At 53.0% G+C, this 141,014-nt stretch overlaps 3 protein-coding genes across 7 annotated transcripts; 1 reads left to right on the top strand and 2 right to left on the bottom strand.

The window, feature by feature from the left end:
- Positions 1-2,141: 2,141 nt before the first annotated feature.
- On the top strand, positions 2,142-58,092 carry PAX8 (paired box 8; the record flags this gene model as incomplete). Its single annotated transcript, XM_082852408.1, has 12 exons — positions 2,142-2,250; positions 2,586-2,693; positions 32,344-32,509; positions 34,938-35,138; positions 36,967-37,055; positions 37,337-37,462; positions 37,700-37,875; positions 42,090-42,210; positions 42,666-42,872; positions 49,728-49,829; positions 56,308-56,445; positions 57,904-58,092. The coding sequence occupies 12 exons, from the start codon at positions 2,142-2,144 to the stop codon at positions 57,978-57,980; spliced, it is 1,620 nt and encodes a 539-aa protein (XP_082708534.1). The 3' UTR covers positions 57,981-58,092.
- Positions 58,093-70,329: 12,237 nt separating this feature from the next.
- On the bottom strand, positions 70,330-108,153 carry PSD4 (pleckstrin and Sec7 domain containing 4). Of its 2 annotated transcripts, XM_082852101.1 has the most exons (17): positions 107,832-108,153; positions 85,951-87,036; positions 84,718-84,843; positions 84,342-84,420; positions 83,469-83,850; positions 79,458-79,634; positions 78,942-79,022; positions 78,694-78,806; positions 78,426-78,484; positions 78,179-78,268; positions 77,111-77,154; positions 76,606-76,766; positions 75,430-75,500; positions 75,175-75,338; positions 74,506-74,650; positions 74,076-74,219; positions 70,330-72,554 (listed from the first exon to the last, which is right to left on the bottom strand). In XM_082852101.1, exons 2-17 carry the CDS (start codon positions 86,920-86,922, stop codon positions 72,297-72,299), a joined length of 3,066 nt encoding a protein of 1,021 aa, XP_082708227.1. In that variant the 5' UTR covers positions 86,923-87,036; positions 107,832-108,153; the 3' UTR covers positions 70,330-72,296. The 2 variants fall into 2 exon arrangements, with proteins under 2 accessions (XP_082708227.1, XP_082708228.1); XM_082852102.1 differs by lacking the exons at positions 70,330-72,554; positions 107,832-108,153 and adding an exon at positions 72,605-72,669 and having other exon boundaries at positions 85,951-87,603.
- Positions 108,154-122,807: 14,654 nt separating this feature from the next.
- Positions 122,808-135,688, bottom strand: LOC309969662 (interleukin-1 receptor antagonist protein). 4 transcript variants are annotated; one of them, XM_082851515.1, is made up of 5 exons: positions 135,670-135,688; positions 129,139-129,190; positions 126,605-126,693; positions 125,370-125,482; positions 122,808-124,158 (listed from the first exon to the last, which is right to left on the bottom strand). In XM_082851515.1, the coding sequence occupies exons 2-5, from the start codon at positions 129,150-129,152 to the stop codon at positions 123,943-123,945; spliced, it is 432 nt and encodes a 143-aa protein (XP_082707641.1). In that variant the 5' UTR covers positions 129,153-129,190; positions 135,670-135,688; the 3' UTR covers positions 122,808-123,942. The 4 variants fall into 4 exon arrangements, with proteins under 4 accessions (XP_082707641.1, XP_082707642.1, XP_082707640.1 ...); XM_082851516.1 differs by lacking the exon at positions 135,670-135,688 and adding an exon at positions 129,384-129,564; XM_082851514.1 differs by lacking the exon at positions 135,670-135,688 and adding an exon at positions 129,330-129,562.
- Between the last annotated feature and the right edge of the window lie 5,326 nt (positions 135,689-141,014).

The following is a 141,014-nucleotide window of genomic DNA, read 5'->3' on the forward strand; positions in this document are numbered from 1 at the left end:
GCAAAGGGTTGGGATACTGGTTAATAACCGTTCTCTTGGCCTTACTTGAAAATAATTAGGTCCTATTCCAATCCCACTGTAATTAAAAAGCAGGACCAGACCAAGACGCAGTGGAGCTCCTGTGTTCTTACTGCTTGTTGGCTTTGGAAGAACTTCTCTGTGGAGTCTCCTACTGGCCACCAGCTGTCACCTGCAGTCTGGGGAAGGGGTGCTCTCAAGGTGTGTGGATGTGTTTTTTGCATATTAAGCTTCCATATTAAAAAGAATTTTTAAAAAATGAACTCACAGTTGGGACCTGACTGTTTTGATAACTTGCTGTTTTTGTCCTTTGAGAAGTTTTGCTAAACGGGGGGGAAGGAGGAGGGGACCTTGTTTTGTTGAACAGGAGGAGAGCATTGGCAAGAACGATGCAGACGTTTTCAAGGTTATGGGTACCTGGCAGCCCCTCAGCTCGGGCAGACGCTCTGAAGTTTGCAGAACTGTTTGGATGAGGCCTCGTCAGGCTCACCCTGGAGCATTGCCTCCGCCGTGGGAAGGGAGCCTGGGTGGACGGTCTCTGCGTGGCCTCCGCACTCCACCGCTCCCCTACAGACAACAGGGCAGGCACCGGAGCAGCAAACTGGCCTGTGGGGTCCGTGGGACCTACACCAAGGCCCACTTTCATCCCAGCACCTTTCTTCCCTCTCTCTCTGGGGTGCGGCCGGGAGGAAGTCTGACCAGAGAAGTGGAATATCTGGACATTTTGAAACCACAGAGCGATTTTAAATAACAAGTTTGGAGACACATTTAAAACAATAAAGCGCGAATTGTTTTTTGTTGAGAGCCATGGATGGGGTGAAGGATCCATTTGGAACAGACATAGTCTTTTGCTTTTCACAGAATCATTCATTTCTGCTAAATCGAGACATAAGCAAGGCTGGGTGGGAGGAGGAAGTGGATTAACCCGAAAGAGAGAGATTTTTTTTAATTAAGAAAAATTGTGTGTATTAACACACCCGCGCACACATCCTTCTGAGTTACCCCAGTTGCCTCGGCCCCATCCCTTCCCTCTCACGCCGGCAGCTCTAAGCCTCTGTACCCCAGAGCTGTCCCCCCCGCCAGGCCAGAAGCATCACAGTTCTCTCAGATATAACCCTGAGTCCAGAGCACAGCCTGAGGCTGGGGAACACCCAGGCCTTGCCCCGCCGGCCCGCTGGCGCTGCAGGACATTTGCTCGCCCACACAATCTTCCCTGTACCCGCTTCCCCCGACAGAAGAGAAGACCTGTGAGGAAGGAGGGGGGCAGCTTTCACCCCCACTAAGGGCTTCTCATTCCCACCCCAAGGGAGCCCTTCTTATCCACACCCAGGCCCACACGGCCCCAAGGCTGCTGATTCCTGCAGACAAGGCAGGGTTCAGCTCATCCTGTCCCTTTCTAATACCCTTCCACACTGAGTTGAAATCTAGGCCCTCATGGCCCGTCCTCTGGACTCTTCTCCCAAGTTCAAAATCCTCAGGAAGCAAGGAAGGAGGCTGGCGGCTGTGTGTTTAGAAGGAGAAAGGTGTTCCCCTGGAATGGGTTAGGTGACCATTTTCATTAACTTAACAATGTGAGGCGTGGATCCTGGCTGGTGCGGAAGGAATGGGTTCAGGGGCTGTTCAGGATTTTGCCCTGGAAGAGGTCCACACCAGTGGTGAGAAGGTTACACCATCTTGCCTCCCGCCCTGAGAATAGGCATCTGCCTTAAGAACCAGGCATATAAAACAAAGTTCCCTCCCACAAAAGAAAAGGTGATCCCCTGAGCAGACTAGGGGTGAGAGGAGGGGACGCAGGGCGCACAGAGGTGGCGTGTCTCTCACTTCTGGTGTCACTGACCCTGGGGGGACCCAGAGACCCTCACCCTCAGGCCCTGAGGCCTCCATCGCCCACTCCTCAGATCTTCCCAGGCCTGCTGAGTTAGGGCCCAGCTGCCTCCCTCTCCTCTCTCCACTGGAAACAGAAGCTCCAGCGAATGTTTCTAACTCCTGAGTCCACTCAGCCATGTCCCCCTTGCAAAATCCTCCCCTTCCTGCACCCCCCTGCACCCAGCCAGCCAATCCGCGGCCTGCGAGCCTCCCCAGACCCATCTCTCCGGGCCCTGGCGGGATAAAACCGGTCGGCGATGCCGGGTGGATGGGAACAAACTTCGGAAGGAGGAGAGACGCGGGGCCCAGGGCACCCTCGCGGGCGGACCCGGGCAGTGAAGGCCTGTGGCCTGCCGGGCCGGCCAGGTATGCCTCCCAGGGGTTGACTGGGAGAAAGGGATGATTCGAGAAGGGAGAGGGTCCCAGGAAGCCCGGTAGCCTTTTTTCTCTCAAGTTAAACCGGCTAAGGCTGGGCTGGCAGAGGTAGAGGGCACCGGGCTGGAGTTTGGAGCTGCTCAGAGGGTGCCAACGCCGGATCCTCCGGCCGGGCGCGTGTGTTAGGCCGGGCTGAGGTTGGCCACACTTCACCTAAAAATCCTGAGACTCCTGCCTCGCGATGAGAGCCTCGGGGGTAGGGCCTGGGGAGGAGGTCTAAGGCAGCGGGCAGGGAGTCTCATGCCCCTGCCCCTGGGTCTGTGCAGGGCAGCGGCGTGGCGGTGGGCGCAGCGGGGACCTGCGTGAGGAAGCCCTGAGCCCTCGGCGGGCTGCGAGTGACTCCCCGGCGATGCCTCACAACTCCATCAGATCGGGTAAGGACGCGGAGTGGCCGGGACCCCCGAGCCTTCGCGTCGCCGTGCGTCCGCTCGGGTCGGTGGGGCTGGGGAGCGTAGGCTCGCGGCTCGCTGGACCCCGTGCGTGGGGGGCGCAGCTGGGGACGCCTCCGGCCTGGCTCTCCGCGGCTGCCGTCTCGCCGCTCTCGGGCCCTGAGATCCCTCCCGGCCCTGCGGAGCTGCCCTCCGCAGGCCTGGCTTTCTGCGGACCACCCGGAGCGGCGAGGACCTCTCCGTGGGGTCAGAGGGGTGTCCTTCACGCCCCAGCCGGGTCTCGCCTGGCCCACGAGAGTGGGCATCCTGCACGCTCTCAGGCCCTGCGCCGCGGCCGTGCAGGACTTGCAGCTCCCCTGCCCCCGACCTCTAAGCCCTCGTCCCCGGGTGCGCCCAGCTCTTGCCCGTGGCTCCCGGGCGGGACCGTGAGCCCAGCGCACCTCTCCAGACAAACGGAAAGGAGCCCGCGGTCCGGGGCCTGGGAGCCGAGAGCGCACTGGGAGGCTCTCGGACTCCTCCTTGCCCAGCACCGGGCAGGCGGGGACCCGCGCTCGGGGCGTCCGGCCTGCGAGGACTAAACCCCCCACGGGCCGAACTCCCCGCCCTGCCGGCGCCCGGGCCCAGGCCCTTCAAAAGCGCTCAGGGTGTCCCTGGCCGCGACTCCCGCTCTCTCCCACCTCCTGGCCCAGGCCGGGATGGTCTGTGCCAGGAAACAGCCGCAGGGTCGGGGCCGGGCGGCGCGGTGGGCACGGCCGGCCAGGCGCTCAGCAAGTGTGGACAGCGGGCAGAGGCGCGGCCTGGCCCGCGGTGATGGATGGAGCTGGGCCGGCCGCGGGGAAGGCGATTTATGGGGCCAGGGCGCAGCGCTATCGATTTGGGCCGGTGAAGTGAGAGGAAATCAATATTTCAGATGAATTCTCGGCGAATATGAAGTCCCGCTCGGCAAACGGGACATTTGTTATAATAAGCAGGGTCGGATCGGGCGCGGCGCGCGGCTGAGATCTCAATTTAGCCCAGAGCGCCGCGGGTCCGACCTGCGCCCGCGCTGCTTCGGGTCTGGGGGCCGAGGCTCCACGGGCAGAGGCGCAGGACCTCCCCCCCCCCCCACCCCGCGCCGGGGCGCCGGTAGGTTTCTCCTTCGGGTTCGCTCTACCACCGGAGACGGAGTCAGCAGCACTCTCCCTCCCCACCCCGGTGCCCCTAGGGGCCACCGCCGTCCTGGCCGCCCTCTGCGGGCGCCGGGCCTCCAGGGGCGCGGAATGGAGACCTCACAGCCCTTCCCCGGGAGCGGCGGGGTCGACGAGCCAGGGCACCGAGGGGAGAGCCTGGCACCCCTTACTCCGCCCCCACCCGCGCCCGAGCGCCACTCAAGCTCCTTGATCACATTTTGAAGCCAGGACCCGGTTTTAGTCCCTTAGTCTTTAGCCATACGGGGCTATAACGAGAGACGTCAATCCACTCGCCTCGGCATCATCAGGACGGTCTCCGAGGCCGAGCGCGCGGCGCCAGGTGCCAGAACCCGCGCCAGGCTGGGTCCCGCCGCTTCACTGGGCTCTGGGTTCCTTTCTCACCCCCAAGCCCCAACCAACCCCCGACCTTCCCCTGACCTTTCTGGCGGTGATAGGAGTGGGTGCTCCAGGACCTCGAATTTACCCTGCTGGACCAGACCCTTTCCTCTATGTCGCTGCTCGAGAAATAAGACGATGTCACGGTCCCTCGGGTTGGCTTGATTTTGTTTTCGCTACCTATTTTCATTACAGAAGCACTCGTTAGAATAAAAGGAAATAAAGAAGGAAAGAAGGAAGGACACAATTATTTTTACTTTATTTTTAATCAGCAAGAGACCCAGATGAGGAGACACAGTTTTTCCATTAGCTCTGAGTCAATTCGCCCTTGGGTTTGGGGAGGGAGCCGTCCACCGCTGGCAGGGCCTGGGACAGAGGTAATTTTCTGTCTAGAGGAGCCAGAGGGGCTTCTTCTATCCTCTCCCCAAAACAAATTAAAAAAAAAAAAATCTGAGGCAGAGGGAGGATGAGACTTTCTCCTTTAATTTAATGCTAATGAAACAGAAGAAAATTGCCTAAAACGTAGCTCAAAATGTTCAAGACGGTCCCCTGTTTCTTTTCTAAATCCTCTCTAGGCAAACCTGAGGGAGAGACCCTCTGTCTTTCTAATCAGTTGACGCCATTGCCTATATTTAGAGCTAAATTCATAAGCGGAGCCCTCCTGTTTTTATAAGCCCATTTCTCTTGTAGGTCTTAGAGACTTCCCTCTTTTCCCCAGGCACTTCCATTTCTGAGTTCGGCTCTGCCTGGCCCTTGCCTGGAGAGCGCCCCTTGAAGCTTCCCCTGGAGCAGCACCCGGGGCGAAGGCGGCCGCGGGCCTTTTTTCGCGGGAGCGAGGCCGTGCGCACCGTTTCCAAAAATCCGAGACGTCCGAGAAAAGTTTTGCGCGGCCTCTGCCTCCCAGGACGCTGTGGTTCACCCTCTGCGGCTCGCTTCGCAGAGAGCTCTTTAAAGCAATATATATATATATATATATATAATATTATATTATATATATATATATATATATATATATATTTTCTGAAGGGATGTGGAGAGCGAAGAGTGAATGATTCTGACCTGCCGGCGGTCAGCAATATAAATGGTCTGGAAATCTACTGGGAATTTTGTAGCATCAGGGAACAAAGATCCTCTAAAACAAGAACGTTTTTTTAAAGAGTCAACGATGCACGAGAAAAGCCACCTAAATACTAAAATGTAAACAATACTGTATCCGTGAAGAAGAGAGTTTAGTAAAAAGCAAGCAGGTTGTCATTAAAAGTTATGCGCAATAACTTCCGAGAAGTCCTCTCCCCCAGCTCCTGAAAATAGGTTATTCAAGAAGTCAAAGGAGGCTTTAGATCAGGGAGGAGCCTATCTCTAACTTCCTTAAATCGCAGATGTAAACCCCCTGTTCCCTCCTCTTGGTTTTAAAAAGGGGCAAAGGGAGCCAGAGATCTATTTTCTGCCCAGATTTCTTGCCTGGGTTGAAAATAAGGTCTCAGGATGAAAAACAGTCTTGAGGAGCTTGAAGACCATAAAGAGGTATTGGGGTTCCTCAATTCATCTTTGTTTCAAGATGGTCCGTCCTCCCACCCTCCTCAATACAAGTTAATTAGGAGATAATTTAGCTACCTTGTGAATTAGTTTTAAGATAAGTATCTTTTCAAGCTTTGTCACTTTAATTGCCCTACTGATTGATAAGAAGTAATTATTTCTAATTGACACTTTTTGATGTTTATTGGAAGCATTTATTTGGGACATTTTGGGGGTGGAAGGAAAGTTAATTAATTTTATCAGTCTATACCCGAAAGGACTCTACCTAATTTTGCTGAAGAGGACAAAGGAAGTGAAGAAAAACAACACAAAAATCAATCTTGGAATTTTAATTATTAAGAGATATTTTGGTTCAAAGGAAAGCGTCTACTATTATAATAACATGTCAAAAGTTTCTATTTATGACCTCAACTCTTGAATTTTAATGTGGCACATGTTTTATGGGTATGCATTTTCCAGGGACATACTCATGATCCCTTTATACGCTAACTTCATTTTGGAGGTTACTCAGCTCTGTAATTAATTTTTGTGAATAGTAAGATCAGTAGAACTCAGTACACTCAGAATAAATACCATCACTTTTGGTAAGAGCTAACTGTAAGAAAGATTTACTAACAATCATCCTTGTTCTGTAATTATTGATAGAGTTGGGTATAAAGGTGAAACTTTACTTACAGTGACATGCCTTTTCATACCTAAACCTCAAACCTCGGAGTAAACAGTTTAATCATTCACATCCTCCAGAATGTGTTACCGTGAAAGAGAAAGAAGGGGAAGACTAAAGAGAAAAAGAAAGACACTGAAAGGAGGCAGTGGGGGAGGGGAGGAGAGAGGGGAAGAAGGTGGCTGGAGAGGGAAAAGTGAAAGAACTTATTTCAGAAATGACGGTAGCCAGGTGCATGGAAACTTTGCCATTCATTATAAGGAAATCAAAATTCTACCTCAAAATATGTCCTTTTGAGTGCGATCTCAACCACAGTCCCTAAGCCACCCCTAACCATCACTGGAACCCCCCAATTTTCTATGCATAAAAAAGACAGGATCTTTGGGGACCAGCTGGTCTGGATTTTGGGTGTCTAGATGTCAAAGTTTGGATTTGGTGTCCGTGAAAAGGAAGCAAAAAATACACATTGTCTGCTGGCGGCTTAAAAAGAGATTCAAGTGTTGTTTATTTTTATTGTTCAAGCCCCTGTGATCTTCATTCCTAGTTGTGTACCCACAAGTCTTTTCGTGGATTGACTTGTGACTCGCTGACATAGGAAAACATTTCCACATTAACCCAAAGTGGAGACACACGCTGCCGCACACCCATGCACGCCTGACATCAGAGGGGCACCATCAGACAAGACGCTCTCCCGTGCCCGTTTCTTCAGCCAGTGCCTGTTTCCATCATTTATGTATTAAATCTTGTCTGCTTTTAATGATGTTTCTCCCAGATTACGTGGAGCTGCAAGAATGAGGAAACATTTTAAATGAAAAAGAAATTTAAGACGTACAAACAGCAGATAATATCGCATACCAACCTCACTATTAGTGAAACTGAAAAAAATATATAAATAATGCGAGAAAAAACCCAGCAAGGGAGAGTTTAGTAATGGAAAATTCCCCCACAATTAAATGAAACAGTAATTTAGTGGAGATATGCCTGGATGAATTAGCATTTATTAATTGGTTCTCATAAAAACAATTTGTGTGTGTGTTTGGGGGGGGGGAGTGTTTAAAGTATGGATTTTTTTCATGGGAAAAGTATCTCAAATATTCATATCGAATTATGTAGTGATCACAGTCTATTTTGTGAAAAATCCCAATTCTCTCACTGGAGAATTTCACCTGCACACGGGGAGTGCGGGGGTAAGGGAGAGGAACCCCCTTTAGATCGAGCGAAGGAAGCTGGTTCCCTCTTCTCTTGGGACATTTCCAGGCGTGAAACCCGTTGGCGGAGTCGGCTATGCTTAGGAACATCCAAACCGGGTCCTGAGTAGGCTCCCAGGTGACCCGTCTCCTCTGGGACACAACTGACTGAGGCAGAGGAAGCTGCTTTGTGGCTCTGCCCCTCCCCACCCCAGCTTGCTCCAGCATCCTTGCCAGCTCAGGCAGGAACTGCAGTTTGTAATCTCAGCGAGGAGCTTGCTAGGGTTGACTGGTGCGGGGATGTGTTTACTTTCTCTCGCCACAGTTGGTCTGTCTTCAGTTCTAAGCATTTTAAAGCTGCTCTATTTATCAATCCAAGAGGCGCCGACTTCTCAGTTGCGTTGAGAAAGCTTTGAGCTCCGAGGTTCTGAGTACACAGAAAGCCAAAAGATAAAAGACACAATTTCGTTTAAGAAGAAAAGAAAAAAAGAAAGATGATCTTAAAAGGAGAGGGCAGGGGAATATGCCCCCATTTCAGATTGCAGTTTGCTTTTGTTTTAGTTGAGACTTGGGGAAAGACTGAGTTACCAGCCCCCAGGAGCCCGCACTCCCTTCAGAGATAGAACTTGGGGGTATAATGCACTCTCTGAAAAGAAGAGAATGCAACCCCATAGTCAGAGCTTTCTGGGGGAGTGATTCTTTCTGGAACACCTTAGCCCAGGTTCTTTTGGAGCCTGGGCTAAAAGACAGTCTGCTTAGGAAGTGTGTACAATGCCTGCTTCCAACAGAGGCGCTAGGTGTTTCTCTCTGGGGGAAGGAGGACAGAGAAATACAGTCCAAGGGTCTCCTGGTTCCTGAAAACTTCACCCTCCCAGGCCAATTCCAGTTTCTCCAGTCCACAGTCGGTGACCCTGGGATCGAGTTTCTGGGTCAGGGTAGAGTGGGCGGGGGTATCCACCCTTCCTTATGTATCTGCGGTCGTGGCACTTTTAAGTAGATCTTTGACCATTTGTAATTATGTCCTGAGGTCCAGAGTTAGGGCTGACAAGCCTGTTCGGGTTTCTGAAAACCCCTCCTGACCTCTCCCTTGGCCAGGTGGCCCAGATGAGCAAATGTCTCTTACCTGGATCAGAAAAATCTTCATGGGAACGTTTCTATTTTAAACCCACAATTCATGTCACCGAGTCTGGGCTTTACCTTGACTGGGGCTCCTTCCCCAGGAAGAACAAAGGGCCTGGGTAGAACCCAGTGACTCCTTGCTGAGGCATGTCCAAGACGAAGGGGAGAGAGGTTCAGGAGTCCCCCAGGGATATATGGGTCCTGTTTCTCCTGAGGACCCTCCCATAGTTCTGAATGCCATATAAAATGGCAAGGATTGCCAAGGCTTAGCACAGGCAGCCCACAGCCGCTCCAGCTCTGCCCATGCCACGTTCATGTCCAAAGACAGAGACACAATACACAAAGTGCTGGGCACACCCTGGCACTTAGTGAGCCCTCGGTCAATGGAAGCTCTGATTATTATCTCCAAGGGCTGTTACAGGTGTGGGATTCTGCTGGGAGAGGGCACATCCATTGTCTCATTTAATTCTCAGGAGTCTACCAGGCAGGTTTGTTATGGACGTTTTTACAGCAGAGAAGAGGACTGATGCTCAGTGAGGCTGATCTGACTCCAGCTGCCTTTCCACTGCCCCCCTTCCCAAAGGCCAGCTCATCAAAACTCCCTGTAGCACTAGATGGGTTCACGCTTGCCGCTCCATTGGGAACTCGGGCCAGCATCCTCGGTGAGGAGGTTCAAGGACTCCTACCGAGAGCAACAGGCAGGACCTTCAGTCTGTCAGCTTGGTTTCTTCATCAGTGTCCCTAAGGCTCCAGCTCAATGAAAACAGGCTGTCTCAGTCTTCCCATCTGCAAAATGGGAGCAGTGGTCCCTATCTGGTGTCCCTTCTGGAGGTCCTGTGAGGTGGAAGGAGATGGTCAGCCACTAGAAAAGGCAGAGAGAGGGAGCTTTCTTTCAACACATCCCCCCAGGCTGCTGTGTTTCCACCTGCACCAAAAAAAAAAGCAGTTACCCACAGGCACCTCAATACATTGTAGGCCAGCAGGTATACTATACTCCCTTTGTATCTCCAAACCACACTGGGCCTCCCTGACTGGGTGCATTTCAGGGACTTTGGAGTTAGTGGGTGTGATGGAAACAGCTCCAGCGTTACTGGGAAGACCCGCCCGTGAAGTCAGGGGCTGTCGCCAGGTGCCCCACCCACAGGCAGCAAGTGGGGAGCACTTGAGGTGCTGGATCTCATTTCCCCAAGTTTAGGTTCATTCCCTCTGCTGCTTCCTGGGGGTCCCTCTCACTCAGGGGTTCAAAATCAAGTCGTCTGCCCCTTTGGCGCCTCGACCGAGGTTCCACTTGTACCAGTACCTGGAAAGGGGGTAAATTTTCCTGTTGCCCCTTTAGGCTGTGGACAGTAGCCCCCCAGCTCCTGGCTGGTTGCGTTTCTTGGATGCAAACCCATCTTTGATTTAAGCAGAGAAAGAGACGGAGAGAGAAAGACCACTTTTTCCCTTCCTTCTTTTTAAACTGTTCTTTCCTCTCCCGTCCTCAGCCCCAGTGCTCATCCGTGTTCTCTTCTGCACTTGTTTCCCTAAGTGGCCTTGGAGTGACCTGAGTCATTAGTGCTAATTAGTCCACTGCCACATATTGTTGCTGTCAGACCAGCACAGCAGAGGAGTCGGGAGCTGGTTGGGTGACGCACTTAAGAGAAACAGCTTAATCTACTGTCATCGTGTGAACTGCGTGTTTGCCCACCGCACGTGTTGCGTTGGATTCCTCAGCTTCTCTGGAAGAACTATTATTCCTCTGATCAACCCAGGGGCGGCCTGTGAGGCATCGAGAGGGCGAGAGACTTTTGAGGTCACCGTGAAGCCAGGCCCTGCGGCCGCCTCTCCACCTCTGCGGGCGGCAGAGGGTTTACCTGTGAACCACACCTCACTGCTTTCTCCCTGTGTGACGTTAGGCGAGTCAGTCGTCTCTCTGGGCTTGAGTTTCCTCTGCATAAAACGTGGGGATATTGCAGGGTTTCCAGGCAACACTGAAAGTGAAACCAGCATCCTCCCCTGGCACATAGCAGCTACTCAAGAATTTTTCCCTGCTCCAGTACAGGGGTCCCCAGGGAGGAGGGTCTCCCAAAATGCTCCAGCACAGATGTCCAAACATTCCATGGTCTCAGTATTTCCTCTGAAACTCTCCATTAGGAACTTGAAAACCAGTGTCAAAATTTTGCTCCAGTTAAGATTTAGGACATACCTTTTAATATTCCACCTGGATAAAATAATAGACCTACAACCTAGGGGTGTTGGATTCAGTGAAAGAATTCATGGGAAGTGCTGACTCAGAGCCCTGGGGCGATGATCACCTGACGCCAGCCCAGTCTGGAAAAGGATTCCTTATTTCATTTTACCAGAAAACCCAATCACAGGGGAAACAGTAGGCTCATGATAGAATGGGCTGCCCGTGGACTTTAGGTTGAAATCCAGAACATTCTAGGGTTTTGGTAGAATTGGTCTTAGGAAAGATGAGCTAGAGTGGGCATGCATCTATGTTATGTGTGTAGCTGAGACAGGACCGCAGGGAGATGTGCCTTGTGTACTGGTTCTTAATTGACACAGAACCGTATGTCTGTTTAAAAAAAATAAAAATCCACAAATCTTCTGTCTTCTTCTCTCTCCTTCCTTCCAGCCCCACCCCTACCTCCTGTCCTATATTTATTTTCCAACGTTGTGTAATAATAATCCAGCTTTGGCGCGATAGCAAACCCTGGTTGACATTAAAAAGCCTGGCATTAGCTGAGCATCAGATCCCTGACTCCAGCTCTGTTTTGCTCTTTCCCTCGAACCTGAGACTGTTCTTGATGACTGTCGAAATGGAGGTGGCAGGAATGGGGTGATCTCCTGACACGTCCTCGGGCGCCTGGCTGTGACTTCCAATTGGAGGAAGAGGCTGGGAGGGAGGAGGCTGGGGCAGGAGAGGAGGTGAAGTCAAGCTGAAATCTGAGGGTGAGCGGTTTCATTCAATTTCACAAACCCTCACGGATGCCACCTGCTGTGTGCAGGGCATCACACCAGTGATGGTGGCGTCCACGGCCAGGCTATTCCAGGTAAATGACAGAGGTGAGAGGCACCTTCTCAGGTCAGGGAGCTGAAGTCTTGTGATTCTCTTTCAAAGGCAGCAGACCCACAGCGCCGAGAGGGGAGATGATCAGACAAAACAATTCAGTGGCAGGACGAGGACTGCAAACTAACAACCCAGGTGGTGGGAGCACCAAAGGCCATTTATCACTGCGTTCTGGATATCACTGTGTGTCACTCACTGTTCCAGAAGGGCAGCAGGTGAGGCCGTGTTGGATCAGCCAACTCCACGATGGTCTACACCGGGGCTCCAAATGGCTGGCAGAATGTTGCAGAATTGTAGGTGAACATGCTGTGGAGATGTGCCCACTTGGGCCAGGTCAGAACCCTTGCTGGACCCAGTCACTGCTTAATCCCCGTGTCTCCAGAGATTTGCAGACTTTATATAAGGCGTCTCCCTTTAGACAGTGTGACAAGGCCTGTGTCCTTCCAGTCGCCGTGCTCTCTGGCGATATGACAATGCCCTAGAGATCCAGAGCCCTACAAGCCCCTTGTCTCCTGCTGGCCTCAGAGCCGGTTGGACAGGTACCCCCAATCAAGACAGGCCTGCCCTGGGGCCTCGGGATTCACCCTCTCGTGAGTGTCCCCCTCTTCACGGTCCTGCTTGCAGCCACACAGTCGCTGCCCTGACTGCTTTGTCACAGTTGCTTTCCTCGGAGCCTGGCTGGGTCGGGTTGGCTGGAAGGCGTCCACCTCTCCGGGAGAGCCCGGGCAGGAGCGCGTCATGCCCCCGCCCACACGGCTCTCTGTCCCCGCCTCTCTGGAAGTCACTCGCTGTCCCGCCGTGTACACGCGATTGCACACAGCATTGCGCACAGCCTTCTATGGTTTGCAGACTGTTTTGTGTGTGTTCATCGGTCTGCCCCGTGTAGATGTTGCCCATCTTGAGGCCCGGGAGCCTCTTTCCGCCCTGGATGGAGGTGGCTGAAGAGGTGGGGCCTTGAGAGTCCAACACATGTGGTTTTGAATTCCCATTCAACCACATGCACCTGTGTGACCTCAGGAGCCGTTTCCCTCGCCGGTGAAGTGGACCCGTGGTCCCTGGCTCAGTGGGCTGCTGGGAGGCCCAACGGACCTCATGCCTGTGATGCAGACAGCCCAGCTATCCTCAGCCCGCCCTGCTCAATGCCACCTCCCCCTAAAGCCTTCCTGGATTCCTTTCCTCCTCCCCAAGGTCCCTAGCACTTTATTTATTTATTTATTTATTTTGGTGGTACACGGGCCTCTCACTGTCACGGCCTCTCCCGTTGGGGAGCACAGGCTCTGGACACGCAGGCTCAGCGGCCATGGCTCACGGGCCCAGCCGCTCCGCGGCATGTGGGATCTTCCCGGACCGGGGCACGAACCCGTGTCCCCTGCATCGGCAGGCGGACTCTCAACCGCTGCGCCACCAGGGAAGCCCTAGCACTTTACTTTTATGGCATGTTTTGCAGCCTACCTTGTGTAGGAATGTTCATCTCTGTGCCTCTCACCTTCTAGACTTGAGTCTCACGTGTCACAGGATCCTTATAGGTTTCGTTACACCAAGTAGTCTACCTAGACCCGGCGTCGTTCAAGGCCAGAAAATATGAGGCCCTGACACCACATTTTACCAACAAGGAAACTGAGACCGGGAGAGCTGTGCCTTGCCCCAGACCCCATGAGTATAACCAGGGCTCTCTGAGACAGGGTGCTGCCTTTCAGTGGGTGGCACGGGGTAGAGGGAAGGCTGACCCAGGCGGATGAGAAGGGGCCCCTACAGCTGCTGACGGAAATGGAAAAGCCCAGTAAGAACTGCCCAGACACACAGACACAAGTGCACACACATATACACTCATACACACACTCAAACGTATGCACATGCATACACAACACACGCTTCCATACACACCAACATACAGAGATACACTCTCACACGTTCACACATACACACAACCAAGGCTGGGTCAAGGATGCGGCACAAAGCCACCCAGAGTGCAAAATTTAAGGAGCCCCCCCCACTCTCGGGCTCATTAAGGGGCAGGATAGGCCCTGAAAGTAGGCGCCTCCTTAAATTTTGTACCCTGGATGCCTGGCTGTCCTCACCCTGGTCTGCGTTCTGTGATACACACACCCACCTACCCAGTTACACACACATTCATACACACGTGGGTGACACACACACACACATGCACATGTGCATATAAGACTCACCCTCTCACACACATTAACACACGCGTGTGCACGGAACACTGTCCTTGGTCTGGGGGCGATAAAAAAGGCGGCCAAAGAAGTCCATACTCTCAGACACCCCGAGAGACACAGCCATGAAACTATAGGAGCAGCTGATGATCCCGGACTGAGTCCGCGACACTGGACATAGTAGGGAAAGCAAGGTCCCAGAGGTCCGGGGCACCTGCTCTGTCTTGGGAATCAACTGTAGTCGGTCTATCATGGGGTCACTGACTTGTGACCTCCCTGTTCTTGAAACCTACGGTTCGAGGTCTCGGCAGAGAAACTCCCTGTCCAGCCATGACCCCTGCAGGCCCCCCACTTAAGTTATGGGATGTCGGTAGCCATGGGGCCCGGCAGAGACCTTGTTTTCAAATGAGACCCAGGGACAGGTTACCTGTCTGGCCAGTGTGGGAGCCACTGGCAACGCTTGGGCTCTGGGGTTTATGGTGACTCTTCCCAGATGGGGACAGAGTTACCAAGAGGGTAGACAACAGCAGCAGGACCTGCCTGTTCTAGAATCTGGCCTGTTGGTCCACCGAGGATTGCAACACGGAAGGCAGGTGGCTGAGGGCTGTCACCAGTGGGGTCCTCTGCTCAGACCACGGGAATGTCCTCGCTCCAAATCCCTGGAAGCTCTGCCCAGCGTCTTTAGGAACGTGCACGCCCGTGCACTAAACCCACGGGGGAAACGTGAGCAGGAACCGCAGTCTTGTGGACACACGATGCCATGCTTGTTGCAGCACTGCGGGAACTGATCGTCACGCACAACGTGGTGCATCAGGAATACTTTGTGCGTTTGATCAACAAATACTTGTATAACTTGCATAAATCAGTGATTCTCAAACAATGTTTTCCTGTCTAGCGGGCAGAGGTGCCCACTCATTGATATAGTGAAACAGAGTAATGGTGGCAGGAAAATGTACATTTGTGGATAAAATACCTTTGAGCTAAAGGTGTATTTTTTTTCCTATATGATGGCCACTACCGCGTGTTTTCCTTAGGACCTAAGATCGGATTCAGCAGCACATTCTGATTTTCGCTATATTGAGCTTACTGTTTTGTGGTGTTCTCGGCAGAACACTTTGTGGGACCCTCCAGATGCCCTGTGCCCTGGGAACAGCTGGACTGCATGTGAGGCTGGAATTGCCTGATGTCCACATAGTGGCTGTGATGCCCCAATTCTGTGAAATGATGAGGTCCCCATGCCTGCGTCAGAAGGCATCCGGAGCATTTCCATCATGGAGATTTTATGTTGCCACCATCCAAAGAAAGGAGCCACATCCCTGTGCCCCCTCCTCTTATCTTTACTTTCCCGACAAACCCCCTTCTTCCCAGGCACATGGTCCAATATAGCACATGAGCGTCAGTCATTTAAGGAACCCAGTTGCTTTGTGGGTTGTAAAGACATACACAGAAAAGGTGGGCTACTGGATCCGGGTCTCCTGACACTCAGCTTCACTGGGTCTGCATCCACTCACCCATCACACTCTGAGCAGTTGCCCCTTTGTCTCATTCTCAGCTTCCTTCATGCATACCTAGAGCCATAACATCTCTGCCTGAGATTTTCTCTGAAGATCCTGTCACCTCTGAAATTTCCATCCCAGTCACATGTCTTATTCAGCTCAGGCTGTTATGACAAAATGCCACAGACTGGTTGGCTTAAAATAAAGACATTTATTTCTCAAGCTCTGGAGGCTAGAAGTCCAAAGTGAGGGTGCCAGCATGGTCAGGTTCTGATGAGGGCTCTCTCCCTGGCTTGCAGACAGCTGCCTTCTCACTGTGTCCTCTTATGGGCTTTCCTCAGTGCATGAGCCTGGAGAGAAAGAGAGCTGTGTTGTCTCTTCCTCTTCTTATAAGGGCACTAATCCCATCATGAGCGTCCCACCCTCATGACCTCCTCTAACCTTAATCAACTCTCAAAGGTCCTACCTCCGAATACTATCGCAGTAAGGGTTAAGACTTCAATGTATGAATTTGGGGGATACAAACATTCAGCCCATAACACCAGCCATAGAAATCATGATTTATCTTTCTCCAACTCAGATGCACAAACCACTTGGTCCACTATCCAGAGATGCTACTATTCCCTGCCCTCTACTGTCCTGTGATGAACCTGTCTCCTCTCCTCCTGGCCTCTTTCTCTCCCAAATGAGTGCTCCATCTGGACACTGTACCTGCATCACCTCAGGTTTTACTCCAGCTCCTAAGGAAGCACCGGGTGTCCCTTTGGTCTCTGGCTCTAACTCCCTGGCACACCTGCACCATCCTGGCAGTGCCCAGTGTACATCTCTCAACGCACCCCCTCAACCATGCTCGGTTACTTCCATTTCTTATGACGTGCTCTCCCCAGTCACGCATCCCCTGGCCACAGAAGCCTGGAGTTTCTAACTCCAAGTTGTCTCAAAGGGCATCATTCCCCTAATATTCAGTTCAGTAAGTAAACATCCACCGAGCCCTTTGGTATGGCAGGCATGGAGTTAGGCTTTGGAGTTACAGGGCTCAAGAGACCCTGCTTCTGCTTTCATGCTGACATTCTAGAGAGAGAGGAAAGCAGATTGGACTTTTAGCCACAAGTGGGGAGAGAAAGGAAAGGCTTCAGTCCAGAGAGACACAAAATGCTGAGCTAGTGGGACAGGGAGACGAGCTGGGCTGTGAATGGGGTGGGGTAGGGGGAGCTGACCTGAGACAGGGGCAGGAATCCAGCAGGGGACTCAGGAGGAACCAGCAGGGGCAGAGACGTGACATCCTAGGAGTGTGGGCAGGTTCCAGGGCCCAGGGTCCTGGAAACACGGGAGACAGCAATGGGCCGAGGGGACAACAATGGGAAGACAGTTGGGGCTCAGACACACTGTGGGGGACTTGGACCAGAGAGGCCAGATGAAGAGGTCCCCCTAACCCTGCCATCAGGAAGCCTGGGCCAAGTGCACTCAGCGTGCATGTGGCGGGGCTGTTTGCTCACGGTGCGTGGAAACTGCCACTCCCGGCCAGCTCGCCTTCACACTTCCCTTGTCGCTGACTTCCGTATTCCTTTTAGTTCTCTTGCTAGAGCTGTGTACCCACTGACTCTGTCCTCTTTGGGCTCTGTGGTGCTTTTATTGAGTGGAACAACTTGGCAATAATCTGTGATTGCTAGATGATTTACATTTTCAAAACGTTCTGATTTCCCACCTTTCCCCGCCCTGTTCCAGAGAATCTGAGCCTGGTGATTTTCCGAAATAATCTTAGAGTCCTGCTTGCCCTTCCTCTTAATCCAATCATTAACAGGCATTTGTGGGCAAACCGCTGGTGTACAACCCGAGGAGTTTCGATCCCACCCCCCTGACCCTATTTCCCACTATTTCCGTATGCAAACCCATGTTCCAGCTAAGTAGTCTTGTTTCCAAAACACAGCATGTACATCGCCACCTCTGTGCCTTTGTCCCTTCCGTGGCAGCTGCCTGGAACCTCGTCTCCATCCCCACCCCCTTGACAAAGCCCTGTTCAGGTTCTACTTCCCCAACCAGACCCTCTCTGATACCCTCACTTTGAATGACCTAGTGAGGGCTCCATAAATCTCCGTGATGGTAGTTTTCACATAATTCTCCAATAACATGTTTCACTGTCTTACTAGTTAATGTAACGTGTACACTTGATTTTGTAATGTAATTTGTAATTTTGTAAATGAAGTTTTCCCAACAAGAAGTACACTTGATCTTTTCCCATGATATTGCTGTAACTACTCTTATTTTCTTTATAATAAGTGGTCATTATGGGACTGAGGAAAGAAGGATAGAAGCCATTTAGGGACACCGAGGCGGCCGTCGAGGCCCAGGCTGCCCCACCAGGATGACTCCCTGGTCCTGGGGCATCTTGCTGGCCTGGGCTCCAATACAGGGTAGCAAGGCTGGGCAGACGTGACCACTGGGGGTGGCAAACACTGGCAGGCCTGGGCAAAACTCACCTGGTAGTGGGCCTTCCCGGTGGACACTGGGTATCAGCTTGGCGGTTGACCAGATTCAGGATCCATCTGTGAGGACCAATAGTTACAAACTTCTGTAGATTGGGGATAAAATTCCCCAAACGATATCTGGCACACAGTAGATACATGGTAGATGCTTAATAAATATTTGCTAAATGAAAGAACCTTTTTGAAAATGAGCTTTATACAAATAGTTCTCAAGTGTGGTCTCTAGCATCAGAAGCTCCTGGAGCTCTGTTAACCAATGTGGGGTCCTGGAATCTGCGTCCTTCACGGGCTCCCTGTGATTCTGCTGTAGATCAGCATCGGGGAACCACAGATCTGAAGTCAGCCCACCTTGAATCCCAACCACAGGTCAATCCCACGTGGAGCCTCTCATGCCAGCCTTCTGAAGAGACAGCCCTTCTCCCTGCCCAGCACCCCCTCCACCCAGAGATTTCCCATCTGGCAGTAGACAGGAGTGGGTCGGACTCAGGTGCAGTCTCGGGTCTGCTCATAACTGGCTGTGCACAAGCCGTTAACCTTCCAAGATGGTGTCTTCATCTACAAGATGGGTTCAAAGTGCCAGGCCCTCCCCCTGCCATAGAATGATTGTGAAGATCCGTCCCCAGTACAGCCAAGGCCCAATTGATATTTGCTGAATTGAATTTCAGAATCACTTACCTGACAGCACTTTGAAAGGGCACTGCAAATGTTGGGTGAGTTCATAACCAACCTTTAGACTGGATCCAGAAAGTTCGTGAAAGGAGGAGAAGCCTGGAAGTCCTGGTGGACTTGGGGAAACACGGCCTGGCCGGGCAAGAGTGATGGACGCCTACAGGAAGCTTTGCCGTGTGATGTGTTGATGCTCTTGCATTAAAGAGGAATTTACCGCTTGACAGAAAGATCGGAAATGGAGCAGGATGGCGGCTCTGTGGGAGGATGGCGGTGTCAAGGGAAGCAGGTGCACCTAGAGAGGGTCAGATGTTAGAAAGCAATGGCTCTTTGCCTGTGACAGAGGTTGCCTTATACTGGACAGTCACTTGGAGGGGCGGCCAGACATCCAGGAGAAGAGCCCAAGGGGGCTTCCCCAAACCTCCTGTGCCCAGCTCTGAGCTAGAACTTCGTTAATCTGTTTGCTGGGGCTGCCGTAACAAAGTACCACAAACTAGGGGGCCACACAACAGGCATGTATTGTCACAGGATTCTGGAGGCTGGAGGTCTGAGAACAAGGTGTTGGCAGGGTCGGTTCCTCCTGAGGGCTGAGAGGGGGAATCTGTTCTGTGCTCCCCTAGCATCTGGTGATATGCTGGCCGTCGCTGGTGTTCCCTGGCTTGTGACAGCATAACTCCAGTCTTCACGCAGCATTCTCCCTCCCTGTGTATCTCTCTCTGTGTCCAAATTCCCCCTTTTAAAAGTTCACAGCCACGTTGAATTAGGGCCCACGCTAATGACCCCATCTTAACCCAATCATCTGCAAAGACCCTATTTCCATATAAGGTCACATTCCGAAGCACAGGGGCTTAGGACTTCCACGTGTGAGTTTTGGGGGGACTCAATTCAATGTATAACAATCTGAGTGTTGCAAGTGATGGGTCTAGCTCAGCTGTAGAAGCCCTGGTTTGGGACCGACAGAGAGAGGAGAAGCGACATGTGTTCTCGAGAGCCTTTCTTGTTTCTCACAGCCCCATGCTTCCACAGAGGAAGGGACTCTGCTTCCCAGACCCAGAACCCCCAGAAAAGAGCTTCAAGACTGGGTTCACCACAGGAGAAAATCAAATGACAAGCAAACTGATAAAAGGGTCAGGACTCTTCCGGGGTGCGCCTGGGCGCGGAACACATTCTATCCAACCCCACCACCGTTTTCCTTCACTGTGGCCAAGATGGCCCCAGTTGAGATGACACTGAGGTCCCAACGGGCCCCCCTGGGATGTGGAATGAATGGGAACTTGGGTCAGAAAATGTGAGCTCTGCCCTGGCTCTGCTATGGAGTGAGTCGGTGGCATCAGGCAGGTGGCCTCCCCTTCCTGGCCAGGGACCCTCTCAGACATGCCCCGCAGCCTTGCACACGTACACGTCCCCTCAATCGTCCGTCATCAGAGCATCTCTCCACTGTCATGCAGGTCACGCGCAGCCCGAGGGCCCATTGTGTGCCACGTCCCTCGTCTTTCTACAGGTGGCCTCAGGGCCACCCCCTGGGAGTTTCCTCCATGGAAAAGTTGCTCAAAGTCCCCCCACAGAGCTCTATCTGCACCCCTTCTGGTAGTTCCTGGCCTCTATTCCCAGACCTGAGGGCAGTCCCGCAGGTGTGGATATTAGGACTAAAGGGACAGTAGAGATGATCTGTGCCCTTCAAGCCAGATGAGGAAACTGAGGCACAGACAGGAGGGTCCCAGAGCGGCCAGGACCCAGGTCTCCCAGCTCTCAGCCTCCCGCGCCCCGTTTCCTCCCCAAAACCACAGCCTGCAGGCTGATCCTGCTCCTTTGGGCCTTCCTGTTTCTCAGGCAGCCCTGAGTGGCGTTTACAGTGTATAATCCGCTTTGCTACAGTGCCCGGTTCTGGGGAACCAGCTGTCGACAGGTGTGGAAGCCACAGACGTGCAGTTTTGCCACAGATTTTGCTCAGTGTGTCAGGCTCACAACGGCAGTTGTTCTTCATTTGTTCCTACCTGTTTGGCTCCACAGGGTGGCCAGGCCCCCCTCCTGCCCCCGCACCAGGCCTGAGGGCTCCATACCCACCACCCCCCCAACACACACACGCAGGGACAGGAACAGACACACACACACACACAAGGACAGGAACAGACAGACAGACACACACACACACACACACACACGGACAGGAACAGACACACACACACAGGGACAGGAACAGACACACACACGGGGACAGGAACAGACACACACACACACACACACACACACACACACACATACACATACACACACAAGGACAGGAACAGACAGACACACACACACACACACACACACACGGACAGGAACAGACACACACACACAGGGACAGGAACAGACACACACAGGGACAGGAACAGACACACACACAGGGATAGGTACCGACACACACACACACACAGGGACAGGAACAGACACACACACATACACACACACACGGATAGGAACAGATAGACACACACACACACACTCATACACACAGAAATGTGCACACACACCCCATGGGTGTTCCATGGGGTTGTGAAAAGAATTGAAGGAGATAGTGCTTCTGAATAGATTTTAATGCTTTAAGGTTCTATAAGGTGTCAGGGGTGATTAACCTGTAAGTTTCTCAAGGGCAAGCACGCTGTCTAATAGTCAGAAACCATCTCCCCACATACATGTAGCCTGGAATATTATTAGACGTAGAGTGGGAGCTCGTTGAATTGAAATCTAATGAACTGAAAATTGCTTTAATATAGAATCATTAAAAAAATACCCAGCATTAATATCCACAGGCCTCTGACCCCAGGGGGAGTTGAAGGTACAGCACAATGATTTGTGAAGATGCTGTGATTCCAAGGGCAGGTTCAGTGGGTGCTGACACACCTGCCTCATGCCCACTCTCCCCCAAATGCAGAGGCCCTGGCCCTTCCCACTGCAGCCCCGGGTGCGTGATGCCAGGAGTCTGGAGGCATCTAAGAGGCTCAGTGGGTGGGAAGGAGTCAAGAATGACCTCTAGGAAACTTCCAGAAAGCACTGGCAAGTTCCACTTGCAGCCTTTGACTGGAAGTTCGCATTTAATCAGTTAATTCATGCTTTCAATAAGTATTTATTGACCATCTAATGAGAGGACATAAACTCTGGGCAATCACAAGAGGAAATTTTTTAAAAACACAGACACCATGGCAAGAGATTATGGTTGAAGTGACCAGAGGTGGAAAGTTTCTGAATGCCCCAGGAAGCACCGCTCTCCTGTCCGCGATGCAAGCTTATACAGTCAGATAGGACACTGCACCTGCCCTCGAGGAGCTAGGCGTCCAGGGGACAGGCAGAGCACTGGCCCCAAGAAAGGCCAATAACGACACTCAGATGGAGTGCTGTGAACCAGGGGGGTCAGTGGAGAAGCAGGTAGGGGATAGTGCAGCTTCCTGAGAGGTGGTCCTGAGAGGTTTCTGTCCTGGGAAACATGGTGACCGGGATGCGGGATGCGTTTTAGCCGCCCCAAAGCCACATCCGCAGAGAGAAGCCTTCCCCTCTTCAGGAAGAGGAGGGAGTATGTCTCCAGTCTGGGAAACAGGGATGGAGGAGAGATGGTGCCCAATATTAGTCACAGGGAGAAAGTGGCCCGATGCAGTTTGGCGTCCTGGTACAATCTATGGGATCTGAGAAGCTTGCAGAGCCCTCCAGAAATCTTTGCGACAGCCCCAGAGGGTAGCCCAGCCTGGGAAGCCTTGGGCTGGGTGACCCCTCAGGGCTCCGAACACAGCACATTTCATCCCGCTTGCCGCCAGCTCTTCAGCCCCCTCATTTCCGAACCTTCCAGACTTTCGGGACAAGTCAGGGCCTCTCATCAAGTACTTTTCTGAGGGAGCTTAGAGATCCACGGACACTTACAGCAGCTCCAGCCCTGGAAATCCACTCCCTGGGTCCCTTCCTGGGAGGGAAGTGACAGAGTTAATCTAGGGCTGAGGGAGGTAGAGAAAGGCCTTGAAACCAGTAAAGCCAACCAGATTAATAGAAGAAGAGAGGAGGTGGGGGGGCCGTTAGGAAGACAAAGAGAAAATCATGCCGGAGCAATAGAGAGGGAAATCTAATATCAACTAGGGAAAAATAAATGGAGATTAGGGCAAACAAATTAGCTTTAATGGGTTCAGTGCTAATACAAGAATAACAGCCGAGCTGCGAATGCCTTTGAGGGGAAGATGGGATAAAGGACCAGAGCAGTCATGCAGGCGACGCTAAGGACGACGCAGGGATGCAGGGAGGGGCGGCCAGCCAAAGGAGTGAGGGGGGGCGGGGGGCGGAGGTAGAGAGGAGGGAAGACTCAGGGTGAGTGGGTGGGAGAGAGGTGCAGGGGAGGGGTCTGCTGTCTTGGACAGGAGTGGAGGGGACTGGGGAAGGGGCTGAGAAGAGCAGGGGCATCAGCAAAGGGTGGAAATAAAAGCCAGCAAGGCAATGGGAGGAGACCGAGGACAGAGGAGGAGACACCCGAGCAGCAAAGACTGCGCAGAAAGGGAGTGCGGATGGGTGGAAATCGAGAGAATGGAGGAGGATGAACCAACGTGGAAGGGGGGAGAAATATAATGTAATTCCGTTCATTCTCTGGCTAAAGAAAATCATAAAAAAGGAAAAATTCAGCCCCAACCAAATGAAAACCCAGAGGGGCTTCTGAAGTGGGCTTTGCAACGCACGCATGCTTGGTAGGTGATGTGAAGACACATTCGCCCTCAGAGAAGGGTCTGACTGTCCATCCGGAATGACCACACGTTGCCAGGGGCAGTGCCGGGATATCCGGGAGCCCTCACCTTGAGTCTCAATTCTGCCCCAGTGCAGCCTTGGGCAAAGTTACAGACAGTCTCTCCTCTCATCTCTCCGTCTGTGAAATGGGGATAATGTGCTGTTAGGAGAACTGAATGAGAAGACGCACTTAGAGAGCTCAGCCTGGCTCCAGAGTGAGCCCCTCCCACCATGCTGGCTGTCAGTCTTGTTCGGAAGCGTTGACTCCTGGGAGAAGGGGGGTGAATACTGAAAGTAGCCCTTCCTCCCTTCCTCCATCCCCTCTTTCCTCTTTGGTTCTTTCCCACCTAGAGACTAATCCAGGGGAACCCTCCTTATCCCCCCTCTGTCTCCTTCCCTCTGTCCCTGCCAGCCCTCTCTACCCGCTGGACATGAAAAAATAGGGCTGAACCCTCCTACCCTCTGGGCTGATCTAAGGCAAGAGCATGCAAAGAAGCCAGACTTCTTACCTATTATTCCAGGGGCTCTGGGGGACCCTCAGACCATCCAGAACTTCAGAGTGTAGGAGGCTGGAAGCTGGTCCTCATGGTCTCACAACCTGGGGGCCTCTTGGGCTGAATTAAAGTGCATGGAGGCCCCACAGGAGGGACAGTGGCCAACAGGCCGGGAGAACAAATCTATAAGAACAAGCCCAGGAAGCAGTGAATAAGCGCCTAGCAGGGAACCCAGGAGGGGAGAGAGGAACTGGGATTACTTCCTGCCCCTCAGGGCATTCCAGAACCTTGCCCTTTGCTCATCACTAAGGATTTTGGAAGAGGAAGAGCAGAAAATGATCCAGGCAGGAAGATAGGGTAGATGGGGTGGGAGAGTTTTGTCACTTGCTGAGAAAGTAAGCTCATTACATTGAAACCATTCCCAGAAAACTATGACATCCGAGAGGGCGGAGACCCACCTGTCTTGATCCCTAGGTACCCCCGGAGCCTGGAGCCATGCCTGGCAGGGGAGCAGTGATGGTCAGGTGGTAATGGAGAATGTTTGTCTGAGTGCTATATGGGCATTGTGTTACGTAGATCACACAACACACCTAGGAGGAGAGGCGGAGAGAGGTGAAGTCCATGCCAAAGTCAGAGGTGGAACAGGGCTTTGAATGTCAGCAGTCTGTCTCCTGAGCCTACTCTGCTAACCTTTACCTACACAGATTCAGTGCATGAAAATAAACGAATAGGTGAACCTCAGCCACTCATCAGGGTGAGAGGACAGATTTGCAAGCTGCTTAACGGTTTGGGCTTCTATGAGGGACTGTTGAGTGGGCCATGTGACAGGGGGTAGGAGGCTGGAGGATGGTACAGGGCTTTCCTCTTGTTGCATGTGGTTCTTGTCAATGTTGCCTCAGCAGCAGGTGATCCAGAGACCAGCAGTCCCGGAACCAGCCTCCTGTGCCCCTCAGATATACCAGCAGCAGCCAGGAGGCACCATCACCTTGGAGGTCCAAACCCCAGCTCCCTGGGTCCCTCCTCCAATGTCAAAGTTCTGATGACTCCAGCCTCTTCCTTTTCTTCCCCAGTTCTACGAATGGCGGCTTCTTCCACAGTTACTGTCTCAGGGTTACCGCAGTGCTCCTCTGCACTCTTTCTTACAGCCTCCAACGCCTAGAAAAGCAAGTCCTTCCATGAAATCCCCTCTGTTGAAATACCTAGAAACAGGTTTGTGTTTTCTGACTAGCCCCTGACTGATGCTCTACTTAAAGGTCTGAAGAAACAGGATTCCAAGACTGGCTTGGTCGTGTACTTGGCCTTGAACCCAGAACACAGGGCTGAGCTCCCTGGCAGTGAGATCTGGGGGAGCAAATCTTTTTATGGATAGGACCCTGACAGACATCAAGGGGTAGCATCACCCTGCAACCCTGAGTCAGAAATTTGTCAAGTGGGCCTCTGCGTCTGGGATGTCCAAGTTCCCCAGTGGGATAGCTTTTGCTACTAAACTCAGGTCCTCCCTAGCTGGAGCTGTCTCTCGTGATTCTTTCCCTAGGGGCATGCTGAAATCTCGCCACCGGGGCTAAAAATTCCTTATCATTCTCCATAACCCTCTACAGCCAGGGTTAGAAGGAAAAGGCTTCCCAACTTAGAAGCCGAAGACTCAAGTTGGTGACAGTTTTCTCATCAGTGTAAACTGGTGACAGTAGCACCTATCTCACAGAGTTCTCCTGCCTGATCAACAAGGCAGTGTGTGGGCTGTAACGCTCCCTGCAAAGGTGTGAGCCCGACAAGTGTCACACATTTAATGTTGACCTTGAAGGTTGGATGTAAAAGCCAACAGGAAGGCCCCTGCATTCATCCCATGGCTCCTGCAGAAGGAAGGCAAACCTCTCTTTTCCTGTGCCGTGATGTCTGGACTCCTTTTTTTTTTTTAAACAACTCATGTCTAAGAGTATATGTCTTTGAAAGAGACAGAATTCTGCTGAAGGCAAAGGATGTGTGGGCTTCACTCAGCTCGCTTTTGACCTGCTTTCTTTCCTCCCTCCCTCACTCTCTTCCCTCCCTTTCCTCCTTCCTTCCTTCCTTCCAGTAGTTAACTTAACCAGCATTTAGTGGGTACCTACTGTGCGTCAGGCATTATACCAGATACTAGGGTTTCAGAGATAAAGAAGCCAGACAGAGGGAACAGAATGTGCAAAGGCCCCAGAGCAGGAGGTGCACCAACAGCTCCAAGGTCATGCGCAAGGCCCGTGAGGGAGTGGAGCAGGGAGTGTGGTGGAAGGCGGCATGTGATGGAGCCGAAGGGCAGGTTTTATGCTTGCATGGCAGCTGGTGTCATGACCCACCAAGACAACCCTAGAGGAGGTGCCTCTATCACCTGGAGGTTTCCGATAGGAAGTTGAATATAAAAACGGAGGAATGGGCTTCCCTGGTGGCACAGTGGTTGAGAGTCCGCCTGCCGATGCAGGGGACACGGGTTCGTGCCCCGGCCCGGGAGGATCCCACATGCCGCGGAGCGGCTGGGTCCATAAGCCATGGCCGCTGAGCCTGCACATCCGGAGCCTGTGCTCCGCAACGGGAGAGGCCCGTGTACTGCAAAAAAAGAAAGAAAAAGGAGGAAAGATCTGGGCTGGAGATACCTAGATGCCCACGATGCCATCAGTACAGGGGTGGTAAGTGAAACAATGAGAGTAGGTGGGATCACCATGGGTGACGGTGTAGAGTGAGCACAGCACTGGGATCTGAGAAAAGCCTGGGAAAGAAATAGATATCACAGAACAAATGAGGGAAGAGAACTGCGTTAAAGAGAAACACGAGGAACCGGGACCAAGGACCGAGCCTTGTATGGGAGCCTCTTTAAGAGGGAGAACTTAGCGCCCTCCACCACCTGCCGTCCACCTAGTTCCTAGCATCTGAGCACCCGCTAAGCATGAGGCATGGCGTGAGGTGACCCCTGAACAGCAAGGGAGGAAAGGAAGGAAATGGGAACAGTCAAGTATGACTACTTATTGAGAAATTTGGTTGAAAACAATAGGAAGGAAAAGGTTCATAGTCAAGGGGAGGTTTTGTTTTGCTTTGTTTTGTAAGCAGGGGCTGGGGAAGCAGCATAAGTGGATTTAATTGTGTTTGTAGGTCCAGGGGATGGACCTGGTCAAAAGGGAGACGTAACTCACATAAAAGACGTGGGAGGATGGTGTATGGAGTAGGGTTCCAGAACAGGTGGAAGGATGAGGAATCAGTGAGAAAGGGACGAGAATCACAAGCAGAAGCTTTGCCAACCGACTGTCTCTCTTCTCCGGTTACCCTTGGGAGACGCGCAAGGCGCAGAGACCAAGGTCATGCAGCAAGTTGAGGGTAAAGCCAGATGCACGATGCTGCTTCTCAGTGCGCGGGCCCCTCCGTCCTAATCCAAGGGCCTAATGTGCCCAGGTAACCTATCACCTCATAGATGCTGGAGGGACCCGGAGTGTAGACTTGGGGCGGAAGGTGGGACAAGAGGTTGGAACACTGGGTTTCCATGGTCCTGGAGCATTTTCTTCAGGAGTGTTTTGAGGCAGAGGCCCTGGTCTCTATCCCAAGCCAACGGGGGCTGCTGTGAGGTTACAGCGGGAGATCACAGGCCTGCAGGTGAGCATGCTGGGGAGACAGCATCCCTGAACTGCGATTGTCAGAGACTGGGTAGTGCTGGCACTGCCATTCCTTGGGGAGCGAGGGTAGGCATGGTGGCGAGATTTACAGGACATTCCAAATCAGCTGCTGAATCCCCCACTATAGTTCTGCCAGGGCTCAGACGCTCACCTTGACACTCTTTGGGGCTGAAACAAAAATCCCCAGGTAGTTAAGTGGAAATTTTCACAGCACAGCACATTGAACCGTTGTCACTTTCGGACTGGGCAGTGATGTGAGGAATCAGACAGAAGGTGAAAGAGGAAAGTATCCAACGATGGGACTCGAGGGTCCCGCGGTGGGGAATCGACTCACCAACCATCACAATAGCCCCTCACATTTGTAAAGCATTTTTCTGCCACGTGTATTTACTGCAGGGGGTACGGGTTCAATCCCTGGTCGGAGAACTAAGATCCCGCATGCCGTGCACATGGCCAAGAAAAATAAAAATAAAATTAGAAAATTTTCTAAAATTTTTAGAAAAATAAAATTAGAATTAAAAAAAGGATTATGGGGCACAGGGAAATTATCCTACATCTCAAGGGTCTGGGTATCCATACATATAACAAGAGTTTGGGGCAATGACCTCTCTCTTGTTCTCCTACTCTGCCTACTCCTCAGAACCCTGTAAGGAGTGAAGAATGACCAAAGAAAGGCCTAAGACCTCCCCAGATGGTCACTTTTCCAAAGTATACATTTCTGGACAGCAGGCTTCAGCCAGAGCTTTGCAGACTCCCTCGCTGTAGGCTCAGCGTTCTGTGTCCCCAGGCAAGTTGGCATCCCCTCGTGTGCGGACTTCACACTCAGAACCCACTTGGGTCCGGCCAGGCCGGCTCGTCTTTCTCCTCCACCCTCCAGACCATACAAAGGGCCTGAACAAAGGGCCCTTGTTCAGAAAGTGTCAAACCTCTTCCTGGGTCACACCTTTCCCTGCTTCCCACTCGTTCCTGGCTTCCGGCCTCAGAGCCCACTCTGTCCACACGGATAGGTGGTCAGCATTGTGGGCGGCCGGGCCCTCCCTGGATCAGGAAGGAAGGATGCACCCACCTCTGGGCGTTTGATGGTGACTCGCCCAAAGGTGTCTGCTCCCCCGCACCGGACACAGGAGGGACAAAAGCCCTTCCGTGATGGGGACTGAGCTCCAAACCTCAAACCAGAGGTCCTGTCTCCCTCTGCAGCCAGCAGGCTCTTTCCAAATCCCCCACCCTGATTCTCCGACAGCCACAGTAAATGTCTTTCCATTTCTTGAGAGCACCAAAGTCTTGTGTGTGGATTTTCCTCCTGTGGAAGCTTCTTCCCCTCGTTACCTCCTGGCCATTCCACCCTTCAGCTTCCCTCTGACCGCTTACGGGCTCCCCTAGCATCTGACGTATCTTTTTCAAGAAACTTCTCCCTTAACATGGTGATTTCCAGTTTATCTGACTGCATCCTTCCAAAGATTGTAAGTTCCTCGAGGGCCACGTTTCTCGTCTTGTTCAAGGTGATATCCTCAGTGCTTTGATTCATGGTAGGTACTTGATATATCTGTGTTGAGATCAAAAGAGATGAAAACTGTAACATACAAACAATAAGAATTATTATTCTAAGAAGATGGGGCTAAGGTGGAGGTGTACATGTAGTTAGTTATCCTCTGAAATTTTCTTTACCAGCCGTTGGCCTAGGTCAGCAGCAGACACTGCAAATAGTGTTATTTAGCTCCCATTCAGTGGATGAAAACACTACGGTTGAAAAAAACCCCAAATCTCTCAAATGATAAAATTAAAACAGGAAGTAAATGGAGTGTAACCCTTAAAAAATTGTTTTAAAAATATATGGAGAGAAAGACATATATCATATGATATCGCTTATATGTGGAATCTTTAAAAAATGATACAAATAACTTATTTACAAAACAGAAACAGACTCACAGACTTAGAGAACGAACTTATAGTTACCAGGATGGAAGGGTGGGGGGGAGGGATAGATTGGGAGTTTGGGATGGACATGTTCACATTGCTATATTTAAAATAGATAACTAACAAGGACCTACTGTAAAAAAAAAAAAGACTACATGATCAAAAAATATATATGTGGAGGGATAAACAAATTAAGAAGAAGCAGCAGCAGCCTTGATGAAAAAAAGAAATTACTCCTCAAAAGGGGATTTAAATAATTTTTTAGAAGAATTTAAGCAACTTTACAGAATAAAAGAAACTAGTGAAAAAAAAAATTAGAACAGGCAGAGTCAACACAGGAGTCTGACCCAACGCCCTTTGCACAGTAACACAAAGAACTTTGAAGCCAATAAAATAAAATAAATCACCAGAGACTTCACAGTTTAGGAGCCAGAGCTATGAATACATCTTTCCCTGGTTGATCTAGTAAATAACCTTTCAGGAGGGTTCCTGAGAGTTTGGGTTTCTAAGGGTCCTGATCAGCCCTTCAGGAAGATTTAGGACGATGGCCCGCACGCTTCAATGGAGAAACAGGGTAGATTTGCTTTTAGGCACAATTCCCAGTTCATGCCACCAAGAAATGGCGTTTGGTTTTTTAAACCTATTACCTTTCTAGGGGTGAAGAACTCCACCTGTAGGAACCCTCGTTTCTAGATGTAGAGAACCTAGCACAACATCTAAGCTCCGTGGATCACGTGGGAGCCTAAATTCTGGAAAATGGGGACAAAGCTGGGAGGCCTTGTCTGTTTGGGTGGCTGTCTGGCGCCCCCTTGTGTTCAGTGTCTGGACCCAAAAGAGCCGAAAAGCAGCACGGATGGAGTGAGCGTCAAATGGCTGAGCTGTTTTCCACCGACAGCCTGTGGCCAGTGAGAAGCCAGAGGAGCGGGCTCAGGAGTGGATGCAGGCCCCTCGGCTGACCATCTGGGATGTGTTCCCAGCCCTGGTGGAAGCACACTTGCTAGGACAAGCTGCCTAGAACGGGACAGGTGGAAGCAGTGCCCAAGGTCACCCAATTGTCTCCGCCAGGGAGTTGGATCATTGTGTCCCTCCTGCTGGGTGTTTGGCCAGCGGGCTTTTCCTCTGGACTTAGTGCCCAGGCCAGAGGCGCTTATAGACTCTTTTTAAAAAAAGCAACAAAAAAACAGATATTCACTGCTCTGCTGAAAACAGCTTGGGCCCCTGAGGAGACATTGCAGGGGCAGTTTTGAACGTGCTACGCCAGTGGGCCGTAATGGGCACGGTGTGCCTAGCAGAGGTACATCCCACCCTCGGCCGTAAATAGCCCTTAACGGGCTGACGCAGAAAGCCTGGCATTGGCTCTTCCTCCTGCCCTGCCCGCTCCCCCTGACTCCCACCCCAGGGGCTCTACCATCCCAGATCACCAAATCATGCCCCTGGTGTGAAAAGATGCCCTCGGCTCCCGGGCAGTGGCACCTCCAGTGTGGAACTGCACGGCTGGTACCAAGCTTCTGGAGTCAGTCCTGGCCATAGAGTGGGGCTCACCCAGCAGCTCTGATGGGAGCCTTAATCCCTGGTTAGATCCTGGCTCTCCCTCATATAAGCTGAGTCACATCAATTGTCACTGAAAACCTCTAAGCCCCAGTCTCCTCATTGGCAAAAGGAAGATCTCAGGCCTGAAGTTAGCCCAAAAGGAAGATCTCAGGCCTGAAGTTAGGGATTTTAGAGAGTTAAGTACGTCGATAAATCGAACAGACACCTTCTTGCCTCTAAGCCTTTGCACATGCTGTTCCCACTGCCTGGAACAGTTTTCCTCCTCATGTCCTTCTCTAGTTTGACATCTCTTTATCTTCAGTCTCCACTTAGACTTCTTCAGAAACCCATCTGTGGTCCCCTGAGCCTGGGCTTGGTCCCCTCCAGGGGTTCTCATAACCCCCTGCATGTCCCCGGTCCCAGCAGTGACCATGTGGTATGGTCATTGGCCGGTCTAGATCCTCACTTGAACCCTATGAGCCCAGAGCAGGGATCACATCTGCATTATTCACCTCGACATCTGCAGGGCCTGGTGCAGCGTTTGGCACGTAGTACGCACTCAATAAATATGTGTTGAATAGGTGGATGGGCTCAGAATGAAACACAGGCTGGGGCCAGAGGGTAGAGGCCAAGTCAGGAAGGCAGCTAACGAGACAGGCGCACATCACAGCATGTCCACGTTCTGCACCACTGCCCACAGTCCGACATGTCAGTCCTGGAAGCCCTGGAACCTGGGCCAGTGAGGTCTCTGCCTTTGCCCTTTCAGTACCCCTAGCAGTGCTCGGGCCATTCAGGCCGGGAACCCGCGGACAGGGCCCACTCTGTCCAAGCTCAATCAGAGAAGCTCTCCTTTTATTGTTTTGTGTCTGTGTTTCTCAACGTGATTGTGCTTTTAAAAACCCGGCCCTATGGTTCAAAAGAAGAATGAGAATGAGAAACTTAAACACCACCGATTTCATCCTACACGCTCATTTTATAGATGAGGAACAGAGACGCAGAGAGGATGGGGGGATTTTCCCCAAGGTCACACAGCTCAGTATCAGAGTAGGAAGACCCTGAATCCTCAACTCTTCAGATACTTTCTAGAGGGAGGGAGGGAGGTGTTGGCGTTATTTGGAGTGAGGTGCTGAGGGTCTGAGAGGAGACCCCCCAAAAGGTCCCCAAAGTGGAATGTCCCCACTCTGTGGCCTCATACATGCCCTTCACCCCGCCAACCCGAGCTAGCCCTCCTCAGAGGTGGGAAGCAGGACGGGGTGCAGCGGGAACACCAGAGGGGGTGCCCAACGGTGGGAGTTCAAGTTCAGGGGCTCTCAACATCCAATGTCCACACGCAGGCTGGTTCTCTGCCCGGTGGCCCTGACAACCGTCCCCCGGACTATTGTGTTTCAGGCCACGGAGGGCTGAACCAGCTGGGAGGGGCCTTTGTGAATGGCAGACCCCTGCCCGAAGTGGTGCGTCAGCGCATCGTGGACCTGGCCCACCAGGGCGTGAGGCCCTGCGACATCTCCCGCCAGCTCCGGGTCAGCCATGGCTGTGTCAGCAAGATCCTTGGCAGGTAAGCACGAAATTCACCCCTCACCGCCCTCCCTTTCAGGGACTCGTGGGGTGTCCTGCTTGGGCCCCTCAACAGGACCTGAACAGGATGTGGTGGTGCCTCTGGGCTTCCCCCATCTGCTGCCTTCTGCGGTTTCCTGCCCTTCTTCCTCATTCGTCCATTTCTCCTTCCTTTCATTTCTCCCTCCCCCGTGGTCTCCTTTGCCCCATGTCCCATTTTCTATAGACTTCTTTGTTCCTAAAACAGAATCTTCTCCAAAGGCCCTCCCGCTGCTGAGACCAAGGGAAGGGAGCCACTGGGGAGGGGACACACGATCGGAGTTGACTCCCGAGGTCTAACCCCAGCTTGAGGGACGTCTGAGTTTGTGTGTTTCTCAAACCGTAACTCCCAGAGTACCTGCCACAGAAGCACCGGGGTTGCTTGAGGAAATGCAGGTCCCTAAGCCCCAGGCCAGGCCTACAGCAGCCTCTCTGGGAGCCAGGCCCGGACGCTGTGATTTTTATGAGATGACCAGGTGACACTTACGGACACTAACTCTAGAGCAGCAGTTCACAGCCCTGGCCGCACGGTAGAGTCGCCTGGGGAATCTTAATCTGAAAAAGAAATTGATGTCTAGGCCCCGGCCCACCCCAGTTAAGGCAGAACTTTCGGGGAATGAGTCCAAGTTTCAGTATAGTGTTAAGCCCTCCTCGAGTGATTCTAATTTCCTGCAACCAGAGTTAAGAACTGCTTCCCTGGTGGCTCAGCGGTTGAGAGTCCGCCTGCCGATGCAGGGGACACAGGTTCGAGCCCCGGTCCGGGAGGATCCCACATGCCGCGGAGCGGCTGGGCCCGTGAGCCATGGCCGCTGAGCCTGCGCGTCCGGAGCCTGTGCTCCGCAACGGGAGAGGCCACAACAGTGAGAGGCCCGCGTACCGCAAAAAAAATAAAAGAAGAACTGCCAACCCAAAGGTTCAGGAGGGACCCGAAGCAGCGAAGCTCTGGACCAACGCAGCCGCGTAGTCCAGTCTGGAGGCCACTTCGGGTGGGAAGTACCCACACATGGGGGATTCGGGGCTTTGCATCAGCTCGGTGTACCCGTCTCCCTTACCCAACCTGTAAGTGGATTCAGGAGGAGTTCTGGTTCAAAAAGACCAAAGCCTGATCTGTAATTGAACGTGGAAAGCCCTGCTTTCCTGGCCGAAGTTGTCAGGGAAAAGCGTGGTCCCAGGCTGGGGTCAGGAGATGCGTTCCCAAGATGGGCTGCAGTATCCCACGAAGGGGATGAGCGCCGGAGGGTGGTGACACATAAAGGGAGTTTTTTGTTTTGTTTTGTTTTTAAAGAAGATGTTGGGAGTGGGAGTTTATTAATTAATTAATTTATTTTTTGCTGTGTTGCGTCTTCGTTTCTGTGCGAGGGCTTTCTCTAGTGGGGGCGAGCGGGGGCCACTCTTCATCGCGGTGCGCGGGCCTCTCACTATCGCGGCCTCTCTTGTTGCGGAGCACAGGCTCCAGACGCGCAGGCTCAGTAACTGTGGCTCACGGGCCCAGCTGCTCCGCGGCATGTGGGATCCTCCCAGACCAGGGCTCGAACCCGTGTCCCCTGCGTTAGCAGGCAGATTCTCAACCACTGTGCCCCCAGGGAAGCCCATAAAGGGAGTGTTAAAGAGACAGATTTTATTTCATGGCAGAAGAGACCAGAGTTTCCCCAAGGAGGGGAGGCAGGCTATCCTGCTGAGGGATGCGGGGAAGGGGAGTGGAGACCCTAGGAGAATAGGCTCAGCTTAAGGGAGCTGGATGTGGCCAGGGCTCCAGGCCAGACTGGGGTTCCAGAGTCCATGAGGAGCAGCTTCAACTTGAACTGTGTAACCTGGTGGGAAACCAGTGGCTGGGGGTATGGGGTGGGGTGGAGGGGTTTTATGGAGAACAAAGGTGAAACCAGCAAGACTGGGCAGAGGGCCCAATGACCCCCGCTGGCTTCCTGGGGAGGGAGGGGTAAAACCAGGATGGCCAAGGAGAACAGTAAGTCCTGCTTCGGCCAAGAACAGCTGGACGGAGCAAACGGCCGCTGTGAACCTGTATGTACCCGCAGAGCACATTCGTCAAAGTGCCCTTTCTAAGAAGGGAGGTGTTTTGTGCCCCATAAGGCGGCTCTCGCAGGTGCTCAGACGCAGGAGACTGGCCAGAGGGACGACGGGAAAGACAGAAGCCAGGTATCCCTGGGCGAGGTCTATTGAAGAGAGTTCTGGTTTGGCAGCGGCAGAAACCTACCCATGCAAGGGAAACAGGCAGTGCCGGGAACATCGTGCTGGAGGCCGGCCCTGGGGGCACGATTCAACCCCCCGGCCCCTCCCCAGAAGCCTCGGAGGGGAACAAGAGTCTCTGGCTAAGTTCCTGCCTGAAGACCCCACCTGCTTACTGGGTACTTCTTTGGGGTTCTCTATTGGAGTAGGTACTACGAGACTGGCAGCATCCGACCTGGAGTGATAGGGGGCTCGAAGCCCAAGGTGGCCACCCCCAAGGTGGTGGAGAAGATCGGGGACTACAAACGGCAGAACCCGACCATGTTTGCCTGGGAGATCCGAGACCGGCTCCTGGCCGAGGGCGTCTGTGACAACGACACTGTGCCCAGTGTCAGCTCCATCAACAGGTGAGAGGGACACTGCAGCCAGGGGCCGGGGAACCCGGGCTTTGGGGGAATCATGACGGAGACCTGGCTTGAGTGGAACGGAGCCTGGGAAGGGGCCGCATGCTGAAGAGTCAGGCCGGAAGTGCCCCGGGCCCAGGCCAGGCACCAGCCCCTCCAGCCTCCTCACTGCCATGGGCGTCCCCACCCTCACCCCTCTCCTCACCGCATCGCCCTCTCACCCCGTCCCCAACCCAGACTGTACCCACTGCAGTCTCCTTCCCCACACACCACATGCGCTTTCATTCAATAAAAGAAACTTACTCTTGCATTGATCCTTTCTTGAGCGGGGCACAAGACCCCCTAACTGGGCCCTCATCCAAACACCCACTCATGTGTTTAGTCATTCAATCATTCACTCACCACCTCAACCAATCATTCACTTGCTCACTCACTCATTCATTCACACATAAGTCACTCAGGTGTAGGCCCTGGGGACGCACAATCCTTGCCCATGTGGTGCTTACAGTCCAGTGGGAAAACACACTAATCCTAATCAAGTCCTAATCAAGTGCCCATGCAAACAACTGTAAGAAAAGCAGCTCTAAGTTTGGCTAAGGAGAGACATGTGAGGGTGTTGAGCTGGCAGAGGGTGACTTTGTTTAGGGAGGTTCTGAAAAGATGCCTGGAGTAAGAAATAACTAATAAGAGTTAACTAGGTGAAAGGCTGGGGGGCGATGGTGAAAGGAGCTCTGAGACAGCACGTGCAAAGGCCCTGTGGCGAATAGGATCTCATACAAGAAGCTGAAAGAAAGCCAGTAGGTGGAGGGAAGGGGAGCATGAAGTCGGCTGAGGTGCAGATGTGAAGAAAAGGCTGCAGTTCAGAGGCTGGTGACCGTGCTGCGTATTCTTGCCTCTGACCCAGAAGCAATGGGAAGAATCTTGGCAGATGTTAAGCCCGAGGCTGACTTGCATTTCAGAAAGTCCACTCTGGCTGCAATAGAAAGAAAAGATTAGAAAGGGTCAAGAGCAGAGAGGGGTGGGCCAGCGAGTGACCCTGGAGGGAGAGTTTGGTGCTGGCAGTGAGGGACGCAGAGAGGGATGGATGCTGGAGAGATTTACAAGGTCAAACCCACAGAACCTGATGACGGGCTCGATGGAGGAGGGAGGGAGGCAGGTGCTGAGCCCCACGTGCATTTATGCCTTGAGCGACCAGGGGGACTAATCGTGAAATGGGAACAGTGCGAAGGACCAGGCATGAGGAGTAAGGTCTTGGGTTTGAGTGTGGACAGGCTGAGTTTGAGGTGCCTTTTTTTTTTTTTTTTTTTTTTTTTTTGCGGCACGCAGGCCTCTCACTGTTGTGGCCTCTCCCGTTGCGGAGCACAGGCTCCGGACGTGCAGGCTCAGCGGCCACGGCCCATGGGCCCAGCTGCTCCGCGGCACGTGGGATCTTCCCGGACCGGGGCATGAACCCGCGTCCCCTGCATCGGCAGGTGGACTCTCAACAACTGCGCCACCAGGGAAGCCCTAAGGTGCCTTTAGATACCCAAGTGGGATCTCAAAAAGGCAACTGGGGCTTCCCTGGTGGTGCAGTGGTTGAGAGTCCGCCTGCCGATGCAGGGGACACGGGTTCGTGCCCCGGTCCAGGAGGATCCCACGTGCCACGCAGCGGCTGGGCCCGTGGGCCGTGGCCGCTGAGCCTGCATGTCCGGAGCCTGTGCTCTGCAATGGGAGAGGCCACAACAGTGAGAGGCCCGCGTGCCGCAAAAAAAAAAAAAAAGGCAGCTGGATCTGGGGCATCCAGGAACCCTGTTTCCTTCTCTTCTAAGGGCCTTTCTTGTCTTCCTTACAGAATCATCCGGACCAAGGTGCAGCAGCCATTCAACCTTCCTATGGACGGCTGCGTGGCCACCAAGTCCCTGAGCCCAGGACACACGCTGAGTGAGTACCGAGGGTCCTGCAGGCACACCCAGCCCCTCGCACACACACACCCATCTGCGTACACACCCAGAGTCACACACAAACACGTCCTCACAGACACACCAGGTGTGTGGACTGAGCCCTTCCGTCGGGACACAGCCTTGCTCTGAAATATTCAGGGGTGGAACCACCTCAGGCAAGAACCCTGGCACCAGCGGTGCCCCTGACCCCTCCACGGTGGCAGCAGGGGCTCTGAGGGGTGTCAGTTTCACGTCCTGACCCTCCGTCTTGCCCCACTGCAGTCCCCAGCTCAGCCGTGACGCCCCCAGAGTCTCCCCAGTCCGATTCTCTGGGTTCAACCTACTCCATCACCGGGCTCCTGGGGGTCGCGCAGCCTGGCAGCGACAGCAAGAGGAAACTGGACGACAGTGAGTGTTGTGGGAACCAGAGGGCAGGCTGGGGGCGCAGGAGGGCAGTGTGCTGAGGCTCTGATGGGACACAAGCCCCCTGCGGCCCAGGGCTTTCGGGCCTGTCTCTAAGCCACCCTGAGGCCCGGGAGCCTGGTCCTTTCCCTCCCCTGAAGCAAGTCTGCTCCCCAGCTCGGGTCCGGGGGGTGGGTGGACGGGCCCCTGAAAGCTTTCTCCCTGCCTGGGGACACCCGCCAGGTGACCAGGACAGCTGCCGGCTGAGCCTTGACTCCCAGAGCAGCGGCAGCGGGCCCCGCAAGCACCTTCGCACGGACGCCTTCAGCCAGCACCACCTTGAGCCGCTCGAGTGCCCCTTTGATCGGCAGCCGTACCCAGAGGCCTACGTCTCCCCGAGCCACACCAAAGGCGAGCAGGTGAGGGGCCAGCCGGGCGTGGGAGGTTAGCAGACGGGGGTGGGGGGGGAGGCAGGACTCTGAAAGCTCCCTAATCAGCCCGCGGCTCTGGAAGCAGCTAGGAGCTGCCTGATGGGCTCAGGGGCCTGCTTCCTACAGCTCCAAGGCCATCCCAGGCTTTGTGTCACCAGACGCTAGCTTCTTCCTCTTCATCCTCCCGGCTCTGTGGCCTTCCCTCACCCACAGCCTCTGAGCTTAGGGCAATGCAGCCAACCATGCCATGCCCCTGCCGCGGTGACTTCCCTAGACGGCGGGGTCAGGTCCCACGCAATAAAGCCGCGGCTCCGGCCTCTACAGCGTGACCTCTACCAGCAGCTCCAGCCCCGCCTCGGGCCACGCACACCTGCCCACCCCGTGAGCCTTGTTCACACCCCTCTGCCCCAGCACACCGTGTGCCCTCCTCGCAGAATGCCTTTCCTCCCACTTCTCTGCCTGGAAAAATACCACTCGGCCATTATGACTCAGCTCAAGCACCACCTGGTCCACGAATCCTTCCTCGCTCCTCAGACACGCTTCATCTCGCCCGCACCCCTGCTTCCGCACCTCCGGGTGGCAGCTCCCCAGGACTCATGGGGTAGTGTAATTGCCCAGCGGACAGAGATGTAAAGACACAGCCGATCTCTTAAGGACAGGGCAGCATCTCAAAACATCTTTTTTTGTCTCCAGCACCTAACATTGCGCCCCTCTTATAACAGATGCTCAATAAAGGCAGATTGAGTGAATGCCTTGAGAAATCCAGCGCAATAAACTACAAGCTACAAGGGAAGTTTTATTTCCGGTGCTCAGGGCAGGTGAAATGGCTTATCGTGGGTTGGCTTCTGTGAAAAGCTGGCAGAGATGTCCGAGGTCTCCCACAGAGCCCAACAAGGACTCCACACCTCTGTCCGAACTTCCAGGCCTGCCGGCCTCTCGGTTCATGGTCTTTTATCAACGCTGCAGTTGCAGTGTCTCCCTACCTCACCCCACCTGGTCAACCAGCTGAGGATTCCCTGGGCCGGTGTCTGCTCACCCCTCTCTGCTGTCATCGGATCTAGGAGCGAGGCGTGCCCGTACATCTTTAAGATCTGAGTAGGCCAACGGTGACGATGCCAATCAGCAGCTGAGCCATTGCCAGTGACCGTCTGGGCTGCTGGGCCAGTGCCAGCAACGCAGCTGGGCAGGCATTCTGCGTCAGCGATGTTATCAGCCCGGGCTGTAGCAACCAGGAGGGCTGCAGGGAAGGCTGGCCGTCAGCAGACCCGGGGAGAGGGCCCGGGCGCTCAGCCTCAAGGCAGCACGTGGCTCCCGGGGCAGGGCGGGGCGGGGGTGGGGGAGCCGAATGGGGCCACAGCGGTGGGCCTGCGGGAACCCGCTGTGTGAGACGGAGCCTGCACGAACCCGCGTCCTGGTAGAGGAGAGAAACTCTGCTGCTGAGACCCGCTGGGCCGCAGAGCCATTTCCTGGCTCTGTTCCTGAGCCCCACAGGGGGCCCTGCTTGATTTCAAGGAGCCCCGAGACCCAGCACCAAGCTGGCATATGTACATGGGGAGTCATGCAATGGGAAGTCTTGAGCCAGAGGGACCGCAGGGCCCACCCAGTCCAGTCTCTCCATTTGTGTGGAGATGACCCAGGGCCAGAGAAGGTAGAGAGGGCTTGGGGAAGCGAATGGTTGTGGAGCTCAGACCTGCCGGCCCTGGTTTCATTCAGATCCGTTCACTTCACCTGCTTTAAATACGATGCTCCTATGTGAGTTCTTATTTGAAGACTGGAAAAAGAGAGCCTGAAAACCATGGAACTACTCCAACCCCTCACCTTACAGATAAGGAGACAGAGGCTTAGCCATGTCCATAATTGATTCATTCCCTCCCTCAGCCAATCATCTACTCCCTCATTCATTCCCCTGCTCGGTGGTGAGCGGCAGGGAGAACCCAGCCTGTGCCCGGGGCTCCTTACCTTTCCCGCCCTTGGTGCCGTCAGCACTGCTGAAGGAAGACTCCTTGTATCCTCACTGGGCACAGGAAGGCCCTCCGACCTAGGGAGCGAGGAGAGAAGCACAGGTCCTCACACCTGACCTCAGGATGGGGCGAAGACATGGCCATCTCTTCTGTAAAGTCAACAAGGGGCAAAGCATTCAACAGAAACGTCGTGTGGCCTCATTTCTGGTTGCTATTTACCACCAGGCGTAGTTAGGCGTCTGCACAGCCCTTGTTCCTCTATTTTACAAGTGCAAGAAGCAGATTTATCACCAGAATGTGAATATTATGAAGACAGAGACTCAAGAATTGGGGAGCTTATGACTCTTCACATAACTCTGAAATAGCTATTTATTGAGCATTTGTGTTACCAAGCATTCTGGGCTAAGCATTTAATGTAGCTCTATAAAACCTCACTTAATCCTTACATCAGCCTTGTGAAGCAGATTCCATTAGCCCTGTTATACAGGTGAGAAAGGTGTACAGGCTCTGAGAGGTCAAGGAGACTAAAGCTACTTGGCTGGTCCTTGCAGATCCAGGGCTCAGACTCGCCCAAGTCCTAAAGCATTGTGCCCTCTGCTCCCCAATTCAAGTTCAATCCCAGCAAGAAACCCAGTCATCATGGGGATGTTTGAGCCATTCAGCGCAACATCACCGAAATGTCTGACTATATAGGTTGGTTTGTCTTTCACTGAATTGCCTAAATTTTAGAAAGTTATAGGATTTTGAGAAAGCATTTGGTATCAAATCAACATATCCATAAAGCATTTTAAACTTCGCTTACACTCCCTAGAAATTAGGCATCTTGTTCAATTTCATTAAGCCGGGCTCTAAGCAACTCCATCCTGCCTAGAAGCAGGAAGCCCCCTCGCAAGGCATGGAACCAGAGCGCCATCTAGTCAGTAATTGCTGCTACATGGTAATGGCGCCCTTGTGGCCTCCAGAACTTACTGCAGCTTCCAGAAGTGCCTGGCACACAACCAGAAACTGCTGCGGCCCCTTGGAGAGCCCAGCTCGATGGGAATCATGGAACGCGATTGCCTTTAGAGGAGCCGTTATGTAACCACGGAGCAAGCCTTGATTTCAGTTTTGCACACTCGTTCACATAGTGCACTTGTGACGTGCGTGATCCATGTACCGGGAGCAGGTGTGTGCTGTCTCGTGCCCTGGTGGGAGGGAGTCATGGTGAGGGGTGATGTACCCTTGCCTTTCATTGAACAAGTTCTTCTTGGAGGCCGTCTTAGGAGATGGCCTGCTCACGTTAGGGGAGGCCGAGTGAAATCTAAAATGAGGTCAGAACTAAGAAAATCCCCAGGTACCTGATAAAGAATTTTTTAAACAAATTAACCCCTCTAATCTTCAAGCTGAACGTGCACATTTATATTTGCTTGGATATGGGGCGGGGGGAGAGAAATCCACCTGTTCTGCTGGGGTATCGGGTGTGTCATTTTATTGAAGGAGAAGATGCCCGGGTCAGGAACTGCTGTCCTCGATTCAGTCTCTGTCTCATACGCACCCGGGACGTTTACCTCTCTGGGCTTCAAGCTCTCGGCATATAAAACAGACAGAATATTGCTCACCCATGTCACAGGGCTGCTGGGGGCAACGGATCAGGATAACACAGGCAAAATCTATTGTCCGCTCTTTGCAAGTGTAAGAAGTGGTCATGATGTTATCCACTGCAGAGCAGCGGTTGAGAGCATGGGCCCTGGAGCCAGTCCCCTGGGGTTTAAATCCTGGCTCTGCCCCCTATGAGAGGGTGGCAAGTCTCTTGACCTCTCTGTGCCTGCATTTTTGATCTGGAGAAGAATAACAATGAAAGGAGCGAAGCAACCTGAACGGTCTCATGGGCCAACTGCCCCAGCCCTGCATCCTGTTCTCTGTGGGCCCAGACAGGGTGAGGAGACCAGGAAGGAGCCCAGCGTCCAGGCAGGGCGTGGTCCTTGGAAGGAGCTGCTCTGTTCTGTGCCTGGCCTGCGCACCGCCAGCCGGCATTGAATTCCGGGGCTGCAGAAGGGAAGGTCCTGAGCCTGGGACTGGGAGAAAAACAGAAGGGCTGTGAGTCAGAGAATAAGGGCCAATTAAGCCGGCTAGGTGGAGTCGAGATTGAGCGGGAAGAGGGGACAGAGGAAGGGAGTGTTTCCTGGGGAGACTGGGCTGCGGGGTTTCTAGGTGGGCCTGCGACCCCCGGCCTCTGTGCACTGACTGCTTTTTGCTCGCCAGGGCCTCTACCCGCTGCCGTTGCTCAACAGCGCCCTGGACGACGGGAAGGCCACCCTGACCCCTTCCAATACACCCTTGGGGCGCAACCTCTCGACTCATCAGACCTACCCCGTGGTGGCAGGTACGATGCCCGGAATCTCCTGGGCCATGTGGCCCCAGCTGCCAGGATGGGCTGGAGGGCAGAGCTGGCGGATGGAGAGAAGGAAGGTGTTACGGCCCCGGGCCTGGAGAGGAGAGGGGGGCTATGCTGGCTGGGCCTCCAGGTGGGTCCAGAGGGTCTCGCCTTCTATCCTCGGCCCCGTCCTCCGCCCGCCCCCCAGCGCGGGGCACACGCAGCCGCGTCTACATCCACAGAGGCACAGCAGGGAGGTAGAGCTGCCCCTCCCCTCCTCCCGCGGCCTGAGGGGCACCGCGCAGCCCCGCCCACCTCCCCCCTCCACGCCCAGCCTCAGGGAGGAGCCCGCCCACCGGCCCCGCGCCGCCGCACCCATCCCGCACCTCATGGCTTGGTTTGCGCATGTTCCCACCCCATCATCTCACACCCCTCTCTCCTTGTTGTCTCCCTCCCTCCGGCAGATCCTCATTCACCCTTCGCCATAAAGCAGGAAACCCCCGAGGTGTCCAGTTCTAGCTCCACCCCTTCCTCTTTATCTAGCTCCGCCTTTTTGGATCTGCAGCAAGTCGGCTCCGGGGTCCCAGCAGGTGCCTCGGTCCCGCCCTTCAATGCCTTTCCCCATGCTGCCTCCGTGTACGGGCAGTTCACGGGCCAGGCCCTCCTCTCAGGTACGACAGGGAGGTCCCGGGCTGTGCAGCCATCGTGGGGGGAGGGAGGGGGGTCCTCAGGGCCGGACGCCGGTCCCCTGCTGTGGGTCCAGCCCCCTCTCTGGTCCCCAGTCCTCTCCACCATCGCCCCACTTCCTGATTCCTCCGGCAACTTTTGGAGGTGCCAAGATGTGCCCCCCTGAGCCTGCAGAGTCAGGCCGTCGGGGTGGCAGGCACTCTGGGGGCGCCCGGCAGAGTTCCAGAACCTCCACCCAAGGCCCCATGGAAGAGCAGGGACCCTAAGGCCAGGAGCCTGGCTCCGTAAAGCCCTGAACACTTGGTCTGGATAAAAAATACAAAAGAAGGAAGAAAGAAAACTTTGGAGGGAGAAAGGCATTGGCTTTGGGAGCCAAATTCTGGATCAAATTTCTAAAGACAGAGGGTAAGCCCCCGTTGGGTCTCCATAGTGGAACTCTCCTTGTGCCCTGCTTAAGAGTGTCACCCTTGGAGGACACTCAAGCGGAGTGACTCACCAACCCAGGAGAGGTGGGGAGCAGGGACCTCCCATCAGGAACCTCATCCAACTCAAAACATTTAAAGCTGGAAGCATCTTAGGGGCATTTAGAGCAAATCTCTCCTTACACTGATGGGCGACAGGCCCAGAGAGAAGGGCCTGGCCGAGGCCCCTGATCAGGACCATGGTGAGGGCTCCGCCTGCATGCAGCGTGTGGGTCAGACCCCAGCAGAGCTGGGTCTCCCTGGCAGAAGGACATCAGCCCGTCTAGCCAGGGTCTGAGCAGTGGCTGAAAAAGTCAGAGGTGTTTGGCTTGGGCAGGGAGAAGGCCTGAGGTGGAGTGAGGGGTAGGGATGGGGGCAGAGACCCGTAACAGTCTTCGGATACCTGAAGGGCTGCCACAGAGATGAGACAGTTTCAGATGTGGGTCCAAGGCATTGAACCAGGACCCATGGGGGAAGCCAGGAGTGGGCCAGCCCCTTCTGGGCCAGTGGTTTGCAAACTTGCTGGACCTTGCAGCACACTCTTGAAGTGAAACCTTTGACAGAAACCAGGTATCCAAACCAGACAAACGAAGAGCTGCTCTGTCTGAAGTAGGGGCTCTGCCCGCGGAAAGCCATTGGTCTTGAAAATCACTGCAGCAAAAGAACCAGACCCCTGCCCGCCCAGAGGGACCGCACGGTCCTCTTATTCAAGTTCATTGACCCTTTCTTGTAACTGTCTGTATGTTTTATGTCTGTCTGGCACCTAGGATTTTTTTTTTCCCTCTGTGCATCCCTGCGTCTAATGAGGGAGGTCCTCTTGGAAGAGGTGGGCACAGAGGCGAAGGATTCATAAAGGAAGCCCAGTGTGTGGGCAGAGAGGCAATGTTTAAGGGTCTGAAGCAAGGAGGAAAGTGTTGACTCAGTGCAGAATTTCAAAAGAGGGTGAAGTCAGCGGAGATGGGTCATTTGTTTTGACCAAAGTGATTAAAGAAGCAAACTCTGTGAGCTGAGTGAAGTGATGTCAGCCAGAGAAAATGGGATGGGGAGGGAGGGAGGGGGGAATAGAAGAGACTCACATCCACTGTGGGGTGGACCGGCCCAGTCACCGGGAAAGACTGCCTGCCTTGTGCACATGGTGGGCCGGGGCCAGGAGGGCTGGGATGAGGCAGGTAAGGGATGAGGGTGTGGGTGAAGCATGTGGTCACGGGGAGCAGTTCTTCACTTACTGTGGGAGCTGTGGAGAGGCTTGGCAGGACCAGCCAGAGAGGAGCGGGCAGGACAGAGGGCAGTGGGAAGCAGATATATCAGAGCACAGACCTGGGTGGTGATGTGAAGTGTGGTTGCAACAGCTCAGTGCAAAGTCCCTGCCCCAAAGCTGCCACGCTTTCTCCCCTCCCTGCCACCCTTTTAGGGCTTCAAGCACCCCCAGCCACCATGCAATCACAGGCAGGGGCTCTGAGAAGAGCAAGCAGTGGCCAGGCTTGGAGGGGCTGGGTCCAGGAGGTTGCCGAGAGCAGGAGGCAAGTTAAGGCCGCAGTTCACAGAGCTACGCCCGCCCTGTGGGTCAGGCACAAGGCCTAGGATGGCAGTATCCATGCTGAGCCCACGTGTGGGCCTGGAGCTCCTGAAAAAGCGTCCCCCCTGCCGCCTCTGCTCAAGATTGGACCTAAATACTTCCCACGTGGCTGAGCCACCGTGAGCGGACTGGGGGCAGACGGCAGAGAGAGCAGCTTGGGAGGGGAATGATCTGGGAGTTCCCTGGAAGTCCAGTGGTTAAGACTTAGCTCTTTCACTGCCGTGGGCCCGGGTTCAATCCCTGGTTGGGGAACTAAGATCCCGCAAGCCGTGAAGTGCAGTCAAAAAAAAAAAAAAAAGGAGGGGAATGATCTCAAGAGTCTGGGGGCTGGAAACCTATTCAAAGGAGGAAGAGATGAGCTTGAAAAAAACGGAAGGAAGTCAAGACCAAATTAATCCGAGGTAATGATGCTGCAGACAGAGGAGACGAAGGAGGACCAGGTACATTTTCATTCCATAATGAAATGTCACCTACATGAACCCTCCCAGCTCTCTCCTCCTCTGAGTAGCTTCCTACGGACCTTGCCTGCCACCTCCCGCCAAGTCTTTGCCTGCATCCCCGGGGTCAAGTCCCCTCCCAGCCCAGCGGCTCTGCTAGTGCGATGTCTGGGGTGGTATTTTCTGGGTCTCAACTTCTCCCTAATCAGCCCAGAAAGAAGAAACCTCAGGGTTTGGAGAACAGGAAGATTTCTCCTAACTCTACTCGCAGTTCCCGTCAGAGGCCCCAGTATGGGGTCCCAGCACGCTGGCCGAGAGCAGTATTGAGGCTGTCCTTGTCCTGGCTGTACCGGGGCTGAGTCCCGCTCAGCTGACGAGAAAGCCCTGACTTCGGTTTTATCATCAAAGAGCCCGTTACCCGCCTCCATCCTTTTGTGCAAAATTATATTTAATCCTGCCAAAGAGAGTTCTGGATTGCCATAAATTCTCCTTGCTATCAGGGCAAGATAAGGAGTTGAAAAGAGGTCACAGAGAGGGCAGACATCAAAGGGAGCGGATGAAATGGTCTGAAATCACCTCTACCTTCAGAATTCCTGCGAGTCCTGGCTCTGATCCTGGCCTCTACCGATATTTAGAATATTTACCAGTATTTCTGAGGTGCTAGCGTTCTCTTCTAAAACCCCATTTCCCAGCCAGTCAACATCGACCCGTGTCTGTGTCAGCTTCTTAAACATAGGACTGTATTGGAAGTATATTTGAGTACAGAGGAGGTGGAATTACAAACCAAAGATAAACTTGTGGTGAAGACCCTTAAAAATTAAGTCCATAAAATAGGCAGTGAAAGGATGCCTCCACCCTATGGCTTCTGTGGTTTCATTTCTAAGAAGGTTGCAAAGTTCTTGGCTTTGGGAGAAAACAACATGTTTAAGGAATTGAAGCGGAGTCTTGCGAGACTGGTGGCAAAGTTGATGGTACGGAGTCCGGGTGAAGGCCGTCCTGAAGACTGTCTCAGCAGGCTTTTCAAGGGGGCCAAGCTTCAGGGGAGGAAGCCTTCAGGAGTTTGCTCCAACATCTGATTCAGAAACCTCCGTCCCACTGGGAGAAAGTTAGGTGACTAAGGGGAGACGAAGATTAAAAATCTCAGAATACAGGGGAGTGAGGCTGGTGAATTCCGTTTCCCAAAGAGCAGTTTGGGAGCTAGTTCTCGTGGGACGGGACTCATGGGGGCAGCTGTGACTAAATTAAATTGTGGCTAAGGGGAGCTTGCACCCTGGTGCTGTGCCCACTGAGCTGCAAAGCTCAAGAAGCAGCAGGACCAGGTGATGGAAAGGGACAGGATAAGAGGAGAATGAAGGGGAATGTGGGACCACAGGGCTCCAGGGCCGGAAAGAGCTCTGTAGAGCACCTAGGCCAGCCCTAGCCAATAGGTGGCCTGAGAGCCGAGATATACCATCAACCCCAATCACGGCAGACACAGATGCAGCCTCAGAATCCTTCTCAACCAAGCCCCCTACCAATCAGTCAAATATTAATTAAGGTGAGCCCAATTTATAATCTGTCATCTAGCCTAGCTCCTCATGAGACAGACGGGAAGATGCAGGTCAGGAAAATTAAGTACTTTGTTCCTCAGCCACAATCTGGACCTAGATGTCTGTCTGTCTGTCTGTCTGTCTGTCTCTCAGAAGCAGGGAGGGAAGAGGAAAGGGAAAAGGCATCAGGCCCGAATCAGCCACCACCCTCTTCCATCACTGTCCTACTCACGTCACGTACACCATGTGTCCTCATCCTGCCCGCACGGGCTTCATGTCACTCCTCGCCTCTCATGGGCTCTGGTGCCTGACCAGGGGCTTCATCCAAGGGACCAGGGGCTTCATCCAAGGGTCCAAGGGGCAGAGTCTGAGAGCTGATCGTATTGCGGTCTTTTTCGAAGAAAGATCAGATTTTCCCTTAGTGTATCTTCTGCCTACTTCTCCCTCTCCTTCTAAATATACTGAAATTTCCCTTTCCTCACCTGTTTGGCCAAGCCCTCATTTGTTCAGGCCTGTGTCAAGTGAACTGAACCCATCTGTCGGATTCCAGTGGGTTCCTTTCTGTTTGGTCCCGCACCGACCACTGCTGGACATTATACTCAAACAAATTAGGAAATTAGGGGGTGTTGTTCATTTTTACCAAAACATTCACAGAGTTTTAAATAATGAATCGATGGCTCCTTTCCAATAGGATTTATTCTATAAGGTTTCCCTTGACATGTAACAATTTATAGAATGTGTCCATTGCACGAATCAGTGTTCACCTGTGGCATGACACCTTAGCTCTGAATTATGTTGATAACATTCTGGTAATAGTAATAAGGTGTGTAAGGCTACTCTTATTTTTTATGCCATTTTGCATGTGAAGAAACTGAGGCTTGGGGTACGTCGGTGGCTGGTCTAGGGCACTTGGAAAATTAGTTGTAGAAGCAGAATGAGGACCAAAATCCTCTGGTTCCTAGACCCTTCCCTTCAGAGGAAGGGCAGAAGTCCAGTAGGCCTGGTCTTGTTTGTTGACCCCCCCCCCAGACTTGGACTTGGCTCTAATGCCCATCCCAGTCTATCCCCATCATGACTTAGCGCCTAGCCTTGCTAATTTAGCATTCTTGCTTACTGCTGTATCCCCAAGTGCTGTGAAAAGTGCCTAGGGTATCAGAGTTACTCAATCAGTATTTGTCAAATGAATGAACTGTCTTCAGGGAACCTCTAGAAATAGAGGTAAGGAGGGAGTTACTGCTGTATTGACAACTTACAGGGTTCCATGCGAGGTACCTTCCCTCCCATTGTTACTAGTCACCCCCTGAAGGGCCCGACATATGAAGGACCTCTGGGGGATGGATGGGAGGAAAGTTGGACAAACAGTGCCATGGAAGGGGTGGACTTGGTAAGTTGGTTGACAGAGGCTCACAGCGAGCCTATGTAAGTCCTAGGAGAGAAGGTAGCCCCCAGTGTGGAAAAGGTAAAAACATTCTGGTAATGGTGATAATCTAAGACACAGGTTCTCATTCCGAGGTGATTTTGCCCCCTGGGGCCATATGACAATATCTGGAGACATTTTGGGTTGTCACACTGAGTGGGAAGTGCTACTGGTATCTAGTGGGTAGACCCAACATCCTACAATGTGCAAGACAGTCCCTCACAGAGAATTATCTCTTCCCAAGTGTCGATAGGTCTGAGGTTTAGAAACCTTGTAAACGTCACCGAGAGCTAGGACGACCCAATAATTTCATCATTCAAACGGGGGCATTTTGAGAGTGGAATGGACTTATTCCTAAATATGCTGGGACGGTGTTCATGACCTGGGCAGAACAGGATGCCTTGTCACCTGGCCAAGAGTCCTTGGATGGGGCAGAATCTCATGGGCCTGCAGGACATGGGGCAATGGAAGAAGGGACACGGGTGAAGCACTGTGGTTGTTGGCACGTGGTGTAGATGGAGAGAAACTCAGCAGGTCAGGTGGGGTCTCCAGAATGGGAAGGTTTGACTACCTGATGTCGAGGAGAGGCAAAGCCAGGGAAATCAGGGCTTCACAGAGCAGCCTCTGTGTCACCAAGGCCAGAGAATTACCCACAAATTATAGATAAACAAAGAGAGAGATGGTTCTTTTCAGGAATGGCATGGACAGATGTCAGTGGTTCATGGGCATGTGTAAACACTGTCTGTCAGCCCAAATCTCCTTTCCAGGTCAGGAAAAGGCAATATGTTTCACGTCTCTTGCAGTTCTGATAGGCTGTATCCACCCGAAAGGCCAGGTCCGGTGGCAGGAACCTCCCTCTGGCTCAGCAAAGAGTGCAGTGATTGATTAGCGATGTCTGCCACACGTTTGAAAAAGGAGAGTGATGGGCCCACAGGACACACCTTTGCCGTCCCTTCACAGGGCCTTGTTCCCGGCTCTCCTTGGAGCTGGAGATGTGAGCTTTGAGTCCAGTGGCCTCTAACATATTTATTTAGGTCAGGCTGTGCCGGCTGCTATGTGGATGCCATGGGGGACCACAAAGACCCAGAAGACATAGCCCTCAGCCTCCCTCCGATACCATGACATTTTTATGGATGAATAAGATTTGTGTCAATAAAATCATTGGAGAACAGGGAACAATAGAGGACTGCAGTAACCAGGACACCCTGCATGGTGGAGCCTGTGGCCTGGTCAAGGCCAGCCAAGGAGAGAGGAGCCTGGGCTCAGAGGAGGAGGGCGGGGGAGGAAGTGGGTCTGGAGAAGGACTCGGGAGAGAGCGGGAATGGCAGAGGGAAGGCTTGCTGAGCCCCAGGGGAGCGAGACAGTAAGTACAGGAGCCCACAGTGGCCCACCTGATGACACTTTGCTGTATTTTTGCAGGGCGAGAGATGGTGGGGCCCACGCTGCCTGGATACCCACCCCACATCCCCACCAGTGTACAGGGCAGCTATGCCTCTTCTGCCATCGCAGGCATGGTGGCAGGTAAGGGGAGGGGCTGGGCAGGAGGGGAAGCATTGCAAAGAGGAAGTGGCGGCCCCAGGCCGAGCAAGAGAGGACGAGAGGTGAGCTGTGCCCCTCGCATAGGCTTCCCGAGGGGCAAGGAAGCGTGGACCGAGAGGTGTATCTTCTTATAAATGCCTGGAGAAGAGACTTCAGTGCAGTCCTGGCTCCATAACTCTCTCCAGCTCAGCCCCCTTCTTCCCAGATGCTCCTGTGTTACCCACCATGATGAAAAGGGAGGGGCTGGGACAGCCTGGTGTTCAGATCGGAGCTCTGCCGTTTCTTCCAGTGATTCAGTGAGCCTTGATGCGGAGGCCGCTGGGGGCCATCGGAACACTGTGACCTAAACCTAAGCCCAGCCTACAAGCAGCCCGTGGTCTCCCAGTTATTCCACTCTGGTGAATCCCATTTACCCTTCCTGTAAAATCTGAGTTTGCGTGGTGTTGGTGATGATGGCGATGAAGACGGTTGAAATACAACCTTCTTCACACCTCACGCTCACTCAACCCTGCACGGGCAGGACCCGTGGCCGGAGAGCTCCAAAGGTACTATAAAGTGTGAGACGAGCTGGGAGTACGTCTCCATCATCACTTGGACTGTCCTGGGATCCTCCCTGCCAGTCACTGGGGTCTCTTTATCCACCAGTGTGGTCATCACCCAGCAGTGACCCAGGGTATCAAGGTTTGGGCAAGTAAAGACAATGAGAGTTTCTTCGGGCGAGTCTCACTCTTTTAGGAAACATACAGGAAGGACCCCAGGATGGATAGGGTCGAGTAGAGCCATGCGCAGCGCCCAGAGAGGCCTGAGGACCTGGAGCTTCTGGAAGGGAGCTCTGAATCAATCAGGGCATCTGTGACCTTCCTGCCAGCCCTGGAGCAGCCTCTCTGGCTTTGACTCCAGAGACTCAAGGCATTCACCCAGGCCTGCTTCCCTCCCCCACTGGCAGGGGTTATTCTTCACCAGCCACCCACTCGGGTGCCCTGTGCGAGGCAGGTGGGCTGGGCTCTCCCGGGCAGAGGGAGGGGAGGAGGAGGGCGGGAGGGAAGGAGGCTCTGCGCTCCCTGGGAACCCGCTGAGCGGGCACTTGTCGCTGCCTGGTTACCGTGGCGATGTGCTTAATGCAGCGTTGAAAATACAGAATACTGACTCCTCTCTCCCTCCTGGCCCCAGACTCTCTCCCTCCCTCCCTTCCTCTTCTGGAGCGTGAAATGAGATTGGTCCAGATAAAAAAGGAAAAGATTTGGTTATTTTTTTAAGAGTGTGGATAATGGGGCCCTCAATCAAAATCCCAGGCTCCAGTCGGCTCCCCCCATTCCCCTTCCAACCTCTCCACCTTTCCCTGCCGCCTCCTTAGAAGGGGAGGAGGAGATGTAAAGCACAGGGCTTTTCTCTTAATTATGGATCATTCCCCGGGGGCAGGCCCAGGGCAAGGGGTGGTTCCTGGGGCCCAGAGTCTGACCTGTGAGGTAGCTGGAAGGCTTGGGCCTCTCATCAAAGGCCCCCAGGTTGTTTCCATAAAGACCTCACCCTGAGTGGGTGTTGTGGAAAAAAAATAAATAACACAAGTACAGCGCAGACTGCAAAGTGAATTCCAAGAGGGGGCTTGCTTGGCAAGGTGGATGGGCTCCCAGTAAGTTACATGCAAATCAGTTTTCAGAAAGTACAATGTTATTTAAATGCATCCCTGGTTCCCAGTAACTCCATGGTGCAAATGAATTCTTAAGGAATTTCTTTATAGAAAAAGTATTCGTGTCCATCTCTTACCAGTGGTTACAATCTCCAAGTTGACTGAAGCGAGATTCCTTCCATTAAAATCAAACCTTCATTGAGCACCTACTGTGTGCTAGGTACAGACAAAGTGCTCAAAGCAAGGCATACCAATGACATTCTTCAATCAATTGTGGAAGGAAGGAAGAGATCATTTGTCAGGCACTTTCTTTGTGCCTGGCCATTCATAGGTATACATTTATTTCTCATTTAATCCTCACCATAAGACTGGGAAGCTGGTATGATCTTAGTTTTATGTAGATAAGGAAACAAGCGTAGAAAAGCGAAGTAGTGTGCTCAGGCTCGTAACCATACTAAGTGGCTGGGTTGTTCAAACACAGTTTTTTTGGTTTCAAATCTAGCATTCTTTCAAACCTAGCGTACTACACCACGCTGCTTCCCACTATACCGGAAATAATGACATGTGTTATAGGAGAGCGACGTAGGAACCAGACCAGGGCACAGATTTCTCTTATCCATTCATCTTCTCTTGTGCCTTCTAATTGTTGTTGCTGTTGTTCCTGTCTCATTGATACAGTTAGTGACCCTCTAACCAGTTCTGGAGCTGTACCGAGAGCTCCGATAGATGGATCCATCCACCCATCTCTCCATCTTTCCATCCATCCATCTTTACACACAGTTTTATATACATCCGTGTATCTTGTCATCTATTCTTTCATCCTTCTATCATTCATCCTTCTATTCATCCTTCCTTCCACCCATCCATCCATCCACCCATCCATCTACCCGTCCTTCTATCCATCCATCCCTTCTTCTATCCTTCCATCATCCATCCATCTATCCATCCACCTTTCCATTCATCCATCCGTCCTTCTATCCATCCTTCCATACATCTTTTCACGTATCCATTCTTTCATCTATCCATTATCCACCCTCTCAACCATCCTTGCATCCTACCATCCATTCACTTTTCACTTAACAGATAGTGGTTGAGGATCTATGGTATGGGATGCTGGGGATATAGCAGTGAACAAGACAGGTCCCTCTACTTATGGAGCTTACAGCCTAAGAGTGGAGAAAAAAAGTGTAGTAAGAAAGTCAGTGAATGAATAAACAAGATAATTTCAGATAGTGATAAGCACTTGGAAGACAATAAAATGGGATGATGTAATACAGAGCCACAGGGAGAGAAGATTACTTTAGATTGGGTGATCCAGAGAGACCTCTCTGAGAAGGTGTTCAAAGCGGTCAGCCAAGTGATAAACCGGGGCAGACCGACCCCAGCCCAAAAGAACAGCGAGTGCAAAGGCCCCAAGGCGGGAACTAGGTTAGCATGACCACACAGAGAAAGAGGGCAAAATATCCAAGAACAGTGAGTGAATGGCGACAGCACTGCGGAATAGGAGACGTTGTATGCGGATGGGTCGAATTTGTAAACTACTCAGGCCACTGGGAAAACAAATTGCAGACAGTCAAAAGCGGAAGCACAGAGACCAACTGACCAATTGAAGGACAATTGCAGTAGTTCATACAGGACATAACAGTGGTGTGGGCCATGGAGGTAGCAGGGGAGGAGGAGAACAGAGACACTGAGGATGGTAGAGCCAACAGCACTTACTAGTGAACTGGCTGTAGGGCTTCAATGACAGGGGAAACAAGGATGAGTCCCTGGTTTGGGGCTTGGGAAACAGCATGGATGGTGGTGACAATGTGGGAGGTTAGAAGAGGAAGAGGTAGAGTATTTGGCATGTGGAAGTCAAGAGTTCTATTGGGTCATTAGGATTGAGACACCACCTAGATAACCGGTTTAATACATCAGTAGGCATATGATGTGTGTCTGAAGTCAGGAAAGAATCCTGACTAGGGCATAAATTTCAGCCATTGTACAAAGCTGTTATTTAATGCCAAGGGATTACACAAGATCACTAGAAAGAGAATGTGAATGGAAAATCACAGGAGGCTCACAAACCCAGCCCTGGGATTCTTCAGCATTCAGAGACATAGCAGAGAAGGAACGGGCAAGGCCAGGGAGTCAGAAAGGCCCTTGGGTTAGGAGGCCAACCAGGAGAACTGGCATCATGAAACCCAAAGGCATGGAGGGAGTGATGAACTGAATCAAAGTTGGCTAAGAGGTTGAGGGGGGTGATGGACACGGAAGTGACCACTGGAGGGATCGGGGTAGAGGGTGCAGAGATTTGAAGAGATTAGCGTTGGTCTGATTGGAGGGGAATGAGGAGGTGAGGGCAGAGACCATGGAGCAGAGAAGGGCTGGTAGCTGGAGAGGAATGTGGGGTAAGAAGAGGATTTTTAAAAGAGAAGATGGCGGAGCATGTATGCTGGCTAAGGCAGTGATGAATTGGAAAGGGAGACGTTGATGAAGAGTAAAGAGAAGGGATAAACCGTAGGGACCAAATCCTCAGAAAGGGGAGTGAGGCAGGATGCAGAGCAAACAGGATGGGTTGCCCTTTCATGGGTGCAGGGACATTTCATCTGCTTTGGCTGCAGGGGGCTTGACAGATCTGATGGTGGGAGGATGCTGCAGCCAGGGGGTGTACCACCTCCTGAGTCTCGTACCCTACTCCAACTTCTAAGTGACCGAAGCAGATAGGTACTCTGTAAGTGTGTGTTGGATAAGTGAATAAGTGAGCGAGTGAGTGAGTGAATGCACGAAGAAGTAACACAGGGAGAGGGCAAACACATTGGACTTTCCACCTCTCTTCCTGTCCTTTGGAGCCGCTGAGGTTGGCATTGGGTGAAGTGGAGTCAAAGCCTGAGGGTGTTGCTGGGCAACCAACGTAGAATCGGCTTCTTCCAGGGTGCGCTGAACCCAGCAGTAAGCAGGACAGGCTGCATTGTGAACGCAAGAAGTGCTGGGGGCTAGGGTCCTAGCAGGCCCTAAGGGAGCATGTGGCCTCGGGCAAATGTCCCTCTCTGCGCAGCAGCTTCTTCACTTGTGAAATGAATGGTTGGATGAGATCATTTCTTTTCCTTTTTACTATATTTAATTTAAAACAATTCTCTTTGATGTGACCGTTTTTAAAGTCTTTATTGAATTTGTTACACTATTGCTTCTGTTTTATGTTTTGGGTTTTTTGCCACGAGGCATGTGGGATGCTAGCTCCCCGACCAGGGATCGAACCCATACTCCCTGCATTGGAAGGCGAAGACTTAACCGCTGGACCGCCAGGGAAATCCCTGGATGAGATGATTTCTTAGTTTCTGTCTTTCTATTTTTATCCCTTTGCTTTTCTTCTCCCTCCCTTCTTATACATGTATTTCTTGGGCTCCTGACCTGTGTTAGACTTAGTCCCCGCCCCTAAGGAACTTCCTGTTGCTCAGGCTTTAACACTGGTTGGATGACTGGTGTGAGGCTCTACTGAGCTTTATTTCAGCGCCTACCTAATGGGAAAATCAGAAAAGCTAGCATTTCTTCACTGCTTCTTATATTCCAAGCATGGTGCTCATAAGCATTTGACGTGTGTTATCAGATTGAATCCTCAGCAAAACCCCACGAGATAGGGACAATAATCTGCCCCATTTTACAGATGAGGAAACCAAGGCTCAGAGGGGTTCAGTGACTTGTCCAAGGTTGCACAGCTAGGAAGTGGAGCATGGAGATTTGGCTCCAGGCAGGCCAGCTCCAGAGCCAGGCAGCTTCGAGCCTCTCTTCTAGACGCTGGGAAGGAGATCAGGAAGGAACCACAGAAAGCACGAGGCTCACAACAGCAGATCAGATTCTGGAAGGCAGTGTGGATTCACGGGAGCTCAGGGTTGGCGGGAACCTGGCTTTGTGGATGAAATTGTCTCCTAAGTACATAAACGGATGATCTGGGATTTCAAGTTAAGAGCCCTCAGGTCAACTTCTGCTCTGCCATTTCCCAACTGTGTGATTTGAGGCCCCCTGCTCACTCGTGCTGTACTCCGATTGCCTCTTCTATAAATTGGCGCTACTGATGAGCACTTTGTCGGAAGGTTATGAGAATAAAGGGGCTTACCGTGTGGGAAAGTGTTTTGCCAACTTTACGCTCCGTCCCAAGCCCCAACAGTAATTGCGGTGGTCTGCTCTGTTATTTAAAGGAATTCTTAAGTAATTTTTCTGGTAAGTAATTCCTTTGGTGAAGCCAAGAATCCAGTCACAGAAAGAGGTGATGTGATTTGCTTTGTGTAAATCGTACACTGAATTTGCTTGCAGTGGCAGGTCTGAAATGAGACAAACATCTCTATGGAGCCAGTCCCAGGACACAGATGCCCTCCCCTCTCCTTCCCTTCACCCTCAGCAACCCCACCACCACCGAACACACGCCCCTCCCTCACAAACCATAGTTAGGGAGGCTACAAAGCTTATCCTTACTGAGTCCTTCCGTGACCCCTAACCCCTCTCACTCCCATTGGCCCTTCCTGGAAAGACCTTTCTACAGAAGGTCCAGGCAGCAGCAGAAGTGGTCAGAACCTGGGCCCTGGTCACAGCACAGCTTCCAAATTCCACCCGACCCTCCATGTGTGCGAGCTTCTGCGGATCCCCAAGCCTCTGTTTCCTCATCTGGAAAATGGGCACAATACTAAAATCGACGTCCTGGGGTTCCTGGGAGGGCTGATCTTGATGGGGCAGTACCTCCAGTCCCTGATGGAAAAGGCACTGCCCCACGTGATGTAGACTGAGGGGCCCCCGAAGGACTGATGGAGGAGGACTTGCTCGATGCCTGCCCTGCAGACCCTGGTCCCCCATCCCCAGCCTTCCATTGGTGCCTCCACCTCATGGGTCTCTCACATTCTCTTCCCACAGGAAGCGAATACTCTGGCAACGCCTATGGCCACACCCCCTACTCCTCCTACAGCGAGGCCTGGCGCTTCCCCAACTCCAGCTTGCTGAGTAAGTTGCCTCTGGGGCCTCCCAGGCCCTCTGCTCTGCGGGGAGGAGGGGTGCAAGGCTGAGCCAAAAGTTGCCTGAGACCTGGGCAAAAAGTTGCCTGAGACCCAGTTAGATGGAGGGCCCAGGAAGACAGGTGTTTTCCGTCATCCGAGCAGATAGAGGGAAGGCAGGGTACCGGGTCGCCTGGGAGAAGAGGCAGAAGGAAGAGAGACTTGCGTGCACCACTGTCTCTCTTCTCCATCTTCTATTAAATCTTTTGTTTTGTGTAAGATTCAGGGCTCAGGCTTTGGGAGGGCAGTGGTGAGTGGACTCCAGAAAAATCTTGGAGGGGAACTGCCTTCCTTCAGGGACTTAGAGTCCCACAGCTGCAGACGCTGTCGCAGGGGCGCCCTGCGGGAGTGCCAGCTGCCCCTCTGCCGAGGAGCACCCTGATTGCAAACAGTGCCATCCTGTTGCCCGCATTAACCATCTAAGCAACTCAAAGATACTCGTGATTCAGCACCAGAGCCCTTACGCAGAAATCCTCTGTTCCACCACATTCCTGTTGTTTGGCTTGAGATACGGACAGCCTTCAGGAGGAACAGAGAGTGAGCTGTGGAGCTGCTCATCAGCCCCTGTCTCCCCCTGGGCCTGGGCTGGGTAGAGAAGCTTTTCAGGAAACCAGGCCCCTTAATGGGGAACGTGAGGGATCCCACTGGAGTCTCCGTGAGGGATGGCTTTAAGGGTCTCAGAGCAAACCTGAACCGGACAGAAGCCGCAGTGCAGTACGGCCAACCGCAAGGGTGCCGTCGCAGGCCTGGCAGGACCATCCATTCCCAAGACGCCCCCTCTCCTCCTGTTACCTCCTGATGTTCCAGAAATGACTAGGAGGCTGGCTGAGCTGGGTTTTGTTTGCCAGATAAGTTCAAGCCACCCTTCTGTTCAATGTAGCCGGAAAGGCTGACGGCATTGAGACATGCCCTTCCCACGGAACTTTCCCGGGCTGCCCATCCTGCAGGTGTGCACAGCTGCCCGGTGCAGGCCCTCAAATGTGCATCCCCCTCGACCAGTCAGAATCCAGTCCCCCTGCTTCCCAAGAAGAAGATCCTCTGACCTCGCACGTTTTGGGCAAGGCTGGGGAAAGCCCCAGTGATCTCCCTGCGTGAACTTGCTTCTTCAGGGTTCCAAATGTAACTGCTCTCTCTTGCCCTCTCCCTGATACAAGGGTGTTGAAGGTCAAAGGAGTCATGGCGGGAGGGGCAAGAAGCCACTGTTCTCCTTCTGGCCAGAAACTCAAAGGTGAGGCCAGAGAAGGAGGAAATAGGGCCAGAGAGGAGTTAATCTTTGATGATCAGATAGGCCCCAGGGATCAATGATTAACTTGTGCTGTCTTAAAGGTTGGCAGAGGCAGGGAGAGTCTGTGGTGCAGTTTCCCCTTCTGACCAGCAGTGTTGTTGTTCTTTTTTCGAACGTGTCCAGGTTCCCCGTATTATTACAGTTCCACAACAAGGCCAAGCGCGCCACCTACCACTGCCGCGGCCTTTGACCATCTGTAGTTGCCATGGGGACAGTGGGAGCGACTGAACAACAGAAGGACTCGGCCTGGGACGGGCCCCAGAGAGTCACACAAAGGAATCTTTATTTATTACATGAAAAATAACCACAAATCCAGCATCACGGCTCCCTCCCCGTGTGGTTGATTTAATGAACCATGAGAGACCGGACGACGTTGGAGAAGGCCACGCTGTCCTCCAGGACTCCTTAATGAGGGGCAGGAGTCCCAGGGGGACAGAACCGTCCCGTTCCAAAGAGACAAAATTGGAGGAGAAGTGGGGAGAGAAGAGGGGACAGCCAGAGGCTTGAGAGGGATGGCACATGGGGCCCACGACGGGGTCAGGGGCACACAGAGGCACCTCTGTGACTCCATCACCGACACGCTCTAGCAGCCGCGGGCTGTAAGCGCTTCGGGCCAGCCCACGAGCCACAGCGGGTGCGAAGGCTCTCCCGCACCGCCGCCCGGAGACGCACCACCTTCTCTGGGCAGCTTGCCTGGCACTTTCCACTCCTCTCCCTCTTGGCCCACAGGCTGAACACTGGGTCCAGCCAACCAGGAGCTCTGCCCGGTGGTCCAGGTGGTCATCCGCCTTCCTTTTACCTGCTGCGGTGAATGTAGGAGCTCCGTCCCAGATGCTCCCCACCATGGAACCACCCCTTGGCGGCCGGACCTCAGCCTTGCTGAGCCTATTGCAGCTTGAGACAGACATTCCGAAGCCCCCGGGCTCCTGGGGGTGGGGTGCAGCCCTGCGCAGGGCAGAGCCAGGCACCATGGCTGGGCACCCGCCTCCCCTCCCAACAGCCCTGCCGAGCCCACAGCTACCCCCCAAAGCCAGCCATGGCGGTTTCCTCTCTGGCTCCCACCGTTCCTGCCCTCCGCTCCCCAGGCCCGACTGTAAATACTGTAAATGAGGGTCTGCTTGAGTCCAGCTGCCGTCTTCCTCTCAGTGAACTGTCTCCCTGCCATGTCGGGCTTCTCCCCCTGACGCTTCTTTTTTTTTTTTTAAAGACAACCACCACTGCCACAAGACTCAATAAACCATTACTCTTGGTCTCCAGCTTTGGGGTTGGCTGGGGAAGGAGGCACCCCAGGACTGGGTTTTTTCTCCAGAGAACCTCAGAGCCCAGTGGCCAGAGAACTCACTTCGGGGGCCGGGCATTGAGAGGACCACGCATGCCCAAGGGAGGGAGCCCCTGACTTAGCATTCGCCCTCTGCCCCAGAGACATGTTCAGCGCCGGGCAAATCACGTATCCCAAGCTTTGATTGTGCCAACTCTGAGTAAATGCAAGCATAAAATAAGCACGTGGCCCGGTGCCCGGCCAATCACAGACTCCCCACAGGTAGTTGCTGTTGTTATTAACAGGAAGCCAGAGAATCCGCCGGGAAGGTTGGAGGCAGATCCGGGAACAGCTCTGCACTGGAGCCCACATAAACAGCTCTTAGGATCCCTGAGGTGTGAGAGGAGGGAAGGGAGAAGACAGTTCCTGGGCTCTGCCGGATGGGGCCTCATGTAAATTAAGCCGCCATTTGCCCTATTTTACATACGGAGAAACTGAGGCTCAGAAAAAAATGAAATAACTTGCCCAAGGCAGGAAGTAGTAGATTCAATCAAGTCCTCTTACCTTAAGTCCAGCACTTTCACCCAACAGCACAGGGCTCTCATCAGGGATGCCAGGGGGGTTCTAGGCCCAAGGGAGGTTCTGAGACTGCCACCGAGAGTTTAATTTTTGGGGGGTTTGGTTCCTAAGTATTTGGCAAGACTGTGCAGTCAGGAAGCTGAGGCCAGGAAGGGGTGAGGGAGCTACTCTAAGGACTTAGGACAACCCCCTTCTGTGACAGGGCTCTCATCAGGGATGCCAGGGGTGTTCTAGGCCCAAGGGAGGTTCTGAGACTGCCACCGAGAGTTTAATTTTTTGGGGGTTTGGTTCCTAAGTATTTGGCAAGACTGTGCAGTCAGGAAGCTGAGGCCAGGAAGGGGTGAGGGAGCTACTCTAAGGACTTAGGACAACCCCCTTCTGTGAGATTTTAGAGGACAAGTCACAATGGTGACTGCCAGGTCTCTGCCCCCAAGAGGGTGCCTGGCCCACCAGCTGCCTGGTGTCTGCGTGGACCCTCTCCGTGAGGGACCCAGCTGGAGCCGGGAGCAGGATGCCCAGCTTAATGCCGACAGCTGGGCAGATAACAGCTGAGGTTGAGTCAGGTGGAGGAGGGGCTTCCTCATCCCCCACTAGCACCGCAACCAGGGGCTCCCAGGCTGGGAGGGCAGTGGCTGAGAGACAGGCCTCTGACCTCCCTGGTCCCCCCAAAGGAGAGGCGAGGAATGCTCGCTGCGGATGGCATAGACAGAGTGGGCCCCCCACAAAGACCAGTCCCCATGACTTCTGAGCGGATCTGAGATGAGGCTCAGTTTCCAATAACAGGATTTTCCTCCAGCCACGAGCAATGGTGGCAGGACTGCACCCCATTATATCTGGGTTCCTGAGAGCCCTAAGACAGTCCCCACCCAGGAATCACCTTGAGGTGGATGGTGCCCCCCCAGAGCCTGCAGAGCGATCCTTCCTATTCCCAGCCAAACCCTTTCTGGGGACCCTGGTGCGCTGGCAGCCTCTCCAAGCCCTGAATGACAAAGGGACCTGGGCTGCGCTTTTGCGGGCTGACCGCGGTTCAGCGCCCCCCTTCCTTCTCGGAGGTGAGCTGAGCCCCCCGGGACACTCTGCTCAGAGCAGGTGTCGGCGAGCGTGTGGCAGGTCCTGGCCAGTAGCGCTCCAGACACTCCGTCCACAGTCAAACCACGGGTCCCCCTTCGGGGCTTGGAAAATACAGCCGTCTGTGTGCTTGGGGGGAGAGATGATCTCAGGTGCCCTGACATCGGGGGTGGTGTTGGGACAAGTTGGCGAGGTACATGACGGGGTCGTGGTGAAGAAAGAGTATGAGGGGAAGGGTGGGGAGGTCAGGTGTTGGGAGGCACAGATGAACAGGAAGCGGCTTTCCTGCTGGGGAGTGTGGGAAGTATCCGTGGGTAGCTGCGTGGGAAGTGGCAGACAGGTAGTTTACTCTGTAGCAGGGTCGAGGCCCTGGGTTTTCTGAAGGCATATGGGAGCAGTGTGTGTGTCGGTGGGAGAACTGGGGACGAAGCCTGGGCCCGAGGCGTTCCCAGGGCAGCGAGGGCCCTGCCTCACCGCCCGCCCCACCACGCCCCATCCCCATTGTACGATGGAACCATCCCTCTCACTGCCTGTGTGGAGAGCCTTCCTCAGCTTTCCAGGCCCTACTCCCCGGTCTGTCATCCCTACCCTTCCTCCTCCAGTGGCCCCTGCCCTCCTGGCATTGGCCAGGAGAGCCCGGGGTGCCTAGAGCTCAGCGGTCTGTGTGGGCCAGGCAGCCCCTGCATGGTGGTGCGTTTCCTGCTGGGAGACAGAGCAGCTAGAACCCTACCTGGGCCCACCAAGTGGGGCAGAATACACCCTTCTAAGGTGGACTGGAGCTGCTGTGACCTTCTGACCCCTACCCCATGGCTTGCGGCAGGGGGAGGCAGAGGCAGCTAGGAGTCCTGCTCCAAGGCCAGCCCCTCCTGTCTCTTCGCCAATATTCTTGGCATTGGTTGTTACTAAAAAACACGTACCTTCTGCCCGTCGTGTGCCAGACACACACTCAACCCTCACAACAACCTCAGGTGAGAGGAGAGTGTGGCCACAGTCTACAGATGGGGAAGTAGGAGGCCAGAGAAGGTGAGGGGCTTGCGAAGGTTTCCCCTCCCACTGTCCTCACCATCCTCCTGGCCCCCTCCCCAAATACTCACAACTTTTCCCACCAGCGTCTTCCTAAGGCTCGTCCTTTGGGGGTGGGCACAGGACAAGGGGGCTGGAGACCTCGGGGTCCCGAGTCAGTGCCCTGAGCTTCAGCGGGGATTGGCGCTCCCTCCCTGGCCCTCCCTGAACTCCCCCATCCTCAGAAGATAGAATCACCCTTCTCCCATAGGCTTAGTCTCTGTCTGTTTACAAAACTCATTCCCATCCATTTGTGTCTCCGATTCTGAACATCGGCCCCGTTTTGCCCTTGGGGAAACTGAGAGCAAGAGATGACTGGATCTTTCAAGGTCGTTCAGAGGAGCTGGGGCCACAGCCCGACCCCTAATCTAAGGCCAACTCTGCATCCCAATCTAAGTCCTTGAGTAGCTGGATGTGGCCAGGCTTCTGCAGAGACCTCAGGCTCCCATCACTTTGTAGGGAGGGACAGAGTTATGGGGCCGCCTCCTTGACCCTTAATGTCCCCCCAGGCCGCCCCTTCTCCAACTTTTAGGGTCATAAAGCATTTCCACCGCAGGCAGGGGTCTGATTGTTCCTCTGCCTCAGTTTGTGAGACACCCGCAGACAGGGAGTGACCCAGCCTGCTACCTGCAGCTGCCGCTGTGATTGTGATGAAAGCATCCCGGCCCACAAAGGCCGCCTCCTCTCTTTCCCTCGCACCTTTCCCTTTCCTTTTCCCACCTCTTTTAATCTCAGCAGTCCCTCTTCTGCTGAGTCCGAAGCAATTATTCCTTTGAGAGACCTTTGTGTCTGCAGTGAATGGTGGGGAGGGCTTAGACTTTCCCCGTGTCTGCTGAGGAGAGGCTGGAAGCATTTCTCCCTCCTTCCATCCCTTCCGCTTGCTTTCTTCCTCTTCTCATTACTTTATTCTCCTCCTCTGGCTCTTGGGGGCTCTCGGGACACGGATGCTGGAGGTCCTTATCTCCTGATGGCAGATCCCGATTCCCTACCGCTCCCTGCTCGAGCGCATGCACCCACACACACCACCAGCAACCCCATCGCCACATCTCTAAGCCCCTCAAACCAAACCCGGTGCCTGGCTTCCTGGACAAAGCTGGAGGAAGCAATGAAGGCCGGTCCCCGCCCCGGCAGCATCCTCCCCTGGACGTCCCCCTATCTCCTTCTCTCGCTGAGCTGAGCGGCAAAGGCTAAGCCCCAGCTGCGGAGAGGCTGCCCTGAGATTTGGGGCGAGGGCTGGGGGAAGTGGGGCTTTGTTTTGGGGGAGAAGGGAGGTCAGGGCCCAGCTCCTCTGCGTCTGTACCCGGTGGCAGCCGGCCAGGCTGGGGAGGAAAGCGCTGCCTCCGGCTCTCCCAGGGAAATGTGATTTCCCCTTGAGTGAAGCAGACTGTGCAGTGTGGAAATTGGCTCTTTTCTGAGTGAGTGGCGTCTGTTCTGGAGTCGGGGCGGGCGGGGGCCCACGGGAGGCCGCGCTGGCCCCCGGAGTGAGCCCGGAGCAGCCATGTGCTGAGAACTCATTAGAGATAAATCAAACTAGTACCAGCATGAAGGCAACTCCCTCCCCCACCGCGCCCCCCGGCGCCCCCTCCTCTGAGACGCCCCGCTTCCCCTCCCCCTCCTCTCCAGCCAAGGCATCCTCCCCCGGGTAACGGGAGCCCAGGCCCACACGTGCGCGCGCACAATCACACACGCAGCCCTGCCTTGAACTGAGAACCGCTTTCATTTACAAATAAATCTTTTTGTTTGTTTTAGATGTGTTTGCTTTTTACAGGGAGGAGGGCGTTAGTTAGCTTCCCTAACAGCCCAGGCCTGGGAACTCACATTCCCCTCCAGCCCACCCTTCCGCTGCCATCAGGCCTGCTCGTGCCTCCTGGGGGTCCTGAGTGGAGGCCCCCAGCTGTGGGCAACGTTGGTTCCCCCCATACACCCCCTGGGGAGAGGAGTGCACCCCCGTGGGCCCGGCCAGGAGAGCATCCCCCAGTCCACCCACACGCCTCCCCAGGGGACCTTGCTGCAGCAAAGACATTGTTCATCAATACGGGTGAGCTCGGTCCGAATGGAAACTTACTTCTCCACCAACGGGAAGAAGTAAGAGAAAGAGAAGAGGGTAAGAAAGAAGGAAGCGGGGGGGGGGGGGGGGGGGGCCGCGGTGAGGACTGAGGTTTTACTTGTAGGAAGTACAGCCACGCCCTCCCCAGAGCCGCCCTCCATGCTGATGATGGCGATCGGGGAAAGGGCCTGCTGGCCAGACATTCTAGGGGCTGAGGTTGTGGTGTCACTGGAGCTGTTAGTTATGGCAGTCGTAACACCTCTGTTTACCCCCCTGGGGGACAGCGTTGCTCCAGAGCTCAGGCCTGGGTGTGGGGCTGTGTCCCCGCCCTGGTTGCCTCCCCGGTTGGCAACCCCAGGGAAATCCTCAGCTGCGTAAAATGCGTGGCTCGGGCCAGAACGATGTCCAGCCGTCACACCGTGATTCAGTAGTCACCTGGGCAGTGAAAGGCATTACGGGACTCATCTGACTGGTTCAGGTATGAAGCCCTCTTTCGACCAAATTCCCCTGGTAATTTTCCATCAGGCAAACACCGTATTTCCATATGCGGAATCCGGTCTCTGTTTGGGGTGGGGTGGGGGGTGGTTGGCTTCTGGTGGCCCACCCCCCCAGGGCCCTGGGGGCCTGCCTCAGCTGGCTGGGCTAAAGCCAGGCTTCCAGAGGATTCCAGGCTGGGACAGAAATCAGAAACCTGAGCGAAGTGAATTAGCCACAGTTCATACAGTCTGGGGCCTGAGAAGGCCTAGTTCTCACATTCACTGATTCATCTGTTCATTCAGAAATAGTTCCTAAACCCCCCGTTCTGTGCCAGACCCCGTGATAGGCACCTAGAAGGAAACAAGATGAACTGGACGGGATCATACCACCCCCACCGTCACCCAAAATAAAAACAAGAAACTTCAGAGCTTTTATTTAAAAGCTGAGACTTTTATAAAAGTCAGTATAGGGCAAGACGGGAAAGGGATAAAAGCCAAAAGAGAGGGGATATAAAGTGCTGTCCGGTTTCAGGTAAGATTTGCAAAATCCCTCACGCCCCTCCCAGGCCTTTCTTGAGCATGCATAGCGTCTTCAAGAAGCAGCTCTAAGAACACCGACTGCAAGCCCTCAACCTCGGGCCTGAAAAAGGGCTATCGTCCTGAGCTTCTGGGTCCCACCGAGGGCTAAGGAGGGCGCTAGGCAAGAAGACTCAACGTCGAGGAGACTCACAACGTAAGCGCCCTTTCCCAAACACCCTCCCACCCCACTGCAGCCACTGGGGGCCTGCCTCCCCCCGCGCCCCCCGCCCCCCGTGACTAACTAGAACCTGATGGCCCCGGTCTTTCTCTGAGCTGCATCTTTGTTGCTGCAGTGGGAGCGGGGTCGGGGTGGGGGTGGGGCGTGAGGGGATGCTCAGGGCCTCTAGAAGCTCACTTCCCTGCAGTCCTGGCCGGTCCCCCTCCTTCCCATCTCAGTAACCCCCTGCACCCTGACCACAGGTCCAAGAACTGGGGGGAAGGGAGGATGAAGAAGGTCCTGGGTAGAGAGGGTCGGGAAGAGGTCCGGGAGAGGAGGCGGGCGGATGGCACGTGGCGGGGAGACACCCCCTGGCTGTGAGGTCGACATCTCCATCTCCTGGGTCCTTCCCGGCTATAAGCTCCGGCTCGGGGTGGTTACGGGGACCGGGGCCTTGGGGACACGCCTCACCTCTGTGACCCCTTCCCTCATGCACATTTGCACCAAGCTCTCCTTGGAGGATGGAGGGAGGGGCATTTGGGGGCTGAAACACGACGATGGCGAGAGGAGAGGGCGTCATCGGAAAGGGACCAGGTGCCTTCTCCCCGCAGCCAGCCGGGTGGGGGTGGGCGGAGACCCAGGCCGAGGCTCGGGGCCCATCTGAGCATGTCGCCTGCTAAAGGAGGAGCGGGGTGGGGGAGGGGAGGAAGGGGAGGTGAATAAATAATGGGAAATAAAACTTCATGAAGCAGAAAATAAAAAGCAGATTATACAGATGTGGCAATTTGAAGGATCATTGCCTCTGTCCTCTTTCTAACTGCTGCATCTGGAGGTTCGAAGCACCTTATCCCCTCCCCTCCCTCTGCCAGGTCCCCGCCTGGCTGGAGGTCCCTCCGCGTGCCTTGGCACCTGAAACACTCAGCCGGTGGCATCTCCTAGCACCACACACTGCTGCCCAGCCTGGGCCTGCGGGGCTGGGGCACGGGGTGAATGGGTAGAAGGGTGGGCCAGGCATTTTGGGGTGAAGACCCGAGTGAGGGGTGACTGGGGAAAAAGGGGAGCATTTGTGAGAGCGGAATGTGGGTGAGGACGGGGTTGGTTATGGGGAGTCTGGACGGGCAGCGGTGATGGAAAGGAGCCTGGATGGGCGGGAACAGGGGGAGGATTTGGCTGGCGCCTGAGGAAGGTTACCCCTTGCGTAAAGGGGGTTTGGATGAGGTTTGGCCCGAGGGTGAGATCCAAACTTCTGTATCTTCGTGCCGGCAGCTTCCTTCTCGTCTTCATCAAAATTCATTTGTTAAGTCTCAATTTGACACCGTGCCAGGTGCTATATAAACAGACATGGTCCCTGCCCTTAAGGAATTTCCAGCCTAAGACACACACACAAGCTGACATTTTGTTTATTTTATTTTAAATATTAATGTATTCCCACCTTGTTCCAGAGAGGATTTGAGACAGCTCACAGGAAATGCATGCAATAAATTAGTGAAATACAAATACGAAATAAAGCATCAGGAGCACAGAAAATATAGAACGGGTGGAAGAGTGGGTCCTGAGCGGCTGCACCTGAGCTGCAAATCGGCCCGGAGCCTCTTGGCGGCCAGGTGAAAGGGTTGTCACGGTCACTTACCAGGCCTCATTCACTCAGTGAGGGAGTCAGCGCCTCTCTATGCAGGTACTTCCTCCCCACCCTGTCTGTGTCACACCAGATGGGGACAAAGAGATCCAGAAAATCAGAAGCTTCTACCTGACACCCAAGGTGAAGGCAAAGGCCCATCTGGCTCAAATCTCTTCATCATCCTGGTATGTTGTCTTTCAAAGCAATGGACGACCTGTCACAGAATCATTCATAGAAAAGGGGAGTCAGCCGGGGACAGGTTTAGGGGAGATGATCCTAAGTTCACTCTCCCGTGTAATGAGTAACATCTGTACAGAAAGTTACCATTTCCAGGAGGATTGGTTGAGGGACCACGTCCTGCAGACAGAACTCCAGGTCTGAAACTCAGAGCAAAGATCAGGACCGAAACCTTAGATTTGGAGACTCTTCCCAGAAGCGAAAGCGACAGCCCTGTAGTCAGCCAGGTGAGATCTCTGAGAATCCCCCTTGCGAAAAGGCTGAGTTCAGGCTGGGCCGCGGGGAGGTTGCAAGCGGAGAAAAGACAGAAAAGAACATGCAAGGAAGTAGAAGACGAACCAGGAGAACGTGGAGTTCCGGAAGCCCAGGGAGGATGAAGTTTTGAGATTTACCTTTTTCAACACCAGGAGTCAGGCCCTGGGATACGATGGAAAACAACCAGCCCTGTTCCCGCCCTTGGGAGGTTTATGTTCTACTGGGAGCAAAGAGACAGGAAAGACAGGAGGGGAGGGCAGGGGAGGGGTGTAGAAAGTTAGGCTTTGATGTGATAGGGAATAACGGGGGGAGAAAGAGTCAAGGAATGCTTCACGGGGGAGGTGGCATGTGGACGGCAAGGGATTGTGCCTCTTCCCAGTCCTAGCACTCCGAATTTCTCAGCAGATGTTCCCCCCTCCATCCTTTGGGTGGCATTGCCTCCACACCCCACCCCCATCTCGGAAGGAGGCCTCTGATTACCTTAGGCCCCTAGTGATTGGCTCAGAGGTGGGCGCATGGCCCAAGGTATGTTGCTCAAAGAGACCCTACCCTGGGGCTTCCCTGGTGGCGCAGTGGTTGAGAGTCCGCCTGCCGATGCAGGGGACGCGGGTTCGTGCCCCGGTCCGGGAGGATCCCACGTGCCGCGGAGCGGCTGGGCCCGTGAGCCATGGCGCTGAGCCTGCGCGTCCGGAACCTGTGCTCCACAACGGGAGAGGCCACGACAGTGAGAGGCCCGTGTACCGCAAAAAAAAAAAAAAAAAAAAGACGAGACCCTACCCTGGACTTGAGTTTGAAATTTCCAACGAGCAGATATTCTCTGCGCGCTAGATTTGTACCAAGAAGAGGGAGTCTTGAGCTCTTGGGGCACCTCGGTACCGTGAGGGTTGCCCCTGTCCTCCTAGGCCTGGGAGAAGAACAAGAGAGAAACAGGTTCCTGGCTCAGTGTGGAGACCAACCTGGACACAGACTGTCCAGTTACTGGAGCTGAACAATGTCCTATTCTGCTAAAGCCCATGTGAGTTTACATCTGTCACTTGCAAAGTCCAGGCAGAGGGAGAGCTGAGTGCAGAGGCCCAGCCTCGGAGCAGGACCCCATGTTTGAGGGCAGAATGTGAACCAGAGTCCAGAGGCGGGAGGGTGCCTGAGGAAGGCCAGCGAGGCCGGTACTAATAGCTAACAGGCTTTCCTTCTGTGCCAGGCATTGTTCCGAGCTGTTTACGTGCATAATTTCACTTAATCTTCACAAGGACTCTGTGAGGTAAGTAGTGCTATTATCCCCATTTTATAGAGAAGCAAACGGAAGCACAAGAAGTTAACAAACTGGCCAGATCACACTGGGCCTTGTGCGGGTTCCACAGATCAGGGGGCACATGGGGCCAAAGGTCGCTGAGAGGTGAGGAAGCTTGATGACTGAGGGTCGTAAGTGGGGAGCAGTGGCTGGAGGCCAACATGCCAGGTGTGAACGGGACCAGGGGAGGGAGGGAAAGGGCTGGCAAAGACCACACATCCGTGGATCTCGGCTACAGGCAGCAGACGGTCAAGTGCAGGCTCTTCTTTTTCCTCACGATGGCGATACTTCAAGTTGTTTGCGAGGCAAGATAATGAAGGGGTAGAGCATAGGCCGAAAACCCAGATGGGACCCCTGAGGGCGAGGTCAGGGTAGGCAGGACATGGGGAGGGGGAGGGGTGTGGGCACGAGGGAGGGGGAGGGTCAGTTCCAGGAATGCACGGAGCATCGCTTCCTCAGAAGGCAGGGAACAGGTAGAGATGGGGGCCAGTCAGATGCAGGATAGCTGGAGGCAAAGGTGTTGGCAGAGGGGGCAGTGGGAAGGGGCCCTTACGCAGAGTGTGGCATTCAGGACACCCCCTAAGTATGGGCAGCAAGCAAGTTGGGGGGTCGGGGGAAGGGAGAGGGATGTGGCCAGATGTGGATGGCCAGGTTGTCCCAAGGTTCCAGGGCATTCTCTTCCCCCCACCCCCTTTTTATTTTAGACTTACAGAAAATTTGCGTGCATAGTATAAAACACCTCCAGGCCATAATCTACCCTATTCTAGGCTCACTTACTCAGGTCATTCAATCTTCTTAAAGCCAAACTCCCAGACTATCTCCCAAGCCATGAACCCGTCAGTCTTCTGCTCGAAACGCACCCTCCTGGGCTGCACACCAGGTCCTTTAAGATCCAGCTTCAGCCCACCCTGACCACCGTGTGTCTCTCACTCTATCCCACCTCAACCCTCCAGCCCAGCTCCTGCCGAGCAGGACACGCCCCACTTGTTTCCATCTGACTGGGAGCCCCCAGAGGAAAGGACCCAGACCTCGGGCCCTAGTGATCTTAACTCCTCCCTGGTGCCTGGCAAACAACAAACAAATGAATGTCTTCAGCAGAAAGCCAGAGGGAGCAGAGATGCTGAGACCAGGAAGAGGTTACATCTGGGGTATCTCCTGGTTAGCTGAGCTCCCTAGGTGGGAAAGGAGGAACCGAGGGCAAACTTCAACCAGCCTTATGGAGTCTGAGCTGTTCACCAAGAACCTGTGCCCATCCCCTTCTCCTGCAAAGATATGGACCAACCCAGTGCTGAGTAGGAAAGAAGAGTAGGGTGGACACTAGGTGAGTCTAGGCCCGTGGGGTTTGATCCGTTCCAAACCCAGGACCGGGACTGGGTGCTCATTTGGTTTCCATTTTTGTAGGTTCCTTGGGACAGTTCTGTAGGGAGTTCTAGGCTGTCCCCATAAGGTTCCAGAAACTTCTTCCTCTCCATCTGCAGGAAGATGTCAAAGTCCCAACCCTTTGCTTGGATCAGACCTCCCCAGATGGTGGAAGGCCTGGCTGGGCCACTGTGGGTTTGGGGAAGTGGAAGGGCCTGGGTCTGGTGAGAGGGCGGGGCAGGGGGGAAGGCCTGGGGTCGGCCTAACTTCCTGTTCTTCCAGGAGCACAGCTGTGGCTGGACAACTGGGCCGCCCAGGCTTGGAAGATGCAAACCCGCCCCCTGGTGGTCACATGTCATAACCACAGCCCAACAACCCACCTCCACCTCCCCAGGCCTCCAGGCCAACGGGGGCCAGGACAGCACTGGCCAGAGGGGGACCCGGCAGCCACGGTCACCTGGCTCTGAAGGCCTCACATGCCCGGGGGGAAAGGGAGATGCCAGTTCTACAAGAGCAAAGAAGCATGGAAATGTGACACACATGCACACCTGCAAACCAACCTCTGCCTTTTATTCGGGTTTTAGAAATAAGCATACAGGTCAGTGAGGTCAAATAACCCACTCACGGCCATTCAGCCTGTAAGCATCACTCCTGGGCCAAGTCACGTCCACCTGGCGCTAGGCTCCCACCTCAATCAAATGAGACGACCGGACTGCGCCGTGGCTGTTAACTGCCACTGCACATCAGAGTTGCCCAGGGAGTCTTAAAAATACCTATTGGTGTCCCTGACCCAGATCTACTGTATCTGAATCCCTGGGTGTAGGATGGGAATGTCTCCAGCGTGTCTCTACACTGCCAACTGGAAACCAGAGAGCAGGACAGTCATCTCCTGGAGGCCAGGGATGCGCTTAATCCGTGTTTGAATCCCATAGTACTGGCCCATAAAAGTTAGTTAATATTACTTGTGAAATGAAAGAATGAACACATGAGTGGATAACTAAATGATTCTGAGGTCCCCTCCAGCTGTGACAGCCTACATATGTGACTCCCGCACCTGCTCAGTGTGCTACATACACGCCCACAGACATGCACACGCACACAGACATGCACGCACACATGGCAAGGGGGATGCGGCCTGCCACCCTGCGGGTGGCCCCAGCTGCCCGGAACTGGCTGACCCTCCCCTCCCCCTACACCCGTACACACCTCCTTCTTTGTTGGCATTTATTGTGCACGCTTTGGGTGTGTGGCCCGGCCCTGGGCCCTGGCCAGACGCCCGTCGTGGCCCCCGAGTGCCAGCCCCACCTGGTGGAGTTCCAGGCTGCTTGCAAGCACGAAGGGGAGGACAGCGCCGGCAGGAAGGCCGGAGGGGCCGTGCGTCAGCCAGCAGGCGGGCAGCGGAGAGGCCCCTCTTGGCGGGCCGCCTGCTCGCACACTCGGCTGAGCAGGGACAATGGTGGCTGCCCCTGCAGCCCAGCCTCCTTCCCACAGGCAGAGCCTCGGATCCGCGAGTGCCCGGAACCGCCCCCAGAGAACAGCCCGATGGAGCACAAGGGGACTTCCCAGGCAGGGTGGCAGAGGCCCCTGGGAGCAGGCTGGGCCAGGGGAGGGGTCCGGGAGGGTCCTGGAGCCCCTCGGGCATGGAGCTTTCAGGGAAGGGAGCCAGGCCTCCGCCCCCGCCCCCCAACTCTCCAGAGCCCCCAGCAGATGCGGAGGACGCGTCACCACCTCTTACCCTCAGCCTCCCTAGGGTCTGAACCCAGAGAGAACTCCTCCCCTACTCTGGGGAGGCAAAGGCCCCTCGTTCCAGGGCTCTCTCCACCAAGCTCTGGAGGCCGCCACCCCTTCCGGCCCTCACTGACCGCCATCGGCTCTGCTCTGATGATCAGCAATTGACCGTGCAAGGCAGGGCCTCTCTCGTTTGCCCACTGCGAGTGGGTGATGTGTGGGAGAGGAGACAAAGGCAGGGGCCCCAGGGTCAGCCTCACTGAGCGCCTGAACTCGCCGCATCCCTGCCCCTACCCAGAAGGCTGTCCCCCCAGTGGGCGGGGCGTGGTTGGGGTCTCCCAGGACCTCTCCCGGCAGGCCACCTGATTCCCAGAGCAAGACCACCCTCAGGGCTGCGGCTCCCCTAGCTTGTCTGCCCAGAGGGCTCTGCTGCCCCGGCCTCTGTCCCGGAGGCCAGGGGTCCCCGAGTACTCTAACTGTCAAATAAGCACTGAGCTGCCCGCAGGCCTGGGAAAGGTGTCCGCTGTGGCTTCTGAAGAGATGGAGGGTGACACGGGATGAGCTGTGGGAGCGGAGCCAAATGCCTGACCTCCCAACGCCCTCGGGAGCAGCCAGGGGCGGGGGGCAGCAGTATTGGGAAAACTCCTGTGTACGAGGGACCACAGGGAAGCAAGGCTGTCCTTCAGCGGGGGAGGGGCGGGGCCTCATCGCCACCATGCGCCCGCTGAGACGAGGCTCTCCCTCGGGGCTTCTTCCCACACCCACCCCAGGCCGTGAGGGCAGAGTCGGTGAGGGGGCACCCGCTTCACAGCGGATTGCGGTTCCGCTTGGGGATGATCTTCCGGTAGGTTCTGCGCTCTGAGATGTTGCGCTTGACCTTGGCCGTGGTGGGGGCCTCATCCAGCTGCAGGGACGGGCTGGAGTGGGACTTCTTCAGGCTGGGCTTGGACTCCTGCGGGCCTGCAGCCTCCTTCCCCAGCTGTTCCTCCCACAGGTCCAGGTCATCCGACGGGCAGTGCAGACGGGCCACCAGCAGCTGCAGGTAGGTCTCGTAACGGGTTTTCTGCAACACACGGGCCCCGCCGCCTTAGCACCACCCTGGCTCCAGGTCGGGAGGGGGCTGGGATCGTGAGGGACAGACAGCTCACATGTGAATGACGCTATGGCGATAAAGACTCCTGCAGAAAGAGCGCCGGGCCAAAGGCTAGCATCTGCTTGAGCAACCGTATCTGCAGATCCTGCCGTTCCCTGGGTGTTTTACAGTTACACCTGTAAGTCCAGCCCTGGTCTAACAGCCAACACCGTGTAGTGCCGTGACTGACATCTCTGGAGGACGTTACATCGCTGAGACACCAAAAGACCCATAACCCACTAGGCCCGAGGTCTGTGCAGCACTGCACACACACAGTGCACATCTGTACTCAACCCTAAGTGAGTCTGCGTGGCGTTTTAACAATTGGCATCTGGAGAGTATGACGCTAACTACCCTCATCTGTTTAACACTCCTTGGGCCCCTGTAACTAGCATCCTTCGGATACAGCTCCCAGTTTACCTAGTGCTTTCCCACCCTCCAGCCCGCTGGATCCCCATCCCAGCCCTGGGAGGTCAGGTGGGAGTCACTGCTCTGCTTCGTAAAGAGGGAAGTGAGGCCTAGGGAGGGGTGGGCCTTGCTAAAGGTCCCAGCTGGTCAGAAAGTGGTAGGGAGAGGCTGGAATGCCGCGTGCAGAGCTGGGTCCTATCAGCCACACGCCGGGGCCTCTGGGAAGTGGCGCGCTCACAGCGATGGATGCAGCCAGTACGCCAAATGGATAAACCAGAAAGAAAGGGAGAGGGCAGCGCGAGGGCCGGTGGGCACAGCCAGGAGGTGACACTGACGCTCCCTTCTCCCCCTCTCTGCCCCTGGGTGGCCTCTGACCCCTTCTGTTCCCACAATGCCCCTCGCCTACCCTCCTCCTGAATTTGGGTGCAGGGTGCGTGCTGGGTGGGAAAAAATGTTTCAGCATCGATCACAGAGCTAATAAAGGTCATTCCTTAGTTACGACCATACACGAGGCACGGATGTAATTGGAGTCTCTTGAAAATGTATCAGGTTTGGACAAGTCGCTTAATCTCTCTGTGCCTCAGTTTCCTCATCTGTAAAATGAGGATTACCGCCCCTACCCCCAGAGTAGTTAGATAATAAGATAATCCATGCAATGCGAGCTTCAGAAATACTGCCTATTATTATTATTAGGTAGGTATTAGGAGAAATAATTCTGTTAAAATATAGATTTCCCTTCAGTGTAGGAAAAGCCAAATATACTCTTGGGAGCAAAGACATGTATGAAAGTAACATTCCCTAAGAGTGTTTCCAGACAAGCAGCTGCTATGTGCCCCCAGGACAAGAGGGGAAGCGGCCCGAGTGCACACGGACACACACAATTTGCGCACGCGTGTGCACACACTCGTGTGCAGACAGCGCACACAGCGCCCCGTGTTCTCACAGGAGCACCTCCCCCTGCCCTGAGCCAAGGCTGCAGGGACAGCCACGGCCACGAGAGGGCGGCAGAGGGTCCAGGCGGAAGGTGAGGCGCGGGCACCTCACCTCGTACTCCAGGTACTCCTTCCGCAAGCGGTAGTCCTCCAGCTCTCGGCTGCGGCCCCGCCGCTCCGGTAAGTTTCTCTGCAGATCCAGCAGGTCGTCGGAGGCAGCATCCAGGCAGCTCTCGTGGGATCGATGCTGCTCCTCCTGGGAGCGGGAGACAGTGGGAGAAGCTGCTCCGAGCCCTCCCACTCCGTTCCGGGCCCAGGTGGGCAGCCCAAGAATCCCCCCACACCCCCGCCCCCCGCCTCCGTTCCTGGGCTCAGGTGTACACCCCGATCCCCGATCCCGGGCCTAGGTGTTCAGCCCATCCCTCCCCCTCCCCCCCCCCCCCACTTTTCCTAGGCCAGCTGCGCAGCCTCTCATCTCCTTCCTAGTCCTCCGGGGTGCACCCCGCTCCCGCGCGGCATCCCGCCCCTCCCCCGGGCCGTACCAGGGAGCTCTGGGCGGGGCCCACGGGCAGGATGGGCCGGACGAATTTGCGCTGGGAGCCCACCGCGGCGGGGAAGGGCGGCGCCGAGTGCGTGGCGGCGGCCAGGTTGATGCGCGCCATCCAGGAAGTCATCTCCTGGGCAGTGCTGCAGGGAGAGGCGGCCGTCTGTCCCCAGGACCACAGAGGCCGGTGCTATCACCTATCCCCGCCCTCAGCCTCCCGTGGTCTGCACAGCAGCCCGGCAGCTCAGGACTCAGAGCCGACAAAAGCCAGAGAAGTCCTGCCACTGGCCGAGGTGGTTGACCCCCGCTTGTGGTTTTTCTCAGCAGACAAAGAGGCAAATCTGGGAAGGCAATAGAGTTTATATCAAATGCCACAAAATGATCGAGGGTTCGTGACTTCCTGGAATCCTCTGTTAGGAACTGAGAGGCTCAGTCGTACTTTCGGGGTAGAGGTGGTGCAGTGGCGAAGTGGGCCAAGGGCAGGGGACGGAAGCAGGAAGCCCCGGCTTCCAGCTGTAGCCGGACCCCGGCCAGCAGCCCATCTCAGGTGGCCTGGTCAGGACGGCACCTCCCCCCCAGGGCGGGGCCGGTAGCCGTCAGAGGATGAGAGGGGGTCAGGGAGGAAAGCTGGGGCCTTGCCGCTTGCCTATTCCCCCCCGAAACTCACGGTGCCTGGAAGAGGTAGAGGCGCCAGTCGGCCGTGCGCAGCTGGAAGACGTGCGGCTTCTTGGTGTAGTGGGTGGCAGGAGTGGCCAGCGAGTGGTGCACCCCTACCGGTTCGTCCACCATCTGCCCCAGCAAGCTCTCCCCCTCGAGGCCATGGTCCTCTCCCTGCCACAGGGCACACGGGCTCAGAAAAGAGGTCTGCATCAGTTGCTCGTCCTCCCGTGCTGCCCATCGCGGGTGCAGACTCCCTTCCTACCTTCAGGAAGTAGAGGACCATCCCTCGCAAGACCGTGTGGAGCATCTTCCAGCCGCGCTTGCCCCACGGCGCTGCCCCAGGAGCAGAACACAAAGGTGGGTGTGGTGGCCGCCCCTCTGGACCCTCAGACACACACTGTCCCCCCGCTTCCCCTCCACCAACTCCAGTCCCTCCCCGGGGTGTAGAGCGACATGCCCGAGCACAACAAAACACAACCGATCACACAGACGGGCAGTACCGTGTCTCACACATGGGCGACCACTCGCAGTCACCAACACAGAACTATTTACAAACCAGCACAAAAGCCGAGGCTCAGACAGACTGTCCTGACTCCAAACACGCCCCCGCCCCGCCCACTGACTCCAAACACGCCCCCGCCCCGCCCACTGACTCCAAACACGCCCCCGCCCCGCCCACAAGCACAGCTCTTCTCGGACATCATTCTGGTCCCATCCAGAGAGGCCCAGGGGCTCAGATGCTAGGGCAGAAGGCCGGCCTCCCCACGGTCACTTCCTGCCCTTGCTCATGTGGCTTCTCACGGCCAAACGCCAGTTCCCTGGCGGGTCACCGTACCCCAGCCCATCTGGGATCCCATTCCTGCTCTGGTCACGTGGCTGCCCGGCTCCAGAGCCTTCAACAGTCTGCAGGATGAGGCCCAACGCACCTCACGCCATCCTCTTTCACACGCCCCGTGCTCTTTTCTCGGTGGGGATCCCTCTGCCCAACTACGAAGAATCAGGCCCTCTTTTCCTCCAAGGTTCAGCTCAGAGACCATTGCGCCCCAGAAGCCTTAACTATCCCGTCCCCCACGTTCCACCCCAAAACAAAGCCAGAAACCTTGCCCTCCTGCACACGCCACACTCGATGGAGGCCTCCCTACACCACGCAGCTCTTTCTTCCTTTTATACCAGACACTGGTGTGCTTGTCTAATTCCCACCATAGCACAGGGGTTTGGCGGTGGGGGGTCCCCAGGTCTATCTTGTCTCTGCACCCCTCCCCCACCCCCAGCACATGACACAGACCCCGGTTCACGGTCAGCACTGAGGAAGGAACATGGGCTGCCTGTCCTCCGCCCGTGCCGTCTCTCTGCACGGTGTCCCTGAGCACGGCACTTGCACACACACCCCGTTCACGGGCAGACAGATGCCCCCGCGTGGCAGCAGGCAGACACTCACTCTTCTTGCCGTCCGCATCCTGATGCATCTTCCGAGCCAGGATGCCCTGCTTGTAGGTGGGCGCCGTGGGGTCCTGGACCAGCTGGAGGAAGGGGTTGCTCGTCTTGCCAGCCAGGGAAGACGGCTGGGCCTTCTCGGGCCTGGCTGCGTCTTCTTCATCCCTGGACATCAGAGAATCAGGCTGGGGGTGCTGACCGGCCAGAGGCCATCAGGAGGTGCCCACCACCACCTCAGGACCCCCATCCTCTCTCTCCTGCTGGGAAGCCACACCTCAGGACCCCCCCCGCCCCGGAGAAGTCCTCCTCCAAAGGCAACCCATCACTGCCTACCATCCCCATCCCCTCGCCACCTCTGGCTCCTCAGGTGTTCCCCGGCCCACTGCCCCGCCTCTGGCTCCAGCCACATGGAGGGGAGCCCTGTCCAGGGGCCCAAGTTCTCCAACTCAGGTGGGTGGGTGGAGGGAGGGCAGGGGAGAGGGAGGGGAAGCAAGATGGGTCTCACTTACACGGCCCACTCGAGCTTCTCACTTCGGATAGACCAGTAGAGGGCCTGGAACAGAAACATACAGGTGGGCCCGGGAGCCTCGGGCCGTGGGGTGCACATTCTGTCTGGCAGAGGTAGGACGGGCGTGCTGCAGCTGGCCACCTCCACCCCGACGTAGCTGCCCTTCTGCCCCGAGCAGGAAGCAGCCCATGCATCCGTGCACACATGCAGCAATGTACGGGGCATGTGCCGAGCCCTGTGCTGGGAGCTAGAGACACAAGGATGATCAAAGCGATCCTCGTCCTTACTTGAGCTCAGCGAGGCCTGAACCAGTTCCCTTGAAGGGGAAACGCATCACCCACATACCATCCTGCCCAGAGGGATCTGACACGACAGGAACAGCTGACTACCGGGGCCGTCAGTGTACGGCGAGTGAATGAATAAACGAGGTGCTGTGACTTTGAAATGATATGACCAAGAGTCCTCATATCAATGTGGCTGGCTGGCTTCTGTAGCCCTGGCCACGCCCAGTGGGGCACCGGGTACCTAGTAAGTGTTCAATTAATGTTCACTGACTAGACAAGAGAATAAATGTTCTAACTGCTTAGGAAGGCAGACTGTGGGCCAGGCCCTGGCCTAGGCAGGTTGTGATAACAACCCTGTAACATGGTCACTCGCCCTGGAGGAACCTGCCTTGGCCAAGGAATGAACTGAATCCAAACCCTGGAACCTCTGGCCCCCGAATCCTAGCTCTCGACTTTTACTACTTGAAGCTCTGCCCTGAGAACCAAAACCCCAGGCCTTCCCAGGCCTAAGGATCACCCAGAAGCATGACAGAGCATTGTAGGGGCCCAGCCTGAGATTCTGATTCAGTAGGTCCAGGGCGGGGGCCGGGGGGCTGTGAATTCACACAAGCTAATAAATTCCAAGGTGACACTGATACGGCTGGCCCGGGACCCACACTTTTCGTTCCCTTCAGTGAGGAAGGCCTGTCCTCTCCAGGATGTTTCGGCAAAGCCAGGCGTGAGCTCACGTTGCCCTTGGGACAGACAGCCAAGGCTCCGGGCCCCTGAGCAGCCCCCGTGCGTACCTTGAGCAGCTCCTTGGGGAAGTTCCCGCCGTCCCGCAGGCCGCTCAGGTTGGTGATGAACTCCTGGCAGCTCATGCTCTTCCCGAGGTTCTGTGGCCATGTGGACAGGGGCGTCACTGGCACACATGCCCGACCCCAACAGAAAGACCCCCGGCCGGCTACTCCGAACCTTGCCCAGGTCCCCAGGGCCCTCCCTGACCCCATCCCAGGCCTCGGTTCCCCTTTTCCAGGAGCCCCAGGCTCTCACCTGTCCGTGCAGGTCCGTGTTAAGCAGCATGACGGCACAGGTCAAGGTGTGTACGCAGTCTGCCCCCCAGAGAGAAAGCTCGTTGGAACCGGGACTCCTGCATTTCCTCTGCCCACCCTGGGCAGGGTGACCCCCACATGCTTCTGGGCCCCCAGAGCCCCCCAAACACACTCCCACCAGCCACCACCCAGTGAACCCCCAAGCAGACTGGGGACACTTCCCTGCCATCCTTCTGCCCGGTTCCCCCAAAGGGCCGGCGTCTCCCTACCTACTGAGGAGAAGAGCCCAGGGTTGCAGTGATAGAAGCGCTTGGAGAACTGGTAGAGGATCCGCTCGCGTTCCTGGGTCTCCCCACTGAGCACCAGGGCGTGGAGGAAGCCCCTGGAAGGAGCGCCAGAGTCCAGGCAGAGCCCAGCAGCCCCAGAGCTCAGGGCCGATCAGATTCCAGCCCTGCCGGTGGTACCACTGCCCCCCACCATCCCTCCCTCCTCCCCAGAGAAGGCCCCCAGCTGTTACCGGAGCGCACGGTCCAGGCTCTGGCCTCCAAACTGGAAGAAGGACAGGTACTTCTCAGCCACCGTCCTGCTGAAGTCGTTGCTGTGGAGGGAAAGTGGGGATGAAGCCTGCTTTGGGGTTCTGGACTGGGGGCCTGCACATATCCTGGGGCCTGACGGGGGCTGGGGGGGGTGAGATCAAGGAAAAGGCACAGCCAGCCTGGACCCTAGTTCCCAAGAGGGCACTGGCACCCATCCGACGCGGAGTGGGAGGGACATGGGTTTGGGGTGGGGGAGGCAGGTCGCCGGGTCCGGCGGCTCTAAGCAGGGGTCGAGGGTGACACGAATGTGACTAAGAGGAAGAGGCAGGCATGGCAAGGGTCTGGGGGCAAAGGGGAGAGGGGTGCAGTGGACGGGACAGGAATGAAGGCTCGAGAGGTCAGCGGTTGGGCTGGGGGGACACGGGCGGGCAGGGAGCCCACTGGCTGCTTCCCTTCCTGACTCGACCTCGGCCTTGCTCAGGTTCAAAGCCCCTTACTTCTTCTGCAGGTAAGCGGCCACTTCGGACTTCCGGAAGCCCTCCAGGCGATAGAGGCGGGAGGCCAAGTTCCAGGCCACCTTGTCGGTCCTGACGCCATTCTCCACCTTGCCTCCAGCTGGCGGCCTTTGGCCTTCCTCTGGGGGCTGCGCGTGGGGCACGGGGCTCTCAGGAAGCCTGCGAAAGTCCATCAGTGACCTCAGACTCCCACTTGGGATGGACACAGAGGGGCTCGGGGTCAAGCATCCTTGAGGTCAGTCGTAGGGGCGGGTGTGCTCAGAAGTCCACGCCCAGAGCTCAGGGCAGGAGCTGCAGCTCCAGGGCCTCGTGTGGCCGGGGAAGAGCCGGACCAGGGCCTCCCCCAGGGAAGAGGCAGGGTCACAGCCTGCCTGGCCTGACCTGGGCGCCTGGAGGGCCCAGAGAGGGCAGTATTCACACGAAGCTAGCAAGGGCTGGAGCGGAGCTCGGTACCAGCACTTCCTAAGGTAAACCACAGGGATGTCCTGAGCCGAGTTCACCTCAGGTGGCAGGTGCAGCCCTTTGAAGACCCCAGTGGTGTTTAGTCCATCCCAATGAGGGGTGGGAATACCTCCCCAAAGGTCAGCAGCCACTCGTGTCCCTCACCTGTCCCGCCCGCCCCATCATGCCTCCTTGCCGCCCTTCCCCTCCCCCAGCTCCAGCCTCCAGCCTCCACCCCTAGATCTGGAGCCAAGGAAGGTGCAAGGATGAAGCGAGAACGGAAGGCGAGACCAGCTTTAGGGACGGTGATGCTGGGGTTGCCACAGGTGGTTTCCATCCCCTGCCTTCCTGTATCGGCAGCCCTGTGGTACAGGAGGGGCCCTTCCAGCAGGGGCTTTGGATGGTGCCCTGCAGAGGCTGCACAGGCCCCAGTAAGCCTCACGGTAGACTCGGAGAACACTCAGAATCCCAGAAGTCACCCAGCCCCATCTCTACCTGACTCTTGCGTTTTCCCTGCAACATGGCAACCAGGTATTGGGGTTTCCTCATTAGTGGAATAGTCACCATCCAGGTTACTGCAGTTAGGGAGTCGTACAGATAAGAAAACTTATCACGGTATGAAAATGTTCACCGACAGACTGCCCACTTATAAAAGGCAGCTGCACCTGACAGCCCTTTCCACTTAACACAAATGTACGTCTCTGCCCCCAACGGGGTCAGCGTCTTTGACGGTAACTTCTCACTGCTTCCTGAGGCTCGTCCACATCCAACAAGGCAGGGCAAACGTAATGGAAACCAACTGAAAAGTGAAGTTACAAATCTTGCCGGAAAGGATTCTGTGAAGGCCGTGAAAGTGATGCTGGAAGGTTCCAGGGATCACCTGAGAAGCCACTGACAAGTGAGGAACGGGAAGAGTTAGTCCCATGAACAACCGAAGAGGAGAAAATGACAATAATGACACGCTTGTCACATCTAAAGAGAGCTACTTAGATTATCAGCTGACAAAGCCCTCAAATACTTTTACAAGAATGACCTAGTCAGGGCTTCCCTGGTGGCGCAGTGGTTGAGAATCTGCCTGCTAATGCGGGGCACATGGGTTCGAGCCCTGGTCTGGGAAGATCCCACATGCCGCGGAGCAACTAGGCCCGTGAGCCACAACTACTGAGCCTGCGCGTCTGGAGCCCGTGCTCCGCGACAAGAGAGGCCGCGATAGTGAGAGGCCCGCGCACCGCGATGAACAGTGGCCCCCGCTTGGCACAACTAGAGAAAGCCCTCGCACAGAAACGAAGACCCAACACAGCCAAAATAAATAAATTAATTAATAAACTCCTACCCCCAACATCTAAAAAAAAAAAAAAATGGCCTAGTCAGTGAGTGTTGTTACTCAAATAATACCTAGATGGGAAGGCACTTTGAGGAAAAACACCCCACAGGGCAAATATAAATTGGTATGGAATTGTATACTTTAAGTGGATGGATTGTATAGTATGTGAATTATATCTTAATAAAGCTGATATAAAAAAATAAAATAAAATAGGACTTCCCTGGTGGTCCAGTGGTTAAGACTCCACACTTCCACTGCAGGCGGCATAGGTTCGATCCCTGGTTGGGGAAGTTCCACATGCCACCTCAGTGCGGCCGACAATAAAACAATAAAATAAAATGATAAATTAAATAGACCCTCATGATCTCACTGTGAAAGTTAAGGATGAATGAAAGACATCTCATTGGGCCTCCAAATTAGGCCAGGAGAATTAATCTCCTATAGTGTATTAAATATAAGATTAAATAAATTTACTTATGTAATATTTAGTGCCATTTACCAAGAAAAGCATCAATTAAACCTTTTTTCATTATTTACTATGAAAGTATGGTTCTCATTTTAGGTGGGTTTACTTTTATTTGGGGTTGAATTAACTTTAATTTTGGGTATCATGAACCCTCTCTTTTTAGACACCTAGAGACTCTTCTGATTAGTCTGAACTTCTTCAGGGACAGTGTAGCTTTCCAGCTGCAGAAGAGGCTTCTTTGGTTTCTCTGGTTTCTGGCACTGCCTGGGGTTCACCATCACCCAATGACTTCGAGATGGGAGTGGAGTTCACCTTCCAGTTAGTCCAACACTAGGTCCACGACCTGAACCATCACTGGTTTCCCCTGGTCTCTTTCATATGACCCCTGTTTGGCCAACAAAACCCCTTCCCCATGTAGAGATCCTAGGGGCTGACAGCCTTCAGGCAGCGTCCTTGGGGCAGGTGGACATCTAGGATGGTTTCCAGTTGGACTATTCCTACCCCTGGTCACAGTTCTAGGGTTACTTAGTCCTGCTAGGGACCCCAAGATCCACCATTCCTTTGGTCCCAATCAAACCTCTCCTTGCTGCTCCAGCTTCCCCTGAGATCCGAGTCAGCACCCTGGGCCTCCCAGACACATCCTCAAATTCAAAGCGGCACGTAATCCCCACATCACAAGCTCTGACCTTCCCTCTCCCCAGACCTGCCTAGCATGGCCCCCATTTTTCTGGGCACATGGCCTTGGTCAGGTCAGGTTCGCTGCACACACCCCTGGTCCTCTCCTGGTGTCCAGCCGTGGACACGTCTCCCTGGCTCTGCCTCGACACGTTCAAGTCCTGCCCCACGTGGATGACTGTCTGCTCTTTGGTTTCTTGTGCTACCAGACCCTCCAGTCATATAATCCTGGCTTAACAGATATTAGTATGTTAAGTCCCAATGTGCTTTTCTCACGTCACCTGCCTCCAGTCAGAATGACCATCAACCAAAAGTGTACATATAGTAAATGCTGGAGAGTGTGTGGAGAAAAGGAGCCCTCCTACACACTGGAGTGGGAATGTGAATTGGTACAGCCAATGGAGAACAGTATGGAGGGTCCCTAAAAAACTAGAGTTACCATATGATCCAGCAATACCACTCCTGGGCATAGACCCAGAGAAAACTATAATTTGAAAAGACACATGCACCCCAATGTTCACAGCAGCACTATTTACAATAGCCAAGACATGAAAACAACGTAAATGTCCATCAACAGATGAGTAGATAAAGAAGATGTGGTATGTATGTGTACACACACACACACACACACACACACACAAACACACAGGAATATTACTCAGCCATAAAAAAGAATGAAATAATGCCATTTACAGCAATACGGATGGACCTAGAGATTATCATACTAAGTGAAGTAAGCCAGACAGAGGAAGACAAATATCATATGCTATCACTTATATGTGGAATCTTAAAAAAAAAAGGATACAACTGAATTTATTTACGAAACAGAAATAGACCCACAGACATAGAAAACAAACTTATGGTTACCAAAGGGGAAAGGGGTGGGGGGGGCAGGGAGAGATAAATTAGGAGTTTGGGATGAACAGATACACACTACTGTATATAAAATAGATAAACAACAAGGACCTACTGTATAGCACAGGGAACTATACTATTTTGTAAGGACCTATATGGGAAAAGAATCATACCGGGTACTCTTAAATGCCTGCATCGTTAGGAGGCAGAGGGTGGTTAGAACGACACTCACCCTTCTGTAGAGGTCAAGAGAACGTCGGGCTGCCTGGCTCCAGCCTCGGCAGTCCCGGCTGGGCCGTCACTCTTTACTTCCTTCCCTGGGCTTGGGGCCTCTCCTGCCTTCTCTCTCTCCAGGGAAGTTGGCGCTGCCCCATCTGTCTCCAGGAATGAAGGGCTTGAAGTACCTAGCATCCACGTGGAAAGAACGCTGCCCCGGTGGCGGCCCCAGAGCTGCGGGCTGCCTTCCTGGGAGGACAGGGGGCTGGGCCGGGGGCTGGGGCCTCTGGCCTCAGACTCAGGGCTGCTCGGCTCCGACGAAGAGGCTGGGCTCCCCCGGGGGCCAGGGGACACGGTGCAGGGAGCAGACTCCTGGGCACACTCTGCACGCCTGTCACCTGAGGAAGAGTGTAGAGTGAAGCTGGCACGGGATGAGGGGTAGGCTGAGGGCCAAGGGGCAGAGCCAGGGAACGGCCTGGGCTGCCACCCCCAGCAGCTCCCCCATCCCAGGGCTCCTCCCTGGAGCGGCACATTCTGTCCCCTGTCGGGCAGTGACACATCACACGTAGGGACAGCGGGCAGACGACTCCCAGAACTTCAGTCCCAAGGTAACCGGGGTTTCAGGGCTTGCTAAACCACTGAGACCCAGGCATCCAAACGGCTGGGACTTCTGTACATTTCTTCATTTACTCTGTGAGATGAGTATTTTAAAACCCATCGTACTGATGAAGCCACAGAGGCAGAAGCAGGATTTAAGCCCAAGTCTGTCTGGCTCCAACACAAAACAAGGGGACTCCTTAATGACACCCCTGGGGAAGGCCCTCTGTCCCCACTCCAGATTCCAAAGCCTCCAACCACATAATTTCCCAGACCCCATATTGGATCTCACCTCTGTCCTGGGGGCGAAGAGGCCCCTGGGGCCAGGAAGGAACCTCCTTGGTCTGCCAGCCCTCGTGACTGGGCAGGGCCTGTTGAGAGAGACACAGACGCATCTGTGAGCCCCGGAGGTACTGAGAGGTGAAGGGGGCAGTGAAGGCATGGGGGAGGAGAGGGAGGGAAGAGGGACCATGAGTATAGGGCCCTCCCCCCTCCCTGCTGTCCTCCCACCCAGACCTCACACCCTGGTCTGGGCCTCAGTTCAGAAGTGGCACCCCAGATGGGACCCACATCCTAGGGGTGCTGGTGCTGGGCCCTGGAAATCACTGGCTTCATGTTCCTTCTTTACAGATGGAAAAGTTGAGGCCCAGAGAGGGGAAGTGACTTGCCCAAGGTTGCACAGGATACGTGGCAGGGCTGGCATCAGATCCCACACGTTCTGTTTCCCAGGTCAATGCTTTGTCCACACAGGATGCTGCAGACGGGGCAGGGGCAAGACTGTCTCCCAGAGGGGTCTAGGGAAGCAAAGGAGAAGAGAGAGGTTTGCCCAAGGGAAACTGCTCCCAGGGCCTTCCCGACACCCTTCCAGCCTTGGGGCCTCATCCATGCTCACTGACTTCTAGTCTTCTCTGCTCTGTCTGCTCAGATGGTCCTGTCTCATGCAGCATCTGCCCAAGGAGGGGCTGTGCTGTAGAGAGGGGGACAGCCCCCAGGCACTGGGCTGGGCCCTGCCATCCCAGATGAGCGCAAACGGCCGGCTCCCAGGACAGGGCTCCCAGGCCTCCCTCTGCGGACTCCAGGGGCCCTAGAGCAACCAGGCCCCAGAATGCACATCACAGGACACAGGCACAGCTGCCCTGCACAGGGACCCCAGCCTGTGGGTGGAGGGGCCTGGGCGGTGTCAGCAGCTCCTCTGATCTCGCGGTCAGCTGAGAGCTGCTCTGGTTATGAGCTCTTCCCTGTTGCTCTCTGGGACCACAGAGATTAGAAAGCTACAGCCCTGCTCGGCCATGTTGAGTTTCCTTATCTCTTAAGCAGAGGCCTCCCTGGGAAAAATGCGCTCACATAACTTGTCCCTACGACTTGTGCCAGTTGATATCAAGACCTCTGCCATCGTCACGTGGGCCTGATCGGGTGACACTGGATGAACTGACTCACGTGAGCTCAAAGTAACAAAATGCTGCAATCTCTCCCCAAAAGAGAGGACTCTTAAAGCAGACATCTCCCCACCATGGGCAGAGGCCGCCCCAGCAGGCTGACCGCTGCCCTGTTGCAGTTGGGAATGTCCTCAAGGTGGGAGGGGGAGAGCCCGAGGTGGGCCTGGAACACGCGGCAACCGGAGGAGCTGTCTGTTCTCCAAATGTGTCCATGGAGCTGGCGAGATGGGAGACATCTGTGCCTTAACATTAATTGCCGTCATGTTCAGTTGACAGGATGGCGCCCGTAAAATTCCCTCTAATTCTGAAAGCCACGCTGGGCCTGCCTTTCTGCGCTATTGCTCCAGGATCCCCAAAGGCCCCGGCACCTGGGAAGAGAGTTCTGGGCCTGGTGACCACAGAGGAAGGCCCTTCCTTCCGTGTCCCCATGCACAGCCTGGGGATGGTTCCCAGGGCTCTGCTTACCTCGCTCTCCTCCTGGCCGGGAGGTGCTGCGGGAGCCCCCTCGGTGGTGCCCACCACAGCCCAGGAGGAGGAGTGCAGCCTGCAGGTGGGCACAGGGAATGGCAGTGTGGTGTTCCCGCTGGGATCCACTGCGCTGTCCCCCAGATCCGGCTCCCTGCCCAGCTCCCACGGCACACTGCCTCCTGGGGGTGAGGGCTCCAGGGTCTGCGGGCTCTGGGGCCCGGTCCTCACATCTGCGCAGGGATCTGAGAACCCCCAGGAAAAGCGCGCTTCAGACACACTGGGGGCCGAGGAAGGGCTCTCCAGGAAGAGGGGGTTGTCAAAGAATATGCTCTCCTCCTCGGGACCCCACTCCGGGGACGAGTCAGGCGTGCCCTCCCTCGGCCATGCCGGCTTCCGGTTCTCCCCTTCAGGCCCGTTGCTCTCTTTCCCCAAGGCCCCGTGCACGTCCACGGGTGGGCTGGGGTGGAGGCCTGAGTCCCGGGGTCCCACCGGGCTGGAGGGGAAAGCGGGGAGGTCGGGAGACGCCGTGGGGAGGCAGCATCTCAGCTCAGCTCTGATCCCTTCCGTCTTCTCTAGCTCCTCCTGAAGGTCCAGGACGCACATCTGGGCTTGCAGGATGCCCGCCCAGAACACCACCTGGGTGGACGTGCTCTGGCTCTGCCTCGGGCTCCCCAGAGGATGGCTGTCCCGGGGTGACCCGGGGAATGCCGCTTTCTGCCCTGCCCCCTCCTGGGAAGAGCCGCTCCCCGGGTGCGCGGGCTCTGGGCTGGAGCCCCCGGGATGAACATCTCGCCTCGTGGAATCAGGAGGGTCAGAGGCCCAGGTCTGCTCCCCGCAAGGTCCGAGAGGGCCAGGGCGGCCGCGTGTCTGCCTCAGGTGTGCTCCTGGGTGGAGCTGCATGTGGTCTCCCAAACAGATGTCGAGCAATTCCATGGGTGTGGGGTGTTCACAGAGTCCGTCGTCACCCATCCTCCACAGAGTGCAAGCTGCACAGGAGTCCCCAGAAACATCCGCCTTCACAAGCCCATTGTGTTGATCAGAGGGATCGCCGGCCAGGGGGGTGACTGGGACCCCACATCTACCCTGGAAGTACCCAAAGCAAAGGTAGGTTAGCGCTGGGCTCTCAGCCCCTGGAAGCACGCGTCCAGTGAGTTACACGTGGTTTCGAGCGCCTGCCACATCCACAGCTCAGGCCAAGGGCCGCTGCCCTCCGCAGCCCTGCGGGGGTGAGAAGTGCGCCGTACACGCCGTCTGACCCACAACTGCAACTGCTCGCACCTGCCCCAAAGACACTCGTCTGGTGGCTGAGGGTGGCCCGAGTGGCTGAGCTGAAAGAGATGAACTGGGCAAGCCAGACCCTTCTTTGGGGAACCTGGATTGGAGAATGTCAAGGCTAAGATGGTTGGTAGCAGGAGCAGAAGGTGGAAATGTCTCAAAATAGCGGGAAACGGGGGAGGGCGAGGGGGGAGAGGGAGCAAAAAAAAAAGAAAAAAAAATAGCGGAAAAGTAGCAGCAAACCAAAAAAAGGATGGGGAAACCAATGTACGTGGGAGCCAAACAGACCTGGACTGGAGGTGAGGGGAACGGGACAGACTCGAGGGAGAAGCAGGGAGCCAGGAATGAAAGGCCGCAGCTGGTCTTGTTTCCACCTCCCACGGCTCCTGTCTTTGGGGGCCTGCATCCCTACCACGCTCACTGGCCGGTTCTCAGTTACAGCCATGCAGCCTGGCTCAGGAGGAAGCCCAGCCTGGGCTGCTGCATGAGGAGGTTTCAGCCCACGGGGCAGACCTGCCGCACAGGGAGGAGACTGCTGCCTTCTGGGGAGCGCGAAGCTGGGGCTGCCCCACACCTGCTCAGAGCTGCCCGGCGCGTCGGCCACACTGGCACTCTGCACCGGGCCTAATCGGATGTGGCCAAGGATTTTCATGGGGCATTTTCTAGAAGCGCGCATCTCCATCCCCTGCACGTGGTGCCCAGGTTACAGGGCTTTCGGGGTGGCCCTGCTTCTTCAGAACAACTGGCTTGTGGACACTGTGAAACTCGTAACTCGACCTGTTTTCCCTCGGTACTGGCCCTCAGGAAGTGTAGGTTAAGTCCGCAGGCCCTATGCACGCATTTCCTGTACTAAGTGCCCCCCAGACCACGTCACAGCTTTTATTTTCCCTTTGCCTCGCTTTCCTCACTCACATATCTCTATTTTGAGGACTGTGTGTACGTGTAAGCCATTCTGAAATATTTGGGGGAACAAAAGCACACACACGCGTGAACACACACACACACACACACACACACACACCCCTGCTCCTGACTTGTAACCATGTGTAACTTCCTGATACTCACTCCCACCTACTTCATGGCCCACCACGAGACACTCAATCAACGGGAACACTCAGAGCTGGGCAACAAAGGCTGGGTGGGGTCCTTCTGTTTAAGGTCACCAAGAAACCTCGGCCTGGCACTGTTCCTTCTTTCAGGAGGCGCCCGAGAGAAACGAGAAAGGACCCGCACGAATTTAAGTTTCTAACTCCCCTTGAAAGCATCGTCCCACAAGTCTCTCAAAGGGTAAGCTGGGACGAAGTGAGAGAGAGGCATGGACATATGTACACTACCACATATAAAATCGATAGCTAGTGGGAAGCAGCCGCATAGCACAGGGAGATCAGCGCGGGGCTTTGTGACCACCTGGAGGGGTGGGATGGGGAGGGTGGGAGGGAGACGCAAGAGGGAAGAGATATGGGAACATATGTATACGTATAGCTGATTCACTTTGTTATAAAGCGGAAACTAACACACCATTGTAAAGCAATTACACTCCAATAAAGATGTTAAAAAAAAAAGTCTCTCAAAACCAGAATCCCTTTCTGGGCTTTTACTGCTCCCTCTGTTCCAATCCTCATGTTCTTCACGTGAGCACAGCAAGAAACTGTAATTGCTGGATTGGGGCTTCAGGATTCGGAAACTTTAGACCCCAGGAAGGGCCCATCTACCACTGAGTTCTCAGCTGGCCTCCCCAATAGACTGGGACTTCCCAAGAGGTGGGGCCGTTTCTTACTCTTAATCTTGTATTTGATGCTCTGAAGCCAATAGATTTGAACTCAGCTCCTCCTATGGGTCTCCAACTCCTTTAGCTCAGCTTCAGTCATCATTCGAGGCTCTTTCTCTCCTTCCCAGGGGAGAGCCCTGCTATAGTCCTATCACCAAGAGAGAGGGAGGGAGTGCACCCAGAACCCATTGTCTATACTCGGGCAAGCCCTCTGGATCCAACCTCCCTCCCAGGCCTGTCTGGAGAATGATGAAGTGTGAGAAGGGAGGTGAGACACCCCCCCGACCCCCGCCCCGCCGCAGGCTTCTCAAGCAACCAGCCCTTAGGGTACAGGAAACTCTGGCAAGGCAGCTGCATTTCGGAGATGGTAGGCAGAGGTGCCGGGAAGCACCTACTTCACAGGCACCTGAACACGAGGCATCTCCACCTCCCTTCCCAGACCCCTTGACCCTCCGTCCCTGCCAAGACCTGCTCTATTTGTGCCTAGCTGGCTCCCCTCTGGAAACACCCCACCCCGCCCTCCCTCCTCCACATTCTATCGGATGTGCACCCGCCTTAGGAGCATCGCAGCATTCCACCCAAATGACATCAACTCCCCTCCTCTCATTAGTGAATCACGTGACAGGAAAGTTCAAATGCCAATCATGGGAATGGGAAATGGTGGGCAGCGGCTGGTGGAAAGGGTGCCCTGCAATTTTTAACAAGATAGGAGTCCCACACGTCCCTCTTTGCCAACAGGTCCTTATAAATAAGTATGTATATGAAACAAAGCAGCCACACGGGTAAATGCTAATGACCAGGCTAGACACAAACGAGGATTGAACTGGCCTTCCCAGAAGAAATGGGGTCTTCCTCCATGGATTCCAAGGGAAAGAAAAATCAGAGAAGCTGAGGCAGCTTTCCAGAGACCAAAGGAGAAGACAACAGATGTCTGGGGCCTGAGGGGAACTGAAGGACCCAAGGGAGGTGAGGTGGGGACCTGGGGGGGAAGCAGGGACAGACAGATCCAGCACGTGGTGGGGAAAGAGGTATGTCTGCACGCCATCCCTCTCTCTCTTATTTCAGAGCATTTACTCCACAGGGTAATCCCTAGTGTGTTAACCCACGTGGTTCTAGCTTGCCTTCCCAAAATGTAATCGCCAAGAAGGAGGTTCTTTGTGCTTCCCGCTACTGCTGTCTCGCTGTGAAAATGGTGACCGACAATCGTTTTAGTGACCAATTGTGTTATACCCACTCCAACGTCAAAGTTCTGGTGGTATATCGTTAGCCTCTAGTTCCAGTGGTTAGAAAGTTGAGGGTTAGTGTTGACTTGAGAAGCTCAGGACCACCCATGAGACACCTGGGGTTACAGAGGTTGGTGGCGGGTGTCCTGGGTCCAGGCAGGCAGACAGGTGCACATGGCCTCTCAGTAGAGTTGTCACATTTAGCAAGTAAACAATAGAGGATGCTCAATCCTGGGGACGTATTTATACTGAAAACGGACTCATTATTTATCTGAAATTCAAATTCAGCTTTGCGTTCTGTCTTGTACCTGACAACCCAACCCTATGTCAAGAGTGCCCAACCTATGTCAAGAGCGCCCCGCCCCTGCGGTATGCCACTCACCCAGCTCACGCTTTGCAGCCCTAGACTCAGTCTTGTGAGCTCAGTTCCACGAGTGAGACACGTGGTGACATCGCCTTCCTACTACTAAGGAAACAAGGTTCAGAGAGCTTCAGAAATGTGCCCAGGTAGCTCAGCTGGTGGGTGGAGACGCTGGGATCCGAACCCAGGTCTGTAGCTCCCTTAAGCAGCACTCTCTCTTCCCACCCATAAATCAATTCTTTTGGGAATTCATGGATTGAATGAAGCATGAATTTCTTCTGATGCGGAGTCACTTTAATTCACCTGTTTCCCCCACTGTTCAGGGCAGGGCCTGCCTGACTCAGAGGTGGCACTCCAGAAATGTTTGTGAAAATAAGAGGAAAGATGGAGAGATGGAGGGATGGATGGATGGATGGATGGGTGGAAGGGTGGAAGGAGGGATGGAGGGATGGATGGATGGAAGGGTGGAAGGAGGGATGGAGGGATGGAGGGATGGATGGGTGGATGGATGGGTGGATGGATGGATGGATGGATGGGTGGATGGATGGATGGATGGGTGGATGGGTGGGTGGATGGGTGGATGGAAGGGTGGAAGGAGGGATGGAGGGATGGAGGGATGGATGGATGGAGGGATGGATGGATGGAAGGGTGGAAGGAGGGATGGAGGGATGGAGGGATGGGTGGATGGATGGATGGATGGATGGATGGAAGGGTGGAAGGAGGGATGGAGGGATGGAGGGATGGAGGGATGGAGGGATGGAGGGATGGATGGATGGATGGGTGGATGGATGGATGGATGGGTGGGTGGGTGGGTGGGTAGGTGGGTGGATGGAGGGATGGAAGCATGGAAGGAGGGATGGATGGAAGCGTGGAAGGAGGGATGGAGGGATAGTTGGATGGACAGGTGGATGGAGGGGGTGGATGAACAGATGGGTAGGTGGATGGGTGGACGGACCCTCAGAAAGCCCCCTCCTCAACAACCTTCCTACAGGACTGGGGAGACTGAGGCTTGGAGAAAGAGATTTAGCCTCGTTACGACATGAAGACTTCCCCCTGAGGGCCAGTCTGGCCATGAGCCAATCACACCTTCCTTCCAGGAAGCCCAGAACCCTTAGGGCAGAGCTTTTCCAGAGGTGGCTCCTGCCAGGCCAACCCAGCAGCCAAAATGCTCATCTGGGTTCTGGCTCTGAGGCAGTAGCTGGACAGAGAGAAGGAGACATCGGGACCGGTTCAACCACCTTGTCCTGTGCTGTCCACTAGAAATGCGAGTTTAAGAAGTTTCCCTCTCTCTCTCTCTCTCTCTCTCTCACACACACACACACACACACACACAGAGGAACTGGGGAGCAGAGCCTAGTTCTCATGTGTCTAGCATTTTCTTGGTTTACCTTTTTTTCACCCTTGATGCTTAGCGATATGGCTTTTGAAATCCCTCAGCCATCTTAAGCAGAACAAAGGAGGGAGAAGTGTCTGCCACAGGCTTCTTAGGTAGGCCTTGTTATCTCTGAAATGAGCAGCCCTTCATTTTTCTAAGCATCGTGATGGCTCAGGAAGAGAAAACTTTTAAGGAAAAGCTCTGGAAGAAGTGTGATGGCTCTTTGGAATCCAAAAAAATGCTCTGAGTCCAGAAGCCAGTGAGAGGAAGTATTAGGGAGGAAGCTGAGGATGGGGCGGGGCGGAGAGAGCCAACGCTGCACTAGGCAGCTCCCAGGGCTCCTGTCTTGAGCGGAGTAACCTCTGCAGGGGCCGAGCCTGCATTAGCTGATGGGAGGTAAAGGACACAGAAATCCATGGCTCGGGGACCAGGGGGACATAAGTCCCTCCCACCACCACCCGACACCCACCCTGGGCTTCAAGGCAAGGTCTTTTTGTTTGTTTGTTTGTTGTGAGGGCCTCTCACTGTTGTGGCCTCTCCCATTGTGGAGCACAAGCTCCGGACGCGCAGGCTCAGCGGCCATGGCTCACGGGCCCAGCTGCTCGGCAGCATGTGGGATCTTCCCGGCCCGGGGCACGAACCCGCGTCCCCTGCATCGGCAGGCAGACTCCCAACCACTGCACCACCAGGGAGGCCCAAGACCAATGTCTCTTTGATCTTAGGGCAGGAAGGAGCCCAGATGGCACCTGGATCATCGTTTTGAGAGTGGGTTTGCTTTCTACCCCCCGCTTGGGCACAGAGCCTGTGCCCTGAGGTGCTGAAGGCCATGGGAGGCCGGGGAAGAGCCTGCCTGAGTGCGAAAGATGACAGCGTGAATGTCCTGCATTCGGCCCCCACTCACCCTACACCTGGAGGCTCACAGACTAGACTCAAATCCTAGCTACAATGGACGAGCCATGTGACTCTGGTCCAAAGCTTCACCTGGTTCCTTGCCTGTGAAAGACGGAAATAAGATGGATAAAGCTACTTGAGAGCTTTGCTATGCAGTGGGAGGGGGTCTGAGTGCTAATGCTGGGCCCAGCCCTTGGGAGGTGCTCAGAAACACTACGTCGTGCTCAGACTAACTTGGCTTGCAGCCAAACAAACACGGACTCCCTGTCCTCCCTGACAGCACGGACTCAGCCCAGTGGGCTCCCTCAGTCCCCCAGGAGTCGGCCCGGGATGTCCTATCCGGAGTGTGCATCTCTCTCTCTCCCTTTAAGCTTCCAACTCAGAAAACTGCTTCCTTTTGCCCTGGAAATGTTTCCTTCCTACGCAAAAAGCAAAGGCTCCTGGCCCATCCAGGGATTTAGGAGGTGACCTGTCCTGTCCCTCAGCAGCCCTGGGCGGAAGCCAGGTTAAGGGTGCTGTCCCTGAAGACAGCTCCCTGAGCGTCTCCAGTTTCAAGGTGCAGGACAGACACCCCTGCCTGAACCCGGGGCGAGAGCACCCAAGGTACTTGACTGGGGGCCACCCCACATCCTGCCCACAAGGAAGGAGGCTTCATGCAAATGTGCAGAGAGAAACACACACACACACACACACACACACACACACACACACACACACACACACACACACACGAGTTGGTGCTGAGAACCCTGAGGTGGGGTCAGCTGAGACTCAGGCAGAGACAGAGAATGGAGAGGGCAGAGAGGACGGGGTAGGGGCAGAGAGGATGGGGGGAAGGGTGGGCGGAGAGGGCCAAAGGGTCTCCAGAGAAGCTACTGCCTGTGAAGGACAGCAAAGGCTCAGGGCCAGGCTGGGCCTCCCTCACCCCTTCTTGGATCTCCCCCTCCCACTACAGAGAGCCTAGAGCCTGGATTCTAATCCCTAGGCTGGTTCCTTATCTGTAGAGGAGGGAGCCTGTGATGCCCTAGAGCCCTGGGAGACAGGCCTCCTGGCTAAGAGTCCTCTGGGGTACTTATTATCAGCTGATGACAGGTCACCCTTGCCAGCCTTTTAGCACAGGACTGACTCCACCCACAGGATCTCAGTCCCTAGAATAAGGGGGCAGCGGCTGAGATGAACAATTACAACTAGAAGGCCTGACGGTGTCCCAAACAGGGACGCCTTTGAGAGTGAGCTGGTCCCTGTTACCCAACAGGTCGACGGGCCTAAACCAGCACTGCCCAGGCAAACCAGCACGCTGGGCCCCTCCCCCCCACCCGTCCTCCCTGCGGGAGCCCCGAGTCTGAGCTCCTACGATGACCGCACCCAAAGCCCCAGCCCGAATGGCTTCTTTCTCTCCAGGGTCGAGGGGTCAAGGCTCACTTGGGGCCTCTGGCCACAGAAGCCCCTGCTGGGTACCAGTCCCAGCAGCCACCAGGGACCTGGGGAGGCTCACGGGAGCTTTAGGAGGGAGGGGCCTTGGCCACTTCACGACTGCAGACCCCCAGGGGCTCCGGGGAGGCTGGGGTACGTGGGAGCCAGAGCAGGAATCCCAGAAAGGGCCAGATTGGGAGGGGCCGGTGGACAGAGAGGAGGAAGGGGAAGGATGGGGCTGCAGCCCAAGGTCGGGCGCACAGCAGGTGCACACGCAGGGGCCTGTGGAGCCCTTCTTCCTGCCCACCTGCCCCGGCGGTCACCGCCAGGGCCCACACGTGACTCTCCACATCCCCGCCCCCCGGCGCCCTCCGAGCCCCCCACCCGAAGCAGGCCCACCCTGCTCACCTCCAGAGGACCCGGGAAGGGGTGTGTGGGCCCGGCTCCCCGGGAGCGGCCCTGCTGCCCCGTCCGTCTGGCCTGTGAATGGGGAACGTGGCAGCTGCAGCTTCCGACTTCCGTTCCCCTCACCACACTCACCCCCCTGCTGCCCCAAGGCCTCTGGGGCTCCCCAGCTGCGCTGCACCTCACACTTCCTGCCCTGAGACAAGAGCACCCGCTCCCAGGCCTGGCGCCTCTGGCCCCAGCCCCCTGCCCCGGCTCCCAGGGGTCCCCCACCCTCCACGCAGCCCCGAATCAGGGGCCCGGGAGAAAGAAAGAGGAAGGCGCAGCGCCCCGGACTGTGAACACGCCCCATCCCTCCCCCCCACGTTCTGTCACCAGGTTCTCATCTCTGCCCAGCTCTCGGGTCCTGGCAGGGCACTCGGTGGGACTCGGGAGGGCCCTGGGGCTGGTAACTTTTCTTGTTCCCTCAATCTGTGTACGGCCGTCTCGGGTAGGTAATAATGGCACCTGGTGTAACTGTCCTACAGTGACAAAGGGTTCCCCAATAGCCCCTGAGTCCCCCCTGTCACTTACATTATGAACTGTTACTATATCCATTACATGGATCCAGAGGCAGGCTCAGAGAGGTTAAGCCACTGCCCACGGTGGCACAGCTGGGAAATCACGAAGCTGTGGTTAGAACTCAGAGCATCTGACCGCATGGACTGACTGTCATCCATCTCCCACGGCTGAATTCCCAACATATGTCTGCAGGCCACAGGCCACAGGGGTCCAGGAGTCTGAGTCCGAGGCTGGGGGAACCACGCTCACCGGACCGTTCTCTCCTCCCTCCGCACAATCTATTCTCCGGTCTCAGTGACCACCAGCTTCCCTGCTGAGGGTCCGAAGACCCCGGTCCCCTCCCTGAACTCTAGTCCTCATAAATCCAACCTCCCAGAAGACTCCTCGACTTGCAAGGCCCGTAATCCAAGGGCCTCAGACCCAGGCCGGCCTGGCCCACAGCGCACAGGGCGTGGCTCCAGCTGCGCCCCCCAACACACACACACACACACACACACACACACACGCATGCGCACGCACACGGCGAGGAGTCCACAGGGACGTGCCTACCAGGCCTTTCTCTGGGCACCCAGAAGTCTGAGATTCTCTGCTTCCTGGACCCGTGGAACCTCTACTCCTGCCCCTCCCCGGGGACATCACTGCTCTGTGCGGCCCTAGACCTGGGGCGAGGGGGAGAGGCAGAGAGGGGGTGGAGAGGGCCTGGACCTGGGGGCGGGTCGACCCACTCCGTGCACGTGCGGCACCAAGCCAGGGCAGGGGAAAGAAAAGGAAGGAGCTAAAGGCTTGGGGTGGCCTCTGCCGCCACATTCAGCAGGGGCTGCGAACCCTCATTCAGAGCTGGACCCCCAGGTCATCATCAAAGTGACAGGCAGGAAAAGAGGACACACTTTGTATAACAGTTCATCAGGTGCGGTGTTATAACACTGACACATCCGAACACGTCTTGGGGTGGGGGGCCTCCACTGTTCCCTTTTCTGGGGCTCACAAATGTTAGCGGCAGGTTTATCTCCGGGTCCGCGCAACACAAACCGGGTTCGTAACCTTCCCCAAGCTGGTCCTCCTTCTGTGTGGAGGATTTTACAACACTTTGCCCAGCCAGGTAAACCAGAAACCTAAAGTCGCCTCGGCCCAAACGCAAACCCTCCCTCAGGCCTCCAGCCTCACAGGGTGTCCGGCACGTGGCCACGGCTCAGTCAGCGCCGGCCCCACGCCATCCCAACGCGAGAAGCTGCTGACCGTCAGGAATAAAGCACAGGACCCCTGTCCTCAGGAGCTTCCAATCAAGTGACAGACAGAAAATAAACAAGCGACGAAGTAATCGGTGTGTGATTATAAACTGTGATAAATGCTGGCGGGGGGATGGGACGGGGAGAAAGGAAAGTGAGCAGTGGGGAAGCTCACCGCGAAGGGAGACCGGGGGCACCTTATCCCCATTAAGAGGAGGCAGCACGTAAAGAGTGCAGGGTGGGCATTTTCGGCAGATGAAACTGCACGTCTCATTTCTTACCCGAGACCGGAAAGGTCTCCAGGAGTGAAGGGAACAGAAAGCCAGCCAGCGTGGCCAGTGCGGCTGGCCTAGGGGAGGGTGGCCGAAGAGGATGGGGCCAGATCCCTTGGGGTCCCCAGGGCTAAGCAGGGGAGTGACAGGCGTATTTATTTTTAAGATCACCTGCTGCTGCATGGAGAACAGACAGTGGAGGGCGCAGTGAGAGCGGGGAGACCAGGCAGGGGCTCTGTGACAGTCCAGGGGAGGTGGGACAGTGGTTTGGAGGGCAGCAGAAACGGCAGAGAAGGTGAGACAGAGGATGTGGGATCTATATCGGGGATGCTTGGGAGAATCTGCCACGTAAGTGATGCTAGAGAAGTCCAGGTCAGCTTCTAGATTTCTGGCTTGAGCAACTTGGATGGGTAGTAATGGTATTTGCTCACATGGGAAAGATGTGGGGAGATGAGGCTTCAGGGAGCAAACCAAGACTTTCATCTTTAAATATCAGGTTTGAAATTCTGCTGATAGCAGATTTCTCAACTTAAGTGACAGAAGCCACAAGACAGTGGGATAAAATATTCAATGCGGTGATAGAAACATAACTGCCACCCCAGAATTTCATATATAATGAAAATATCTTTTAAGAACAAGGATGAGAGAAAGACATTTTCTGATACACAAAATCTAAGAAAGTGCGATCTCAAACTAAAGAAAGCTCTACAGTATACACTTTAGGAGGAAAGAAAATTCTCCCAGATGGAGGGTCTGAGATGTAAGAAGAAATTATGAGCAAAGAGTGGTAAAGATGCAGTAAACATTAAAACTGTATAAAGCAGTAACAATAATATATTGGAAGGTTAAAATAGAAAGATATAATTTCAAAAATAAATAAATATTAGGCTTGAGATATCTGTGAGATACTCAAGCAGGAGTAGCTGGTACCTGGAGTTGACTGGAGGGGCTGGGCTGAAGAAAGGAGCTCCTATGTGACCAGCAGGAAGGTGGTCCACGCGGGGGGCTGGCGGAGCCTCCCCAGGAAAAGCTCGCAGAGGAGAACAGCAGGGGCTGTCCAGGAGGTAAGAGAAACAGCGTGAGGGTGTGTCATCACCAAAGAAAGACAAGAGAGGAGAAAGATAACTTCAGAAGGAGGAAGTGGTCGGCTGTGTCGAACGCTACTGGAAAGTAGTGCAAGATGAGGAATAAAGTGACCATCGAACGAGGGCGCACGGAGGTTACAGACAAGCTGGGGGTGGGGGCTGCAGGCACGATGCGGGCAGAAGCCAGGCGACCATGAGGTGAGGACTGATTAGGAGCCGAGGACAAGGGTCTTCCCCCTCCACTCCCAGCCCTGAACCCATCCCAGGCTGGGCTCCCTGGGGCTGAGACGCTGCCGGTCAGGCCGGGCACCAGCGATCGGCTTCCTCCGTGTACTTATGAGTCTCCTTCCTTCCCCTGACTGTAAACTTCTCAAGGGCGAGGACTGGTCCACTCGCCTCTATCGCTACCCAGGTCGTGCAGCAGAGGGCCTGGCTCATAACTGCTCCCAAACCTTCTGATGAATGCATGAGTCAAAGCTGCTCGTCTTCTGACCCTCAATCACATCGAGCAGCACCGTGGGAAACGGAGTCGGCCTCTCCGCTCTCCTCCCAGGCAGCGGGTCTTATACATGACTGGTGTGTGCATTTGGGGGGATTCGGGGTGTGGCCGGGGGGGCGGTTCCTGCTTACAGCGAACTCCTCGAAGAGGCTCCCAGACTCCTGCAGCCGCCAGCTCTGTTCCGTCTCCTAGCACTTTCACCTCCTTCCCAAGATGCAAGGAGCAAAACTGGATGGGTGGGGGGAGGGGCGGGGGAGGGGCAGGCCACAGGCAAGGAGGGCCTCCAGCTCACAGGGCGTGTGGTGCAGTGTGGGCAGGCGCAGGGCAACTAACTCTGGCGCCCAGAGCCCCTGCTGGTGGGGAGCTTTGATCTTTGGTGCCCCCTCCCACTTCTGGGGGTCCCCGCCCACTGTCCCCCTCCCCAGGGCCCAGCAGACACGCAGCCTCCGGACCCAACCACAGCCCAGGGGCAGGCAGCCTTCCTGCCTCCCTTGAGGTGAGTGACTTCCTGTTTGCCCGCAGCGGAAGCTGCTCAGCACAGGTGGGGAGGTGGCATCTCATACACTGAGCGCAGATGGCGGAGTGGAGCCCACCTTCCAGGAGAGGAGCTCTGGGGCTTTCAGCACACAGCCTGCCCTCCTGAGAGGCAGAGGGGTGAGAGGCGGGAGGCAGCAGAGGAAGGGAATGGGCACCCGGCTTCTCACTACCTTACACAGAGGGCCCCTAGGGGCTGACACTCACAAGGCCCTTTACAAGCAGCATCTCCAAACCCTAGAGTCCGGGGTGGGGGTGGGGTGTTACGATCCCCACGCCACAGAACAGATAAGGAGACCGAGGGTCAGAGCAGCCTCTCAGGCTGGACTTGAACCCAGGACTGCCAAGCCAAATGCACTGTCTGCTATACCCTGTTGCCATTTACACGCTGCTGATACGAAGGAGTTGGGATTGCTTTCCAAGGGAGCAGGGCTCCTCATGGCCCAGCCTGAGTTCATTTCTACAACGCAGAGCTTATGAAAACTCCAACGGTGATGGAACTCACTACCATCGTTCCGGGGGTACCGGCTACCAGGCCGGGGGAGAGCCGGGGCCAGAAGCACCTCGACGGGCCCCCATGTCCCTGAATTTGTCACTGTAGAGGTTCTGTCCTTTAGGGAGGCCTGGGAGTAAGGCAGCCACCTGCTCCTTCCTCCAGCAAATGCCCTTTTCCCTCTTAGCTCTCAGGCCTCCACAAGCCTGGGCCCTCAGGGAGGACAGACAGGAGGACACTTGCCTTCCTAAATATTTCTCTGCCAGAGTAGATGGTGACAGTCCCACTGGCCAGCAGCTGGGAGGGAGGGCCAGGGTGAGGGCTTCTAGGGACGGAGCCCACAGCAGGGGCCACTGGTGCCCCTCCCTAACACCTGTGGTCTTAGACTGGGAGGGAGAGGTGTCCCAGAGGCAGGGCAGTGAGGAAAGGGATCACGGGACAGCGGCAGCACCATCACCAACCGCCCTACACACATGGGCACCAAGGCTGCCCTTGTTTTCCTGGGCAAGGGCCAGAAGTGATTATTACGAAAGTGAGTGACAGCTTCTATCTCTTGGACTCGGCTGCCCAGTCCCGCAGTGGGTACAGTAACCTTGCTGTGGTTACTGTGGACAGGTGCCCAGGCCACCACTCCCTGGCCTTCTTATTCCTTGGCACCAAAGTCCGGCCCCAGCTGCTCTCTCCCAAAGCCACCCTGTATTTTCAGATTAGCATTTTCCCTGCAGCCACTTGTCACAGGTCTGTCCTTCTTAGGTAAGCAGAGAGTAGGGCTCTACAGTTATTCACATCTGTCCTTGAGCCCCCTGGGCACCCAGAAGATGCTTACAAACATCTGTTGCAATACATGTGCGCTAAGATACGTATAAAAGCAAAAATGCTCACAACCTCAACATCCACCAGGAACCAGATAAATAAATTATGATAGAACCATCGAGCGAACCTCAGCAACCTTTAACTATCTTGTTTTAGAAGAGTATTTCATGAAGTGGAAAGATTCTCACTGCATATTATTAAGTAAGAAACTTGATTGTATATTCAGTATGGTCTCGATTTTTTTTTAAATGTGCATATTGGGCTTCCCTGGTGGCGCAGTGGGTGAGAGTCCGCCTGCCGATGCAGGGGACACGGGTTCGTGCCCCGGTCCGGGAAGATCCCACATGCCGCGGAGCGGCTGGGCCCGTGAGCCATGGCCGCTGAGCCTGCGCGTCCGGAGCCTGTGCTCCGCAGCGGGAGAGGCCACAGCAGTGAGAGGCCCGCGTACCGCAAAAAAAAAAAAATGCGTGTATTTAGGCAATGAAATACCAAAACACTGGTTGATAGCGGCTATCTGGGTGTGGTAACAGTAGACATGATGTTAAGTTCTTTGTGTGTTTTTGGTGTGTACCTGCTGTTTAAAATAAACACGTATGTACAAAAATCAAATAAATAAATAAATAAGTATGATGTTTGTCATCAGCAAAAATAAATTAAATTTGTTGAATTAAATAATGATTGAATTTCCCTGCTCACTTTAAAGACTGGGAGGTTCTTTGCCAACGCCCCTACCCACCGGGTTGCCGGTGGACGACCAGAGTGAGACGGGGGCGGGCCTAAGAGGGTCTGCATGGGTATTTGTTGTTTCTGACCCCTCACTGCTACCACCGCTCAACTGGCTGCAGGGTGACCTCTCTGACGTTGGTGTAAGGACCTACTCGGAGCCCCAGAACTGGGATGAAGTTTGAGATGAAGACATTTGAGATTTGACGGTTACAGTAAGAAGCCTTCTCAGAGCTTTCCTTATCTGACTAAAAGCAGCAAATTCTGAGAAATAAGGCAGCCATAAATTGCTTCTGCAGGGCAGATCTATTCCCAGAAGGGAGAACGCAATAAAATCTACCCCGAACCCCTTCTCTAGGAGAGATTTATGGCCCACAAGGAGACTGCAAAAACACTCACACCTGTAGAGACCAACATTATCACTACTTTGTCATTTCTCATTTGTTCTAAAAACCCATTTGCCTTTGGAAAAAGAAACCCATTTGTTCTTCCTAGAGAAGGCCTTTTCTCCGCGCTCCCTCTTCCCTACTAATTTAGGTATATAAGCCTTTAACAAGCCAGCTACTTCTCTGACTGGCTCCCACGTGCAGGCCAATGAACCTTTTTCTACTGTTAATCTTTTGCCAGTTTAATTCGTGGGTCCCAGGGACAAAATCTTAGAGGGCAGGGGAAAAGGTTTTTTTCCCCGTCTCCCACATAGCGAAGATGATCTCCTCCACGAATCCACTAATCTAAATCTGTGTTTGCCTAAGTAGGCCTATGGTACACATAATAAACATCTTTAATAGTTAAGCATGTATTTGAATATGCATTAAAAAAACCCACGATTTCACAGATAGTGTTGCTAAGGATCTTGCTAAAGTCAATAATGCCTGCTTCATGTTGTGTTTTTCAAATTGTGTGTATTCAAGGAAAAATATGAAATAAAATAGTATAGGTGGAAAACTCTTCTGTCAAAAATCATGACAAGCTATGTAAATGAGTGGGCTGAATCCAGCCTTTCAAGCACTTACTCTTTTGGAGGAAGACGTGTCGAGGGACTTCCTTATAATGCTAATTAGCCTTCATCAGCCATTGACTGACCAACAGGAAATTCAGGTTGCACAACCAGAGGAAAAGCAAGGCTCTGGTGTTACATAAAAAAGACAACAGGTGGGCTCCCCTGGTCGCGCAGTGGTTAAGAATCCGCCTGCCAAGGCAGGGGACACGGGTTCGAGCCCTGGTCCGGGAAGATCCCACATGCCGCGGAGCAACGAAGCCCGTGCACCACAACTACTGAAGCCCGCGCACCTAGAGCCCGTGCTCCGCAACAAGAGAAGCCACCGCAATGAGAAGCCCGCGCACCGCAAGGAAGAGTAGCCCCCGCTCACCGGAACTAGAGAAAGCCCACATGGGGCAACGAAGACCCAACACAGCCAAAAATAAAATAAATAAAAATTTTAAAAAAACAACTTTATAAAAAAAAAGAGAGAACAGGTATATGCTGACATCGCGAAGGAGGGAGACAAGACTCAGAGGGGGTTTTGTCTGGGCCCCCCCACCCCCAAAAGGTTGGTGTTACCCTGGGGGTGCTCTCACATAAGCCTGCCCAGAGCAACAAAGCCCTAGGCTGCCCGGTGCCCTCTCTGTGCCAGCTGGAACAGATCATGTCTATCAACAGTTGCCCACAGGGACAGAGCGGGCAGTCTGGCTTGGCAGCCTCCAGCAGGAACGGCCCTGGGGCCCCGAGCTCCTCCCCAGGGAGACAGCCCGCACACCTGTGCTTCCGGAGGCCTCTTCTCTCCTGTACGCCTCAGCCCTTCCACTCATCCTCCAAGGGCACACTGAGAGATGCCAGGAAGGCAGAGACCCCTCGCTGGCCGTCCTTGTTTACAAGGACCCCCGCCCCACCCCTGCCCAGGTTCCCAGGCCGAGAGGATGCTTTCCTGAGATTGCGGAGCCAGCAAAGGGCAGAGTTCGAAAGTGCATCCGAGCCTCCTTGCTGGTCCAGCCTGTCCATCCACTTCTCAAGCCTGTTCATCCACAACCCGGGGCTTGGTTCCAGTGGGGCCTAGTTTGCACTTAATGCTCTCCCATAGTGACCTCACCCACTCCCACACGTTCATCTCCTACCCACTCGCTGAAGGTTCATGAACCCTCCCCAGCCCGGAGTCCTAAATGCCAACGGAAATCCTTTGGCCAGGTGAGCAGGACTTCAGAATCAACAGGTGCCCGATCACCTGTCCACGCGCCCGTGAGCCTGCCTCCCCGCACCCCCCGCCCCGTGCCCAGCCCTGCGCTCCAGGTCCTGTCTGCAGCATCGCATGTGCCCCGTTTCCCAAGTTAGCAGGCACCCTTCATGCCTCCAGCGTCCAGTCCTGCTGGTTCTCCGTCCCCGGCAGCCCCTCTGCTCGTCACCTATCCGGAGAGCCCCAGGGACCTCCTGCCTCTCAGGTGCACGTCCACAGTCTGTCCCAATTCTCCTCCAGGAGCTCACTCCTGCCCTTGAAAATCCTTCCTGGCTGACCCCCACCTCTCCTCATTGCCTTTAGGGAGAACCCAACAGGGCATTTGAGACCCCCAGCCTCTCCTAGGACCACACACTCCCACCCTCAACCACACCCCCAGTCTATGGGGCTCCCTGGAATAGTTCCTGGAAATTTCACACGTTGTCGTGTCCTCATGCTGTGCTCCTGGTCAGCTCTGTTCCCTTCCCCATCCCCCTTTCCACCTATCCAATCCTCTTCAGCCTCCAGGGCTCACCCCCATCATGCCATTTCTCCAAACAAGCTTTCTAGACCAAGCCGGTAAGAATCGACCGTTACGATAATTCCATAATTCCAACCACGGAAAGCAGTGCAGCGGTCAGAAGCAACAAACCGAGTGTCCAGGGAGCAGCTAGATAAATCTTCTTAAAAAATAGCACCGGGGGCTTCCCTGGTGGCGCAGTGGTTGAGCGTCCGCCTGCCGATGCAGGGGACACGGGTTCATGCCCCGGTCTGGGAGGATCCCACATGCCACGGAGCGGCTAGGCCCGTGAGCCATGGCCGCTGGGCCTGTGCGTCCGGAGCCTGTGCTCTGCAACGGAAGAGGCCACAACAGTGAGAGGCCCGCGTACCGCAAAAAAAATAAAATAAAATAATTTAAAAAAAATAAAAAATAGCACCGGCTTTAAAAGTAAGATCATGATTTGTAGCACAGTACAACGTACGTAAGTTTAAAATACATGCATATATAAAGCAACATCATATATTTCTCTAAAATAGTCCAGATCCCAGGATAAACGTATCATAAATATATCAGAGTAGCTGCTGTGCACAAAGGTAGGGAAGATGGTGAAGGGCAGTCAGTGGGACTGGAGTTGAGGGATGAAGAGAAAATCATCATAAGACCCCTTATAATTCAATAATAACAACAAGACAAAAATCCAAGTTAAGTCACAGGCCAAGGACATGAACAGTCCACAGAAAGAGAAAGACAAAGGGTTTAAAACATACAGGAGACTCACAACGCCGCTGACTATAAACACCTATTAAAACGACCATGTGATGCCATTTTTTTGGTCTGCCAAATCGGCAAGAACAGTTTAGAACACCAAGCCGGCATCAACCGAAATCTAAAATACACAGAGCCTTTCAATCAGTAATTACACATTTATGGATGTCGCCTGCTGAAACAGTCACAGAAGTGAGCAAAGATGTAGGTACAAGTATCCTTAATGCGTAGTTGTCTATCACAGCAAACAAACAAATGAAAATGGGGAAAACAATTCAGAAAACCATAAAGGAATGGCTAGATAAATATGTTAAATCCATTCAGTGAGATATTACACATTTCTTTTAAAAGGATGAAGCACATCTATATGTCCTGAATCTGAATAAGTATATTAAGTTAAAAAAGAAGGGGGGCGCGGTACAAGGTACGGACATGAGTATTCTTTTTTTTTTTTTTTTTTGGCCGCCTGCACGGCACGCGGAACTTCCCCGACCAGGGATCGAACCCCCGTCCCCTGCCATGGAAGCGTGGAGTCTTAACCACTGGACCATCAGGGAAGTCCCAGACCTGAGTATTCGTATTCTTATTATTTGTGTAAAGAAACAAGAAAGAAAAGAAAAAGTATAATATGTATATGTTCATTTACAAATAGAACATAGGTCTGCAAGTATTCTCAATTGCCTCTGAAGAAGATAGGGAATCACAGGACAGGAGAAGGAAGGAGATTTCTCACCGTGTTCCTTAAGGGCTGTTTGAACCAACACTTGTAAAAAGATTTTTAACACAGGCAAGTAGTACCTTTCAAAATATTTTTAAAAGAACTTTTAACCCATGCAAATATTATCTTAAAAAGCAGAAAAGAAGTGGAATGCACCCATAAGTCCTGCTGTCTTCTCTCTAACCAGCCCCTGCTGTGAGGCACCCTGGAGACCCTTTCTACTGCAGACAAACATCCCTTTAGCCAAAACCTCTCTCTCTCTCAGAGCACTTGGCTCTAAAACTGCACCACTCGATTATAAGTCCTGATTCTTCACTTACTAGCTGTGTAAAAGTGGGCAACTTTCTTATTCTCGCTGGGCCTCAGTTTTCTCATCTGTGAAACGGGGTGGTCCATACATCACAGACGTGCTGTGAGAATGATTTGTGTTTGCACACGAAGTGCTCAAGAGAGCCTGGCATATAGTACATGCCCGATATCCTCTCCTGTTTTAAGTCTACTAATGAGATCGTTCTTCTGAAAAACAGAAGATTATTGGAATTTTCCTAGAAGGCAACAGTTTTTCTCCCCATGTCAAGTCTTTACTGATTTGGAAAACTTGGTGTGTACCTCCCACTTTAGCCCATGTTGTTGGATGGACGCTGCATATAAGGAAAGCAAGTGATACCTCTCCTGCCAAGAGACACGCTCTCCATCTCTGGTGATCACCTGTCCCCTGCTAGTGTAAAACTCCAGGCCTGACCCTGAGTTTTCTTGGGAGCACGTAAATCTTCCTGCCGCGGCAGTTGAGAGCATCACCTGCCTTCCTGCATGCCTCCGGTCAGCAGGCTGAGCCCCGCCCCTGCCTCCTCTAATGAGAGTCCCAGAGATGCCTGCTCACCTCTCAGAGCCACCATGGCCTCCTTCCTGTTCAGCAATGCCCAGCCTGCTCCAGCCTCCTTCATGTCTCAGGGCCTTTGCACTTGCCGTTCCCTCTGCCTGGAATGTTCTTCTCCCAGCTAGTCACATGCCTGTGTCTTGTGTACATCCAACTCCTCAGCACAGCCTGTCCTGACCACCCTATTGAACCCAGGAGGTCCCCTCACCTAGTTCTAACCCCTTAAGCTGCTTTGCTTTTGTTCACAGCATTTATCTGACATGACATTAAAGTTGCTGTTATTGTTACCATCCATTTCTCTCCACCAGAAAATAAGCTCTAGGGAGGAAAGACTGTCTTGTTCAGTGATGCATCCTTAACACCCAGAATAGTGCCTAACATATGGGCTCTCAGTATTTGTTGAATGAATGAACAAATAATCGAGTCAACAGGATATGTCTTCTGGGGAAGCTTAAATCTCCACCTCAGATTTAAGCCTTGCAACAAGAAGGACACTCTCAGGACTCCACAGGGGGGCTACTCACCTCTCATCCTTTATACACTGATCCCTTGTAGGCAGCTCATAAGTCCCTGTTCATGGTCACAGAGGACATCCTATCCTGTGCCCCCAGAATTTGAGGGCCTGAAGATGGTACCATTTTCCTACCTTATTTAGAAAGCCTGCTTGCTACCTTCTCTAGCTCAGGGCCTAGTTCTCTGATCTGTTTCACGGTCATGCCCATCAGCACCCTGTTTTGTTTTGTTTTGTTTTGTTTTACAGCATTTAATCACTCTCTGAACTAATGTGATTCATCTCCTTACTTATTTTCTCTCTCCCGCAATTCATGTAAACGAGAGCAGCTGTATTCCCACTGCCTTCATGCCTGATGAGTGGTTGGCACTCAGTAAATATATGTTGAATGGATGAATGAATGAATGACCCTTCTTCAGAACCCTCACATAAAGGAAGAAAGAAATGAATCACTCGGTACTATCTGCTGTCTAAACCTGACCTTGACGTTTCTTATGTAGAGGGGCTCAGAGACATCCAATTAGTTGCTAATTACATCCAATCAGCTCTGGGCCAGGGGAAGGACTGGGTTAATGAGGTCAGGGGCAGGTGGAGCCTTCAGCTGCCCTGGCCTTCACGTTGATGCTGCCCACCTGACCTAGACATGCAGGCCATGGACCCAAGGGCCTGGGTCAGCACACTTAGCAAAGTGGGAAAAAAACACCTGCAAGAACTCGCAGCCCTGGCTCCCCTGTTTTACTGAAAGAAGCTAAACTCAATCCTAGAGCCAGAAAGAACCCTAGAGGGGAAAGTGAGTTTGTCTGCTGGGCAGACACTGTTTACCTTCTTAGGAACCTCTGGTGTTTTCTGACCAGACACACCCAGGAGGGCCAAGGAGAGCCGCCAGCATCCAAGGGAGTGGGGAAGAGCTGGGCTCTCCTCCATCCCAGTGCGCTCCTGGCGGGGGCAGCCTGCCAGACTGGCCAGGCTCCCAGCAAGCAGGGAGCAGGGAGGAGGGCCCCGCCGGGTCACCGGCCTAGGGGCCACTGAGGCCAACGGGAGATAAGGAGTTAGGCCCTCGGTGTCGCCCAGGTCTGATGCTGGATGGTTTTAAGGGCGCCTCCTGCAACCAGGTGCACCCCGCCCGGCTGGAAGAGCCTGTGGAGCCACCGCACCCCAGGCCGGGCAGTTTGACTCTCTCAGGGAGCGTCCCCCTGCTGTCGGCGGCCCTGCCCCCTGATGAGGTTGAACGCTGAGGACCCCACCAGCCCTACTCGCTCTCGCCCCTCGGAGCCTCTTCCCGCTCTCCCCGGCTGCGCAGATGCTCCCTCGCTCGGCGGCGCCCCCAGTGCGCGGCACACTCTCCGCAGCGAGGCCGGCGCGGGGCCCCACCTGCCCTTACCAGTGTCCCGCTGGGCTCCTGCTCCGGCCGCCCGCCCGCCCACCCGGGCGCCCCATGGCCCGGAGCCCAGGCGCGGGCCGGGGACGGCGGGGAACGCGGGGCGGCGGCTGCGCGGGGGACCAGGCCGGTCCAGCTCCGGCGCGCGGCTCGCGCGAGGCACTGGGTTTCCGGCGGGGAGACGGAGGGCGGTGGCCTGGCCGGCGGCGCGGGGCGGGGCGGGCGAAGCCGTCCGACTGGTCTGACGGCGGCGGGCGGGCGCCTCCTGCACGACCTGCGCTGTCCCCGTTGGGCTGCCGGCGCCCCGAGCCCTCTGTCCGGTGTCTTCCTCCAGCTCGGAAACCAGCCGGAAGCCCAGACCAGCCGCAGACGGGTGCACGCCCCGAGCCGGGTCAAAATCCGAGTCCCTCCAAACCCATTCTGTGCCAGTTCTTTCGTGGGCGCCAGAAAAAACTGCATTATCTCAGCTCAGAATTTCAGCTGTCTGTAACTGTTGACTTACAGACAACTGGTGAACTTTCGCTAGCTGGTTTGGGGATCGGTGGCTTGGAAGCAAATAGTTGTGTCTTGAAACTTCCATTTGTTTTAGCAAACATGTCCTCAGACGTAGTGATATTGGCAAGAAGCTCTTGTTTTTTAATGTTCCACTTGATGCCACTCTCTGGTTTCCATTTCTGTAACTATATAAGACACCATATGTGAAACTAGAAGCTGATTCCATTTTTCCAGTATAGCCAGTGATATTTCAGCTTCCATAGAGATTGACAACGTGGAGAAGTCCGTCTCTATGGGATGCTAAAGGTCCTCAAGCAACAACAGCAGCTAATAATTTATGAGTGTTATTGATGCGCCAGGCACTAGCTCTCTACCTGTCTTAATACTTAATCCTCACAACCACCGTACAAGGTAGGCAGCTTTCCATACAATGAGGAAACTGAGGCACAGAGAGGGGAAACAACCTGACCAAGGCCACAGAGAACGTCATCACTGTAGGATCAGTGATCCTACAACTTATTAGTAATTCACTTGAAAACGCTACAGACATTTATTGTGCACCTACTGTATGTATGTCAGACACTGACTAGGCACTATGGGATAGAAAACTGAACCAAATACTCCAAAAGTTTGCAGCCTAGCAGGAGAGATAAGCAGTGATGTGATGTAGATAGATGGGGGCTGGGAGGTGAGGGGTCACTCCCTGAGGGGAAGAATCCTGGAGAGGAGGGAACCACAAAGGGGAGAGGTCCAACATCTGCCTGCAAACTTCCCTCAAATCCGTGGCTGGCTCCTGAATGAACACGCATGAGGCAAGAATGCACATGACCCAAAGGAAAAGTACAGCTGAGCAGAGATTTGAGCAGTTAGCTGCCTGCTGCTGGGGAATTTGGAGTCAAGTCCTGCTACCCTAGAGGGGGTTGGCAAGCACTTTGGACTGTCCATTGACACCTCAGAATGACCACACTTAAGGAGTAAAGACTGCATTCCAGGTTTAAGGGATCTACCCCAGGATTAGGGGCGAGCCAAGAGAAATCTAAAACCAAGCCCCCGCAAAACCAAGGTGCATTTCCAGTAATTTAACTTCCTGCTAGAACAAAATTTGACACTCTTCAGAGGAAAATAAAAGAATCCAGGGCATCTACAATGCCTCATTCACAATGTCTAGCATACAATAACAACAAAATAGTAGACATTGTGAACAGAAAATGTGAACTGTGGTCAAAAGGGGGGAAAAAAATCCAGTCAATTAAAATATACCCACTGAAGGAAAACTGTTTTCCTCTATACTCTGAGTACTTCTGACATCAAATATGTGGGTTTTCCCCTCACATTCATCAGTTCTCCAACTCTTCAGACCAACAGAGTGTCCTACAATTTAATTATGACACTACCCAGAGTTAGTGCCGACCCCACAGGTTAAAGCCTCAGTCTCACAAGATTGCCCCCCATTGCAAGTCCCAGGTTGTCACCTGTACTTCTGACCCACTGGCTATAAATTGAGGACTCCCAGGATCCCTTCCTCAGGTTTGTTAATTGCTAGAAGGGCCCACAGAACTCAGGAATCACATTACTTACTATTACCAGCTTATTATAAAGGATATAACTCAGGAGCAACCGAATGCAATGAATACATAGGACAAAAAGAGTGCAGAGTTTCTATACTGTCTCCAGCCACACCACCCTCCTGGCACATGGACGCATTCACCAACCCAGAAACTCTTCAAAACCAGTTGTTTAGGGTTTTTATGGAGGTTCCATTACGTAGGCATATGATTGATTAAATCATTGACCACTGGTGACTGAATTCAGTCTCTAGCACTTCTCCATTCCCTGGAGGTCAAGGGGTAGGACTGAAAGTTCCAAACGTCTAATCACATGACTGGTTCCCCTGGCAACCAGCGCCCATCTGTAGGACCTTTCCAAAAGTCATCTCATTAGCATAAGCTCAGGTGTTGTTGCCTGTTATGAATAACAAAAAACTCTCACCTTTGTCACTGCAGAGCTATTTCAAAAACTGGGGACAAAACAAACAGACAAACAAACAAAAAAACCCCAAGTATTACAACAAAAGATGCTCCTATCACCTTCTCACTCAGGAAATTACAAGAGGTTTTAGGAGTTCTGTGTCAGAGACCAAATATGTATTTTTTATTATATCACAATATCACACGTACAGACAAATAAGATGTTGGAATCAAAAATTAAAAATTAGATAATAATAAAAATAAAGAATTAAAAATAAAAATTATGATAAAAATGTTAGAGAACCTACAGCAAAAGGTAGATATAAAGGTGAAGAGAGAGGGAATTTCAGCAGAAATACGATCCCCATTACTTTTAAAATAAACAACCAAAAGGAATATAAATATATCTCCTCCAGGGAGGGAAACATCTCTATCTGTATTAACCTGGAATGAAGAGATACCTCAATCTTTCCCTGCCAGAGGGGAGATAGGCAAGTTTGTCACTTTCTGCATAAGATCAGAGCCTCCCAACATTGGGCTTCCTCTGCTATAGCATGGCCCACTGTCTGTGCAGGCTACATCTGGACCTCATCGTATCTCCCTGTGGGAATTGGGGTAGGGAGACCTAATCAACAATGTTCCTCTCCTATTGCTATGAGTCATAAATTATCTCTTATCTTCTGCCAGTGTCTACGAAAACTGTGACATGCTAACTTGCTGGCTTACAAGCAGAGTAAAATCAAATCTTGGATTTTTTCACAGTTCCTGACTTAACAGAGATAAAGAGAAAAATCTTATAAGGACCCAGGGGAGAAAATACACATTGCATACAGTGACCCAATGATAGGAATAACGGCTAACTTCTCATCAGAAACAATGTAGGCCAAAAGACAATGGGACATTGATTTTAAGGGCTGAAAGAAAAAAATCTATTAACTGATAGCTCTGTATCCAGTTAAAAACATGTTTTGCTTTTTTTTTACAACTTTATTGGAGTATAATTGCTTTACAATGGTGTGTTAGTTTCTGCTTTATAACAAAGTGAATCAGTTATACATATGTTCCCATATCTCTTCCCTCTTGCATCTCCCTCCCTCCCACCCTCCCTATCCCACCCCTCTAGGTGGTCACAAAACACCGAGCTGATCTCCCTGTGCTATGCGGCTGCTTCCCACTAGCTATCTATTTTACATTTGGTAGTGTATATATGTCCATGCCAGTCTCTCACTTTGTCACAGCTTATCCTTCCCCCTCCCCATATCCTCAAGTCCATTCTCTGGTAGGTCTGTGTCTTTTTTCCTGTCTTACCCCTAGGTTCTTCATGACATTTTTTTTTCTTAAATTCCATATATATGTGTTAGCATATGGTATTTGTCTTTCTCTTTCTGACTTACTTCACTTTGTATGACAGACTCTAGGTCCATCCACCTCATTACAAATAGTTCAATTCGTTTCTTTTTATGGCTGAGTAATATTCCATTGTATATATGTGCCACATCTTCTTTATCCATTCATCCGATGATGGACACTTAGGTTATTTCCATCTCCTGGCTATTGTAAATAGAGCTGCAATGAACATTTTGGTACGTGACTCTTTTTGAATTATGGTTTTCTCAGGGTATGTGCCCAGTAGTGGGATTGCTAGGTCATATGGTAGTTCTATTTGTAGTAGTTAAAAACATGTTTTAAATAGAAAGCCAAGTAAAAATATTGTCAACTAAATAAAACCTGAGAGTTTTTGCCTCCAGCAGATTCACACTACAAAAAAAAAGTGAAGAAATTCTTCAGGAAGATAGGAATGATATAAGATAAAAATTAGAATCTACAGAAAGGAACAAAGAGAACTGGAAATGATAAACTTATGGGTAAATATAAAAGACAATTTTCTTTCTTGTATTAAATGATTTAAAAGTCAACTGACAATTTAGATAAAAAACAATAATATTGGGGGATTTATAACACACGTAGAGTAAGGTATATGACAAGAAAAGCACAAAGCATACAAGGGGAAGGTAAATAAAACCATATTATTGTAAGGTTCCTATATGTGAAGCTTTATAATATTAATTCAGAGTAATATCAGTATAGGATATAAAAATAACTACTGAAAGAAAGAAGTCAGGAAAGTAAGGAAAAAATAAACAACAAAAAAAGAGGGGACACATAAAACAAATAGCAAGATTGAAAAGTTATCATTAACTACATTAAACACTTCAATTAAAAGGCAGAACTTGTCAAAATGTCTAAGAAAATACCCAACCCTATGTTTAGAAAAGACACACTTTAAGTATAAAAGATATACTCTAAGATATAGACAGGTTGGAAGTAAGTGGCTGGATAAAATATACTTTTAAACATTAAGCCTGAGAGAGCTTGGTGTGGTTATAGTAAGTGTGGACAAAGCAGACTTCAATACAAAGAGTATTCCCAGAAATAAAAAGTGTCATTTTATAAAGATAAAAGGATCAATTCATCAAGAAAACATAACAATCCTAAATATGTATGAATCTAACAACACAACTTCCAAATATATCAAGCAGAAATTAACAGAACCAAAGAGAGAAATATAAAATTCACAATCATAGTTGAATATTTTAACACCTCTCTCAGTAATAAATAAAACAAGTACAGACAAAGTCAATAATGGTACAGAAGATGTAAACATTATCATTCATCATTACCAAATCGACATTATAGAATATTACATCAGCAGCAGGATACATATTCTTTTCAAGTGCACATAGAACATTAACCAACACCAACTATATAGACTATAAAACAATCTCTAAATGTCAGTGGGTTGAAATTGTATAGATCATGTCTTCTTGATCACAATGAAATGAAACTAGAAATCAACAACAGCACTTTATCTAGACAATGCCCCAAAATTTGGAAATCAAGCAATACGCCTCTAAATAACCCGTGGGTCAAAGAAGAAATCCCAGGGAAAATTAGGAAATACTTCAAACTGAAATGGCATAAAGATAGATAAACAGATCAATGTAATGGAAGTAGAGTGTCCTAATATAGGTTCACACATGTATGGTCAATTGGCATCTTTTGGCAAAGGTATGAAGGTAATTCAATGGAAAAAGGAACGTCTTTCTACAAATGGTTCTGGAACACCTAGAAACCTGTATGGTAAGAAAATGAACTTTGGGACTTGTATCTAGAATATATAAAGAAAACTTTCACCTCGATAAAAAAATGGGCAAAGGATCTGAATAGACATTTCTCCAAATAAGATACACAAATGACCAATAAACATATGAAAAGATGCTCGGCATCATTAGCCATCAGAGAAATACAAATCAAAATGACAATGAGATACTACTTCACATCCAGTAGGCTGGATGTAATAACAGATAATAATAAGTGTTTGTGAGGATATAGGGAAATTGGAATCCTCATATGCTGCTGGTGGGCTTATAAAATGATCTAGTGGCTTTGGAAAACAGTTTAGCAGGTCCTCAAGGTTAAACATAGAAGTACCATATGACCTAAATCCCATTTTCTGCTATATCCCCAAGAGAAATAAAAATACGCGTCCACATAAAAATTTGTACTTGAATGTTCATAGCAGCATTATTCATGATAGCCCAAATGGGAAACAACCCAAATGTCCATCAACTGATGAATGAATTAAAACAATGTAGTGGGACTTCACTGGTGGTGCAGTGGTTAAGACTCCACGCTCTCAGTGCAGGGGGCCCGGGTTCGATCCCTGGTCAGGGAACTAGATCCCACATGCATGCAGCAACTAAGAGTTTGCATGCCACAACTAAGGAGCCCTCAAGCCGCAACTATGACCCGGCATGACCAAATAAATAACTAAAAAAATATTAAAAAAATAAAATAAATGTCTCACCTTTTTTAAAAAAAATGTAATATATTCATACAATGGAATATTATTCAGCCATACTGGCCCATGATACTACAATATGGATTAACTTCAAAACTTTATGCTAAGTTAAAGAACTCAGGCACAAAAGATCACATATTGCATGACTCCATTTATATAAAATGTCTGGAATAGGCAAATCTATAGAGACAGAAAGTAGATTAATTGTTGCCTAGGACTGGGGGAAAGGGGAAGTGGGGAGTTTTTGCTAAAAAATATGAGATTTCTTTTTAGGGTGATAAAAATGATGAAATTGTGGTGGTGGTTGCATAACTCTGTAAAAACACTTGTATTAGCCAGGGTTCTCCAGAGAAATAGAACTATTTCTATTCTAGAGAAATAGAAAGAGGATTTATTTATTCATTCATTCATTCATTATAGGAATTCTCTCCTGATCTGGCATCTGCAAGCTGGAGGACCAGGAACCCACTGGTATAAGTCCCAGTCTGAGTCCAAAGGCCTGAGAACCAGGGGAGCCCATGTCCAAGGGCAGGAGATGATGGATCTCTCAACTCAAGAAAAGAGAGCAAATTTGTCCTTCCTATGCCTTTTTGTTCTATTCAGACCCTTAGTAAATTGGATGATGTCCACTGGCAATAGTGAGGGCCATCTCCTTTACTCAGTCTACCCATTCAAATGCTAATCTCTTCCAGAAACCCCTCACAGTCATGTCCCAAAATAATGTTTTACAGCTGTCTGGGTTTACAGTATCCATTAGCTCAGTCTAGTTGACACATCAAATTAACCATCACAATACTAATAACCACTGGAATGTGCACTTTAAATTGCATGACGTATGAATGATGATATCTCAATTAAACTTTTTTTTTTTTCGGCCTTGCCGCATGGCTTGTGGGAATCTTAGTTCCCCAACCAGGGGTTGAACCCGGGTCTCCGACAGTGAGAGCACCGAGTCCTAACCACTGGACCACCAGGGAATTCCCTCAATTAAACTGTTAGAAAAGAAAAAAATCCAAAACAGTCTTGTCCCTTACCTCACAACACACATAAAAATTAACTCAAGATAGATTATAGACCTAAATATAAAAAACAAAATATCTGGAAGAAAACAGGAGAAAACCTTTGCAACTTTGTGGGTGGCAAAGATTTCTTACAAATGGATAAAAAGACCAGATAAACAGAACTTTATAAAAAAAATTTTAAATTCTGTTAATCAAAATAACCTGTTAGGAAAATGAATAGACAAACCCCAGGTTGGGAGAAAATATTTACAAAAAAATATATCTGACAAAAGAGTCATATTCAGATTATATTCAACTTCTACAATTAATTAAAAAAAACCTCAATTAAAATAATGGCCAACATGAAAAGATCCTCACATCGCTAATTATTAGAGAAATGCAAATCAAAACTACAACGAGATATCTCTTCACACTGGTCAGAATGGCCATCATCAAAAAGTCTACTAATAACAAATGCTGGAGAGGGCGTGGAGAAAAAGGAACCCTCCTACACTGTTGGTGGGAATGTAAATTGGGGCAGCCACTATCAAGAACAGCATGGATGTATATACATTACCACGTGTAGATAGCCAGTGGGAAGCTGCTGTATACACAGGGAGCTCAGTGCTCTGTGATGACGAGAGAGGTGAGATGGGGGTGGGCGTGGGAGGGAGGTTCAAGTGGGAGGGGATATATGTGTACATATAGCTGATTCACTTTGTTGTACAGCAGACACTAACACAACATTGTAAAGCAATTATATTCCATTAAAAAAAAAAAGGAACAGCATGGAGTGTTCCCATTAAAAACTAAAAATAGAACTACCATATAATCCATCCATCCCACTCCTGGGCATATGTCCGGAAAAGATGAAAACTCTAATTTGAAAAGATATATACATGCACCCTAATGTTCATTGCAGCACTCTGAACACGAAACCAAGGGCCCCATCTCTGCACACAGCTTCCTGTGTTTCTTCTCTAAACTGGGATCAGACTTTACTATGCCTACAAAATGTTGCTTCTTCTTGGGAATGTGTGTATTATTGAAACGAATGATGACAGGGCAGATTTTTCACTGGGGACCTAAGGGCAGCATCGAGTGCTATTTGGGGACACAAGTGCTACACTGGTGGCACAAAAGCTGAGAAAATAGATGTTCTTTTGCTTTCTTGGAACCCTCTTGGACACCTGGAGAACTGGAGACTCTGGACTTATATGGAGAGATTGCCTTTGGCACAGACGTTGACGGATAAGGAGAGGAGGGAAGTGGAGGGAGATTGGGGGTGAAGGTTGTGACAGACATGAGTGAGGGTCCCCCATTGGGTCATCCAGAAATACTGGGTGGAGAGAGGCTTCCTATCAGAGGATGGTGAGGGGCTTAAGGGGGAGCTGGATCAGGACCACGACACACAGGTGGTGTGATCTGCTTTGCTTCCACAGGCTGGAGACACTTGGGTTATAACATTATTAAAACGGTTTTTATAGAGAGCTGTTATACAGAGTACTTTCACATATGTTATTTAATCGTCCAAACGACTCCGAGAAGTATAATGATTTTGGTTTTTCAAATGAATAAAATGAACCTCAGGAAGCTTAAGTAGCCCTACCGAGATTTTTGTGGTTCTCACAACAGGGACACAGAGATACCCAATTTGTCCCCGCAGACCCCCATATCTACCCCAGGAGAAGGAACCGTTATTTTCCCAATTCACCCCACAACACACAAGAAAGAAGACAAAAACTGGAAATACCAATTAACTATGGGAAAATACTACCAATTACGCGTGGGTATTTGAACTGGTTTCCACTCCTGGCTAAGCTCGCTAGGGGGCGCTCTGTGTGTCATCTCCAGCACCTGGAACTGACGCGGAGTCCTTGCTCCATGAAGGTTGTTGAATTAATAATCAGGCACTGATGTGGGGAAATGTCCTTGCCCTAATGGAGCTTGGGATGTAGTAGGGGAATAGACAAATAAGCAAACAAGCAAATATATAACATGTCAGAAAGTAATCATTGCTAGGAAGAAAAATAAACAGGCCACAGAGAGAGCGAATGAAAGAGTCACAGGTGGCTTTGGGTGAAAGAATGCTATTTTAGGCAGGATAGTCAAAAAAGACCTCTCGGATAAGGTGCCATTTGTGCAGATGTCTCAGTGAAGAAAATGGAAAGGGAAGAGTAAAAGGGAAATGCACATGAAATTAATATACTTCAGAACGTATTTGCAATAAGTTTTACAGGTATCCCCCGTTTTTCGAAAGTTTGCATTACACCGCTTCTCTTTTACAAAAGACTTACTTAGTACCCGTTTTCACCAATGGAATCCGAAGAGGATTTTCGCTTTTACAAAAAAAGGAGAAAAGCCAAAATAGCATCAGCGTTTGTTTTGCAGCCAACCGTTACAGAGGCAGCACACACTCCAGAAGCAGGAGTAGCACCTAAGCACCCCTGAGCTCCTTCCCTGGGAACTACACTCAGCATCTCAGCATCAAGGCACCATAGCTTTGAACTGTGTCTGTGAGCATCTGTGCTTTATCTCGATTTATTTTGTGCATCTGCTAGCAAGATGTGTCCTAAGCTAATTTCTTCTTCACTTTATGCCATTCATGCTTATGAAAGGTTTCACAGGAACACTTCCGGACAGGGGAGAAACCTAAAATCAGTTTCAGGTAAGTGGCTAGGTGCTCTGGGGGGTTGCAAAATGCAAAATACTTAGTCCCTACCTTAGATTATTCAGGGGACGGCTAAAACATGCCCACCTGGAAAGACCTCATCAGTACTATGCAAATCAGTGCTCTGAACCACAGGTCCTAGTGGAAGTTTCAAGAAAGTGGGCTTAATGTGGGCTGGCGTGGATGGTCCTCAATGCCCTCATGGAAAAAGTGGCCCAAGAGCCTGGATTTGAAAGTTGAGTAGAAACTAGTTGGTGCAGAGAAAGAGAGTGGACACTCCGAATTAGGGCACAAGGTGGTGGAGGGGTAAGGGATTCAGAGTTTCCAAAGCCTGTTCCTGCCTTAGGACAGACTATAATGCTAGCCATCACTAGCCAAGCCCAGCAGGGTCTAGCCCCTGCCTACCTCTCCCCCGTCCTCGTGCTCCGACCACATGGCCTGTGACACAAGGAAAGAAAACATCTATGACTCATAAGGAATGCTGCCAAGGAGAGAGAAGAAAGTGGCAGAGTGACTCCATCACGGCCCATGGAAGAGGGTGCCTGACTCCAGGACATAGACCTCCACTCCCTTTGCAGGGAGACCCGCAGAGTGGAGGTGGAGTAACAAGAGAAGCTGTCTGAGTTCACTGGCCACCAAGATCATTCCTCCACTCTGACTTCAAGTCAAATTTTCCGAGTCATCTGACCCTGCGCGGACTTTCCCTGGGGAGAGGATGCAGGCACCGCTGTCCACTCTATGGATCCAGTCCTCATGGTAATGAGGGTCTTGGCTTTTTTGTTTATCCGTTATGGAGAGCTCCAGCCACCACCCTCCAACATGAAAAAGTGCACGTCTCCCTTGCAGACATGCCGCAGGGGTTCCTGTGTTGAGTTCCGGCAAGGTGGGTGTGTGTTCTTTCCTGGGTGGAGGTGCGGGTGGGGGTGGGGGGTGGGGTTAATTCCACATGCCAATCAATCATCCAGGTAAGCGGTCCTTAGCTGGAAACAGGACTACAGTATGTTGGCTTTCAAGCAGGTGTAAGAAGACCCTTAGAATCTCTCAGGTCACACACTTTGGAGAATAGATATGGATAAAAGACAACATTTGCTGGGTGCTTGTCAGGGGTCAGACTCCTATGTGTAAATAGCCCATATCAGGACTAAACTACAGCTCAACTGACAGGTGAATGAGAATAAACTTTCCCTGGAGTGAAAAACCAGGTTTTTCTTAGGGAATCTTTGAAAGACTAAATCTTCACCCCTGAGAGCATAAACTGAAATAGTTATTTGTCTTCCCAAGATTTTTCCCAAAACAAGAGAATAATCGGACTATCTTCAAGAAAATGCTGGCCCCTGGTGGACATTTCTTGAACTGCGTTTTCAAACCCACCCACCCACCCCTCCCCTCTCCCGCCCCCCCAAGTCTGGGTAACAGCAGTAGACCCAGAGGCAAAATTTTCTTTTGAAAGTTGAACATCTCTCTAAGTTTTCTCGGGCTAAGAACCCCAACAGAAATAGGGTATTTCACTATCTCTCCAAACTTTTCTGAGAGCTGGGTTTAATATCAAGCATGTTGAGATCTGCCATTATGACTTAGGGATTTCATCGTTACGTGAAGAGAAAAGACAAAATTATTTGGTTTGCCCAAGATCTGCAAGGATTTTGCCCCGATTTAACACCTTCAGTTATAGCACAATCTATGTCCCCCCAAAATTAAGCTCAAAGTGTCTTAACAAGACTAAGAAAATAGAAAACCTTCTTCTCCTGAAACCAAATCCCCCTAAAACGGAGTTCCTCTGCCGAGTTTATGATTAACCTCTCTATCCAAAACTGTATTATTCCTTTCTTGTCCCATACCTCTCCCGCATCAAGATTGAGGTGTGTCAAAGAAAAGAGGGATTGTAACCAAGCAGGAGCCTATGGGGCCTTCCCAGAACAGACCCACCCTGGCCCCCCACATGTCCTCTGCTGACCTTTGCAGCTCTCTGACCCAGAGATTCCTGCTGTGCTACTGAGTGACATCGCCTACACACAGGAGCTCCCCTCCCCCAAGTCCCCTTGCCCTCCTCTCCTTCTAAGCAGGAACCTGCTACTGTGTAGCCTCTGGACGGACCCCTGCTGTAATGTACCTCCCCGAAAACATCATCCAGTAAAGTTTTTGTGTGCTGCTGCCACCTGGTGGTCAGATCTTCTTCCTCCATCAGCCTCCAGATACCTCAAGCCTCCTAGACTCGGAGGCCTTTCCCCTTCTCTAGGTTTCTTTTAAAACTTCCCCGGTCCGAGTCTTCTCTCTCCTTAAATTTTCTGACCAATGAAATACGTTAATCCCTACTGAGAGGTCAGTGGCCGATTTATTTATTCACCAAATATTTATGGAGCACCCAGTATCTTCCAAGCTGGGTACTTGGGATACGCCATGGAACAAAACCGATGAAAGCTCTGCGTGTGTGGAGCTGATGTTCTAGCAACATGAGGGCGGCTTAAAGCTTTTCCTCTCTTAAAGAACATTTCAAGCCAAAGTGAGGAGATGGTAAGAGGGGAGTTTTCGGTACCATCAGGGAGCTACTGGGAGGGATAGCAAGGATGTTTGGGTTTGTAATTACAAGAGTCAGTTTAACAAAAATGCCAAAATAAAACCCAAAATAACCAAAAAAAAAACCCCAAAAACCCATGAGGGCTTCCCTGGTGGCGCAGTGGTTGAGAGTCCGCCTGCCGATGCAGGGGACACGGGTTCGTGCCCTGGACCGGGAAGATCCCACATGCCGCGGAGCGGCTGGGCCCGTGAGCCATGGCCGCTGAGCCTGCGTGTTCCGAGCCTGTGCTCCGCAGCGGGAGAGGCCACAACAGTGAGAGGCCCGCATACCGCAAAAAAAAAAAAAAAAAAAAAAAAGCCAGAGCTTATACATGGTATGAGTGCTTCCCTTCAAAACAGAGCTGCTCAGACTTTAAGATGCATCCAGTCACCTGGAGATCTGGTTGAGAGGAAGACCCTAAGTCAGTAAGTCTGGCGTGAGGCCTGGGATTCTGCATTTTAACTCCCAGGTGCGGCTGCTGCTGTGCCATGGACCACCTTTTGAGCAGCAGGGCTTTCAAACAGATTCCTTTGAGCACTGATTCCTGCAGGACTAATACTAGTAATCAGAACATTCCTACGGACCACAGAAAGTTGTTGCAAAGATTAAATAACTCAGCCCTTTGCATCGGCTGATTTCTGCATCAGAGGTAGGAAAACTGAGACTCCAACACTTTAACTAACTCATCCATGAGCACAGTTGCAAACAGGAGAGCCAGGAAGTGACTCCAGAGTTCCCGGGCTCGCACGCGTGCGTGGCTATGTGACTGCCTCGCCTGTTGCTAACCTACGGTTGGCTGCTTAACCAAATCGCGTAGTGTCTGAGCCCTGGGCTTCACCTCCTGTTTCATGAGGGGAGGATGTCTACGGAGCCTCACAAATGTTAGCTGCTATTGTCACCATGAAGCCTGGAAGGGTTTTCTGCCTTGAACGTCCTCCTTTTACCAAGATTGAAAATATAGCAGCCACACTCACACTCTTATCACACACGGCGTTTCACTCATATCGTCTCACTTCATCGTGTATTGTCCCCGTGGAGCAAGCGGCTTCTTCCGTTTTACACACGAGGGAGAGAAAGCTGAGCGGTGGGGCGACCTCATTGTCGTCTTAGGATCTGGGATCTAGGCGAGATCTTAAAGATTTTCTCCAGTCGGTTGCCCTTTTTTTTTTTTGGCCATGCCATATGGCTTATGGGATTTTAGTCCCCTGACCAGGGATCGAACCCAGGCCCTCGGCAGTGAGAGCACGGAGTCCTAACCACTGGATGCCAGGGAATTCCCAGTCAGTTGCCTTTTAACCTGCTCAGTTTTGTTTGTTTGTAGCAAGGACATCTCTTCAGATAAAGCCCTGCAGGGAAGTCCAGTTTGGGAAGCAGAGGGCTGGGTGGGAGCTGAGTCCTAGGGATGGAGCCTGGCCTCTCCATTCCCCTTTTATGGGCTTTGTTTCCAGGGACCTCAGAGAGGCATCCAGGGAGCTCTGTCTGGAAAACCCCAACACTCTTCCTGGGAGAAGGAGGGACCTGGCTTAGGAAAGGGAGGTGACTTGGCCAAAATCACACAGCAGGCTGTGGGCCCAGCGGGGCCTGGCTCTAGGACTCCCGGGACCCAGCCCAGAAGTCGGCAGAATCCCAGGAAGGGACAGCGCCCCTTGCTGGCCTGACTCTATTTAGCCGAGGGGTGTTTGATAAAGGGTCATGCTTACAGTCCTGCATTCCCATCTCATGGGGCCACATTCAACATTCCACCCGTTAATTTCACCATTTCCCAGGTGCCCCCTTCCCTCACATCCCAGGATGGGGGGAGGGGGCAAGGCTTTTTATTTTTAGACACTTCAAAACTGTGAATATAACATCCATACAGAAAATCGCCTAACCATGCCCATGCCAAGAAACAGAATGCTGCCTGGCCCCTCGGGCCACTGCCCTTTCAGGCAGGGCGCGTCCTTGCTGTTCTCTGTGTCTCTGCATCCCTCCCCATGACGGTTCCATCTGCCTGTTTTAAACTGTCTGTAACTGGAATCGTGCTCTACGCATGCTTTGGGGATCCTTGAAGCCCACAAGGTATTTGTAAGATTCATCCGTCTTGTGGCTGCAGCCAACAGTGGTGTATCCATTCTCTCTGCTGTCGAGCGTTACCTTGTATGTACGAATGTACACGGTTTACGTGTGCATTCTTCTGGGCTGGGGGTTTGGGTTGTTTCCAGTTGGAGGCTGTTGTGCACGATGGTGCTGCACACCTTCCTGGCAGAGAGATTTGCTCTCCTGTTACTCGAGGAGAGTGAGGCCCAAGGAGGAAAGGACTCAGAGGAGAGACACCCAGGCCCGGCCCCAGGGTTTGAAAGGCCTGTCGCTCGACATTCCACCCCGCCCCCGTTTTCCAGTTCTCTTTGCCCCAAGCCCGGCAAGGCCATGGACACAGCCAGCAGAGTAGATGAGTTTTCAAGTTTTCAAGGTTTTATTGTAAAACAAAGCTCAGGTCACAGGGAGTAGGAAACTTTCCACTCAACACATACAACACACGTTCACTGAGGGCACCTACTGAGGGCCAGGCCATGTGCTTGGCCCTGCAGAGACCTAAGACATGGGGAGGGGGGGTCAAGGTCCCTGCTCTCAGGGGCTCACAGGATGGTGGGGAGACAGACAGAGGCACAACATCTTCCAAACAAGTCTCAGGGTGTCGGAAGTGCTAAAATGGTCAAGGAGCGATTCATTCCTCCCGGGAGGTCCGGAGAAGCCACATTTGTGCTGTGTCTTGGGAGCTGGGGGATTCTGACGGGAGGGCAGGGAAGGGGACAGCACTGCAGGCAGCTGCAGGAGGTCTGCAGTGGACAGGGCGCTCGGGGCCTGGGCCGGGGGGCGGTCTAGACTTATAGGAATGTTCCAGAAAGAAAAACACTAGGGGACCAACCTAGTCCACTAACTTTTCATTTTTACAGGTCAGGGCATCACAAAAACAAGAAAGACAAAGAGGAAAAGCTATCACCTCCTTTCACCATCATTTCCTAAACAAGGGGATATTTTAATCTTCCACCCCCTTCCAGAAAGGACATCATCTCCAAATAAAGGACTCTCTCTCAAAGCTGGCTTAATGAAAAAAAAAAAAAAAAAAACCAGGAAACGCTTGTTTTCCATTTTGCCACAGAGCCTAAAACTCTTGCCCCTGGAAAAGCACCAGTTTGCAAAGAGAGGAATGGAGCCCCTTGGGGGGAGGTCAGCGAGTGGCCTGCGGGCTCTGGGGCCTGGAAGGGAAGTGAGGGAGGGGCTGGGGCTGGCCAGGGTGCCTGGACTTTACCCTGAAGGTACAGGCGACCCTGAGGGCTTTGATCGGGGCCGTGATCCCATGTGCACTTTAGAAAGACCTGGCGGAGGCCTCGTAGAGGCTGGGTAAGTAGAGGAGGCTGTTCCCAGGGCTCTCGTACCTCCTTCCGAGGGCCGCCCCCACCCCCGGCCAAGGCTGCCCCACTGAGCGCTCACTGCACCATGGCGAGCCCCCGGGGGGGAGGGAGAGGCATCTCTGGAGTCATAGATGTGCTGGGAGTGGGGGGCAAGGGATGCTGAACAGCACCGCTACTGGTCCTGCTGGAAGTAGAACTTGGTGACCTGGACAGCATCTTGAGGAGTATTGGTGAGGCCCACGGGCTGGTCGGTCTCCAGCGCGGTACAGAGGAACCAGCCGGGGCAGGCGGCCGACTCGAAGCTGGTGGTGGGCCCGTTGTCGGAGCGGATGAAGGCGAAGCGCTTGTCCTCCTCCTTGCTGCTGTTCAGGTCAGTGATGTTTACCGGCTGGGGGCCAAGGAAAGAGCAGAGAGGTCCTTGCAGCCCAGCCCCCAGGACCTGGCCCCGTGACTGCCCATGGAGAAATGCTGGCCCAAAGACCATGGCAGGACACCCAGCGTCCCGGGTCTTGTGACACAAGGAGGCTGTCCCACGGTTACACCTTGATTCGGGGAAATCTGGTCACTCCAGCCCTCGGCCAATATGTTTGGGGAACACGTGGTACCATCAGCAGAGGCCAAGGCCTGTGGAGGCTGGCGGTCTGTTGTGTCTGCACCTCCAAGAGAGGGGGCAGTGGACAAGGTGGGCCGGGTATCGCAGTCCGTGCGAGACGTTACCGCATTATCGTGGTCACTCCAGCGCCACACAGAGCAGGCAGCCCCGCTCCAATAAAGTGTCTGTCCACTAGCGGACAGAAGGGACAGTGCCATAGTTACGGCCACTCACAAGCTGAGTTAAGATTTTGTCCAACAATCCCCTGATACAAAGCCCTCTTTTCCCAGGGCTGGTAGCCCATTGATGTTGCACAGGGGATTTCCCTGGTGCCCTAATGGTTAGGATTCCAGGCTTTCACTGCCATGGCTCGGGTTCGATCCCAGGTCCGGGAACTGAGATCCTGCAAGCCACACGGCATGCTTCACCCCCCACCCCACCGCAAAAATAAGAAATATTGCACGGGAGTACAGGGTCTTGGATGGGATGCCCGCTCATGGGTTTGAGTAGATAAGGGTTGGAAGAGAATGATCCCAAAGGTTGGCTTTACCGAAAGAGGACAAGTCCAAGTGGGTTGGGGACCCTTGGGCAAGACAGCAGCATACAGAGATTGAGGTCCCTAAAGGAGCCATGCCTCCTGGTGTCCACATCCTGGTAGTCCCCTCCCTCATTGAGGCTAGGCTTGGCCACCTGACTGGCTTTGGTTAATGCGACATTAGTGGTATGATACAAGCAAAAGTTTAATAAGCGTTTGCACATTGAGGCTTGTCTTTTTGGAGTAATCCCTCTTGGAAGCCAGCACTCATGTCACAAGGAAGTTCAAGAGGGCAGCTGAACTCAGAGAGACCCTGTGGGAAGAGAGCCTGGAGGACGGACCCCAGCTGTACCACGTGGCACAGAACTGCCCAGCTGATCCTAGTCAACCCACAGAATCATGAGAAAGAACCCATTGTGCTTGTTTTAAGCCACCGAGTTTGAGGTGTTCGTTAATCGGAGACGGTCCTTACCTCCAACCCGAGCTTGATCTCATCACCAGACTTGACACAGGCCAGGCACAGCTTCCCCCCGTGGATTCCCAGGAACATAGCATGGGGCTCGATGGGCACCACGTCTATCTTCTCTGGGGAAGAACAAAGGGGAAGTTCATGTTGTAAAGAAGAGGAGGCACAGATGACGAAGACACAGCAGGCTGGACTCTCCCTGGGGATTCTTCCAGCCCCTTAAGTAAAACCCCAAGGTCAGAAGGACAGCAAGGGCCCCCCTTCCTGATCTGCATCCCAACAGAAGATCAAACCAAGCACACTAGTTAGCTACTCCTCAAGGTCCAAGGCACCTAGAATCTGCTCCAGGTGATTTCTAACCTTCCCTCCCTTCCCCAGGACCCCTGCGCTCTAGGTCAACAGGTGCGCTGCCCATAGGCAGGGAAAACAGCACACGAGGTCACGAGTGGGGCGCCGGGGCTTGGTCCACAGAAGCCTGGGTGACTTTGAACCCGCCTCTTCCCCTCGGTGGTCTCCATGCCCTCGTGAGGGAGTGAACATCTCAGCCTCTCTGTGTCCTCATTAGGAGAATTACCAAAAGGACAGGAAAGGTGGGTCTCACACCCTTTAAGAGTGAGACGGGGACAGAGGACAAGGGGATGGGGATAACGCCATCCTACGACGCCAAGCCAGCCAACGGGGACGTGAAAACAGCCTAGAGGGCCGGTGCTGAAAGAATCCCACGTCCCATCATCCAACTGCTCTTCTTTCACTAAAGGGAAAACTGAGGAACAGAGTGGGCGAAACTTGTTCAAGTTCATCCAGTTTGACATGGATCTGGAACATGACTAAATGTGGTGTCCGTGATTAAGGGACATAACCCAGCCGTATTGATGGTGTATGACTTTTGGGTGGGAGATAGAGTCTGATCACACAGGAACACGGGGGCTTTCTAGGCACCAGAGGAAGGAAAGGGCTGAGCTTGCCTCCTGGGCCATACCTCCCCCCAGGTGTGGCCCTGGGACCACGGGGCCTGTAGGTGGTAGCTCCCAACCAAGACTCCACCCACCTCTGCCTTCTTGAGGCTGTGCTTGTACGTGTCCTTCAGTGGCCAGGCCTCTCCAGCTTCAAACTCGGCCACAAAGAGCCAGCAGCGTTTAGGACATCACACCTAAAGTTCCCACGGTTGGGCCACAAGGCTGCAGACCCCAGGCAATGTGACCTGTGCCCACATCACATTGGCCTTCCTTGCAACCACTCACCTTCCAATTTAGTATTTGGTCCTTGCAAGTATCCAGCAACTAGCTGGTTATTTCTCAGGTAGAAGGTCTTCTGGTTGACATCCCAGATTCTGAAAAGCAGAAGAACGTAGCTGTAGTGGACAGTTTCTATGTGCCCAGCCCCTTCTTGTGTTCCCCAGACTTTGCGGAATCTGCGTCCAACTTTCTGCCTGGGGTGTGGAATTTAGCACACCCATATCATGGATGTGGAGACTGAGCTCAACACTGGTTAAAAGAGTGGATATAGGGTTTCCCTGGTGGTGCAGTTGTTGAGGGTCCGCCTGCCGATGCAGGGGACACGGGTTCGTGCCCCGGTCCGGAAAGATGCCACATGCCACGGGGCGGCTGGGCCCGTGAGCCATGGCCGCTGAGCCTGCGTGTCCGAAACCTGTGCTCCCCAGCGGGAGAGGCCACAACAGTGAGAGGCCCTCGTACCGCAAAAAAAAAAAAAAAAAAAAAAGAGTGGATATATGTATATGTATAACTGATTCACTCTGCTGTACACCTGAAACTAACACAACATTGTAAACCAACTATACTCCAATAAAAATTTTAAAAGTAAAATAAAATAGTCAACAAAAAATAAAATAAGTAACAACTTAAAAATATTTTAAATAAGAAATATATTTTGAATATGAAAAAAACCAGAAGAGGCCCAACCCCCACAGCTGGTGAGCTGTGCGCCTGCATTCTAGCCCTCTCTCTCTTTTTTTTTTTTTTTTTTTTTTTGCGGTATGCGGGCCTCTCACTGTTGTGGCCTCTCCCGTTGCGGAGCACAGGCTCCGGACAGGCAGGCTCAGCGGCCATGGCTCACGGGCCCAGCCGCTCCGCGGCATGTGGGATCTTCCCGGACCGGGGCACGAACCCTTGTCCCCTGCATCAGCAGGCGGACTCCCAACCACTGCGCCACCAGGGAAGCTCCTACCCCTTTCTTTACCTTGCTCCTTATGCTCAAGTTCTCAGGGCAGCCACCTTCTACTTCAGCAAAGCAGGCTCTAGGGTAACACCATCAACAGAACTTCGTGGGTGCAGAAATGTTCTGTCTGCACCATCCAATATGGCAGCCACCAGCCACATGCAGCTATTGAGCTCTTGAAACGTAATGCGACCAAGGGTCTGGATTTTTTACTTTCTTCTCTTTTTATGAATTTAAATGTAAATTTTAAGATTCGTCCAAGACTAGTGGCCCACACGGCACAGGGTTAGAAGTTTCGAGGGTCAGAGTCCCTTGCAGCTAACTCCCTCCAAGCCTTAGACCGTGGAGGTCTATCCCCAGAGCCTGTCCTCTATTGGCCAGTGGCCTGTTCTGGGTCTGTCAGGGGCCGCTGTCCCCAGGGACAAGTCAGCTTCCCCTCCAGCTCACCCCATGGCCTGTTTCTGGCTTCCAGTTTTTTCTTCTTGGTGAAGGACCCCTCTGGCTGAGAGCAGGGCTTGCAGCGGTGAGATGCAGTAAACAGAGCCCCAGCCGCGACGCGGACCCTCTACTCCCTGCCGCCCACCAGCCTGACCTTGGACCTGTGCTTCATCTCCTCACCTGTGAAAGGGGGCTAGCAGCACCCACCTCAGCAGGTGGCTGTGACGAGCCCCTGAGCCCAATGAGAGGGGGTCAGGCAAACTGTAAAATTCCTGGCACGAGTGAGCATTTGACCTTTTGTGATTATGCTTAGCTCCTGGATGAGCTGAACCCCATCTGAAGGGATTAAACATCCCTGGAGCATCTCCTAGAGCTCCCAGCCTATGGGAGGAGACAGAGGCAGACCCCTGGGGGAGGGACTTCTCTGGAACACACACAGGCACGCAGAGTCCCGTAGCCTCAGGCAAGAGAAACTCAGAGCTGGAGGGTGAGATCACCCTGACACGTACTGGGACATCCTGGCCCAGAGGCCGCACTCGGACAGTGTTCTGTTTTTATCAGCATCACAGCCTGCTATTTTTACAGCCAGGAATGATGATATCTCACAAAGTCCCTGACCTAATTTTTAATAAGCGTAATCGTTGCCAGGCGCTTTACTGCTCACAAAACATCGTCATGCTGTTATCCGTGCATTTGACCTTCACATCGACCCTGTAATGCAGGCAGGGTTAGCATTAACCCCATGTCACAGATGGGGAAACTGAGGTCCCAGGGGAGCGGGACCCTCTGATATATCAACACAGACAGGCACTGTTAACAGTCAGTCTGGAACTCTGGGCTGTGCCCTGCCCACAGCGCCCCTCTCTGCCTCTTTGCCTAGCATGTTCTGCCGGGCCCAAACCCCAGCGTGGCTCCTGGGCACGTGTCTGTCACCAAGTTGCCAGGGTCTCTGGGAGAGTCCGCCAGGCCTCCAGCCAAGCTTCACACATCTGGGATATTTTGAAATACAAGTCCCGAAGACCGCGGATGTGGCAACCTCTTACTTGAATAACGAGCATCCCTTTCCAGCCCAAACCTCATGCAACCTGGCAGCCACAGATGGCTCTCTGTTCTTTCTCCATTTTCTACCCGTCCAGCCCCACCTCCTCTGGGTCGGCCTTACCTGAAGGCTTGCATCTCGCAGGGTCTCTTTCCCAGGGGATAGCAGGCTGTCTCTGAATGGAACAGGAAAAGGAGGAGAGAGATTAGGTAACCGTGGTGACACCTGCAGACTTCCATCCTGTGACCACAAGGCAATGGGAGACTGCCATTTCAGACCCAGAGGAGCTGCTTATAAAGAAAATAGTCCCTCACCAAGACCAGGCTGCGGCCACCCTGTCCCACTGTGAGAAACGGAAACGCCCTCACATTTTCAAAACGAGAAACCTTGCTGTTGTCACTTTCAGCCCTGCTGAGTGTCGCAATGGGATGTTGTAACCCATTCCCTCCCCTTTTCCTCTGTGCAATTTCCCCAAAATTGAGATTTTTATTTCCCCTTCACGGAGTTCCTGGGAATAAGAGCACACTGAAAACCAAAGCCCTTCGTCTGCCCGACAGGTATCCTGAGACGTTGCAAAAACAGGTTTGAGTAGAAACATCCCCCTTTCCTAAGAAGTTGAGTGGCAGGGCTCCCAGCACCCGTGACAGACTCAGGTCACTTTGTGTTCTTTGAAGGCGGGACGGCCTTGCTGGACTCTGGACCAGGCGCTGGCAAACATTCTGTTAAGGACCAAATAGCAAACATTTTAGAATTTGCGGGGCCGCACGTCATTATTACCCAACTCGGCTGTTGTAGCTGAAAAGCAGCCTTGGACGATCTGTAAAGCAACAAGCTAATTTAATTGTGCTCCAATACAACTTTATTTACAAAAAACAGGTGGTGGCTGGATTTGGTCTGAAGTTTGCTGCCTCCTGCTTTAGAGTAAACTTCCTGGGAGGGGCTTTGAAACCAACCCTATTCCTGTTATCGACGTCTTTGAAGTTATGGTCTCGGGAAAATGGGGTGAACTCAGCGTGGGACGGAAATGAATCCAAAAATCTACCTCTAGCACTCGCTGTTTGCCACCTGTGTGACCTGGAACAAGTCACTTATCTGGGTCTCTGCTTCTCTCTCCTCACGCTCAGAATGAGGTTGATTATGTCATTCTCATAGGTACGAGGACGGGAGGACGGAAGGAAGGGAGGAAGGAAGGTTGGTTGGAAGGCAAAAGTTCTGGCTCACAGTGAGCACTAAGAAACATTCACTTCCTTTCTTACTACATTCTAGACAGTTAGGAAAAAAGAAAGTATATTCCTATTAATGGACAGAAAATAGGTGAAGCGGGTCCTACATGATCTAAATGGTAGGAGAATGTAACGCTAGTGCAGAAGCGCAGACTGTAGCCTTTGAGGACCGGATGGGCACTCAGCATCATTCTACCTCACCCCAGCACTGTTTCTGAAGAAGACCCAGAAAGACCCAGAGAGGGGAGGGCACCTGCCCAAGGTCACACAGCTCTTCCATGGCAAAGGTGTAGCCAGAAATCCAGGTCTCCTGACTCCCACCCAGGGGTCTCCTATTACAGCAGGAGTCTGACTTTATTTTCAACCAACCAATCAGAGGCTGTGTCCAAATGAGGGTAAAATCTGTCAGAGAGGTAGGGTTCACTGCATATTTGAAAGTTACTAAGAGAGTGGATCTTAAAAGTTCTCATCACAAGCAAAAAATATAATTGTATAACTATGTTGTACATCCGAAACTCACGTAATGTAATATGTCAATTATACCTCGATAAAAAATTTTTTTAAAGAGGAAGTTTGCGAATGAATTTCTCAGATCGTTAATGAGCTCCTCTTCCAGAGCAAGTGAAACATTTCTGCAAAAATTGTCACCTCCCTGGGTAGGACAAAACGGCACGTAGGCACATCTCCTGCTCTGTTCTCACAAGCTGTGCGACCTTGAGGGCTCCTACTCACCTTTGAAACACATGTAAGAAATAATGTCTACCTTCGAGGGCTGTGTTGGGGAGTTGATTGTTTTTGTTTGTTTTGGGGGGGGCTGGCTGAAGGAGGCGATGTGTATGAACCTGCTTGGTTATCTGTCACTTCCAGTATTTGCTGAATTGGGGTTTATAATTTCTGGAACACTTATGAATCACCGGGTGCATACCTTGGTCATCACACCTGCTGTAAGGGAACAAGGCAGCTTGCCACCTCCCAGGATAAGTTCTCTCCTACTTGTCTTTCTTAGGCTACTTATGAAGTACTCCTCAACTGTTAAACCAGCATCACTCAAAAATTGTCCTTAAAGGGAATTCCTTGTCAGTCCAGTGGTTAGGGCTCTGTGCTTCCACTCCAGGGGGCACGGGTTCGATCCCTGGTCAGGAAACTAAGATCCCGTATGCCATGCGGCACGGCAAAAAAAAAAAAAAAAAAAAAAATTATCCTTACATACTGAAGAAAAGCAGTGACTTGCCACGGTGAGACCAAGGGGTCAAGGTCCTGCCCACACTGCAGTGCCTAGGTAAATGTTCCTCCGTTCCCAGCCCAAATTCTAAGAGACAGGTTTCTCCCTGAGAGCAGAGGCCCTGGGTTCCACCCCCCCCCCCCAACCCCATCTTCCTAGATCTGTATCTTTTTCCTTCTGTGGCCTGACGAGTCTTTCTGGACACGGGGGCGGGAGTCCCTGGGGCCAGGCCGACTTCGGGCTGCATTCTCCTGTGTCAGTTATGAGCTGGGCCACCCAGACAACACGCCGGAACTCTCCAAGTCTCAGTTTCGTTATCCATTAGATGGGGCTAATAATAGAAGGAAGCCTTGTCACGGGTTGCTTTGAGGATGGAGACATTTTGCACACGATGTATTTAGCCCCGTCCTTGGCACGTAGGAACTACTTAAACAATAGGGAGGTATGATGTCTGATTCATCACCCCAGGTAGAGTGGGAGGGGACAGTCACAATGCCCTGATCCCCGTCCACATGCCCAACAAGCCCGCTTGACTCCAGAGGGGAGGGATTCACTCCTGTGGCGGGGTGAGGGGGAAACGAGAGTGGGCAGGGGAGGAAGTAAGTGGGGAGGAGAATCTCCTCCCTTTCCTCACGCTTCTGGCCACAATTCCACTCTTTGCTCTGTCCCATCAAATCAGTTGGTGTCCCTGTGATGTCTGCCCACCCACGGGACATCTCTAACTAAACGTATTCTCCCTTCTAGTGCTTACTCGTCACTCTGCTTCCCGAATTAAGCTTAATGACCACGCCATGGAGTGAACTCTGCTTCCCAATCAGCACCCTGTGCTTTCCCCGGGCACCAGGCATCACAGCTATACTGGTACCTGCTACGTGCCGAGCCCTGCCCTGCTAGACACCGGTGACAGCAGAAATGACTAAGGCCCACTTGAAGGGAAACAGGACAGCCAGGCTAAGTCCGGGTCCTAGGAGTGACACGAGACAGGCTCCATGGAGACCACGTGGGTGAACCTTCATTGTTGTTGCCAGTAAAGTGTTCAGTGCAGTCTGCCCACATAGGAAGTGTTCAATACATGCGAGCTCTTTCTCAATTTCAGTTAATGGCATCTTTCAGTTCTAGGATTTCCATGTGCTTCCTTTTTTGTAGAGTTTCTAGTTCTCTGCCAGAAGTTGCAATCTTGTCCTTTACACCCTTGATGCTATTATTCATTCAGGGTTCTTACAAAGGCTGCCCCTGTTGACTCCATTATTTGAATCCCCACTGGGTCTCCTTCTCCTGTCTGGTTTTCTCTGGTACACACGTTGTCTTGCGTATGCCTGACTGCTTGTTATTAACTGCTGGACACTGTGTAGCAAAAACTGTAGGGATGATCTGAGGCCCTGGAGGATGTTGTATGTACCCAGAGAAAATTCATTTTTGCTTTCTCTGGGCACTGAGGCCAGGAGCACGGCAGCCCCAGGTGACTTCACCCAAACAGGGCTTGAGATGAGTCAGAAATGGGCTTTGGGAAATCCATTTCTGTTCACTTCTTCATTTCCATTCACTTTTCACGCTCCAGGGTCGCAGCCCAAACCTGGGTTGTCATGGGGGGGGGGCGGCCTTCCTACTCAGTGGGAGATAAAATACAAACTGCATCTTCCCCCGCCCTCGAGTCCCATGAGTCTGCCCAAAGACGTGATTGACAAGTTGAGCAGGAACCAGGGAAGGAGGGGCCTTTAGTGCCACTTCAAGGAGAAGGGAATTTATCTAAAAGAAAATTGAATCAGAGGGTGACACTGTCATATTTGTTTTATTAAGACCATCCTGGGAACAGCGGCCAGATGGATTAGACTTGGAAGAAGTTTTGGGGTGATTGAACCTGAAAGCAGGGCAGTGGTGTAACCCTGATCTTGGCAGTGGAGGTTGACAGCGGGATCTCCAAAAGGAGTTCTGACTTGTAGCATTTGCCAATTTCTCTGGTGCAGATACGCCCACCACGGATGATTTCAAGCCACCCACATCACTGAGTGTGAAGTTGGGAAGAGACGGGCTCTTCCTGGCTCCAGCACCCTGAGGGGACAGGGAGATTTGAGTGCTCTTTCGTCTTTCTAGACAGAAATTGTCCCCACTTTTCCCCAACTCCAAATTTCCTCCTCCTCAGCCCAAATGGCTCACCCCACAGGTCCCATCCCCCTCCCGGGAAACAATCCCTACCAATAAATCCCATTTATCAGGAAACATCGATGAATCTTGGTGCCTTTCCAGCTGTGCCTCCTGGAGCTGCATTTGTCGTCATCCAAGTGTCCTTGGGAAACACTTAAGCAACAGGCTTGGGTGGACAGGTGTGTACCTTACATTGTAATGGCTAAATCCCATATTCAGAATCTTCAGCCAGTTCTTGAATGCCTGAGTGTTACAGCACATACCACACAATACAGGCAGTGCTATTGTCCAAACGTTGTAAATTTTTACTAAGATAATGGCACAAAGGCTCCCATTACTCTCTCCAAGAGATGAGTAAATATATTAATACAAAGAGGAGGAAAAAGTGTGATCAATACGAGCCCCTGTAGTATAATCTGCTGTCTTCCCTTTGTCGATCTCCAGCTACCCTGCCCTTCCAGGCAGCAAGTCAATTTTAACCAAATCCGTTAGTTTATAAGCTCCCGATAGCAGCAGGTCAGGCTTGGAGACAGGTGTTCTCCTGGGCGTCTCTGCCCACCAAGCTGCAGCCTTCGGAATGCCCGAGTTGCCTGTCCTGCCTGGTAAACGTCAGGAGACTGTGTATAAAGCCGACTGTGATTGATTGCTGCTTTACAAGACGCTTGCCCTCCTCCCACATACAAATGGTAAACTCACCGTGAATCCTTTCTGAGGTTCAGAGTTTTCCAAGATGATCTTTGTTCCAGCAGTTTCTGGCTTTGATAGGGATCTGCGCTGAAAGCCATTATTTTACCTACTTATCTTATGTTTTTCCAAGGTACGTGTTTACTCTTGCCTTCTGGGCTTTGATGACTGATTCACTTCTGTAAGGTAGCTTCTCCGCAGGCAGGAGAAGGGGAAGGACAGGAACTTGGGGGAGGGGACTACCCTGTTTCTTGCCTGCAGTATTTCGGCCTCTGTGTCGTACGCTTTCATACAGATCTTATTTAGTCCTCATATAGCTGTGCAAGGCAGGTATATGTCCCCCCAGTCTCAAGACGGGGATATACTTACACTCACTTTGTAGAATAAGAAATCGAGGCTCAGGAAGATTAAATCACTCGCCCCAGATCCTGGCTGAGCCAGGATTTGAAGCCAGTTCTTCCTACACTGCAGTCCTGCCAGAGAGGCAGGTGACATTTTTTCTTCTCTGCTTGATAGCACAGGAACAAGAATTGTATTTGTTCTTATGCTGTTCCTTTGGGTTTGAACTCACATCTTATAGAGCAATGATTTATTCTATAACTGTTTGGAAATTTTAGGAGGTATTTTGCTAGTAAAGAAAAGATGATTCTAAGACCTTACATAGGTTAAAAAGAAACCTCTTTACCTTGTTATGGACTAGGGTGGCCAATTGCCCTAGTTTTTCCAGGATTTTCTTGGTTTTAATACTGAAAGCCCTGCATCATAGGAAACCCCTCAGTCCCTGGAAAACAGATGATTGCCTTATCATACAAACCCTTAGAAGGTACTGGCACCATCTCATGGCTAGTGCTGCAAATTGCAGGCACAATTAACTATCAATCATTGTACCTTGCCAATTAGCCCAGTAGCAGAGATGTTGTCCATTTTATTAGATGAATAGACATATAGGCAAAGCACACCAGAGGACCCCAAAGCCTTAGTAAGTCTTCCACTCAAGGACAGAGATTATAGCAGATATAATATTGATCAATCACTCTCATTCTAATCAAGTTAACTTTTAATTAAGTCATTCATATTTAATTTCCCCCAACTATGTAATCAAGATATGGTCAACATTCAGTAGCTTAAAACTGTTTTCAAACTTAGGTCATGGGCTTCCCTGGTGGCGCAGTGGTTGAGAGTCCACCTGCCAATGCAGGAGACACAGGTTCATGCCCCGGTCTGGGAAGATCCCACATGCCGCGGAGTGGCTGGGCCCGTGAGCCATGGCCGCTGAGCCTGCGCATCCGGAGCCTGTGCTCCGCGACGGAAGAGGCCACAACAGTGAGAGGCCCACGTACCACACACACACACACAAAAACTTAGGTTGTAGAAAGGATTTACCTTTTCATTGTCACTTCTTCACCTCCTCCCCCTCCTTCACACACATTAGCTATAAAGTCAGCAGTGTAGAGAGGAAACAGAGGTCCAGTGAGGTAAATGGCTTGTCCAGGGTAATGCAGAATACACACAGGGTGGTTCCATCTTCATCCTGTCTCTGTCCTCACTTTCCCGGCTCTTGAATCTCACTGAGTTCTCTCTTCTCAGATCCCCGTTCTCTGGTTGGCATCAGTGGTACCACCCACGTTCCTGATGTTAGATGGAGAATGTGGTTCCTCCTCCCAGGAGACATGGTGTCTTCACTGGACTTACATGCAATTGTCTCCTGAATTCAATCCAGTTCAAGTTATACACTTTATTTAGCACCTACTATGTGCCAGCTTAAAATATTTTGGAATGAACCTTTTATAAGTATAGTGATTCCTTCACAGCATATCACTGTCTGGTTCTGAGAGTTACATCTTCCCTTACACATTTGAAAACTACAGAAGACCATGGGTTAACAGTTTAACGTACCCCACTGGAGACTGTTACACCCGCTGGGGGAAGGGGGAAGGTTTGCTGCTCCTGGAATCACTGCTGTGGTTTACAATGCACTTCTCGCTTCCTGATCTCATTTGGTCTCCTTACCCCTAGAGCATATCCAGTGGTTTGGAGACAGACTGTCTGTTGTCAGGCCCAGCTCCTCCGCTTATACTGGCTGTCTGGCCTTTGGCAAATTATTTAACCTTCTATGCCCCAGTTTCCTCTTCTGAAAATGTGAACCCTAATAGTCCTTCCTCATATGGTTATTGTGAGAATTAAATGAAGTAAACCACGTAAATAGTTCGGCAGAATGCCCAGCTTGTAGTAAGCACTGTGGAAGTATTAGTTATTACTGTGTCCTTGAAACCCCGAGTTTGCCAGCCTCCTCTCAGCATTGAGGAAAGTGAGACCAAGGTGGGAGTAATAATTTACCCATTAGAGGCCAACTTAGAATTAAAAACTGGACCTTCAGACCACCAACCTTAAGATCTTTTCTCTGCCCCTCATGTATCTTACTTAACCAGAGGCTGCAAGCCAGTAGCTCATAGATTAAATATTTTATTTTCTCACTTTATTGTTTTATTTAATCAGAATGCTACACATCACAAAATCAGAATATCTGATTCTTTTTGAAAAATGAGAAGTTTGGGGACTTCCCTGGTGGTCCAGTGGTTAAGACTCTGCGCTTCCACTGCAGGGGGTGCAGGTCCCATCTCTGGTTGGGGAACTAAGATCCCACATGCCACATGGTGCGGGAAAAAAAAAAGAAGAAAAATGAGAAATTCTGGTCACTTGGGCCTGCATTCTCATGGAAAAACCCACCTGTGGAACTGACTAGTGACAACCCCTAATTCTCCACCGTCCCTACCCTTCCCTATTACCCCTCAGATCTATGGTTGAGGACCAGGTTCTATTAGTATTTCTCATTTAGCTCACACTGTTCTTTCTCTTTTTTTTTTTTTTTTTTTTTTTGCGGTACGCGGGCCTCCCACTGCTGTGGCCTTTCCCGTTGCGGAGCACAGGCTCCGGACGCGCAGGCTCAGCGGCCATGGCTCACGGGCCCAGCCGCTCCACGGCATGTGGGATCTTCCCGGACCGGGGCACGAACCCGTGTCCCCTGCATCGGCAGGCGGACTCCCAACCACTGCGCCACCAGGGAAGCCCTTTCTCTCTTTTTACAGAAACAGTTCTCCAATTTTCCACATCTCTATCAACAGTGGGAAATGCCCAAGTGACTCCAAGGGCTTCCAGAGTTTTTGCACAGCAGTTTTTGCACCTCAGTTCACCTGCTCACCCAGCACGCACGGGGTTCTCAGCCCCCGCCTCAGAGCATCTGCAAGGTCTCTCCATGGAGGCTGTTGTCTGTACAGTGGCCAGGTCTCCCAGACAAGCCTGGAGCTCCACGCCCTTGACATTCCCCTTGAAGCTCCCTCTTCAGAGTCTGAGAGCATTTAGCAAATAATTTTCAGTCCCATGTTTCAGATGGAAAAATAGGAGTGGAAGGAGCTTACCATGGGTTTCCATGGGGAGGGCCTGGTAGAAGACGAGGTGCTCCAAGGTTTTCCAGCCTCTGGCTCCAGACTGAGCGCTGGCACAGGAAGGAAGAGCAGCCAGGCACTACCTGTGCCACCAACGCCTCCCAGGGCAGAGCTGCTCCCTCCTTCTTGATTCCCTGAAAAGGATGAGAGGAGAAGCCCCAGCCTGCCTTCCCATATACCCACGCAGGGCTGGCCACCGCAAGGAGGTGGGCAAGCCCAGCTTCCGGAAAGGTGACTCAGGCGAACAGAAGTCAAACTGGTTCTTACCTGCATAAAACTGGAGGTCACGTGGGAGGGGTTGAGCAGGCTTAGTGGGGCTGGACCTTCGTGCCCTCCCAAACCCAACGACCGTCAGCCGGCGCCTGCGCACACGCCTTCATCCAGACAACGTGGGTGGACTTAACCCTGTGTGCCAGGTTCTCTTCTGGGCCTCGGGGGAAAGCCACAGAAGCTCCCTGATGTTCTAATGGGGAAGGCAGACAAGAAACAAACGAACTAACTTCACATGGCAGGAAGTGCTAGAGGGGAAAGAAGAAACGTGAGGTTTTCAAGGGACGTGGGGTGGGTGCGATTTTAGGGAAAGTGGCCAGGGGAAGTCTCTCTGAGGTGATATTTGAGCTGAGACCTGAATGATTAAGAAAGGGGAGGAGTGTTCCAGGTGGAAGAACAGCAAGCACAAAGGCCCTTGGGTGGGATCATCATGGTTGGATTGTGGCCCATGTGGTTGGGGCTTGGCTTGGGGAGCAGAAGGTATGCGTCCCCTCCTCCAGTTACCCTCAGGCCCCATGCCCAGCCCTGGCATGATGCTGTCTTCGAGGTCAGATACTCTCTCCCCACCTTCTCTGAAAGATTCTGTGTTCTCAACCCTCTCTTCCTCTTTGCCATTCAGAACCGACCTGTTCGTTAGCTTCATGCCCTGGGCCCTGCCAGCAGGGAGCAGACAACTCAAGAATCTTTAAAACCACCCAGGCAGATGCATGGGAACAGTGGCGGGGTCTTCCCGCCAGGCTCCAAGTCCCGGGTCTCATCCCCAGGTCTGCAGCTGCATGACTCTGGATGCGTCCCTTTCGTTCTCCAGGCCCTCATTCTGATAACCGCAGAGGGAGCAGTCACTTCCTGCCCTGCCATAGCGGAGGGGCTGGCTGGAAGAAGGAATGATGGGCAGACTCTAGAATGCTTTATAAGTTGTGCGCATTGAAGCAGGGCCTTGCTGTAGGCAATGCCGCAGGGCGCAGGTGAAGGGGAGGCCAGCCTAGTGTCTACCTCCACCCTGATCCTGCCACCTTCGAGCCTCTGTCAGGGAAGGACAGGCCAGTCGCTTGACGAAGTGTCCATCATTCAGGACCCTCTCCAGAGGGGTCTGGGAGGAGCAGTTCACTGTCCCCTCACACAGTCTCTGCAGCCCAGGCTCATTCCTTGACTCAGCCCATGGGGTCTGAAGCCAGGTCGGGAGGTGCAGGGTGCTGGAGCGGGACAGGGCCCCATCCTGGTGCCCTAACCGCAGGGACTTCCCAGGAAGGGCCTCACTTCCTGCTCTCTGCAGCCCTGCCTCACCACCTAGAATGCCAGGGCCTCTGAGCTGGGGCTGGGAATTTTTGAAGCAGCTTTTGTAGAGAAATGTTTTCTTGCTAAAGAATCAGGAACTCAATTTTGTAAACCTGGAAAGTTGGGCCTTGGGGCAGCCTGGAGTGGTGCGTGTCTGTTATTACATCAGGAGGGCCGCTCTGGGAGACGGGCTCTGGTGCCTGGAGGTTCAGATCCCTGGCCTCATGAACTATATCTGTGGGATTCTGGGAACATCTGGAAAATGAGGGTAAGACTGTGGCCCCCCTTGTAGAGGGGTTGGGAGGACTGAGCTAATAAACGTGCTCAGGACACAGGAAGCATCATTTAAGTATGAGCTACAGTCTCACAGGCTATGGGTCTGATGTCTCCCCTGGGGAACCAGGGGCCTGGCGGGGCCCGGGGTCAGTAAGGAGATGGTAAACTGGGCTACTGATCAGGGGGTGGCATGTGGATCAGAGCAGAGGCTGGGGCTTCCCTGACACGGGGCACATCCAGGGTGCGAGGACCACTTGTGAGCACATCTAACTCCCCAGGGCCCAGCCCAACTGCAGAACTCTCCTCTCCTGCCGACACTCCTGCAAATCTGCAAAGCTCTGAGGGATCAGAGCCTGGCCTTGAGTACCCAGAGCCCCTTGGAAGCCTGGAGCCAAATGTCCCAGAGGTGGGAGACTGGCAGCTGCGGGGAGAGCTGGCATTTGGGAATTTGGGGATTCCTGGTGGCTGGTGTCCCTTGGCCATGGAGGTCGGGGTGCTTCTGAAGAACCCCAGTGGCAGTGACTGACCTGCCTTGGGCCAGCCCCCTGCACAAGGAAGAAGGGCAGCGGGGTGGGATGGGGGGAATGAGATATTGAGGCTGGATGTCATTAGAACCCCTATCTTGGATTCAGACGGTCGCAGGTGGGGTCTCCTGGCAGGAGAGACCCCAAGGTCCTAAAGGGAAGTCATACTGTGGAAACAGAAGTCTGGGCCACTAGCTGGGCCCAAGGCAGGGCCCCTGGTGCCGTGGGAAGACTAAGAAGTGGCGGGGATGGGGTGGGAAATCCCTCCACTGCAGCCAGGAGAGCAACACCCAGGGGGCGACCTGGTTCCTGCCGTTCTAGGGACATGAGGTCACGACACTGAACTTGAGTTGTGAAAAGAGATGGCATCGGTTTTACAATTCTGAAGACTGTAAACCCTCGAGGAGTTTCCCATGGTCTTAGACAAACCCTAAAGCCCTTACAGCGTCCCTAAGAGTCTACGCCACCAGGCCTGGGCTAGGCTTGCCAAACAACCCCCTTGTCCTCTGAACTGCAGCCACACAGGCCTGCTTTTGATTCCTCAAATTCCCCTCTTCCCCCGACCTCAGGACCTTGGCATTGCTTGTGCCCTGCATGGAACTGCCTCCCCTCCCCTGCTCTGCTGACTAGTCCACCAGCCTCTCCCTGAAGACCTCAGCTCAGACACTCATTTGTGTGATACTCCGTGCAACACCCGCCTCCCTGGCTGGTCACCGCAAGGACAGTGTCTGCTTTGTTCTCCGCTGTGTCCCTGACCCATAGCACAGGATCTGCCACGTGGAGAAGGGAAACAAAGAATGGATAGGAAGCCACCACGCGTGGACACGGTGCCTCTCTCTCTCTGACACACACACACACGTACATCGCTGCAGATAAACGAGCCTCCCGAGCATAACATTCGTAAGTGATCACACCCTGAAACACACAAGTTCACATCCGT

The sequence above is a fragment of the Leucopleurus acutus genome (genome assembly GCF_964270905.1).
Source record: "Leucopleurus acutus genome assembly, chromosome: 12".
NCBI classification, from domain to species: Eukaryota; Metazoa; Chordata; class Mammalia; order Artiodactyla; family Delphinidae; genus Leucopleurus; species Leucopleurus acutus.

Bases quoted from the DNA above. Each gene is read 5' to 3' on its own strand.
- LOC309969662 (XM_082851513.1), bottom strand. From the start codon at position 129,254: ATGGAAGTCTGCAGGTGTCACCACGGTTACCTAATCTCTCTCCTCCTT. The intron at 125,483-126,604 runs GTGAGTGGTTGC...GTTCTTCCCCAG, and splicing joins ACCAAATACTAAATTGGAAG to AGAAGATAGACGTGGTGCCC. The intron at 124,159-125,369 runs GTAAGGACCGTC...CTTGGCCCCCAG, and splicing joins AGATCAAGCTCGGGTTGGAG to CCGGTAAACATCACTGACCT.
- PSD4 (XM_082852101.1), bottom strand. From the start codon at position 86,922: ATGGGTGACGACGGACTCTGTGAACACCCCACACCCATGGAATTGCTC. The intron at 76,767-77,110 runs GTAAGTGAGACC...TCTGATGTCCAG, and splicing joins GAGAAGCTCGAGTGGGCCGT to GGATGAAGAAGACGCAGCCA. The intron at 74,220-74,505 runs GTACGGCCCGGG...TCCCGCTCCCAG, and splicing joins GCCCCGCCCAGAGCTCCCTG to GAGGAGCAGCATCGATCCCA.